Source organism: Ananas comosus, linkage group 1, assembly GCF_001540865.1.
Source record: "Ananas comosus cultivar F153 linkage group 1, ASM154086v1, whole genome shotgun sequence".
Lineage (NCBI taxonomy): Eukaryota > Viridiplantae > Streptophyta > Magnoliopsida > Poales > Bromeliaceae > Ananas > Ananas comosus.
In genome coordinates this window covers 23,796,529-23,935,030 of record NC_033621.1, presented here as the reverse complement: position 1 = coordinate 23,935,030, position 138,502 = coordinate 23,796,529, and the positions used below count along the sequence as shown (strand labels likewise).

The window sequence follows — 138,502 nt, the reverse complement described above, 5'->3', positions numbered from 1 at the left end:
TATAGTACCACCACCAAAATAGTAAACCCTAAGCATCTGAGGGTTAAAAACTTGGGAGCAAGCACTATTCATGTGCTTTTAGAAGTATTCCAGCACCACTAATATTCCTTTACTATGTTCTCTTTGATTTTCCCTTGCGGATTTTTTTTCCTGTTCTTTTTAACTGTTCTTGTAACAGGGTCTTGGTAAGACTGTGTCGACAATAGCCCTTATTCAAAAGCAGAAGTCTCAGCAGTCCAAGTTCACTTCAGATGATTCGAATCATGTAAAGCCTGAAGCACTAAATTTAGACGAGGATGATGATGGTGTAACTGTAGTGGATAAATCAAAGGAAATCACAAATAATGAACCTAAATGCGAGTCATCGGCTTCACATGCGGATGAAGAAAAGCAAAATGTTAAGCCCGAAACTAAACAGGAGCCTGGAGCTAGTTCATCGAAACGCGGATCGAACATGTCAAGGCCTGCGGCTGGTACATTGGTCGTATGCCCTGCTAGTGTTCTNGGGGTATACCCTGTTTGATATAGTCTTAAGAAGTTGGGGAAGTAAAACAGTAATATGGAATCCAAGTCTTACATCTTGTCTTTCTGATGTTTTAAGTGTTAAGCTTCATGTCAATCTTTTTTCTTTTTTGAGAAAAGTCAACTATTGTTATTAACTTCATTTTGCTTTAAACACTAATTTTATTCTCAATATTCTTGCTCTATATTCCTAACAAATCAGCTAAGGCCAATATGGTCAAACAGAGGTCAGAATTGCTGGCTTTTTTTAGTAGAGATATTGAGATAAACTAGCAGCTTTTGTCTGTCAAAAATCTCTTCTTAAGATTTTTTATTTTTTATTTTTTTTTTGCCCAAGGTTTCCTTCTTTTCGGGATGTGGTTGCTTCACACTTGTAGCTTATGATAGCTCGAGCCTGACTTGAAATTAATTTCGAGCCTAAATTTAGGCTCAAGCTCGGCTTGAAATTAATTCGAGCCGAGCTCGAGCGAGCCTAATTTCGAGTCGAGCGAGCTCGAGCCCTAAACGAGCTGCTTGAAATTCTTAATATCGTGGAATTGATAATTTACTTTTTATAAAATATTTTCTAAAATTCGATACAAAAAAAATGTCAAAACAAAACAGAGGAAACATCATTGCTTAAGACAATGTGATAAAACCTAGATACTATATATCACAATGGTCACTGTTGTATATACATAAACAGGGAGAAGAAAGAGATAAATATATGTAATTTTTTATATATAGTTGCAAGATTTTAGAACTAATACACTGCATTCATGACCATCCTGCAGAACATTAGCCGACCATTTTAAACAATAATAGTGTTTGAAGCGAACTGAGTTCTCTGAACCGTTGACCGAGTCAACGGTGAATTGGCTCCTGAGTTGACCCTCGTGTGCTCGTCGAGATCAAGCGATTAGGTTGATTAGGTTGAAGAGGGATTGGCTCAACTGGGTTCTCTCTCTCAAGATGTAAAACCGAACCAAACTCAAAACTCTAGGAGACAGACTCGACTGAAAAATAAATTTATTGATTTTGAGCCCCTTCGTTCACTAGGCAAATTATATCGTAAAATTATAAAATTTATTTTCTAGGTACTTCAAATACTCTAGATTAAGTTTAACGGAGCCGATCGACGATTCGAAAATCGCAACATCGAAAATGAGCTGGAAGCACGGAAGACTCCGTGCTTCCGATAGCATAGTAGCCTCACTCACTCTCTCTCTCTCTCTCTCTCTCTCTCTCTATATATATATATATATATAGTAGGGCTACTATACTCTTATGAGTATAGAGCCCTTATTACTCATAAGTTGTTTTCGATGTTGGGCTTTTTGAATCGACGATCCACACCGTTAAGCATGATCTAGAGTATTTGAAACTTCTAGAAAATAAATTTCGTAATTTTTCAGAATTATTATAAAGTCCATCAAGCGAGTATAAAATGAACGGTTAAAATCGAATGTCATCCTAAAAATGAATGATCAGATCCTTCAATTTAAGATCGGAATTATTGATCTTTATCTATGTAGTGAATATAATTCTCTATCAAAAATTCAACCTATTCCGATTCTTTTACACCGTTAAATTAGCAAATATCTCATACCGGCCGTTAAAAATTATTAATTTTGTGACCTTTTGATCGTAAGATAAATGATGTCGAAAAATTATAAAATTTGATTTCTAGAAATTTTAAATGTTCTAGGTAACGTTTAACGGTGTGGATCGTCGATTCGGAAGCTCTATCATCGAAAACAACTTATGAGTACGAAGACAATCATACTCATAAGAGTATAGTAACCGGACTCTATATATATATATATATATATATATATGAACTAGGCTACTATACTATTAATAGCACCAAGTCATTGGTGCTACCAAGTTTTTGGCCATTGGATTAAAAGATGTGCGGTTAACATGATGTGGGCCCCCTAGGGTTGAGTGGGTGGTTGGTTAAATAATATGATCTAACGGGTGAAAATGATCAAAAGGGTAGATTTAACGGCGGAAAACTTGGTAGCACCAAGTGCTTTGTGCTATTAATAGCATAGTAGCCGGACTCTATATATATATATATATATAACTACAGATGAGACCCATAACGAGTCCAAGTGTACCGAAATCAAAGGCATAGAAAGCACGAAGCATCTATAGGTGGGACCCATGAAGGGTCTGCGTGTACAAAATTTAAGAATGGATTAAGCTTAGGATGACACGTGGATCACCAATATAGGGATTAATCGAGGATATATATATATATGCTACTATACTCTTATGAGTACGATCGCCCTCGTACTCATAAGTTATTTTCGATAGTAGAGCTTTCGAATCGGTGATCCACACCGTTAAATGTTATCTAGAGCATTTAAAACTTCTAAAAATCAAATTTCATAAATTTTCGATATCATTTACCTTACGATCAAAAGCTCACAAAATTGACAATTTTTAACAGCCGGTATGGAATACTTTAGCTAGTTTAACGGTGGAAAAGAATTGGAATAGATTGAATTTTTGATAGAAAATTCTATTCACTACCTAAATAAAGATCAATAACTTCGATCTTAAATTGAAGGATCTGATTATTCATTTTTAGGACGTCGTTCGATTTTGACCGTTCATTTTATGCCCGCTTGATGGACTTTATTATGATTTCGAAAAATTACGAAATTTATTTTCTAGAAGTTTCAAATACTGTAGATCATATTTAACGGAGTGGACCGTCGATTCGGAAGCTCCATCATCAAAAACAACTTATGAGTAGTAAGGGTCCATTACTCATAAAAGTATAGGAGCCCTACTATATATATATATATATATAGAGTCCGGCTACTATGCTATTAATAGCACGAAGCACTTGGTGCTACCAAGTTTTTCGCCGTTAGATCTACCCTTTTGATCATTTTCACCCGTTAGATCATACTATTCAACCAACCACCCACTCAACCCTGGGGGGCCCACATCATCCTAACCCACATCTCTTAATCCAATGGCCAAAAACTTGATAGCACCAATGACTTGGTGCTATTAATAGCATATTAGCCTAGTTATATATATATATATATATATATATATATATATATATATATATATAGAGTTGAGCTATGATACTTTTACAAGTATCACCATCATGGTACTATTAGGTTTCAAGCCATTGGATCTACTTTTTGATTATTAATAGCCCTTGGATTAAACACTATTCTACCTACCACCACCTACCACCACCTACCACCATCATCTCAACCTCACATCTCTCCATCCAAGGGTTAAAAACATACAAGTATCACCCCCATGATACTTTTACAAGTATAGTAGCCCTACTCTATATATATATATATATATATATAGGTTTGGATCAAAATTGGCTTAAGTTGGGCCAGTTTTGAGTTGTGCTATTAAGGCAGGGCCAACATATAGAAATGTTTAATGCATGTACAATAGAATTGGTTAGATAATTATTACTGGTGGCAATATATTTTTTTTTTATTAAATACGGATATTAAATACATAGATATATATTCTTTTAAATATTGTTATTTAATTTTATCCCTAAATTAATTTTTTTTAGAAAAATTGAGATTAAATATATACCGAATATTTTTTTTTTATCCTCTTCATTATTATAAGATTTTCTATAAGCTTTTATATATAGTATAAGTCACAAATGTTCATTTTTATTTAAGATATTTTTTAATAAATTCCTCATAATCGTTTGTAAGATTAAATTTATAGATGAACAGACTGATCTTCGTTCTTATTTTAAATATTTTTTTTGCTAAATTGATTATCATCGTTAGTAAGAAATATTTTTTTATCCTAAAAATTTTTATACTCTTTTATATATATTAGTTAAATGTACGTGCAAATGCACGTAACAACTATTATAATTTATTTCAAATCAATATAAATTTATATATTATATATATCCAAAAATTATACAATAAAATCGATATTTATAAATTAATATGATATATTTTAATAGAAAATATTTACAATATCTTATTTGAGATATTTTTTTAACAAATTGATTATATCGTTTGTAGGGAATAAATTTTTATATATAATAGAGATTTAATAGATTGAACATGACCGTTTGTTTTTATTTAAGATATTTTTAATATATTAATTATAATTATTCGTAGGGAATATTATTTTATTCCTTTTTAGATTCGGTCTGTATTGTCGGAATTTTATACATTTTTATATATAGTATATAGTATAGATAAGGCGTGTTTGGTTTGCTTTTTTTTTTCACCCTGGAATCGGAACCGGAATGAATCAATCCGTTTGTGAGTGTTTGGTACGCAGGAGTTTCATTCCAATTTCCATTCCCGAGTGGAATGGGAATTCCCCAATCACCCATTTTTTCATTCCAGCCTCTGAGGCCGGATTGAAAGTTGAACCGGACGGAACGGAATGAAAATTTATTCAGATTAAATTTATTTTTTAAAATTTTTTAATTAAAATATGAGTTTAAATTTTAAATTTTAAATTTTAAATTTTAAATTTTAATTTATATAAAGTTTTATTCAAATTTTATTTAAAACTTAAATAAAAGGCGCTTAACTTACCTTTTGCTACCTTCATTTGTTTATTCTAACATACTCGAACGTATTTAGTTCAACATATTCTTATCCTGGAAATGTGCTCCAATCAGGAGCCTGGAGCTAAGTTCATCGAAACGCGGATCGAACCTGTCGAGGCCTGCGGCTGGTACATTGGTCGTATGCCCTGCTAGTGTTCTTCGGCAGTGGGCCCGTGAGCTGGAGAGGACAAGGTCACGGAAAGTGCTAAATTATCTGTTTTGGTCTACCATGGAGGTTCACGGACAAAAAACCACCCTAGTGATCTGGCAAAGTACGATGTTGTTCTCACAACTTATACAATTGTAACCAATGAAGTACCAAAACAAAACAATCTGTAACTAATGATGATGATGGGGAACAGAAAAATCTTGATAAATTTGGGTTGGGGTTTCTTCAGAGTTTGCTCCGAATAAGAAAAGGAAGACACCATCTAGTTCAAGGAGCAAGTCGAAGAAAAGAGGGAAAGGGCATAAGGATTCACAGTTGGATATTGGGAGTGGACCACTTGCTAGAGAGTAAGATGGTTTAGGGTTGTACTAGATGAAGCCCAAACAATAATAAAGAATTACAGAACTCAAGTTGCTAGAGCCTGCTGCGGGCTTCGAGCCAAGAGAAGATGGTGCCTATCAGGAACGCCTATACAAAATGAATGCAATTGACGAGTTAGTTGTACAGCTATTTTCCGTTTTTTGAAGTACTGTATGATCCATATTCTGTGTATAGCTCGTTCTGTGCGTCGATAAAATATCCAATATCTAGGAATGCAAGCCATGGATATAAAAAGCTTCCTCAAGCTATTCTGAGGACTGTATTGCTTCGGCGCTCAAAAGGTATTTTGAACTTTTTTTATTGAGATTTATATTGTTATACTTAGCTGCTGTTTACTTGTTTTATTTTAAAAAAGTTTTTGGATATGAGGAGATTTGTTATGCTATTGTCCATTTTTTAGAGGCTTTAGGACATAAACTGCTTTTGCCTTTTTGAAATGCAACAATATCGACAGTTATTGGTCTTGCAGAGAAATCTGGTTATATGTAATATGAAAGAAACCTAGGATAGCACTTATGGTAGTTATGACTTCATTGCTGTGAATCTATTTCAGAAGAGAGTTGCATAAGAATTATAATATCGGGAGAAGAAAACATGGTGTTTGGTTCCAATATCAATATAACAATTAACTCCAAGGGATGAAACTAAAATCCTCTAATATTTGTTCTGTACTAAAAATGAGCTGCATCTTATACTAAAAGAATTGCGAAAACCAAAAGCGGAATACAACTGAATCAAAAAGCATATGGGGAAGCCATTGTGGGAAGGAATCATGAAACTTGGTCCATTTTCTTTCCGTATATTACTAGTAGTTCTTTCCTGTTTGTTTCTTGTCTCTTGTTTTTTCAAGTATGCTATAATAAGTTCTCTTTTTTTTTCTTTTTTGGTTGTTCCTTTTCTTAGACTCATTTTGTTCTTTTAATGGCCAAGTCTTTGGTGTTATTCTGCATGCATGATGTATTCTGGGACTTTACTGGCTAGTTTTGCCAGGATGGTGCTAAGATTAAGATTGTGCATTGAGTTAGATCTGCCGATTTGACATGTAACTTTGAAGTTTTTCTTTTTTCCTTAGAAACCTTAATTGATGGAGAACCGATTATCAAATTACCTCCAAAAACGATTAGTCTGAAAAGGGTAGATTTCTCTCCAGAGGAGCGAGCTTTCTATTTGAAGCTAGAGGCAAATTCACGCCAACAGTTCAAGGTATGTATTGGATGAGGTCCTGGATGGTTTCTCTTTTCATTTAGCTGAATTGGCCCTTATCAGATGTTTAGTTTTATATAGATTCCATGAATCTTGCAGCTCTTGGTGATTTTATTCCTGTTTTTTCTTTTTTTGCTGCTTAACACAAAACTATCAGTGTTGAATGTCCATATTTCTTCACTTCAAAGATAGGTTACACAAGCCAGACCAAACGGGAACTAAATTTCATTGCTATTTTTCCGATTGTTGCTGATATCCAATTCTCAAGTTATGAGCAGAAAATTGAGGAATGTGATTTTAATATTGTTAGTTCTAATCGCAGGAGTATGCTGCTGCTGGCACCTTGAAACAAAACTATGCAAGTATTCTGTTGTTGCTTTTGCGTCTTAGGCAGGCATGTGACCATCCACTTCTTGTCAAAGGACATCATTCAGACAATGTTGGAAGCGATTCATTAGAAATGGCAAGGCAACTTCCTAGGGATATGCAGATCAGTTTACTGAGTAAGCTGGAAGGTTCATCGGCAATTTGTAGTATATGCAGTGTAAGCCATCTATTAGGAAACACGTCTTAGTTCACACTCCACTTGATACCGAATTTACTTGCATTGCCTAAATTTTCTGATGCACTATTAGAGCTGTTTCATGATGCCTATAAATATCTTTTTTTTGGGTCATTAAAACGAGTTTGTTTTGTCGCTTTGGGTGTGTAGTTCGTGATACTTATTACCTGTGTAAGTTCTCCACAAAGCATTTCTTGGAAGTTTTCATTATATTTTGGAGTTTACAAAGGTAGAATACATGCCAGCCCTTGATATAGGAGTTGAATTTCGTCCTTAGATTTTTAACCATAACAAGTTTAGCCCCTGATGTTTGATATCTGTTTTAATTTAGTCACTGGCATTTGACCTTAATTTCAAGTTTGGTCTCAATTCTCAAAATCCTAGTTTCAACAAAGGAATAGTCTAAAGGTGGTGCTGACATGGCACTTTTTTAGTTAATAGATCATGCAAAGACTTTGGTAGATAAAGAACAAACTTCAGGAACAGTGAAATCAAGCTCAAATTCCAGTGACTAAATTTTTAATTAACCTAACTATTGCATTGTAGACTCTTATCTGCGTTAACACATGATATCTCCGCAGGACCCACCCGAGGATGCAGTTGTGACAATGTGCGGCCATGTCTTCTGTTTTCAATGTGTGCATGAACGCTTAACTGGGGATGAGAATCAATGTCCGGCAACTGGTTGCAAAGATTTTCTTGCTACAGATTCAGTTTTCTCACGCTCCACATTGAAACTCTGTGTTTCCGGTGAATATGATTCCAATGCTTCAACCAGTTCTTCAGCAGACGAGGAACCTTCAATTGGCCAAAGTGGTTATATCTCATCTAAGATTCGAGCGGCTCTCGGTATCTTGAACTCTCTTTGTAGTCCAAGTTCAATTGGTCTTAAGGAATACAGTGAGGTGGATTCTGTTTCAGTTCGAACATACAATATGATCACGAATGGTTCTGATTTTTCTACACATTCGACCGCAAATCCTGAGAATCCAGTCAAGGCCATTGTGTTCTCGCAGTGGACTAGCATGCTGGACCTGCTAGAGCTTTCGTTGAATCGCGATCTAAAACAGTATCGGAGACTTGACAGGACGATGTCGCTTAATATGAGAGACAGAGCTGTAAGAGATTTCAATACTGATCCAGAGGTTCTCCCTTGAACTTTTTTTATTTTTAATTTTTAGAGATACTTATGTACATTCATCCTCCCTACAAGAATAAATAATTTACACGTATGTGCCAGCAAATTCTGCGTTTTCATTTATGCTTGTCAAGAACTTGATACTTACATATATACACTTGTCCTCCAGAAAACTATTTCTGATATAAACCAACTTCCCCTGAATAGGAAGACTCCCCAACTTAAATTTAGGTTATTTTTGTAGAAAAACCTCCACACATTATATGTATATGTGAGACTTCAAACTTTACAGGGTTATGTGCGGAACTGACTGATTTTCTAGCGATATATGCATGTGAAAGCTTATACATTTTATTCTTTCATTGAAGTAGAGTTGGGTTAAGCCATGGGAAAAGCCCTTATATTGAGGAATTTCAATTTCAGGTTCGAGTTATGCTCATGTCGCTGAAGGCTGGAAATCTCGGTTTGAACATGGTTGCTGCTTGCCATGTGATTCTTCTTGATCTTTGGTGGAACCCATATGCTGAAGATCAGGCCGTTGATCGAGCACATAGAATCGGTCAGACTCGGCCCGTAACTGTTTCTCGTCTAACTGTTAAAGATACAGTGGAGGACCGTATATTAGCCCTACAGGTTCGTTTTTGACTTTTTATAGCGGTGTACTAGATGATCACGCCAATTATTCTACAAAGTTCGCCTTTCTTTGTTTCAGGAGGAGAAGCGAAGGATGGTATCTTCCGCTTTCGGGGAAGGAGCTGGTGGCCACACTACTCGCCTCACGGTGGAAGATCTGAGATACCTCTTTATGGTATAAGCACTAACCATAGGATTCAGTGAAATTTTTTGGGGGAGGGGTTTGTTTATGGCTATGGCAATCGTGCAAGCCGAGCATTAAGTAAACCAAGTGACTCAAAGAGTTTTGCTTCTTGTCGATCACCACCAGATTGAGTAGATTGAGTGGGCGCTTGTGTAATTCACAATAGTTTAGCATAATAGTTAGTTGAATTGAGATATGTAATGGTGGTAACTATTTGTACATAGTTGTTGTTCTCGATGTTCGTTCGATGCCTAACTATTGAACAGGACATGAAGCTCATAATGTAATGTGATCTTACAGCTTCAGTTTTAACTTGTGGTTGATCTTTTCTTTCTAAACTTCTAGCTGATTGTTTCATATTGCTTTGTAACCCTCACCACTGATTTGAGAGTAAGTTGATGATGTGCGAGAACCAAAGGCGTGCATGAGATGCTATACTCTGTTAGCTTTCGTATCTAAACTGAAACATATTAAGTGCTACGCTTTGAACTACAAGATTATAGACAACAAATGTGCCGTATGCCCCGTATGCCACGGTTTCTCTTCAAAAATTCTAGCTTTTCAGATGGCTTTGTTGTTTTAATGTTGCAGAATTTGCATAAGCACATATACAATTGACCGAAAAAAAAAGAAAGGGGAAAAGAAAGGGGATGGAGAAAATGGAGAAAATGGATGTTCTTGATAAGCACAGAATCACAGCACCTCTTGCACGCCGCGATAATCGCTCAATATTCGACCGTATTGATCATCGGGGCATTGATGATCTTCAAAGATGTCTTCGGTTCCGACCGATCCAAAACCAGCCGTGTAAGTTTCTCGGCGTCCTCGATAATAAGCTCGCCAATCCAATTGCCTCGAACCGTCATGGTAAGAAGACGGCGAGATCGGATTCTAATCCGAGGCACGGGAAAATTGTGGATGAGTGATAAGCGGGCAAGTGCTGGGCAGCCTGAAAGTATGCTGGATATGACCTCCTCCGTCAGATCCATGCAGCAGAGGCTGAGGTCGGTAAGGTGGAGGAAGTTGAATGGGGCGGCAGCGGCGTCCGGCAGTCGACAATTGCTCAGCGAGAGCGTGCGTAGAGTCTCGCAGGCGAGGAGCGAGGCCGGCAGATCTTGCCGGCGGTGGAAGGAGGGGAAATCCAGTTCGATCTGGTAGACGCTCTTTTGGGCGAGAATTTGAAACCAGGAGTCGCGGAGTGGCTCGCGGCTGCCGGAGTGGGTGCGGCCAAGGCGAAATTGTTCGACAGGGCCGGGGTGGTAGGTAAGGATGTCGGTAATTAAGCAAGAGCGCCAATCCTTTCTGTGCATNGCTTTCGGGGAAGGAGCTGGTGGCCACACTACTCGCCTCACGGTGGAAGATCTGAGATACCTATTTATGGTATGAGCACTAACCATAGGATTCAGTGAAATTTTTTGGGGGAGGGGTTTGTTTATGGCTATGGCAATCGTGCAAGCCGAGCATTAAGTAAACCAAGTGACTCAAAGAGTTTTGCTTCTTGTCAATCACCACCAGATTGAGTAGATTGAGTGGGCGCAAGCGATGTGTGTAATTCACAATAGTTTAGCATAATAGTTAGTTGAATTGAGAAATGTAATGGTGGTAACTATTTGTACATAGTTGTTGTTCTCGATGTTCGATGCCTAACTATTGAACAGGACATGAAGCTCATAATGTAATGTGATCTTACAGCTTCAGTTTTAACTTGTGGTTGATCTTTTCTTTCTAAACTTCTAGCAAATTGTTTCATATTGCTTTGTAACCCTCACCACTCATTTGAGAGTAAGTGGATAATGTGCGAGAACCAAAGGCCCGCATGAGATGCTATACTCTGTTAGCTTTCATATCTAAACTGAAACATATTAAGTACTACGCTTTGAACCACAAGATTATAGACAACAAATGTGCCATACGCCCATATGCCACGGTTTCTCTTAAAAAATTCTAGCTTTTCAGATGGTTTTGCTGTTTTAAGGTTGCAGAATTTGTGAAATCTCTTGCATTACCAGAATTTGCGTAAGCATATATACAATTGACCGAAAAAAAGAAAGGGGAAAAGAACAGCTCTTCTGTTTCTCAAATGATGGCATCCTATACAGAAAAGAAATAGAGCTGCTAGCTAAACCATCTGGCTAATCCATGAAACAGGAGAAAAGAAACCAACCCAAATATGCAGTTAATTGGAGCAAATTTGGTAGGGGGCGGTTTTCGGAAAGAGACAGCCTCGACGCACGGCAAACCAACCTCAGCCAGACAGTCATCTCGGCAGGAAAATTGGGTGTACGTTTTTTATCGTAAGCTTCGTTCTGCAAGTTGGGCATTTCTTGAAAGCCCGAATGGCCTCCTTGATGCAGCCGGTGCAGAATACATGGCCGCAAATGGTCGATGAAGCCTTGACCAGTGGGTGCAAACAGATGGGGCAGGTCATGGTGGGAAACTTGTTGGCAGGCTCCGAATTAGGTTTCTTCGCAGGCTCCTCAATAGGTTTATTTAGTGGCTCCGTATCGGGCATCTTTTCGGGCTCCTTGTCTTTCTTTGGAACTACCTTCACCGGCTCGTCATTGGGTTCATTCGAAACAACCTTTGCTGGCTCCTGTGTTGGTCTTGTTACATTCCTTTTCTGCCATGCGTTTGTTTGGGTTAGAACTCGAGGAGCAGAAGATTCAGTTTGAAGATGCATAAACATTTTAGTGCTAGACAGTGGAAACAACGGCCACAAAAGGGAAGAACGAAAAAATATTTTTAAGCATGAAAGTTTAGAGACGTCGGAGGAAAAGAAAAATGTAAGCTCCTGTGTTGGTCTTGGCATTCTTCTAATAATAAGAGCCTTCATTAAGCAAACACAGGTAATACCAGCATGAGGACTAAACAAATATAGTGCCTAAATTTAATGACTAAACAAGAGAAGATTCGAACGAAAGAATCAAAGTTGCATCTGTAGCACGAAGAAAAGAGAAGAAACAAGCCTAACATAGAAACTGTAAAAGAAAAAAAATAATAATAATAAAGGGAAAATCAGATGAGCTCTTTTGTTTTATATATATATATATATAGTCCGGCTATATATATTTTTTACCTTGGGACTGCGAGCTGCATCTGTATCCTGCAAGTGACCGCAGTTCATTAGGGTCGTATTTGGTGGAACACTCTCACACTTGTTGTCAGTGAAGAGAGGCGATGTGGCTGGCGGGTCTTTCGTAACATTCACTGAGAGAAGAAAAGAAGATATGTCTAGTCAGACGAAGAAATGAAAATTTGTACATGTAAAACATATCCTATTCATGCACAATAAAACGTATATTTTCCCTTGTAATGATTTGGACCCACCTGCTGTCAATGGTCTGCCGGTCTAATTTGATAAGAACACAACTTGAGGAAAACTGTGCAGTTCATAATGCATTTTGGCTTTGCTTAAGCTACCAATGACTTTATAGAAAGGAGCGAGCATTGACATGTACAATTGAAAAAACGGTGCAATAGATAGCAGAATAGAAGGAATTGATGTTATAAAGATGAAGATACCGTGATACTTATCATAAATGCTCTAAGAAAGTAGCTTTGTTCGGTAACTTAGAAAAAGTGGAGTCAACATGATAACAAGCACTTTCACATTAGATTGAGATTGAAGCTCGAATAAATAATTTATATCAAGAAGGATGAAAACCATCAATCTGAATGCCATGTTAAATATAAAAATACATAAACATCGTTCTTTAATAGTTTAAGTTTTTAGAGTAAACGGTTGTTTCACATGGTATCAGAGCAGGAGGTCCCGAGTTCGAGTCACGCCAGGCCTCTAACATTATTAATTTCTTCCCATTTAATTCAAGTCCACGTCATGAGCCTTACAAAAAATCTCGAGCCCAGACGTGAGAGGGAGTTGAGTGTTAACAGCTCAAGATTTTAGAATACAACAGTTGTTTCACAAGAAAGACCAAGAAATAAACTAAAGAACAGCATATGCCAGATACTTCTTTAAATAACAGAATTTCATAACTATCTTCATTATTCATATAACAGCATTTCAAGATATAATCTAACCTGATTGTCTCGGATTTATTATTTCCACATCTTCATCAAAGACAATCGTCATCATGCTACTCGTAGACGGGTTCCTCATCTAAAACAAAGTAAATAAAAAAAACATAAATATAAGAGCAAATAAGCATCATGCTATATTCCGTTAACTACATTCGCAACAAGACAATCCAAAGGTATGGCAAAATTGATATAACTGCAAAAGAAAGAAAGTGCTAAATAAACAGCATTGCAAGACGACATTAAAGATCCTACACACTAGCCTGCTATCCAATGGCAGGCTTCTGGTCTGGTTTCTACGAGAAAATTTTCTCAACCAATCTGGAAACTGTGAATCAAAATATATAGGCCTGTTTAGGTTTGCTTACGTTTTATTTGCTTTTTCAAACTTAAATTCTATGCCCTTGAATGCATTATTGTACGCCTGATAGGTTGTATACAATACAACTATGCTGTTCGTTCGAAGACAAGGAAGAAAAAAAAAAAATACTAGAAACCTTTTTTACTTCATTTTTCTCAAAGAAAGATGAGTCTGCAAGCTGACCGACAATAATAAAAATAAAGAAGTTCATCCCCCGGCGCATTCAATCAAATTGATATCAAGTTAAAAAATAAAACAAAACATAAAGATGGTCAAACGATTACGTAATTCTGAAGCCTCAAACCAAATGAACCAAAGTAAATTGTCTAATTTGGTTCCATTCGGTTGGTTTTTCTTTTGTAAACCAATATTGCGCACCCTACCAAGACGTGTGCTTCATAGAGGAAGCAAACAAGTTGAAATCCTACATTATCTTACAACAACAACAAACAAAAAAGGGACAAACAATGCAATACAGGGAACAAAGGATAGACCTGGGGAAACCCAGTGGGCACAGAGAGCATCTCAGCTTCATCCGAATCGACAATGATCGGAGTGCAATATGACCCTATATTGGGCAGGGGATGAGAGTTGACAGCGCCAGAGGTTGCCGCAGATACGGCGTCATCCTGCGAGGTCAAATTCCCTTCTTGGCTATCTGCGGGAGGAGAATTAAGGTCTAGATCATAAACAACCTTATTGCGCTCGTTGTTCATCACGAGCCCTTTCAATGATCACCTCCCTGATCCAATTAGCTTAATTGTAAGTTCATTTATATTGGATTCAAAAAATACGACCAGATAAAACCTCAAGCTATGGCAATATTGACGCATCAAGAACACATACATATATGCTTCCCAACTTCGATTGTGTTGGTAAAAATCGAATCTTTTCTAATCATTTCAGCAAATTACCGCTCGCAACATGAAAATAAGAAGGAAACTGAGCTAAGAAGATCTGTATGAGCCGTAAAAATCCATCACCATCCACCAAGAATCTCTTATTTATTTAAAATCTCTAATCAAACAGATGAAACTAGTCGAAGTGTACACCAAGAACGAAGAGTCCGATCAATAAAAAAAAAAAGGGAAAGAAATTGTGACGAAATTATAACCTAAATACTCAAAAATTAAACCAACTCCAATCCAAGGGAACAAAAAACCACACGAAAGACCAATAAATGAAGCGGGAAAAAAGGGCAAAAAAAAAAGAGGAAAAAAGGGGAAATAGCCCGAGAACCGTACCTAAGAACTGGAATCGCCTAGGGTTTTAATAGAGGTTATCGATCACAGAGAGAGAGAGAGAGAGAGAGAGAGAGAGAGAGAGAGAGAGGAGGAGGAGGAGATTTTGCGAGGGTTCGTAGCTTCGACTATGCCGATCATTTCAGAGTTTAAATACGCGAACGAAGAGGACAAAATTTATAATAATTCCTTGTATTGTCTTCATTTTACAACTCAGTCCCTAACATTTCACACTTTTGTATTTCGTTGTGTATTGGAGAAAGTACAGGGACTGCATACTAATATTGGAGAAGTACAGGGACTATCCAATACATTTTCACTCCCGGGAAATAAAAAGAAAAAGAAAAGGACCGCGTTTCCTTGTCCGTTATGTAGCGTACCCACGTGTTTGAAAACCGGATATTTCAAAGGGATAATAGTTACGCTTGGGAACCGAACCGGCCCGATCCGGTTCGATTTTGAACTTTCTTGGTAGGTTCGGTTCGGTCCGGTTCGATTATAAGTAACATCACATTAGTTATATTTAGTTATTTTTACATAGCCCCATACAACTTGATTAGATAATAAATAACAAGAAAACGGGTTATTCTTTCCGGCCCGTTATACTAGTTCGGGCCGATCTCGAAGGTGGGTCTAAATCCAGCCCGCCAATTTATGCTATTGTGATCTTTGAATACCTACCAACTGTACTAGCAGTCGAAAGATAATTTGAGAACAAAATGATTCTTATATATAAAATAAATATCTCAAGACATCTTTACATATCAAACAAGTGTTTGGTACAATGAAGCAGAAATATATTATGTAAAGAATATATCCACACAGACATCTTTGAAAGTAGTAATAATAATAATAATAATAACAACAACAACCATCAGAGAATGCAGATAAACAAGAGTGGCAGGAAAAGGAGAGATCCTCCAATACACAGTTGCAGGTCTTCATGTAGTTCTTCGAAGATATCCATCACTTGCACCAACCGAAGCACGAGCAGCTCTGTTAAAATGACAGTGAGACAAAGAAGATGGTGAGAACTCGAGGAGATTTATGCCGCTAGAAACACACAAATCGAACAAAAATTTGTAGGGCAAACACGGAAGTCGGTGTATAGATTCTATGTCTACGGACAAAAATGAGTAGAAAAATTCACAGTAGAGGAACAGAGTATGATATGAAGAGCAATAGAAAGGAAAAGCATAGCAACCTTTTTATTAGTTTCGCAGCAAAGAGAAGTAGGACTCACCGAAGGCTCATTGCCATCTCTTTGGGAGCCATTACGATGCGCTGCGTCGTTGGCAATGTTCGGAGCATTTCCCGAGCCAGATTGTTTCTCCAACCTCACTTTGTTAAATATGTGGGTGTACCCATCAGCCGAAGAAGGATCCTTCTCGTCCCAGTCACCGAATTTCGGCACAGATGATCCTCCTCTCTCAGGCTGTCGAGACATGTAGTGATATTATGTCCTTAGATACACAAGAACATATATGCGAGGGGGTTTATATATATGCCTGCAAAATCATCTATTTATGTATGTACCGTTCGCAAATCTGATTTTCTTTATTATTATTATCATTTTATGTGTATATCTCTTGACAGAGCAGTTTCCCACAAAAAAATATTCTCATCTTTAGTTAGGGAGTAATCTGGTTAATGAAGTTTAAAGGGCATATGCGAAAAATCATAATTTGCAGTTAATTATAGTAATGAGAGAGAGAGAGAGAGAGAGAGAGAGAGAGAGAGAGAGTGTTTACAGTTTCATCGTCTCGGCCACCCGTCCTCATCCTGGCTCTACCGGCGCTGCCCGAAGTGAGCCCCTGGGCACCGTCTGACGAATCTTTTCTTTCCCAAGAAGGGGAGGACACTCCGCCTTTGCTCGCGGCTCTCGCTTGCTGACGGGGGTGAAGGGGAGATCGCTCAATACTCTGCTCGGGGCCACCACTTACATGGCCGGCTTTTCGATGAAGTGACGACCCTGCGGAAGGTTTCTGAGCGGTGGCATCATGACGGCGGAGGTCATCTTCGCTGGTCCTCGATGGTATGTCAGCAGAAAATGCTTCTGGGTTTTCGGTAGGATCATTGGGATTGATTAGCTTCCCTCCTGTTCGACCCTTGCGCGCATTGTCGAAATATTGCGTGTAAGGAACATTACCATCGTTTTCCCAATTGCCAAATTTAGGAACATGAGCATGTTGCTGCAGTTGTGAAAACCAAAGAAGAAAAAACAGCATATTATTACTACAATGTATTACAAAAGATAATTAATCTAAAGAGAAAACATAAGTTATGTAGCTGCAAAAAGCCGATGGAAAAGATATGCAGTTAATTCAAATCAATAGCTGGAAATTATTTACATACATAGAAGTTCCCGAACCTTTCTCCTGTGAGAATTAGTAGATAAATTTTGGTGATCTTGTTGTTCGAAAACAAAATGCCGATTGAATTCAATTTCCAATCTCCCTCCATATTAACAATGCTCAAAACATTTCTTAAGATGCTGAAATGAATCTCTAGATGATGTGAACAAACTCAAAGTATCCAATGTCCTTTGGTGGATACGTAGCGCGTAGTATCCTCACCTAGGCGCAGAACGATGCATTTATGCTTCCTTTTCCTGATGATCTACTTCTGCTATATGCAATGAAATTAATATGTCCCTTTGAAAGTAGTTTGAAAAACTACGAATTTTCATAATTGACGCAACACTGTTCTCGCATTGTGCACTTAGACATCTTTGTGGAAATGGAATCGAAACACGTATGATACTCATTACTGGAACTTCAATGTAAAATTGATGCGCGTATTTGAACCAATTAAACTCAGATAATTTCTTCAAGAACTATACTAAGATATTAGATCATCGGATTGAGTTAAAGGGTTACAATGTTGTATTACGCATGGACAAGTTATGTCGAGAATGTCGAACGATTCTGGTTTATGCATAAAAATAAGTCAATTATCTGATGGAGTATTTAAACTATAAGCTGTAAGAGATAGATCATGAACTGAACACTAAATACAAGATTTAGAATGACAAAAATTCGAACAAGAAGAAATTCTTAATCCTACCTATAGAATGACTAATACATGATTCAACATATCGATTTCGGTTCGCTATAAAGCCCAATCGGAATTCGAGTGTATACACAAATTCACAAATAGTTATAACTAATACATACAGAACGAAATGGTTGCAGTACAAGCTAAAATGAATCCATTGATAGATAATAAAGAATCACTTGTTTTAAAGCATCCATATTCGCGAAAAAGCACAAGTCCCAAAAGTTTATATATTATTAGATAATATTACAGCTAACAAAAACATGGTCCTCACTCCTGAGTTCATCAAATATGTCTCAAAAGTTTCAGCACTGTTTTTCTATTAAACCAAATCATCTACTAAAACAAATATATTCAGGTCAAGAGAAACACATATATATGAGAAATATTGTTGAAACAACTTTCACAATTAAGGATCCACATCTAATAAAAAATTTAAGCCTCTTCAACATACCTCAATCAGAACCTAGCATAGAAAATAAATTAATTAAATCAGCAAAATTTCTACTCAATGTCCCTGTACCTCACAAGGTACTAAAACTTCACAAAATCTATAAATTGGTATAAAAAACAAAAACCCAACTCACAGAATCTCAAAATTCTAGTGAATTCCAAGAGAAAAGAAAGGGGGAAAACTAAAAAACCGAATTAAAGTTATTGATGACAAATCACCACATATTGCCTAAATTAGCGAAGTACCCAACTACCCAAAGATGCAATTTTTCCAATTCCCCACATCAAATTCTGATAATTCAAGACAAACCCACATCAGAAAAATATCAAAAGGTGAAGAAAATGATGAAACTTACTGCCATTCAGGTGAGCTCTGAACCCAGAAAAAGAAACTAAGCAACTTTGTTCTAAAACCTCCTTCAAATTGATCAAAAAAGGCTCTTTTCCACTTCAAACTAAGCCACTTTTTTTTTTTTTTTTTTTTTAAAAACCTCTCCTTCCTCGATCTATACGGCAAAAACAAGAGAAAGGATATGGAGGATTTGCCCTTCTTTGGAGAACCCAAAAAAGCTTTTTTTTTTTTTTTTTTGAAGAGAGAGAGAGAGAGTTGGATTGACCGGAGACGCCCGTCACCTTTGACCGTTGAGACGTCGTCTTCTTCGTCACACTGGGTCCTACCCGTGGCTCCTACCCGTGGCCATGGCCATGGCCATGGGTGAGTTAGTCTCTTCTTTTACTGTTCACTCCTTTCCCCTCCTTGTACTTTGCTCCTTCTCATTAAGTTTTACTTTTGTCTTTTCTTTTTCTAAAAAGTTTGTATATTTAATTATCTTATATCAATCGTTTACTTCCCAGTTGAATTAAAAGTACGAGAGAAATAAATAACTGATAGATTTAGGAACGTTTGGTTCGGATATAAACAAGAACTAATTATTACAAAAAATAAATATTAGTATGAGAATAAGAAAAATAACGTTTGGATGAAAATTAGATTATTTTTTATGATAAAAAAAATAGCGTTTGGATAAATAATATGAAATAAAAAAAATAATGGATAATTATATATAGAAAATGAAGGTGGTGGTGAGAATAGTTATACCAGCTTATTTCATGTATCCGAGAACTATTATCCTCGGGTAAAAATTAGCATTTAGGTATAAAGGGGGATAAGGGGTTATTCCACCCCTTATCCCCAATCCAAAAGGGCCATATAGTGTTAAATATAAAAATATATAAATATCGTTCTCTATCGACTTAATTTTTTAGAATACAACAGTTGTTTCATATAATATCAAAATAGAAAGTTCTGAGTTCGAATTATACCAAGTTTTTAGCATTATTAATTTTCTCCCATTTAACACGTTATGTGTTAGATGTGACTCGAAATCTACTATCGATTCAGGTTCGGGTTTACAACTCGCCGACAGCTTCGCGGTGCGACCAATTTGGAGAAGAAAATTATGGAGGAAAAATGAATGTCTGTGGTGGGTTGTAACCTGAAGAACATTGTATTTCCTTTTCGTTCCATAGTGAAGTTCTCTCCTCCCTCGCCCGTGATTTTTTCCTTGCAAAGGATTTTTCACGTAAATATGTGTCTCTTTATTTTCTGCTTGTAGTTTGATTGTTTTTTGTGTTCGTCATTTCGTTTCCGTTTGTGCATTTGTCGTAACATTATGGGCATTTCAAAAAATTTCGAGCACGTCAGGAAAAGTGTTAAATATATATAAAAATATATAAACATCATTCTTTACAACGACGGTTGTTTCATATTTATAATACACGAATATATAAATATATTTGAGTGTATGGTAGCTAATATTTTTTCTTTTTTGATAAGTATTAAGAGAAAACACAATGAGAGACTTAGTTATAAGGTCGAAAGACTCAATTTAATAATTATGCTTGTTTACTATATATAATTTTATAATTTAATTAGTGTATGATTTTTGTGGTATTGATGCAGATGAATTTTAATGCTAAATTAATTAATTGCTCTATTGAATGTGATTAATTTTACAGCTTACACCAGAATATGCTGCTTGCATCCAAATTGAGCAATAATGCATTCATAAACAAGAAGGCCCCTCTCCATATAAATAATACTACATTAATTACTTACTGATTAATTAGCTCATTTTCATAAATTATTTTGTTTGAATTTTATAATTATTTAAAATGTCTAAGTCTGATTAAGATAGGGCCTTTTGGCCCTATTATAAGGTGTACTTTTGTTGAATAGCTCTATTTGATTGGTACAATTCACTTGAAATAGTGTCACATTAAGTTTTCTTCAATATATAGCTTCTCTAATTTATTTCTATATATTTTTCTATATATTTTTTCTTTGCAAACATGATCATAGAAATTATTGTTGCTGAAAATAGAAAAGAGCTTGTATAATTTTTTTTTTTTCCTGTTATTTGGCCAAACAACAAATATCAATAAATATATGAAAGAACAAGGAACTTTAGTTAACTCAATAATAATAATAGGATGCATGCAATAATTTCATCTCAACAATTACACAAACCCTAGCAATAATAATAATTATTATTGCATATGCTTAGTTCATCATGAGTTGGAACTCATGATAATCCACCACACCATCACCATCAAGATCATAGGCTCTTATCATGGCCTCACACTCCTCACTCGACCTCACATCTCCTAAACGCCCAAGCACTTGTTGCAACCCTTTAGCTGTGATGCACCCTGACCCCTTCTCTATTTCAAACATCTCAAAAGCCCTTCTTAGATCCTCATCCTCATCACCACCACCTTCTTCGTTTCCACCGTTATCCCTCTCCATTAGTCGAACGAAGTCCCCGTAGTCCATGAGCCCATCCCCGTCGGAGTCGAGGTCCGCCACTACCCTCTCCGCCTCGTCTGCTGCCACCTATTTGTAGATGTATCGTGTTAGTTAGATATGATCATTACACTATATTATGTGTCTTTGTTTAACCACTCTTCTACTTCTGCTTTCAGCTATAGCTATAAAAGTTTACAGTTGAGCTATAGTGTTATAGCTATAGAAAATTTGGCACTTCTATTAACTAGCCACAAGAAGAAATGAGATTCTGAATTCCAACAGCAAGAATACATGTTTAATTTGAAACTTCTGACTCTATTACAGAGAGAAGCACGCATTTGAAAGAATTTCGTTTTTATAGTGTTTCTTTTGACAGTACTATACTACACCTTACGTACAGTAAGGTTAAAGAGGCCCTATATATATATATAGGCATATATACAATATATATGCATGTACATGTACATATGCATACGTATATACATGCTAATACACATATATACAACCATGCAAACAAAGTAAATTGTATGTTTAAATTGAATACCACCTTCTCCCCAGCCCATAGAAGGAAGGACCTCAGCTCATGGCTCGATATCTTGCCATCTCCATCGGCGTCGAACCGCCGAAACACTTGATAATACTCACGGGCTCGTCCCGCAGAAGACATCGGGGAGGACGATGCAGTGGCTGAGCCACTGGCGGCAGGCTTGGACGACGATGTCGATCGGCGGAGGCGGTGGAGGCTTATCTTGAAGCTCTTGTTGAGGAGCCATTTTGAATGTGGCTTGGAAAGACCAGCATTGTTGGTAGCCATTGATAAAGAAGAGAAATGTATCTATGTTTATAACTAATTAAAACAATGTTAAGTGATCACCTAGAGTGGACTTGTAGGTATAAATATATAGAGGGAAAGAAGAAGATGCTACATGCATGTATAGATATTGAGAAGGTTGCTTGAGAAATTAATAAGGATGAAATGGAGGAAGCTGCATGGGAGCTTCCCAATGCATCATCTTTTTTAAGTGTGAGAAGTTACCAGGAATCTTAGGATAGGATTGGTTCTATTAGTGAGTGAGAAGGACATGTCCATGAAAACTAGGGTTTTGTAAGGAAGTGTGCTCTTTCTCTATTTGGTAGAGTTACTTGGGACAAACATATATATACTATTATTATCTATCAATTATGAATTGATGTAGAGTTATTTAATTTGTCTTATTGGGTTCTTATACATAGATTATATATGTAGGTGTGGGTGGTTGTAACAAATTTTTTTTTTGAGTTTGTACTATTTAATTAAGATTAGAGCAGGGGTGGAGTTGGAATGTTGTGGTGTAACATTTTGTTGCTATGTATGTGCTAGAAAAGGAAAGATCATAAGGTGTGACAACTTTGCTTAGAGGGAACAGCAGATATATAGAAGGAAAATTTGGCTCTTGCTTCTCCATGTGTTTTTTATTAGAGCAGGACTTTGTTGAGTAACTTCTTGAGGAATTTTCGTTGAGATAGTTCGATGAGTTCTATGATTCGCTCATTTTTCTCTTTTCGTCAGCTCCGTTAACATTTCGTTAAATTATATACAAAAAATACTTTAGATATTCCACCTAGGTTTATCGAATATTTACTTTAGCATCTTTTAATTTTAACTTCATCACTGATTTAATGAAAAAAAGTAATGGAGGGGATAAAAAAAAAAAAATTATGAGATATTTTATATACACATTAAACGACAAGGGCGGTATTTGAAGTTTTCCCATTTTTATATAATACCCAAGAAGGCAACGCCACGACCCCCTTTTTTGAAAGCATAAGCTGTGATTGAGCTCCCGACGACTCAAAGACGCACAACAACTCAAATAACCACCACTGTTTTAAAATTTAATATATATATAATAGCCATATAAAAATTATAAATTATAGGAACCTTAGTAATTAGGTTTTTCCTGGTGGGCCTAGTCTGAAACGAGCCGCTTTGTGGAACTTTAATTGGGCTAGCCGAGGCCCATTCAGATGGGCCTACTATTAGAGGCTTAAATGCTTGGCGCCGAAATCTCCTAATAAAAATATTCTGATTGGAGCTTCTGCTTTGGAGTTCAGAAAGTCTTCTTAATTTAGTTTTATTTTAAGTAGTCACAACAAGTTTTAAATTCGTCTCAGCCAAATCACCGTATAATTTTGTTAGTAACTATGTACACGCCTCAATTTCTCATTCATGAAATAGAAAAAAAAACATGTATAAATCTACGTCGTCGAAAGTCCGATTCTGATCAAATATTAAACCAGTTGTAGGTTAAACAAAAGTGATATGATAATCTTACCTTGTTTTCCCTTTTTAATGAATTAATCCTTCTATGAATTGCAATAATGGGCACAATAATGTCACATATGGGACCAAGTAATGATGTTCATCACCTCACCTCCCTTTAATAGGACCACTTAGATAATGCTTTTCACAATTTCACTAACATAAAGCCACACCATGGCCAAGGTAATAACAACTAATTATGAATAGCTATGGATATAGATTACAAAAAGTCATCTACATTTAGCTGGATCAACCCCACCTAAAGTTCCTTAGGCTGTGTTTAATTTATACTTAATTCAATTGTTTTTTGTGCTCCATGCACTTGCATGTTACTTGCATGACTGAACCCTTTGTCCCTTTGAAAATAAGCTTTGATTCATATACAAACCTCACATAACTGCACCACTCGCTTTTATTTTATGAGAAGCTTTTATACAAGCAGGCCATCATTTAAGACCACCACACCCAACTTTTGTGTCCCACAAATAGGGGTTGAAAGTGGTTAGGATAAATATCGAATCCAACACCTAATTCAATAGGATGCAAATACATATATTAAAATTTAACATTCGATACATATTCGTATTAGAATTTGCATTTGGAAAAAAAAAAAAAAGAAAAAAAATGGATGCGAATATGGTTTCTTAAAAAGTCCGACCATATTCGTCTATTTTACCCACAAGAGATGAGAGGAATGTTAATATATATTGTAGAATCGAGAATAAAATGGTTTTCTACCGTATTCTTCATTTATTTGACTATACATTTTATATTAAAATTGTATTTATATTTGTCAAAATATTAAAGTTTATTGAATAAAATATAGGTATACGAGGTTTGAGCACGTGTGAACCTTTAATTACACTATATGGCTTATTAACGCTAATTTTAGTTCACATTTATATTTATATATTAGTATATATTATTATTCGAATGCTGTTGGAATATAAATTCGACTCGTATCTAAATCCGAATTCATTTTTAGCGAATATAGTAATAAAAATTTAGCATTCGACGTATATCCAGATCAGAATTCCTTGATTTTTTAGTTTCAAAAATTGGGTCAAGGTATACCACAGGGGTGGTGAAATTGTTGCATGGACCCTGTCCATGTACCTACCATAGATCGCTTAGTGATCTGCCCTCCATTTCTTTTCTACGCTAATTAATCTCTATAACTTTTAAGTCTAATATAAGTTACAGTCCTACATTAATAAATAGTCGATTGTTTTATGTTTATAATTATAATTCTAGTAATCTTGTTACTTAAAAATATATTATTGTAAATCTATTTATTTTTAGTAANTATAGATTACAAAAAGTCATCTACATTTAGCTGGATCAACCCCACCTAAAGTTCCTTAGGCTGTGTTTAATTTATACTTAATTCAATTGTTTTTTGTGCTCCATGCACTTGCATGTTACTTGCATGACTGAACCCTTTATCCCTTTGAAAATAAGCTTTGATTCATATACAAACCTCACATAACTGCACCACTCGCTTTTATTTTATGAGAAGCTTTTATACAAGCACACCATCTTTTAAGACCATCACCACACCCAACTTTTGTGTCCCACAAATAGGGGGTGAAAGTGGTTAGGATAATATGGAATCCAACACCTAATTCAATAGGATGCAAATACATATATTAAAATTTAACATTCGATACATATTCGTATTAGAATTTGCATTTGGAAAAAAAAAAAAGAAAAAAAATGGATGCGAATATGATTTCTTAAAAAGTCCGACCATATTCGTCCGTTTTACCCACAAGGGATGAGAGGAATGTTAATATATATATTGTAGAATCGAGAATAAAATGGTTTTCTACCGTATTCTTCATTTATTTGACTATACATTTTATATTAAAATTATATTTATATTTGTCAAAATATTAAAGTTTATTGAATAAAATATAGATATACGAGGTTTGAGCACGTGTGAACCTTTAGTTACACTATATGGCTTATTAACGCTAATTTTAGTTCACATTTATATATGTATATTAGTATATATTATTATTCAAATGCTGTTGGAATATAAATTCAACTCGTATCTAAATCCGAATTCATTTTTAGCGAATATAGTAATAAAAATTTATCATTCGACGTATATCCAGATCGGAATTCCTTGATTTTTTAGTTTCAAAAATCGGGTCAAGGTATACCACAGGGGTGGTGAAATTGTTGCATGGACCCTGTCCATGTACCTACCATAGATCGCTTAGTGATCTGCCCTCTATTTCTTTTCTACGCTAATTAATCTCTATAACTTTTAAGTCTAATATAAGTTACAGTTCTATAATATCAATTTATTCAGTGACATTAATAAATAGTCGATTGTTTTATGTTTATAATTATAATTCTAGTAATCTTGTTACTTAAAAATATATTATTGTAAATCTATTTATTTTTAGTAAAACCTGCTCTGTATATATCATTATCATTGTTTTTTTTTTAAATTTTTAATGGTAATAAATAAATAGGAGGAATATGTTTGATGCACTAACCTAGTATAGATTACAGAGTCCTTTTAATAGTAAGGATGATTTAGTGAGTTAGATTGGGGGGTTAGCCCACCACCATCACTCTCCTAATCCTTTTTAGAAATACTAAACAAAATGCTTAAAAATAAAACAAAAAAAATCCATTTTTGAAAGGCAAGTGGGCACCGACAGGGTCACAGGGAGACATTCTCTAAAAATTTGTCTCATGCACCTGGTGCATGGTGCACCATATTCCTAAATTCTACAGCATTTTAAAGCACAATGTATATTATTTATTGGTTGATTATTTTTTTTATTAGTTGTTGTCTTCGTGACAAATATTTTTGAATTTATTATCTGTTGGATTATATTTTGATCTTTAGACATGAAAAAATATGGATATATGCTTTTATGAATTATGCAGAGATTGATTATATAAAGAGATAAATACAATATTTAAATAAAATTAATAAATTTTATTTTATTTTTATTGTTTTATCGATTTAGCGTTGATATTCAAATCCCAACAAAGCCAGATTTTTTTTAAGAAAATTTTATTTTTTTTATTCCGTATTAATAAATTCAGCTTTTTTTTCTTCGCTTACGAAGGATAAGAATTTATCTAATTTTATAAGTAAAATAAAAAATTAAGTATTTTCTTGCTAAGGATGTAGTAATATTTGAAATATGAAAAACATACCAAACAAATTTTGAAGCAAGTAAAAAAAGGAAAGATTAGGTAACATGAAAGGTTGAAGCAAGTAAAACCAAAATCTCTCAAACTCATCAATCAAGGAGTCCAATAAAAAAAAAAAATAATAAATAAATACAATTATAACAAAAGAGGTTGGATGCAGTACTTGATGTGTGGGAATACACCTGGTGCAGGCAACAAATTTGTCGTTGCTTCTACCTTACCTTTGGCTCTTTCAGGAAGTGAAGCACCACCTTTCTAAATTTCCTTAACATTATTTGATTTAGAGGCCAATCCATCACATGAAGAAGCAAATCAGATTATGCCCCCAAAATAATCTCTTTTGATCTCTATTTTGAATCTCCTCCACTTCAAAATCCCCCCTTTTCTCTTCTTTTCTTCTGATTTCAGAAGTTGGGTTTTAGGTTTTTGTTTCCTCTCTAATTTGTTTTAGTTTTTTTTTTCTTTTTCTTTTATTTCCATTCTGAAAGTTTTGAGTTGATCTTCTAATCTCTTTCCAAGCTCTGGGTAAAACAAAAGATAAAAAAAATAAATAAAAATCATCTTTTGAGTAGTCTTGGTTTTTCAAAAAAAATCATCTTCTGATTCTTGGGTGCTTCCAAAAATCCGATTTTGAGCATTGTGCTCTTCGAAAGATTCAATTTTTCCTCTCATAAATGCAGAACCCCCTCCAAAGGTTCTACTTTGAGATGCTTCTTTGCCTGGGGAAGGGCTTCTTCTGAGCAAGCACAGAGAGTGTGGTGAAAATTTGCAGGGGAAGAAGATGATTCAGCTTCTCTTTCTAGTGCTGTTTCTGGAAGGTGCAGTGGCATTGCTTCTGATGGTGAAGATCGGGCCGCTTCGCGAGCTGGCCATGAGAGTTTTGGACCAGCTGAAGACCGGGAAGGGCCCGGCGACGGTGAAGACGCTGGCGTGCACGATGTCGGTGATCCTCGCGTCGAGCATCGCGAGCATTCTCAAGATCCAGAACAGAGGTTTGAAGCTTGGGACTGTCACTCCCATGGACCAGGTCCTTTGGAGGACTCACCTTCTTGAGGCCTCTCTCATTGGTATATATATATATATATATATATCTTTTTCTCTATCTCTAATGTTTTCATATCGCATTCGATAATTCGTAATTCAGTAGCATTGGTTTGTGTTAAAGATCTTACCTTTGAATGCTAATGCTTGTTGTTGTTTAGAAAATTATGATTGGATATGTGTCTGCATATGGTTCGGTACATTAGGCTCTAAAATTTTCATGGTTAATGCGACTCAAGCGATTATATATCAGGTGCGTTTCAATCTTTCTGATATGTAGGTAAATTATCTAACTTATATTGAAGTGCTTTGAGTACAATTTACTATGTCTAGATGAAGATTTTCCCTTTTTCTTTCTGTATATTTGAAGTTTGTATTTTTATGACATTACATTCTTGATTGGCATGGTCAAATTCAGTATGCTGTCTGAAAGAGACTCGTGTACGATGTTGGTAGCTTATCATCATAATTAAGACTACGACTTTTATTCCTAATCATTTTTTGCATCGTCGGTATCTGTGTTGGGCACAAATCAAGCTCTATCATGTTTTTCACTCACTATTTTGTTCTATTTTGAATTTTCATATGCCCCTCCCTCAAAAATTGCTTTTCAGCTGGATAAACTTAGTCCTCCCTCCTATGCGTATGCGTCGATTTTTTTCTTTTAAAAGTTTTATATTGGCTGTTAAGCTGCTAAGCAGAACTGGCTAATTAAAAAAAAAAAATGGTTGTGTGATGATCCCAAGACTTTGGGAGTCAACCTCAACAGTTTAGGTGTGTGGTTTATATAGCTTGTTAGAAGCCGTCATTTTCATGAAATGTTCCTAGAAACCACTTACAATCAAGTAGTTGTGGTTGTTGTTGTGTCAACCACATTTTATTAATGTATGACATAGTCAACAACATAATTCTTCTTCTTTGTCTTATGTATGTCCATGTGGGACTTATTATCTGTTCTATTCGTTGAGACTTACATCTTTGGCTTAATATGGTGGTGTCTTTGTAATATTGTCTTGCATAGATGATTTATTTATCAGCCGTAGATGTCATTAGCTGTCATTATGTGATTTATTATTTTCAGATCCTGAAGTTATCTTGTATTCTATAAGCATAGTTCCATCTGCCAACTAGTGCTCTGATTATTTCCCTTGTTCTTGCCTTACTGTTATGTATTTCTAGGTTTAAGCAATTACTAAATTTTTCCTGTGCTAATAAATTTTTTCTCATTCAAATAACCATTTTGGCATATACAGTATTGGGTTTGAGAAGTCGGAATGTATATCATAGTTTATGCTTCTTTATAGTTTTTTTTCTTGCTCTTCATAGATTCCACTAACTTGTCTATCCCTGATTTGTGGCCCACTTTCTTTGTTTTGCCGACTTTGATTCCTTTAGGTAGGTTCTAAGTTCTCATAATGTCTAACATAGTGTCACTCCTCTAACTGTACATACGGACCATAGAATCAGGCGCAGTTCTGCAACGGGATACCAAACTTCTAAATCATCAGTAGTGTGAGACCCCAGGATTTGAAATAGTCCGATATATAAGATATAATAGGACTAAACTTCAAAACCCCGGCTATAATTTAGTCCTATTATATCTTATATAGCGGACTATTCCAAATCTTGGGGTCTCATAAGTAGTTTAAGACTTCCTAGGAGGCTTCTTCCTTTGTTTCATGAGATTAGTTTGCAATTCCTATACTTCTCCATTTATGCGATGCACAATCATTTGTTTTGGTTGGATTTTGACGGAATCTTCAACCAGTTGAAATTTTTTATTTTACTTATTCTTAGAATCCAAGCAGAACTAAACTATGAGAATGAATAAGTTATACCGAACCATTAATTCATTTTTGGGCCTATTTTTGATCAGGCCTCTGAGCTCACAATTATACATAAGTTGGCAAAAGAAGAGAAAACTAAAGTAGGTCCAAAGATTTGATTAAAAACATGATACAGAAGTTTACCAATTAATGGTGAAGGTGAGCTTGGATAAGTAGGTTTGCATGTATCTATCTTACTTTGCCCTGTCCAACATATTAGTTAGCAGCTATCAAAGCAATTTGCAACCTGAACCATTTATTTTTTACTTGTTTTTAGCGGCATGACATATACATACTTTTATAAGCTACCTTTAGCAGCATCGACAAATATAATGTAATTGTAGCATGGTCTTGCCGCCACTAGCGCACATGCAGCTTCGGAACAGTTTTTAAAAGCTGTAATATTTGAGGTTTGGATAGGAACTATTGCTTGATAATGTAGTTCATAACAAGAGACACTATGATGGACCGAACATGTTCTTTAAGGAGAAGGTTCCTGGTCTTAACATTTCGCAGAGAAGGTTCCTCTATTATGTAGTCATTGCAATGCCTAGATAAATGACAAACTGGTGGGAATACGAGATATCATTTGAGGGATAGAGAAATTGATAAAGTGCAAGAACGGTAGGATTCGAGGATGATACAAACTCTATGCTATGTGCCAAGAGGAAATGAGACCGGAAAGGAAGTTTGCAGACAAATCTTTAATAAGCTTCTCTAACAGAAGCTAATTTTGTGGTTTAAGTTGTGGATGGGTGTAAGCGACAAGTCTCCTCTCTATCGTTGATTGATAAACTACAGCCTATTGGTTGTCTCGGCCCAATTTATCATGCCCTCTCTCAAATTGGTGATCCTACAGGATGTCCTGAACTATTGTAAAAGCTTTTAGCCAATCACGTCTCCTCCTATGTAAATTATTCTCACGAAAGGTGCCTTTCGTGATGAGCGATCTTATTCTCTGGTATTGTTCTTCTTGTTTTAATTAGTCTCAAATGCGTATAGTGTTCGTGCGTCTTCGATGTATCTCTCTACTCAGTAGTAATCTTTTGTAACTCGATCCCAGTACCTTCTTATATTCTACACCAATTCCCATCACTTTTTCCGTCGAAATATCAGTTGATTGTTCAACACTAGATTATAGATAAATATTTGAAGAAAATATGTATGCAAAAGGACATATTGATCAATCTATCAGTCACGAAGATGATGTTATCTTTTTCTTTTTTTTTAATGCCCTCCCAAGAGGATATCGTGAATGAAATGTGATGATGGTTTTACAGGCTTCACGCTGTTCCTCGCATTCGTCATTGATCGTTTGCATCACTACATCCGAAAACTCGTCACTCTAAAGAAAGCCCTCAGCACGTCAAGAGACGAAGTCGAGAAGCTCCAAAATGAGAACACCCGCTTCAAAGGAAAAGAAGAGAAATCGTCGAGTGAGATAAAGAAGCTCCATGAAGAAATGGCCGGCTTAGTCGAGAAGCTGCAGAAGCAGAAGTCGGAAGCGGAGGAGCAGGACAGGCGCGTGGAAACTGCAGAAGCCCACGTTGCAGCTCTCCAGAAGCAGTCGGAAGAGCTTCTCCTCGAGTACGACCGATTGCTCGAGGATAACCAAATCCTTCAGTCCCAAGCTCTCGCATTTCGATCGTAAGGACCCGCAGACTTCAACTCACATCACACTCATTTTCAGCGGTCGTTTTTGTCAGAAACGATACAACTTTCGAAGGCATTAATCAATCATTACTACTGGTTTTGTGGTCCTAGCTTGTCTGAAATTTTGATGCTGCACCTGCAACTTTTTGGCCTTCCCAAATTAATTCTTGTTGTTAGTTTGAAATTCGAACTTCTAATTTATACATACTGTAAGATGATTTTATATATGTTTTTGTTTATTTTTTTCAGCGTTCCTGGCACCATTCCTGTGAAGTGTTCCTGCTGATGTACTTTATTTGGTTTCACTTTGTAACTCTTTACTTTCGTTCCATCAAATTGCCCCAGGTTGTTTTTTTAGCGTGCATACGCATGCGAATATGCTAAATTGCACAAATACTTGTGCAAAGTTGGTATTTGTGAAAAAAATCCGATAGTTTGATCTGATTTGAGGCTAAATTTACCTTCAGAAATGTAACTTTTTTGCGGTTAAGCGGCAGAGTCACCAAATGCTTTTTGGTAGCAATTGTTGCATGTGCTCGATGTGTTGTACTTTAGTTAGTAAAGTCCAAGTACTGGAACTTTGGCCCTGGTTCTGTTCAGGTTAAGATGAAATCAATCCTTGTCTAAGCTGAAAGATCCGAGCCCGAATTAAAATCCCGATCCAAGCCCGCGGGCCCAGACATCAGAGCAACCAGGACAAGGACAACACTGTCGTCGAATTGCAGAACTTAAGATCTCGTGCTGTGATATCATATTTCATAATCGATCACTCCGATAGTTTAAGCTTAAACTATCGGAGAATAGTATCTTATATTTTACATTCAATACTAGGAGGAAGGACAAACAGATTGTATGAGACCATGCAAAAGTAGGGGACAATTACCCGAGTCGGTTGATCGGATTCGAGCCCGATCGACTTCTGGAACAAAAATGGCTAATTCTGAGTGGATGTTGATAGGATCGAGTTATGAATTTGGACCTTAATTAAGATACCTTCCCCATGACCACAACTTGATCAGATATATTCTAAATATTCCCCATACCAATCAATTGTAGCCTTTTTGGATTTCTAGCAGGAGCCAAAAATGTAGCCATATACATTCCTGGACTACATGTATCAGGATGTGAGGTGAGATGAGGTGATAGTGAGGCGGAGGTGTTGGATTCAATCATGCAACTTATCATCTTCCTATTTTCCAATGGAGGATCTTGGAATCTTCTATTCAATACTCTCTCTCTCTCTCTCTCTCTCTAACAAAACTATACTGCAAAGGCTCCATTAGAGCATCAATGATATGAGAATAAAAAAGTGATGCACTACTCCAGTGAAGCCTCTATAATATAGTTTGTTCTTGCGCTCTTTACCGGAACGAAACTTTTGTTCGCGCTCGTGCACGCGAATGCTTGCTTGCGTGTTTGTGCTTGATTAACTAAGGAAGTTCTAAGAGTGCTTAAGTTAGTAATCGCCATGTGTCATTCTTTTAGTATTATTCTACCACATTTCTATTATCTATTTCAAAAGTATTGCTTTCTTTTGGCTAAACTGTTATTTTTTCCTAAACAATATTTATTTAATAGGACTAAAGCATATTGTAATGTTCACTAGTGATTGGTAGTGGTGAGATTATTATTAACATATCTTAGTTACTAATATATATGAATATCTTAGCATCTCCAAGGACATAAATATTCCAACATATCTTTTTATCACTTTTGTGTAGCATATTAATTACCTACATACAATGCTACTCTAAAAATGTTAATTAGGAAACTTTAGTGGATGAGTGCATTAAATATAATGACAAATTGCAAAATGGGTATGGAATCTGTCACCAACACCACCTGTCTAACCATTTTTTCCAATTTTGCATGCTCTTTATGTCATCATGATAATGAAACGTGGCTTAAGTCGAGTACCAAAAGTGCAACCACACTTACGTAATTGTGGTCCCAATTAATTGGGTCTGGATCCTAAAATTGAATTTAGTAGCTAGCTCATTGGGTTCGTATTCAATTTCACTCTTTAATTTGAGTAATCGTTTTCTCCACAAATTTAAGCCGCTAAAGAATAATTTTTGATATGTTATATAAAATAATCAAAACTTATTAGATACGAACTCAAGATTCTCCAGTAAGTTTATTTACGCAGTCTTAATGTCATATATCCTATATTAAGCTAGCTTATACGTGAGTGCTAATGAGATTTGAACACAGGATCTACTGCTTTGCCTGCAATACTGTGTACCTGTAAAATACGTTAACATAGAAAACAACTCACACCGATCGTCCCTAGAGCAAGTGGTAAAGGGCTCGGTGGTTGGTACCCGAAACCCAAGTTCGAATCCTAGTTGATTCACATTTCTAGCTAAGTCTATTTCTAAATGAAATAAACAAAGCGGGTAGCGTGCTATCTATCTCTCAAAAAACAGAAAAAAGAAAAAAAAAACAACTCACATATAAAGTTCAATGAACAAGGATGGAAAAGATTGGCAAGGATCCTCTGCATTTAAACTTCAATTATGAGAAGACAACATCAACTTGAAAGATAAGGAAAGAGATAGTACTCAGAAAAAGAAAGAATGCTGTTCATATATATATATATATATATAGAGAGAGAGAGAGAGAGAGAGAGTCCGGTTACTATATTTTTATGAGTACGATCGCCATCGTACTCTTATGCAATAGAAATTTTTTATCAAAAATTTAACCGATTTCGATTCTTTTACACTGTTAAATTACCAAGTATCTCATACCAGCCGTTAAAAATTGTCAATTTTATGACTTTTTGATCGTAAGGTAAATGATGTTAAAAAATTATAAAATTTGATTTCTAATAAACGTTTTAAATGTTCTAAATAACGTTTAATAGTATGGATCGTCCATTCGTAAGCTCTATCATCGAAAACACTTATGAGTATGAATGAGTATAGTAGCCCTACTCTCTCTCTCTCTCTATATATATATATATAGAGAGAGATTATATATAGAGAGAGAGAGAGAGAGAGAGAGGGGAAGTTTATAAATTATAAAAAAGCTTTCGGCTAAAGAACAATACTGCTTGTACACTTATATATAAATATAGATATAAATCTTATATTCTGGATTTTTTTTTTATAGTCTAAATTTACTTACTTGTCTTATTATTTTTTTAAGATAAAAAATTTTATTTTATTTTTTAAAATTTAAGATTATGAAGTATAAGATATAAACTCTATAATTGAGTGTGCATGTAATACTTTTTTTTTTTCTTCTTTGTCCAAAAGTGAACATCCACTAAAATGGCCCCATCTAAGTGTGTAGGACCCACGCATTGATATCATGGGCTCTCTCTATGCATGCACGAACAATCCTAAGCCAACAAGTGTGGGGTAGGGAAGTGGAGTGAAATGTCATTTTACTCCCCATTTATGGGTAAGTGGACAAAGGGAGTATAGCAAGATATAAATTGGTTGATGGTGGTTACAAGGATTGGGGATGATGCATGGCCACCACATACATTGGCATCAAAATGAGTGAGAGGTGGGAGAAAGAGAAATTAAGTAGTAGTAGTAGTAGTAGTAGTGGTAGTCAATTTAGTTTTCAGTAGTTTCCTTTTTCTATCTCCTATGATTCCACAAGATGAGCTAAAAGAAAAAAAAAAAACTTTAAAAAAAAAAAAACAAAGCATGCCACTAGGAGGATATGTGTATCCATCGACACACATATTTGGAGCGACAAATATTCCTATATGAAAAAAAAAAAAAAACTAGTGAGGTGATTGTCTCTTTTATCATTGATGTGAGGTGAGTAAGCCTAGGTTTTTATTGGCCATACGCACGTGGACACGGTATTACAGTGTAACGACCCGATCCGCTAGCAATAATAATTAGTTGGGGCTAAACCACCGGCCCAAAATGCTTAAGCCCAGTTATTATTATTAGCGTATAGGCCTCATATAAACTGATCAGAATCAGTATCCCATCCGATGTGGGATTATTGGGGACGTTCAAACTATATCACAGACAGACAAATTAGGATTAGAATTACCAGGCAATGTGAGATTCTAGAGGTGGCTCCTACGGGTTCAACAGGTGGCTCCCACCAAATCCGTTGGTGTAGCACTTTGCCCGACATAACACTTAGCTTTCACATTTTCGACTAGTATTCGGCTCTGATACCAAATGTAACGACTCAACTCGCTAGCAATAATAATTGGTTGGACCCAAACCACTGACCCAAAATGCTTAAATCTAGTTATTATTACTAGCGTATATACCTCATATAAACTGATTGGAATCAATATCCCATCCGATGTGTGACTATTGGAGACGTTACATATAGTTCGAAATTCAAGAATATCATTCAAATATGTAATGTAGAAGTGTCGACAAAACATAGAAGTTGAGAAAATAGGATCAGCATTTTCTCCATCCATTCCAATATTGAGAATATAGCCTCTTTCACTTACCACAGATTATGACCTATTTTATAATTAAACTCATTATTTTACTAGCGCGGATTAAGATCAAATAGAAGCAAAATAAATTAAGGATACAAACAAGTAAGTGGACAAGTTTGAATACAAGCTTGGAACCATTTCCTCTCTCTAATATTGATTAAGCTTAGGGTGCGTTTGGTTCGAGTTATCCTGACAGGATTACAAGTAATCCTGCCAGAATTACTGTGTTTGGTTCATCCGTTATATAATCTAGTCGTTAATGTAGCATTACAAATCGAGTAGGATTACACCGAAAATATTAACGAGAGAGGGGTCGTATATCTTGCATTACTGAAAACCGGTAATACTATATATTATGTAAAATGACAATTTTACTCTCCAATACCCCCAAACCCAATTAACAATATTGTTTTCATCTCTCTCTCACGCCCTCCCCCCTTTCTCTCTCGCACGCCACTCTCTCTCGCTCTCTCTCTCGCACGCCGCTCTCTCTCGCTCTCTATCTCTTTCTCTCTCTCTCTCTTGCACGAACACCTATTTATTCTTTTATGCATAATGATCTTTTTTTCTATTTATTTTTTTATGGGTTGAAATTAATTTTTTGCAACGTTAATTTTTTTTTTCATGTTTGGTCTTTTTATTTTATTACTTTTTAATATAATTAATGTACTAGTGCAAATTATATTTTAGTAAAAAATAATATTCAAATGACCACAACAAGGATAATTTAAAAAAAAATTATATTTTTATGTCAGGATTACTAAATTTTATAAACTGAACCAAACGTAGTAATACTATAAATACTGCAATCCAGTATTACATTACTGCATTAAACCAAACGCGCTAATGCAGCATCAGTAGTAATCTCACGCCGAAATCCAAAATATCTGAATATGTTGAAATACTCTGTAATATTACATAACTCGAACCAAACGTACCCTTAGAGGACAGTAAGAAGGAAGTTCGCACTACAAATCAAATGCTTCAAAAGATGGGAATCTAAATTGATGATCAACACCATTTTGTATCTATTATGCCGAATTTTTGAGGTCCGAACCAATCCAGTTCACGAGCTAGCCACTTAGACTAGTTGGCTTAATATCTTTCCTGGGAAGGCGCCCTCCGTTAAATTTTATGTAACAAAGAATCAGAGATTCAAAGTGGCTAACTTCTATGTACTTTCATGATCTTAAAGAAGCATGAAAATGATTGTGCTTGGTTAGTGTATTCGTAAAATAGGCCTTATAATGCAGCTTAATTTTAACTATAGTCATTAAAAGTAAGCGCGTTCGACAAATTAAGTCATCGTCTCCAATTTAAAGTTAAAGATCATTACCATGTAAAACAACAATTCGATACAAATCATACTGTGGGGTGACTGGGCCAAATTATCCTCCTTGAGCCAAGATCACAAGTACCTCAGGTTCATGAATGACAAAATTCGGTTAAAGTTACTAATTTGCCATTACTGCTTTTTCTGTCTTTTTTAGTGTCTCATGAATCTTGTGACCCCCCTCAAGATGCAACCCTAAACCTGGCCCCACTTGAATTATCGGATTCGGATCCAGATTTTAATAACCCCCCCCCCACCCAATTATTGTAATCATTAATGATAAATGAGTGATTTAGTTGTTGAGATAGATTAAAATTCACACAAATTGTATCTAAATTTGGATTCGGATCCGAATCCGAACACAAAACTGAGCGCCCTTATCTACAGGCGCACCTTCCTAGGCACGCTGCACTGCGCGTGTGTGCGTGTGCGTGTGTATGTCCGATCACGTACGTCCAATTCCCCGCCAACTAAGTTCCGCCGCGTGGACGGTCCGGATCGAGAGGTCCACCACCAACGCAGCAGCCACAATCGTGCGCTCGCAACTGTGCGAAGCCTTTCCTGAACCCGGTGCACCGTGTCGTCGGTGGACCGCACAATTATAGCCTTTTGTTTAGCGGTGGAACGTTCGGTCCACCTATGACGTGGTGAACTGGGTCGACGAAATAGTTTCTTCCATGGGGTAGCGGGCCATATTTCTCGGAGCTGTCAAAAGAAGGGGAGATCCGCCTCCGCACACCCACAACCCCACAACACACGTGTGGGCGCCGCTGCACACGTACGAACCCGCGGGCCCCACCTCATACCACGTGTCCACCCCACACCGTTCTGGCTCCCCTCCCTCCACAGCGGAGTTGTTGCATGCACCTGGCGCATTGTGCACCGTATCCTGTCTAATAAAATTAGATTCAGAAAAATATTTTTATATATAATGGATAAAAATGTACGCAACTTATCCGATTTATAGGCTATATAGTATATTTGAAAATGAATACTTAAACTTGATCACTATTTTTAAATTTGGTAATCGAATTATGAAATTGTTTAATCTGCTATCTAACCCATTTTTTTTAGAAATAAATATTAACTAAAAATATAAAATAACTAGGTTTCAAACTTAAAAATTTTATATATCTGCTATCAAGTTCTCTGCCAACTGTGTTAGAGATGATTGATTAACTAAATTAGTATTCATAGCTTTTTTTATAGAATATACTATAATCTATTTGATAATTCTCTTACAATTCTTAAAAAAGGAATTCGAAGATTGTATAGCAAAGTCTATTTTTTAAAAAACATGCACGTAGGCAGGACACAATTGTAAAACCAAAACTTTAGATCTTCAAATATGCATTATTTGTATTTTGGCTTATTAAAAATATAATTTTTAAATGTATTATTATTTTTTAGGCATTACTATACGAAAAGAGATTATTCGATCCGTAAAAATTATTTATCCTGAATTTATAATTAGTTTTTAATCCATGAATCTTTTAAAATTATACAGAACTCATTCATTGAGTTAAATTTCGATATTAAGATTTTTGTACACACACAACCTGCGTGTTGTATGGATTTGAAAAAGAAACTATCGACCACTTATTCACACGGTGCGTTTTTTCGAGATTCCTGAAGGTAATGATCTTGGAGAATGTCCAGCCTAGAAATTGAGGGGACGACGTGATCTAGGTGGATGGCGAGTATTGGAATACAGTCAATGAGTACTATGATATCCGGATTGGCAGCCTGTTGGTGGGTAATTTTGAAGGTCTGGAAGTCGGACCCCTTCTTACAGTATACAAGATTAAGCAGCTGATGAATCTTTGGGAGCAATTCCTCTCAACTAATCGGCTACACGTTGGTTGTCGGTAGTTTTTTTTTCCCTGCCCCCTCCGAGGCTTTTGTTACCTCACCCCTATAGCGTAGTTCATTCTTTTAATGACTAAAGCAGGTAGCATGCTATTTTTTTTCAAAAAAAAAAGATTCCTGTGCGCCGGGTGCACGCGGCAAACTTGGCTTCGCTACGCATGAAACCCACCTCATCGTTTATAGTTCATTGAATGAGTGAGAAGCGAAGAGCGAAAAAAGAAACAAAGCAAAAAAAACAAAACAAAACAAACCTCCTCTATTCTCCTTCCTCTTCTTCTTCTTCTTCATGCAGGGGGGGGAGAGAGAGAGAGAGAGAGAGAGAGAGAGCTCTAATGGCGAACGTGTTCGCACCGATATGAACGAATCCACACTTGTCCGCGCCCTTCGATCGAACCTTTCGATACCCGTTTCCTCTTTTACTCTGTTTGGAGCTCTATAGATAAGGAATCTATGCCCTCTCCTTTCTCTTGTTCCTATCTTTGTTCAAAAAGGATCAAATGCTTCTTCGTTTATAGCATAGCAATAACCAGATGGAGTTCTCATCACAGATCATCACATCTTTCGCGTGGCTTCTATAGATAGAAACACGCCCCATATCGCTGTTTCCTTAATAAAAACCTCATCTTGAATAGCTAGTACATAGTAGTAGTAGCAGCAGCAGCAGCAGTAGTGTTCATATTGCAGGGTAGTTTAGTTGTTTGGAGTGTTGGATTTGGGATTGGAAATGGCGGGGAATGAGTGGATTAATGGGTATTTGGAGGCGATATTGGATAGCGGGGCCGCGGCGGGGGGTGGGGAGCAGAGGGGGCCGGCGGCGGCGGGGGCGGTGAGCTTTCGGGATAGGGGGCATTTCAATCCGGCCAAGTATTTTGTGGAGGAGGTGGTGACAGGGGTGGATGAGAGTGATCTCCACAAGACCTGGATCAAGGTGGTTGCGACGCGCAACTCGCGCGAGCGGAGCTCGCGGCTCGAGAACATGTGCTGGCGCATCTGGCACCTCACCCGCAAGAAGAAGCAGGTGATGTAAACTGTGATCATCCCCTGATCGATTGAAACATATTCTGTTTCCCTTTAATTTGATGCAATTTGCTGTGAACTTTATGTTGCTTTGATGTTTGCTTACTGATTTTGTTCATAGGGGAGTGTGACATGCTGTATAGGAGAGGAAATTAAATAGCGGGTTGTTCGAATTCGGAAATTGAAGTAGTTTGTATATTATATTTCCTTCTTTATAGTTTTACTATATCCTTATATCATGTGGTTTTACTTCTGAGATATCTTAAATACTTCTAGTGATTTGAATTTTTGGTTCCTCCTTTTCGCTACTATACAAGTCGGATGTTGTGTTCCATCAATCACGAGCTTAATGCATCAAAGGCCGGATGGCACGAAAAAAAAAAAAAAAAAAATCATTGGTAGCTTTATTTGAATTGACAATTTCTGTTGGTTTGGATAGAGCTGTGAGAAAAAATATACATACATATGTTTATGTTTTCTTTTGAGTGACAGTGTGAAAGATGGAAATAGGCTAATAATTCGAGGCGAAGTGCGTTATGTTTTTTTTGTCTTTTCATTTATGAATTCTTAAACAGGCTGTATGATGAGATTGTTTAAAATTAATTTGGTTCTAAAAAAGGGTAGTCGTTAGTTTGCTTTATTGGTTTAAACTTTTTGATTATTATTTTTTTTCCTTTACGACTGGTTTTATGAGGGTATAAAGCAGTCCGCGCAAAGGATTGTTGTTTGCACATTGAGGACATGATCCCTAATTTATAATTGCTAAGGATTTATCGGGCGACACAAAAATGTCGAACATCTTTCGGAAGTGTCATTAAGAATGAAAAAATTCTAAAAATGGTTGGTTTGCTAATTAATGAGCAGCTTGAATGGGAGGATTTTCAAAGGCTGACGAAGAGGAGGTGGGAGCGGGAGCAGGGACGGCGTGAAGCCACGGAGGACATGTCGGAGGATCTTTCGGAAGGAGAAAAAGGAGACACCGTAGGTGAATTGCTGCAGAGCGAGACTCCGAGAAAGAAAATTCAAAGGAATATCTCCGACCTACAGCTCTGGTCCGACGATAATAAAGGGAAGAAGCTGTACATTGTGCTCATCAGGTACTTCTTTGTGCGCCGTGAGGATGTGCTTTTAACAGTCAAAGCACTTTACGAAATAAAAAGTTTTTATTTTTTCCTACAGTACTTCATCATGGGCCAATGTAACGAAACTAAAATTCTCTTTATATCAGTGTTTTACGCCTTTGAGATGCACGGATCCTCTGATTATATACCAAGAAGATAACGAATTTCCGATGGTTATGTATTAAGGCTAATCTTAGTAGATGTATTTAATATGGCAAAAAAGAATTTTAAAGTTTGGAATATTCTGTAATGGCGTTTATGAAGCCGCTTTCCTGCTTTGGGCTTTTGAACACTTTTAGATTTGTATTACTTCCTATTCAGGGAAACATCCGTTACTGTTCTCTCCTACTGTTCTCTCTAGTATTGTTCCTTGAAAGATACTGGCTCTGAATTAGTTAAGTGTGCTTCATCATTACATTTTTTTGGTATAGGGATTTGATTGGCTACCTACATCGGTATCTTGTAGTTTATTAAAGAAAATGCAGTAGTAAGTTTGCTTATGTGTTAAAGCAGCATTTGTAGCTCAACAACGACCGAACCAATCAAAGCTAATGTTGATGTCCTGTTTCATATATTGGTAGAAATCCTGATTATAGTTTTGAATGCTAAAAAATTTCCTCATTCTAAGCTTTTTCACGCAAGCATGCATGTTAAACAGCTTTGTTGAACGCTATTTTTATTTCTAGTACAAAGTCGATATATTCAACATCTAGACTGTCGGATGCTGTTTACATTTGTCGTAACGTACATAGTTTAATTTACTGTTCACGACAAATCACATAAGCCCAAATGAATTGGCATATTAGGATTTTATAAGTTTATTTTGATACTACTTAATGGACAGGCAAACTAGGTCCCTTTTGGTCCTAACATGCCAAACTTCAATGGTTCAGTTTCTGAACTTCCAAATTTGTACTTTTGAGTGCTAAGCTACAAAAAAAAAAAACTTGTATTATCACTCTAAAGAAGCACACTTCTAGCCATAATATAAATACTGGTTGTTATTTTACTCTTATTGCTAACTCATCCAAGTAAAAATTCACTCAATTGATCATTATCTTCATAAATGAACTACTAAAAATGTCGTTCATTATTTGTTGGGTAGTCATGAGGTATTCGGCTTAGCATGTGTCTGTTTAGTTGGTCGATTGATCAACCGACTAGCTACTTCGAACATAGAAATAGCTGAGAGAGGTTTTGTTCCCCAACTAATAGAAGAAGAATGTCAAGAAGATTGATAGGTACTAGCAGTTTTAAACTTGTGTGCTTAGTTTTTAATGTGAAATTTGGTTCAGTATGTGTACCGAGTGTTGTTTCTGTGGTTATTTGATTTCCCTGTTGCTCATAGTGCATATAACTTGTTATCACATGGTCAATAACGATTTATATACATCAAATGTCTTTACAGTCGATAGGTTTTGATGCTTTAAAGCATAGATTTTCTGCAGATGAGCAAACATGAGCATGTGTACATGCACACGCACATGCATGCACAGACACGTGCCCGTGTGCGCACTCACGAATATATGTGCATTTACTTGCACGCATGTACGCGCAGTACCTACTCTGTTATTAGGTGATCTACAGTCTTTAAATTGCTTATAAACCACCAATGAGAGCTCTGAAGACTGTCGTTGCATTATGTGATATATTTTCGGTTAGACTTTCTATGCTCCTAGATAGGCAAACTGGCTTGCTGCATATCTACTCAGAATAAAGATACAGTTTGTATAGTGTTCATATCATCACTCTTCTGAAAGTTCTGCATTTGAGAATTGATTCGTCATGCACTTTCCATTTTGTTGGTTAAAATTTAAAAGAGTTTTTACCTTCCATATAATGGTACATTCGTTATTAAGCAAGTCCTAAATCAGAGCTAAAATATGTTGAACACGATCATAATCAGCTGATTAGGAGTTGTTATGTATGTCATAAGATATTGAATTGATTGTTGAACCATGGGAGTAATACATGATTAAATGTGGATATAGTTTGCAAAATTGTCGTCTTCTATTTGGTAAACGTAACCTCATGTAGGACATCGTATTTTACCAACGTAGCGGACAAATCACGTGAAATCGATCTTTAGAAACTGGCTTTTTTTTCTAGTGAAGAGATGGATGTTATCTGGCGTTCACTGTGTCGAACACCATAAACTTTTACCTTTTATTTGTGATTTGATGCTGCATAAACGTTTTTTTGGGTCTTATGCAGATCGCTGATTTCTTGAATAAAAATGTCTTTCTTTCTCGTTGATATCTGTTATAACTGTATTGCATCCTTCTTTGTGCAGTTTGCACGGTCTGGTTCGTGGGGAAAACATGGAACTCGGTCGAGACTCTGATACAGGTGGTCAGGTAAGCACCACTTCTACCCTACGTCTTTATAAAAAGCCCATTTAGTGAAATAACATATTTGTAACTCCTTTTCATGTAGGTAAAGTATGTTGTCGAGCTCGCCCGCGCCCTCTCAATGATGCCGGGGGTGTATAGAGTTGACCTTTTCACCCGCCAGATATCATCCCCTGATGTCGACTGGAGCTACGGGGAGCCAGCTGAAATGCTAACCTCGGGCTCGTATGAGCCAGAAGGAAACGATCTTGGAGAGAGTGCTGGAGCTTATATTATACGTATACCATTTGGCCCGCGGAATAAGTATCTAAGGAAGGAATTACTGTGGCCCTACCTTCAAGAATTCGTCGACGGGGCTCTCGCCCACATTCTGAACATGTCTAGGGTGTTAGGGGAACAGGTCGGTGGGGGGCAGCCGGTTTGGCCATATGTGATTCATGGGCATTATGCAGATGCTGGTGATGTGGCTGCACTCCTTTCCGGTGCCCTAAATGTGCCGATGGTTCTTACAGGCCATTCACTGGGGAGGAATAAGTTGGAGCAGCTTCTTAAGCAAGGGAGAATGTCGAAGGAGGATATTAATGCGACGTATAGGATAATGAGACGGATCGAAGCCGAGGAGTTGTCTTTAGATGCCGCTGAGTTGGTTATTACGAGCACGAGGCAGGAGATCGATGAGCAGTGGGGATTGTATGATGGATTTGATGTGAAGCTTGAGAGGGTGTTGAGGGCACGAGCTCGACGAGGTGTTAGCTGCCATGGCCGTTATATGCCAAGGATGGTCGTAAGTGTCGCATCTGTGAATATATTTAAGCTTTCCAGATTACTCGGTGAAAAGAAAATAAAAATTTTGATAGGCTTAACCTGAAGCCATGAACATTTCTTTGCCCGCAAATCGAACTCATTGGGCCATTGCATTAATTAAAGGCCAAACCAACTCAATGAAGGAACTTCTGTATACTTCATATAAGTTCCTACCCATATCTGATCTTTGTCTGTAATTTTCATCTAATCAGTAGTCATTTCTGAAATAGAAAGATCTAAAATACATGACGAAAGCACAAATAGTAGTGCGTTTTCTTTAGATCATCTCCAGAAAGCAAAAAAGATTCTACCAATGTGGAGTTAAATTGCCAAAAAGGACACTTGACACAAAGTCGAACACAACAAAGCTCATTTAGATTCCACCTTATTTATTCATTGCAGGTTATTCCACCAGGTATGGATTTTAGTAATGTCGTGGTCCCGGAAGACAGCACCGAGGCTGATGGAGATTTCGAGCTTATCGGTGCAGATGGTGCTTCTCTTAAATCCATCCCGCCTATTTGGTCGGAGGTAAGTTGCTTCTTCTCAGATAACCAAAGAGTTTTAGTTTTGAAGTATTATTTGTGATCTTGCCGACTTGAGAGCGCCATTTTTGCAGGTGATGCGTTTCCTCACAAATCCTCACAAACCAATGATCCTGGCGCTATCAAGACCCGATCCGAAGAAGAACATCACCACCCTCGTGAAAGCATTTGGAGAATGCCGCCCTTTGAGAGAGCTCGCAAATCTGGTGAGTAACATAGCCCTCATTATATTTTACAGATGTTTGAAAAATAAATTTTATCATTTTTACATCTTTTCAGTGTCCATATATAATAGACATAGTGATTTTGCACGTACTGGTAAGGAAAATTAAGCTATGTTATTTTTAGTTTTCTTTATGTGCTTTTCCCATCATCATTAAGTCCGTAGAATTTAGTTTTGCCATTTTGGTTTTCAATAGAAAGAATACGTATCTTTTCTCGGAAAGGAAGAGGGTTTTCTGATGAACTAAATGATTCTCTTTGCATTAATGATGCGTCCATCCAGACGTTGATAATGGGGAACAGGGACGACATTGATGAGATGTCCGGCGGCAACGCAAGTGTCCTCACTACAGTTCTGAAGCTGATCGATAAGTATGATCTCTATGGACTTGTGGCCTTCCCGAAGCATCATAAGCAATCTGATGTTCCTGAAATCTACAGGCTTGCGGCAAAAACAAAGGTTTGTTTTATGGATCTTTTTACCATTCCTAACTTGACATCTTTACTGCTAGGAAATGTTGGTTAACTAACTAATTCTTCTTTCACTTGCAGGGGGTCTTCATAAATCCAGCTCTAGTCGAGCCTTTTGGCCTCACTCTAATCGAGGTTAGTTTGGTTATACTCACAATACCATGAAACACAACCTTGTGTCCATTGAGGAACTCTAATTACCTCATTTGAAAATCATTTAGGCGGCGGCACATGGGCTTCCAATGGTGGCTACGAAAAATGGAGGTCCAGTCGACATCCATCGGGTAAAAGCCTCGATATTCCTCCATTTATTAAAGACCTTTTAAGATCAAAATGAAGAGCCTGACCTTTTATTTTATGTTCTTCATACAATTCAGGCACTGAACAATGGCTTGCTTGTTGATCCTCACGATCAAAAAGCTATAGCTGATGCACTCCTAAAGCTTGTGGCGGAGAAGAACTTATGGCAGGAATGCCGCAAGAATGGTCTTCGGAATATCCACCTCTTCTCGTGGCCAGAGCACTGCCGGACGTACCTCACCCGGGTTGCTGCGTGCCGGATGCGGCATCCACAGTGGAAGACTGATACTCCGACCGATGGTGACATGGCCATTGAAGAATCACTCGGCGACTCCCTTACAGACGTTCAAGAATCATCTCTCCGTCTATCTGTTGACGGCGAGAAGAGCTCCCTCAACGGGTCCCTCGAGTATGACCCAGTAGATTTAGAGAAGGTGACTACGGGCGATCCCGAGTTGCAAGACCAAGTGAAGAAAATTCTCAGCAAAATCAAGAAACAGGCTCCTGAAGCAAAGGGCGCAGATAGTAGCAAGAAGCTATCAGATACCTCTGGACCTACTCTTAACAAGTATCCTCTTCTTCGGAGGCGTCGGAGGTTATTTGTGATCGCTCTTGACTGCTACAATGAGAAGGGAGCTCCTGAGAGAAAGATGCTTCGGGAAATACAGGAGGTCTTCAGGGCCGTCCGATCAGACTCACAGTTGTCGCGGATCTCCGGGTTCGCTGTCTCGACTGCGATGCCGATTTCCGAGACACTCGAACTTCTGAAGTTGGGGAAGATTCCACCCACAGATTTCGACGCATTGATTTGCAGCAGTGGGAGTGAGGTGTATTATCCGGGCACGGCACAGTGCATGGATGCTGATGGCAAATTATGCGCAGATCCAGACTACGCAACTCACATTGAATATCGGTGGGGATATGATGGAGTGAAGAGGACGATCGTGAAATTGATGGCCACCCAGGATGCTCGAGGCAACGCTAACAAGACAGATAACTCTTCAAGCAATATCGGGGAGGATGTGAAGTCCAGCAATGCCTACTGCGTCTCATTCTTCATTAAGGATCCGACAAAGGTAAATAAATGCAATAGCCTCACCATTGTTATTGCTATACTTACCATTTTGAACTTGATTTGAATTTAAAATTGTTTTTCTGAGACTGCTGAATGCTTGGGATAGGCAAAGCCCGTTGATGAGCTGCGACAGAAGTTGAGGATGCGTGGGCTGCGTTGCCATGTCATGTATTGCAGGAACTCGACAAGGTTGCAGGTTATTCCTCTCCTTGCATCGCGATCTCAAGCTCTCAGGTATTATATTTGGCAAAACTAGTTTCTTATGATGCCTATAGATTGAAGTTCTAGCACTCAACATTCTCTACCGATTCTTCATTTCTGCCTTAAGAGAATTTGATGTGGAAAAATCTATTGTAAAATTTTCAATGTGAATTGGGGCTCATGTTTTTTTTTGTGAATAACTTGTTCTAAGGTACTTTTTTGTCCGATGGGGTCTGAATGTCATGAACATGTACGTTATCCTGGGCGAGAGGGGCGACACCGATCATGAGGAGCTCATGTCGGGGTCCCACAAGACGGTGATTGTGAAAGGAGTGGTGGAGAAAGGCTCGGACGAGCTGCTGAGGACGGCGGGGAGCTATCAGAAGGAAGACATCGTCCCCGAGGACAGCCCACTCATCGTCTACACCAACGGCGAACCAAAGTCGGAGGAGATCATGAGGGCACTAAAAGAAGCATCGAAGGCGGCTTCTAGAATGTAAAATTATAGTGCATCACAGTCCGTGAAGAAATTTTCTTCGTCTCGATGATGGTGAATGGTGATGGTGGCTGAAAAACTGCTGCTCTCTCTATTTTGCTGTTGTTCTTGTTATAGAAGTGTCTGTAAAGACATAATTGGATCTCACAAACATGATGAGATATAATTGTCGTCTGCTATAAAAGGAAAACATATGTTGCATTCGAGTTCTCGGGTGTATATTCTCATAAACATGATGAAATGCTATAAGCTCTCTTGCCAAATTTGGGGAGATCATAATTTCCCGCTATATGATGAGTTTTTTCTCTCCTGAAATTGAGATGATGACTATATTGTAGAGGTCTCGATTCATTTTGCGGTATATTTAGCTGTTTTCTCGAGATTAGAAGTCTGAAATGGCTTAAACTCAGTACCTTTATTCTGATATGTCGTAGAAATTTAGAAGTTAAGCTTATGTCATTCTCACGGAGAATTCTATCCGTCAGATCTGGCATTTAGAGCCGTACTAACAAAAAGGTGCTTCGTCTCGTGCCAGAGCTCTCTCTTTCTTTCAAGTTTGGGTTAAATAAAGTAGTTACGAGACTCCCAGGATTGTGACAAACTGCAGATGTTGAGAAACTTAATCTGTTCACATATACATGGTGCAGAACTCTGTTATATATGACGAACTTAAGACAAACAAATAAATGGGGATGTAGCTCAGATGGTAGAGCGCTCGCTTAGCATGCGAGAGGTACGGGGATCGATACCCCGCATCTCCACAGAATATTTTTTTTTGATGTTTCGTTTTACTTTTTTGATTGAACTTAAAAAAAAAAAACATTAGAACTGTTTGATTTCAAACTCCGCGGTCGAACTGCTCATGATCAATCTATATATATTGTAAATCACAAATGAGACACGAGATTGGCACTTACAAGCCTGACTCCAATTTCAGAACCACACATGTTCTTCATAACACCACCTTTCAAAACTGATGATACACAATTCAAGGCCCTGTAGAAGCGCACATTTGCATCAGAATCCCGCTCATCCTTGTTGCGCATTGCGCAACCGTTGATCGGTATGTAGGAGCCATCTCACATATACATAAACATATATATATAGATGCAGCACTACACCACAAACAAGATCACACTATCTATCTAACTCGTTTGTGAGAGATTGAGGAGACCAACATCTCCTCTTCCCTCGGCCGCTTCTTCTTCTTTCCGTGTTCGTCGATGCAGCTGTAGGAAAACAATGCTTTGCCGACGGCTGCGGAACCTGCATGAGACAAACGAACGAACAGCTACTAACTACTAACTAAAATGATGGATGATGAATCAATGAATGTGAAAGTGAAAGACTTTGGTGGCTACGGACCCGAGCTGCAGAATTCTGCAGTCTTCGGCTTCTTGGGAGGGCGGTGGCTGTCATCCAAGCAAAGTCTTCTCTTCATACAGAGGATGCCGTCGTCGCAGTCGTCGTCGACTGAGCTGCTTTCGGCGATCCTGTTCTTCTTGAGAGGGCTTTCGTCATCTTGTAGCGCGCCCATCCGCTTGAAACATACGGAGTGATTTCCAGCATCTGAGAGCCAAAGAAAAACGAAAAGAGAGCTTCTTTGATGTAATTTCCAACCGCGAGAGTTGTTCTTCTATCTGTTTGATGTAATTTCGCTCTCAAATTGATATCGAAGCATCTGTTTTTTTTCCACCCTGATAGGAGGGGAAGAGGAGTACCTGGTGATGCGGGGGCTCTAGGGTTTAGGGTTTTGCCGTGGACGGCGAGGGGGGCGGCGGGGGAGGCGCCGCAGGGGAGGGCGCGCGCGGCGAAGAAGGAGAGGAGGGAGCCCCACGTCAGGGACGAGGACGCGTGGGTCTCGCTCCCGCGGCTCAGGAAGTAGCCGTTGAGCCGCACCGTCGCCGGATCCAGGCCCAAGGCCCGGCCCACCAGGCCCAGGTCCACCAACTCCTCGGCCCGGACCCACACCGCCTCGGCCGCCGCCGCCTCCTCCTCCTCCGCCGCCTCGGCCCGGCGGAGGTGGAGCTTTAGGATTCGCGCTCCGGATGATGATGATGTTCGCTGCATGGGAGGATCCATGGTTGTAGTAGTACTGTAGTAGCTTCTTGTGTACAATAATGAGAGGGAGAGAGAGATAGAGATAGAGAGAGAGAGTTATTTTATTTTGTTTTTCTATTAATTTCTGGGAGGGGTTAGAGGGTTCTGGAAGAGTATCACCATATATACCTGCATGTACACTCTTCTTCTTTCGTTTTTTCCCTCACTCTTCTCCTTTCGTTTTTTCCTTTTTTTCCTTTTTTTTTTTTTATTTACCTGGGTTTTTGTTTTCTGAGAAAAATATATATAGAATTGAGTTAGAATACTTTTAGAAATATCATCCCCTTGGTACTTCTAAATTTTTAGTCTTTGGATTTACTCCTTGATTACTAATAGTTCCTTGAATCAAACACTATTCCACCTACCATTACCTACCACCATTATCTCAATCCTACATCTCTCCGTCCAATGGCTAAAAACTCAAAAGCACCAACTTTTTGATGCTTTTGAGAGTATTCTAGCTCAATGCAATATATATATATATATATATATATATATATATAGAATTAGGCTACTATACTATCTATAGTACCGAGCTTCGGTACTATAGTGTTTGTTTTCGATCTTAGGGCGTTCAAATCAACGATCCACACCATTAAATATGATCTAGGGTATATGAATTTCTTAGGAATAAAATTTGAGTTTTTTTCGATGTCGTTTACTTAGTAAATAAATTATATCAAAATGGACGGTGGAAATTGAATAATCTTTAAAATTTGAGCATAGGACTTTTAAATTCAAGATCAAGAATGTTAACCTTAATCTATATAGTTTAAAGTATTTTCTATCAAAATTTGAAGAAATTTAGATTCTTCTACACCGTTAAACTCCAAACTCGTCATAATAGCCATTGAAAATTGACAATTTTGAAATAGTTTGATCATAAAATAAACTATGTCGAAAAAATATAAAATTTTATTTCTAGAAACTTTAAATACCCTAGATCAATTTTAACGGTGTGGATCGTTGATTTGAACGCCCTAAGATCGAAAACCAACACTATAGTACCGGAGCTCGGTACTATAGATAGTATAGTAGCCTAGCTCTCTCTCTCTCTCTCTCTCTCTCTCTCTCTCTCTCTATATATATATATATATATATATATATATATATATATCTTCATAATCTACATATTGTTTCTCTCTCAATATTCAATATTTTATTTTTTTTCGCCTGTCAAAAAAGAGTATTATATATTTTTTGAAAAATAAAACATTCATAGGATTAATGGAGAGGATTAATGGAGATTTGAATCTGAAAATTACGTTACCCAAAAGTACGAAGGATATCAACCAACATATTAATTAAAAAAATTAAAAAATAAATGAAGGATTGATTGATTCTTTTTTTAAGGAAAAGATAGTATATAACCGAGTTCATTCATTAGAGAATTGAACTAAGCTACAGGAGTGAGACAACACATGCCCCAAGCGGGGTGAAAAAAAAAACTAATCAATGGAAGGTTTGATTGCCACAGAGAGGCTAGATAGGACAAAGTGCAGCACCTTCAAAAGTACCACACGGTTATGTCTCATTTGAAGTGTATGCATACTAAAATTAATCGATCGATAGGATTACATACAACCCCATAAATCAGATTTTTTACAAAAGGATCAAAACTGGAGAGCTTCCCATTTGTCAGTTGCGAGGGGTTGAACTCTCACTGAAAACTATCCTCTTGTTGAGGATTGCTTGAAGTAATGCTGCTCCAAATTCTCAAGTTTTGGTCCGAAACAACGGCTATCGATGCATGTCGTTATTTTCCACTGCCATTCTGACAGTTCGAACCTGCGCACGTGGGCAACCGCTTGATCAAAAGACGGAGTTGTTACTGATCCCAGGAAAGGGTAAACTGGTGAATGGGTCGTCGGCTTCAGCAACATTGCTCGGGATTGCGTCCAGCTTTGCCTTTTTGTTTGGCACGGCGGGCGAGGGCGCCGACTTTCCAACAGATATGAATGCTACTCTCTTCCTATTTTGGGGTGGAAGTTCGGATGGATTGGGAGTTGGAATTGAATCAGCACTTTCAGTGATGATATCCTCAGCAGCAGTTACCAACCTCGTCATATTTGCGCCATCCGCGAAACTGTCCTTCTCGTCGCCTTTTATTATTGATCGATCTACTAATGTTGAGACGGTATTTGAACAATAAGTTAATAATGGTTTATATGACATTTCCAAGATAGAAGAGCAATCAAGAACAATGGCAGGGAATACTGTGATGCAACAATAAGAATTAATTTCATACAGTATAACCTAAGGACGAGTTATCTATTAACATAATATGAAGTAGATTACAATTAAAAGAAGTGCAACGATCACACATAGGGAAAATAACTTGTAATAAGATTATAAAAATTGATCCAGAACCAACGTGAGAATCTGCTAAAGGAAAAGGCAACTGAGAAAAATTTTATACGTATATACCCTTTTATTGTTCCAAAAGTCTAACTATTGACAAAAAGAATTAGGTAATTATTGTCCAAAATAAGAACATGAGACATTTTAAGAGCAGTACACCAAGTTTTGACGCTCAAACTTCTAATTCGTAGTCACACAAATCAGGGCATAATAAGATATCAAAAGTTACTAACCTTCAATTCAAGAAGAAGACAATACTAACCTTCACCAAAATGCGCCATAGTTTCATACTGGATTAATGTTCCAGAAGGAGCCACACTTTGATCCTCATCTCGGCACCTTTTACAGCTATTTTGTGTCCTCTCGATCAAGACAAACTTATCTTCTTCCCACACACATTCTAACTCCAAAAATAGGGCATCCCCTCGAGATGGATAATACTCTCGGAAAGCCTGCATAAACCAAAAACAATATAGAAGCCCGTGTAATAAGTTGACTGGTGAAACTCGATGAAATTGAACAAACAAAACAATTACTGACATATCAATTGGAATGGAAGTAATTGAACCGAGGTTGGATAAACTAGCCTCTATTCCTCCCTCAGCAATCTTTACAGAATGCTTTGTCTGGGAAAGAGCCAAGATCTTGTTGAAGATCGAAACTACGTCAAGCAAGATCTGTTGCAAAAGTAAACCAGGATACTCAGACATAGTGAAACATCACAAAACAAATACAAGACAAGCGTTTGTTTGAATATACTTACTTGTTGGACGAGCACTCTAAGTCGTGCAAGCAAGGCCAAGACCATAGTGGAAAATCCTGTAAAAAACGATTTGGCAAGCAATAGGGATATCTGGCTGCAAGATTGTCAAAGGAAACTATTTATTTCGCTACATCCATTACGAAATAAAGAGAAGTTACAAATTTGTAAAACTTGTTATTCTAAGGCAGATATGATACTAATAACACCCAGACATAAGGATACGTTGCCCCCTTGATAATAGGTTCAGCCATCTGCATAAGATGAAGATAGCGTTAGCCGCTCAGAGGTGAAAATTGATCATCATGTGACACTAAGCAATGCAAATTCAACTTAGTGTTTCAATGATATCTTTTCCAAAAATACTAATCAAAACAATTCATCTAAGAAACTGTGGAAATACAAAGACCAAAATTTGAACAACAAGCACATAAAAAAGTTGTTATAATTTACAAGCATAAGGTTAGACACCCATCCTGATCGTGCCAAAAGTTGGTATGCAACTGTGTTATCCAAAATTGGGAGTACATACAATAACAACTCCAATCACTCGATTAGTAGAAGTGATAGGGTTCGATATAATGACACAAATGCAGTCAGAAGTCCCACGTGAATCAACAAAGTATGCTTAATTAGTTACTTAGGCTTGTAATTTGGTTTTTGGAATCCATTTAACACATGGACCATTAACTAATAGCACTGGCTATGATATCTTCCTATAAGCTTGGAAAAGTCTAATGGAATCCATTTAACACATGGACCATTAACTAACAGCACGGGCTATAATATCTTCCTATAAGCTTGGAAAAGTCTAAAAGTATAGGAACAGAATAGTTACAGGAGAGTTCAGTTTCTAGCATAGAATTGTATCGAACATCATATCATGAATATATGTGGTATTAAGCTCTTTTGTCTTTTTTAGCTACAATGATTATTATACGAGCTTCAATTTTATTCTCAGATGAGCCTAAACTGTAACAAAAAGTGTAGGTTTATCTTCTCGTCAATAGGCTTAGCAACATCAACAACACTACATTTGAATTACTAATATCATACAGCACAACCAACTGAAAAAGGGAATAGTGCATGCCACGGTACCCATAGCACATGAGAAACTTCATCAAACAAGCATCTGCATAGTCATAGGGAAAAAAAAAAAAACAGTGATACACCAAAAGCACCTGTGACAGTATGCGGGCAACACCCAACAGTCGCTCCTGGCAGTTATGCTTCACATTAGGGCATTTTCTGTTTACTCTGTGAAGAGAAGAAAATTATGGCATTACAATAAGAAATAAATTATCAATATTAAAAATTATTTCAAGGACAATATAAACAATGCTTAGGGTAAAATGCACTGCAAGTTCCCAACCTTTTAGCCAAGTTCCATTTTGGCCTCTAAAAAGTTTAGAATTGGAGAGACAATACCCCAAACTTTTGAAAGTGAGACTTGAGTAGAAGTTCAGCGACTAACACTGAAACTTAAAAGTTTGAAGATGACAAAACTTAATTTATGAAATTAATTTCCTTCTTCATAAACCACAGCAAGTGATCGAGGTCATAAGACATCATTAGAACTAGTTAGACTCTCCACTACTTTGAAGTAGTGGGGAGCAGAACTCGTAATGTAACTAAAGGTTACATGAAAACCGATGATTCTAGAAAAAACTAGTAGAGTATTACTATTACATTACCGTTAAAAGAAAAAAAACATCACATATCAAAATCTACTGAACTAAATACAAGGGATATCAAAATCCAGAATTTCATGGACGAACATAGAAAGGCTTGATTTCGTTGAATCTTAACAAAAAGTGAAAAAAAATTACTCACCTTATCGGATGAAGGGCTTTTTGAGCTGGTTTCTTGCCACTTATGATGGGAAAGACTACATTCAAGATCTCCGGCAGGTTTGCCAACTGTACAAGCCTCAAATCCCTTCTCACCTGAATAGCAAAAACATCAAGATTACCCTCCTATTCTGAACCATACAAAGTAAGAATTCAAAAGAAGAGCAGGGGTTATCCCATGAAAAACCTTCAGGAGGAATTGAAAGTAAGAGCAGCGCCTGTGCTGGTTCTTGTTCTTATAGATGATCCGATCAAGGACCCCAGCCTCCGAATCGAGCTGCGAAAGGAGCGACCACATCCTCTCCTCTCCTGTATTTGAGCCATCCGATCCCATTGCTAGGAAATACAAACAATGGAATTCTTTTGATCCACAATAATCTTAAGCTCGCCAAGAATAAGCTTCCCTACATAAAATTAAACAACTCTTTAATATTTTACAGTAAATTGCATTGAGAAACCTAAAAATTGTCCGAAAGTAAAGCGAACAATTGACACCCCGAGCTTCAACAACATTACAAGTAAGGCCTTTCCGTCATCTATTGTTAAGTCGAGTGCCGGTGAAACTAACCTGACATGCATATTAGCTGAAGTTGAGTGAGCATGATGCTGGCATCGCGGCCATGTCTGCTTCGCTGTCACTCAACTTAATTAAAGATGATGAGTGAGAGGATTTAGTGCTTGGCTCTAAACTTAAGGTGACAGTCGATGCAATTGCTCAATAATTCACGTACTTTTATCTGTATATAGAAAATTAAGGTGGCGAATTGTTTTCTAGGAAAATAATATGTAATAAGAATCTGCAACCTAGATAATCTATGACGTCACATCAGCAGCAATAAAACTGATGCATTCTAAATTTTTTTCTTCCGAATGATGGAGTTACAACCTTAGTTAGTTAATTCGAATTCGACGAAAATTCGGCACGAATATAATACGGATAAAATTCGCATCCTAATTTTTAAATTTGTTGAAAAATACGGCTAAAAAACGGATTCGCCAATTATTCGAATATGTAATTTATACGGGTACTATACGTTCACCAATTAAAAATTCGAGATCAAAACTTCGACTATTAAATTAAAACTTTCTCCTCTAAATTTATACTATTAGCATAAATATTTATAATTTTTAAAAAATAAAAAAAAATAAAGAGCTGCAAAATAGGAAGAAAAAAAATATATAAATTTGACACTTCACATACAGATAATAGCAAATATTAACTTCACTCATCATAGTCATGGTCTCATGGAAAATATGAATTTGTAGTTTTGTACCAGATGAAGTGGGCGTGCGGCAGCGGAACGGCGGAACTCGAAACCGGATTGCGAGTGGTGCGCGGCCTCGTAGGGGTTTCCAAACTTCCGATGGTCGCGGGGGGTTCCGGTGGCGAGCGGCGCGCGGCGGGGGGGTGGTGGTTTTGAACTTCCGATGCTCGACCTCGCGGAGGATTCCGATGGCGAGTGGCGAGTGGTGCGCGGCCGGAGTGGTTCCGAACTTCCAACGCTCGGCCGGAAGGGGAAGGGATGGGGGCGGAGGCAGGGCCGAGGAAAAAATTTGAGCGGAAGTTTTTCTTTTTTTATTTTTCTTTTGTTTTCGGGTGGGCGACAGCCGACAGGGCGAGGCGATTTTCTTTTTCTTTTTCTTTTTTTTTTGGGGGGGCTTTTTTTGTAAATAGCCCCCTTATAAATTTTTTTTTTCAAATTGGCCCTATCAAAAATTTATTTGCAAATATGGTCCTGTCCCCGCCACACAAGCGCTACGTCAGCGCCACGCGGGCGGAACTGGGCCAGATGGGTAAGTTGAACACGGTGAACCATTTATCGTGATCAATACAAAGTTTTTGTATTGGACACGGTGAATGATTCACCGTGTCCAATACAAACTAGCTAAGATCGAAATATTTGTATTGGACACGGTGAACCATTCACCGTATCCAATACAAATAATTGGATACGGTGAATGATTCACCGTGTTTAATATAAATACCTCCAACTTAGCCATTGTTGGGGTATTTGTATTGGACACGGTGAACCATTCACCGTGTCCAATACAAAAATCTTATATTGGACACGGTGAATGATTCACCGTGTTCAACTTAAACACCCGGGCCCGCCCTACCAGTGTGGCGCTCACGTGGCGTTGGCGTGGCAGGGACAGGGCTATTTTTGTAAATAATTTTTGAACGGGGCTATATTTGTAAATAAAATTTGTCAAGTGGGCTATTTGCAAAAAAAAAAGCCTTTTTTTTGGTGTTTGAGCGCGCGTGCTGACTGCTGAGTGCGAGATGCGACGACAGATTGGGCGATAATGGGTAAGAAGATCCACCAAGCAATTGAGGTGCAACAGGAATGCAGCAAATGAGCCCAACCCAAGGCCCACACTCTCACCTGGACTTTGCCCACCGGGAAGATTCTATTATATTTTTTCCTTTTTCACAACATAGTCCACTACTTTCTGCTATTTTATACTTTAGTTCAACGTGAGGTAATATATATAGAGCAATTGGACATTAACGAAATGAATTAACCTCTAATCTTCTTCTCCAAATCTGATCCATCCAAGCCTCAGAGAATTCTCATCATCGACGGTTGCGATTCGTCCGTGTTGTTACATTAAATCCACCATAGTCATCTGAGCTTGTAAAATTATACAATTGATTATCTAAACCCAAATTTATACTTTTTTTTTTTCATCGATTAAAGTTTTAAATATTTGACAAAAAGCTAGAAAACAGCAAAAATGCACACTAATAATATAAATATAAATTTTTTTAAATGAAATATAAACTTTAAAATGCACACTAATAATGTAAATATAAATTTTTTTAACCGATTGTCCCTAGAGCAAGAGGCAAAGGGCTTGGTGGTTGGTACCCAAGACCTAAGTTTGAATCCTAGTTGATTCACATTTCTAGCTAAGTTTATCTCTAAATGAAATAAACGAAGCGAGTAGCGTGCTACCTATCTCTCAAAAAAAAAAAAAAAAAAAAACTTTTTTAATACCAAAAAATGATTTTCGAGGGCCTCTTAATAAAAGAGAGGTTCTACGCGGTTCTCTCTGTGTCCCAACCATAATAGGGGCATTTTCCAAAATAAGACATATTTTTTGCTTTTAACCTTTACCTCAACATTTGAGAATTTCTACTTATTAATTCCCCATTTTCCCTACTTTTTGTTTCCCACAAACAAAAAAAAAAAAAAAAAAAAAAAAAAAAGAAGAGGAGAAAATTTTGCCTGCTTGTCGTTTAGGTGGGTGTTGGTCTTTTTCCACCAGATGCTTTTGATTGCTTGGTTAAAAGAGAGAATATGGAGATGTGGAATTTAATCTTCAGATATAAGCTTGTTTAAGAATTGGATTCTCTTTTGATTTTTTCTTTTCTTTTTTAATTTCCTGTTGGATTCTGCCTCATCCCATTCATAGTCCTTTATCTCTATATCATATTCTTTGGTTTGAAACTTTGAATCAATTTTCTAATCATTTTTTGTTTATTTTTCCTTTTTTTAAAAATTGACATATCGTGCAACTTCTATTTATTTTGATTTAAATTATATATTTTCGACAGGTAAAATTAGCTAGTTTCTTTTTTTAAAAAATAAGATGTCTAATTTCATTAAAACCAAATTATCCGAATTTTAAAAAATGGAAGCTAATTAAAAAATGAAAGTAAAAAATTTAGGGGCTATTTTAATATGAACTGTAGTTGAGGGGGTCTCCATGCATGACCATTTTCCCTTTATATAATAGGGAACAAATGTTCTTAAGTTCAAGGAAAAGATATAGCAGGTGATATAGCCTCTGTAGTTGGGTGAAAGTTAAAAGAGTCATCAAACCCTGCTTTTTGGTTACTTCCTTATTTTGTTATTTTCATCTTTAATTATCTTTGTTGATTGATATTTAGAGAAATAAAGACCCCTTTTTTTAGCTTTATGAACTGCATTTTTATTTAACAACTGAAAAAAAAAAAACATGTTTCTTACAGTGTAGATGTTTTTTTTTTTTTTTTTTTTTTTAAATCCATGGTTTGGGATCAATTAAAGCAAACAAAAAGGAACAAGGATATGGAAAAGCCAGTGGAGTCTCTGCCTGATATATACCCTTTGACAGGTCTACAAATTGGGTGAGTTTTTCTTTTTAGTGCTCTCTTTTTTGTGCATGATAATTTGCTTTATTCAAACTGCATTTATGTTACATGTCAAAGGATTTAGGCTCTCCATATTTTATCTGCATTGCTTCATAATTTTTTAGTGCTTTAGATTAAGGCCCATTTTCAATTTTAAGCAACCTTAAAAGTTTCCAGGAATTAGAAACTGTTCCTCATAATTAGAGAAAGTTAAGATCATGTGTTTGATTTCTTAATTCTGAGAATTTGTAGTCCCTCTCATGTCAATTTCCTGTTTGTTTATATGCTTGCTGAGTAATTTTTAGAGAGAATACTTAATATTCTGAGAAAGATCTTATTGGCCTAATACAACCTTGATTTCTAGTGATTTATTAAGCTTTTTGATGAATTTTATTTTATATTTTTGTTGCTGCAGGGATATACAATCTTACGTGTCGCAAGCATTTTTGTACTTTGCTCCCCTTAGTAAAAAGCTTCTCATATTGGTCGATAATCGGCCGTGGCTCATGAACAAGCATTCTAGATCAGCAAGGTTATGGCAATTAATGGTGACCAAGGTCTACTTTTTCGATCTCTCTTTTTCAAAAAAAATTTAAGTGTTTTTATTTTTTTTTTCGCGTTCTTTCGCTCTTGAAATGATCATGGCTTATATTGCTTATTCGTTTGCAGTACAGGATGTCTCCTTTTATGAACTCCAGGACATTTGATCGGATCTCGGATGCGGAGAGCAACAGCATGATGAACGGCCGTGATCAGTCCATCGACGACCACTCCGCCAAGTCCCGCCGGTGGTTACGTGTTATTGATTCGAGAAAATGGCAGAAGAGGTATCTTCTCTCTGCTATGGATTTGAGCAAAGCACTTCATGGATTCCTCGTGTTTGAAGTGGCGTGGAAAGATGTTCACGGCATCAACTATCTTAATGAGCTTCAGGTGTATTCCTCATTCATTGTATCAACTAATTAGCTCTCCTCTTAGTTAGTGATTGTTGGAGTTTTTAACTGTCACAATATTAATCGATTTCTGAAATCCACTTATAGTTCATGAAATTTTGGTTGAACTAATACGTAAAATCTGAAAAATAAATTTTGCAATTTTAATTAACTCCACAAGAGTGGTAATATTCACCTTAAAGGAGCTATTTGTTGTCTTTTTAGTGATATATATACATTTTTACCAACCTAACTAACTTGTTACATTACTTTAGTCTACCAATTAGTGATCCATGGTGTTGTGAAAGTTTAATATGGTACTCGCAGGCCGACACATCTCTTGCTATAGAAGTGAGATACATGAAGAAGTGGGAGTTCTATAGTCCCGAGCAGGCCTCGACTTGTATATCGCTATGGTTCCTGGGCCGTTTATCTGAAACGCAAACACTCAAGAGCTATCTAAAAAAGTTGGCTGGTTTAGACCTTCATCTGTTAGATGCTCAATCCTTTTCTAAGGAGATCTCGAATCAAAAGTCGTCTCCTTTAGAAGCTGTATCTGAGGAAGAGTTCTTAGATGTCCAAGAATCACCAACTGGGGAATATGATGAACTCAACTCAATACAACCACATAAGAATGAAAACACCGTGAATAAGAATGTGAACGAGTTCAACCGTGACTTTCTTGGGTCAACCAGATATTTCGAGGAAAAGAAATCATCAATGAAGAATGAAATGGAGGAAACTTTTGTTTCATCGACTCAATATTCGGACATGCTGATACTACTCAAATTTAGCGATAGTTTATTGCCGTTCAAGCTAAGGCAAGTTATCATGTCCGACATTAGGCTTCTCACTTTGCTCGAGTCGGGACTTCCATCGTGGGTTATATTTTTCCAATCTTATCCTTTGTTCTGTCACTTCTATCGACCATGGATGCGACCATTAGCGAGAACTTTTTATATATTGATATCGTTAGCAACGGTCATTATTGGATTCTACGACTTGTATAAGAATGTACCATTACTAAAGGCAACCGCCGCTCGCCTTTGCGGTCCCTTTTTCGGTTGGATAGAAGGATGGGACATGGTTACAAGGATTCAATATCTTGGCACTATATTATTTCTCCGCAACATTAAAAAGAGTGTGAAGTGGTTTCTGTTGGCTTTTCACGCGGTAAAAACGATATTTGTTTCGATCGCTGAACCATTAGCAGCACCATTCTCTGAAATAATGGAATTTATATCTCCTTTGTGGAGTCTATGCGCTAACATGGGTGAACTACTATCTTCGACAGCAGAATCTTTGATGGATTCAGTGTACACTTTGTTCGTCGACTTCACTGAGGTTTTGTTGTCACCGTTTGAGCTCCTGTATTCCTATTTTTGGACCACAGGTACTCTATTTGCTAATAATTTTGGAATTGAAACAAGAGTTGATTACAATGTATTCCTATTTTTAACTTTTGCCTGTTATATCTGCAGCAACTTCATGTTACCCATTGCTCAACTCTTTGTGGGAATTATGCCTAATTCCAGTAAGATGTGTTCTTACATTGGCGAATTACATGGGTTCTTTGTTGTCCAACTCATACAACTTACTAAAAGATATTTGGGAGACTATTTGTAGCATCTTCGAGCTCACACATATGTCGGAGACAGAGCAGAGTACATTCGACATTTCGGTCTTACAGGAGCTTTGGAATGATCTCTTCTCGCAAGTTTGTTAATCTGATCTTTTACGCAATTTGCATACTAACCTGTTTTTCCGTTTACTCAAAACTGACCCCTTAAGAATTTTAGGTTTTTCGAGCCGTTCGAAGCATATTGAATGGCCTATTAGCATTCTTCATGTCCTGCAACCGACACAGGCTAAGGTGAGAGAAATTCATGTCGCGTTAGGCAATATCCAAGAATTGCTTAGTGTGGATTATATGTTCTTTAGATTGTTTAAACAATGTTTATCTTGTAATGAGATGAACTCGAAAGCCGTTACGCAGAGAACTAATCTAAATTGATAATCTTCGAGTTAGTTTATCATTAGGTGAATGATTCTGTACTTTTGATTCATTTTACCTAAATTGAGAGAGAGAAACATGTTGCTACGACGACGTACAATTGATTGTCTCAAGAAAAAGAGACAATCAAAAGTATTATCGTAATCTTATGTTACAACCTAAATTTATCGCACGACTCAAGATTCAAGTTTCCTCGGTGCAGCATTTACAATCATATTCAAGCAACGGTGCAGCGCCTGTTCCGAGTTGGCCGCGCGGCTCCTCATATGTGCCACTGTCAGAAAAAACTTCAATCAGAGCATCAAAATGATCATCATCAGGTAATTGGCCGAAGCGATTTGAAAAAAAAAGGAGAAGTTTTGTTCATCATGCACCACTCTTTCTGATAAACATGAATTTCGCATTTCAGGAGGAGTACATGGAATGCGATTGCTGCAAGTGAAATTAGCACGGAAATTCTGCATTAATCTGTACAAAAAGTGAGTATTAATATAGAGACTTAATCGATAAATTGTACAACATCTGTAGATTCATTTTGTATGTAGAATGAGAAAGAAGAGAGGAGGAAATCGACCGTTACTCACTGTGCTGTGTAATAGTTTGTAGTTATTATAAATTTTGGAGATTTTATGGCTTTTTAATAAAGCTATTTTAAATTTTAGATGTCGCCATTTTTTGGATGTTATATAAAGGTACATTTGCATGTATACACTCTTCAAAACTATGAATGTGATAAATGGAAACTTTTAATTCTTTTTATAATAGTAAATAATAAATAATTAATAAAGAGCAGTAAATTAAGCAGAAGCACGTGGGTCACGTGACAAGCACCCCACCCTTTAATGCACTCCCCGAAGTTAAAAGCGGGGCACGTTCTTACTGCGTGGGGTTGCGGGGCCCACTATTCCCATCACTCATAACGGATGATTCCTATCCTCAAAACACGCGCATACAAAGTTCTACGCGGGCGAGTTATTAGCCGTCCATTTCGCTTCATCCAGGCGATCGCGGCCGCACACCTTACGGAACTGCATAGCGGTATCTACGCGGCGCCTTCGCAGGAAAAGCGGGCGTAGGTTTCGGCCACGCGCGCATAATGATGTTGTGCGGGAGTTTGCCTCGGGTAGACCGGATCTATTCAGACCGGTTGGGTCCTCCGGTCGAGTCGAACCGGTTCGCTTGGACCTTCAACAAATTTAATAGTTTAAATTGTTTTGTGATAATAAACTCGACTAATTATTAAGTTTAATAACATTTTAAATTTTAATCACTAGAATAACGCAAAGAAAAAATATCAAAATTTTTTAAAATTTCTAAGAAAACAAAATACTCTTAAAATTTATAAATTTTTTCGTGTCTATTCTTTTGAATATTCTAAAATTAAATCATAAAATTAAAATTTTAAAGTTAATTTCAATCATGAGGTCTCAAAATTAGAACCTAGAACAACGCATAAAAAACCGGGCCCGGTCCAAGCGCGCAACTTGGACCGTAAACTGAACCGGAGTTTGGTCCGGTATTCGGGGCCCATCTCGTACTTTGTCTCATTATGTTTCCTACAATTAAACGGAAATTACAAAAAAGCCCATAGATTTCTATTCAATTTACATCAAAGCCCCTTCATGCTTAGCGAATGAGCCTCCTCTGTAGTGGCATTACCGTTATTTGTGCCTTTAATTGGACCTATCATATCAATAAGTAAGCTCATTTTAGAAGGTGGTGAACTGGTGATTAGTGATTAATTAAATTAATTAATTAGCTTTCACTCTTCCACATCTATTATTTTTTAGGGGCAATTGCCTATATACCCCTGAAAAGTTCCCCATTTTCTTATTTACCCCTCTTAGAAGGCTAATATTGAAAATACCCTTCTTATGTTCCAAGTTTTTCTAAAATACCCCTAGAGTTAAGTTCCGTTAGTGAGCTGCCGTTAGCTCTGAAAATTACCATTTTGCCCATTCCAATATACTCTTGTACCGTAACAAACTTTTCTTATATACCCTTCATATAGCAAATACTTTTCTTATTTACCCTTCAGCCGGATCCGAAGCAGAAGGCGTGTAGGGGTCCGATGGAGCTGCGGCCCTCTTGCTCCTGGCGCCGGCCAAGGCAGCGGATGAGGAGAAGGACGACGAGAGTGGCGAGAGATGGGATCGTCGCTGCGGCCCTCTTGCTCCCGGCGCCGGCCAAGGCGGCGGAGGAAGAGGACGACGGCGACGACGAGAGCAGCGGCGGAGGAGGACAACGAGAGCGACGAGATGGGTGGTGTTGGAGGTGGAGGTGTGGGAGGTGGTGGTGGTCTGGGAGGAGATGAGGCGAGGAGGTGAGGTAGAGGCGGAGGAGCCGGCCGGTGGTGGCGGAGGAGTCGGCCGGTGGTGGCGACAAAATTGGGGAAGAAAGAGAGGATAATCTTAGGGATTACTATAATAAAGTAGGGGCAAAATAGGTATTTTGTTCAGGTTTTAACTCTAGTATAGATTTAACCCATGTTTAACCCGAGTTAAGCTAACAGGGGATAAATGCGGGGGTATTTTGGAATAACGGTGGAACGTATGAGGGACATTTTAGAAAGAAAAAAAAAGTAGGGATAGATCGGATATTTCCGAACGCATGAAGGGTATATAGGCAATTATCCCTATTTTTTAATGCTAATTCTCATTATTTTATTATTGTTTATTACTTACTATATTTTCTCATCTCTCTCTAGTCCACAACTCCACATAGAAGACAGACTAGAGAGAGAGAGAGAGGAGAGAGAGAAAAGGGGTGTTGTAGCAGGAACTCTCTTTCTCTCTTCTTTTAGTTTTTAAGATTTTTTTTTGGATTTTTTGTATTATTTTTTCCATCAAATCCATTGTTGGATTTGGTCTATTTGGGCTGTGGTAGTATTGGGAAGAAGAAGAAGAAGAGGGAGTTGTAGGAAATGGATTGCGATGAGAACAATGGTGATCACAAGTGCGTTTTTTGTTTTTTCTCTTATTACTAATATCTTTGTTATCTTTTTCATGTGGTTATTCGTGTTTTTGATTGAGTGAATCATTTGTGATGTTGATGGGTATGTTTATGTCCATTTTTTATAGTATTTATGCATTTTCTAGTTGTTTTTGTCCTCAAATTTCCTTTTTTTTTTTTCTAGTGTTTACTATGCTGCATTGGCCATTGATCTCTCAATTTCATGTGCTATTTATTGCAATGTGCTACATGTTCTTTTACTAAATCACATCTGCAATGCATATTTTTGGCAATGCAATGGACTTTTTTTGATTTGTGGTCCATTTTTGGCGGTGATCTTATTGTTGTTGCAATGCTGAGTGTGTAACAGTGAGATGTGGGAATGGCGCGGTACAGAGTTCGATTTGCAGAGAGATCCATTGAATGGTTCGATTCTTCAACAATCCCTCCTCATCAAAATCCTATTTTAAGATTTAAAAAGCAAATGCCGTGGTCTTCTTATAGCTGTTCATTGATTGTACTAACAGATACATCTCACTGCTTTTGGGGTGAAGTTAATGAAGATGCAAATGATCTTTTTTACATGTTCAATGATCAAACTCCCATAAAGGATTGTACAGATTTTGATTACCAAGTTTCAGATGCAGGGGGAGGTGTGTTTTTTTTTTTTTTTTTTTTTTCCCAATCTAAGCATATTTAGAATCGTTTTAATTTGCGATTACATTTAACTTTGAATAACTAGGGCTGTTAGGATGCAGGTATTAGCAACAAAGAGTTGGAGTGCGGAGAGGCTTCGCAATTTAAACGAAGGCGCATGCTGCAATTTACTGCTGAAAACAATGAGGTTGTCATATTACATTGAACTAATAATTGTAATGTTGCCTAGAACTCTACATTTTGTTTGTTTTGAATGTTTTCTTTTATTATTGGTACTTAATTAGACGATGGATTGCTCAATGATGGGAGAGGGGCTTATGCAGACTGTAGAATGGAATTCAGGTTGGAACACAGAGGTTGCAGGTTACTTTCCTTTTGCTTTTTCACTTTTTGAATGGTCTAAATCCTTGTCTCTCTATCTCTTTTCTAATTCTGAAGTATATTATAGGTGATAAGTACGCTTTAAGTTGTGAAGGGCTGGATCAATCATCAGAAGGATGGTTTGCGAAATGCTTAAATGAAAGTGAAGCAAACTGCTGCTCTGAAGAAATGTCTGCATTTCTTTTCTGAAATCATTTTAACTTCTGAGCATATGTATGTGGTTATCATTTACACATCTAAATGTTATTCTGTCGCCATCTGCAGGAACAATTCTATGGCCCCAATTGACCAAGTTGATGTTTCTGGTAAATCTGATTTCTTAATTTTGCTCTTTATTTTTGTTATATTGAGCCTGTGGTTGTGGAAGTTATAGTTACATGATAACATAAAACCTCATTTGTCTATTTAGAATTCCACAAAGTTTCACCTGAAATTGAAGCTGATGGGGCACAGGAGAACTCTATTCCGGTTCGTCCAAGAGTTTTCAAGGGTATTTCTCACATTTCAGCCTGTTAATCAGAGGTAAATTGCACCAGGGGTCCTCAATCTTTTAGGTTAATTCAGTTTGGCCCCCAGCCTGTCGACTAACTTTGTGCTTTTGTACAATGCAATTGGAGAATAATTTCCGTGTAATCATCATCCAATATGCCACTAGCGGCTTTCGGGCTTCTTACGTGGTGATTATGTGGGCATCTTCATCCAATATAATTGAAAAACTTGATGACCATGGTAAGATTGGACCGAATTGTAGCAGTTCAAACTTCAAAGTGTGGGGGCTGAACCAAAAACTTCTAAAAAAGTTGGGGTCCTTTTATTGAATCATTCATCTGTCTCTTTTGTTTCTTGAAGAAGTTTGGGGCCTCTTGGTGCAATTCGAACTGTTATTTTAACATCTCTCTTCCATTTCTTACGAATCACCTCTTGAGTAAACTATATACACCTTTTTCAATCAATTACTTCAGGCAGGAAATCTTTCATTGAAGCGCCAACAAAGTTAACCACATCAATTGCCTATCCTTTTGCGCTGATAAAACCATGCGGAGTTCATGGTGATGTCACTTTGAACGACATAAATCAGTGGATTCACAATCCACCATCGTCCAAATTCAAGAACAAAAAGGACGAAGAATCGAATTCGTATCCCACCTCGGCTTTTTCCGGGAAGCCTGTGGTGGTCAAAACTAAGATCCGCACTGATGGCGGAAAAGGCAGCATTACAATTATGAGGACAAGAGGTTGACTAATATAATATTATTTTCCTCTTTTTTTTTTGCAAATAGCGGATGATCTGACCCTTCAAGATGAATTTAATATTTTTGTTGGTTTTGAATCCTTGTATTTGTTGAACCTTTATTGGGCTTATTTTGTCATGTCTACAAGAGCAAGTTTAGCACTATGCAATTGTTGAATCTTTCCGTGATGTTGAGAGAACTTTAACATCTGAACTCTTTTGCGCCCCGAGGTTCTGTGCTTCTAGGATTTGCAGCACATTTTCTTTGGCATGGAATAGTATGTAATCTTATTGTTTATGTGATATATGATACATTTTCATGCTCAATGACTGATTAATTATATGATATTTATGCCGCTGAAGTAAGAATGAGATGAAGTTGGTTGGGTTAATCTCATATTGCTAAATCCCTTTTGTTCGACAAAGCTTAAACTTAAATCTCTTTCCGCATTTTCAGTCGCTTCAGTGTATACTACTGTTCCTCACTAATCCCCTTCTAGATCCAGGAATGATAATGTAAGTTCTTTATGTCACTTAGCAGCATTTAAATTGTTCTCGTGGATAAACAGTTAAAGTAAAATTTCTTCTGATTGACATGAAGTTAATTTTAAGATTTACTTCTGTAGCTGTGAGATGCATGATGATTCTTATAAGCTGATCAAACAAAATGTGGGCCAAGAGCACAATTATACTGCCTGAGGATCAGGTGATAAGGTCTTATTGGTTTCCTATTACTTCAAATTGAAAATAGTGTTCTGTTTTTTTTTTCGCTCCTTTCTATTATTGTAGTTGTTGTCTAGCTTTGTTTTTCTAAGGCTACTGGAAACATCTTGTTACGTGTTATCGAAATCGCGCTTAAGTTTTCCGTGCTATCATTGGAATGTATTGCTTCATCATCAGTTAAAATAGTCACAGTATAAATAAACAAGCTATAGAATGTAGTTTAATGAGTTTGCCTCTGGTGATTTGATCAACATTTTTATGGTTGAGTTGGTAATCTATGTCTGCTGATGCGATTTTGTGGAGTATCTCGGATTCATTTTAGTTTTCATTTGTTTAATTCTCCTGCAACCTATTACTTCTAATTGTTTTTGTTCGAGGGTTTATTTATGTGTTTAATTTGAAGTTGGCCATTATTACACATTATTATGTAGGGAGAGGGGACATTTTATTCAGCCAATGTCTGGTTTGTTAGGAATTTTATTAAATTTAATGACGATTTTATTAAATTTTAAGAGCTTCGTCAAGTTTTAAACTGATAGGAGCATTAATTCCAATATTGATTAATTGACATGTGAGAGTTTATAAAGCTGTTGTTTTGATATAGTGGAAATAACTGAAATTAAAAGTAATTGAAAGTTAAAGAAAGTATAAATTATAAATAAAAAAAAAATGCAGTGAGAGATCTGCATCAAAATGTGCTACAAGAACTTCAACACTATACATTTTTTACTTCAAAACGAAAAAAAAGAGAGAGTATAAATTACAATTCATGATGGATCCTCGCCCTACAAGTATATGACTTACAACTTACTTTTCGACTCATCAAATCATACAAATCATAAAATATCTCACCATATTGTATTCTGATAGATCTATAAAAGACGTTTAAATAAAGACTAAATTACAAAAAATCTTCTGTCAATACCCATTTTTTTTATTTTTCCTCCTATCATTCAGAAATCTACACATATATTCACTTTGCCCCCGTCATCAGTATTCCGTTAGGATTCCGCTTATATCCTATTTTTTATACCCAAAATATTCCTGAAACTCTTATCCTTCCTCACCGATCTCCGCCGTGCCGTCTCGCTCTCGCCCACCCTTTTGTCCATGCCCATACACACGCCCTCGCCCACCCCTTTGTCCATGCCCATGCACACGCCCTCGCCCGCTTCTGCCGCCTCACCCTCGCTACCTCCCCGTCCACACCCAACCCGAATAAGATGAGGGACATTTTGATCATTTTATCACGGTGTACCCCTTGAATATTTTTTATTTTTTCAAGAGAGCGAAGTGTAGATTTTTGAATGACAAAGAAAAAAGTGAAAAACGAGTATTGTCATGAAAGTTTTCTGTAATTTAGCCTTAAATAAAATCATAAAAACCCTTTATAAAATCATCTTGAATTTGGTAGAAACATTTCTGATCGTAGTATGATAATACCCAGCAAAATAACTTTCGCGAATTGGACTCCCAATTATTAATCAAGAATGGTTGTTGGTTGAAATCAAGCTTGTGGATCCCCCAAAATGGCCGGTCACTCGACTCTCTCCTCATCATCATCATCTTCTTCCTCTGCTTCCTCAGGTACCTTCCTTCGCTGGTCGCTTTAGGAATCCTGAAACCTTATAGGCTTTCCTTTTATTTGACAAAAGAAAGAAAAAGAACAACCATTTTAGTCCTGTATAAGTTGTGTTAGGGAATTTGATATCAACAAACTCACATTTCTCACATGAGAAATATTTCACCAACACCAATTTTGACCATCAAAGTATCCTTCATACGAGGTGTGTAAGATATTTATATGAGATTTAGGAATAATTGGATATCTAGATAAGGTTGGTGCTTATGTGGATGATTAGGTGTAATTCTTAAAAAAAAAAAAAAAAAATCAAAACTTAAGGATGTTAATCAAAATTAATAGAGTTGCGATAGCCATTTCAAAGTGGCTTCTAGCCGAGGAGGTCACATGTGAAGCAAATATGTTTTGAACTTAGGATCCCGGATATCAACCATCAAGCTCTTAGCCACCTGCATCGGGTGCGGTTGGTTACAAAAAAGTTGTGAACTGTCTAAAAGACACAAAAAAAATGACACGAAAGTGCTGCTATTTAAACACTCCTTGCATCCCTACTCTGTTTTAGTGAGTTAACTTACAATGAACATCAGTAGCTAGCAGCAGAAATGGAGAAAATTTAGAAAGAAATAGCTGTCTGAGAGTCTGAGAAGTACCTGTTGAAAAGCCATGAAAATATAGACAGTTAAAGGTTCTTCAGCGATTTATACATCTCCAGCTGTAGCGTAAACTCCTTTATTGCAACCGTGGAAGTCTAACTTCGTCAATGAGGCTGGTAGGCCATTCTCTGGCAAGAAGTGGATCTTAGAGCAGTAGTGGATGGATAGCTTTTGAAGCGAAGTCAATCTATGCAACTCAGTTGGTAGCGAATTAAGTTCTTTACAAAATGAAAACTGTAGATGTTTAAGTGACTTAAACAACAGCAACAGTTCTCTGTCCTCTCCAACAAACATTTCTGGTTCATCAGGACTCCAAATTTCGAGTTCTCTGATGAAGGGTACCAGATTCCTTAAAGATTGCAGCTTCAGAAGGGTCGTCCTATCAATGCGCAAACCGATCTCCGCCCTCTGTATTTCATCGGTGAAGTCAAACATCGGTGGCTCAGAATCTGCAAGTTTGGGACAGTTGCGAATTCTGATATATTTGAGAGATGCAAGAACACCTAATCCTCCTAAAGAACTAAGCTCTTCACAACGCCAAATAAACAGCTTCTCAAGTGATTTGAGTTGACACATCACTTGCTCCGGCAGGGATGCTACGTGTGGACATCGAATTATTGTTAAATTGATGAGAGATTTAAGGTTCTGTAGGCAGCGAGGAAGTGACTGATCCAGATTACCACAGTCATCGAGAACAACCAATTCAATTGAGGGGGGTAAGATCAGTACTGTACGGCAGGTGAGCTTAGGACAAACGTCTATTGCCATTGACTTCAAAGAAACAAAATCCTTGAAGCTGTCAGGAGGAAGCAAAGTCAAATTTTTACACTTTTCGACTCTGAATTCCTCAAGGGATGGTAAGTAGTGTGGCATCAGCCACCCTTCAAGACTCGTCAGGTTGAAGCATCGCTTAATGTGTAACTTACGTAGCGAAGAACTCCTGTTGCTGCTATTGTCACCACCTCGCTGAGTTTTGCTTTCGTTGGTTGAATCTTGGCATTCATCCCACAATCTAGGAAGTGAATTCAGGCCCACATTTACTAGCACCAGTGACATAAGGGAAGGAGGGAGGCACGGTAATTCGGTAAGTTTGCTGCATTCTTCAATGTGGAGTTTACTTAAGCAGGTTAATGTTTGAGGTCGTAGCCAACTGGGAGATGTCGTGCCACCATAGTGTCTGATTTCCAGCTGTTTAAGCTTTTGACGTGGCTGAAGGCCTTCAAGCACCTCTATATCATGGTGAGAATTGCTTGTTCCCCGAGACCATTCTAAAATCAGTTCATCAAGGTACGGCTTATTGTCCAGCTCAGCTTCACAAGCATCTTCCTTGCTCTCTACATTTTCAAGCTTCTTAATATGCAAGCATCCATGAAGCTGTGTCATATGCTTTAGTTCTCCAATTTTGTGTTGATCATCCTTTCGGACTTCAAACTGAGGCAAATATTGAAGAGAAGTTAGCTTCCCTATCTCACTTATCTTGGAAACTGCTGTTTCTATAGGGTAAAGTTTCCGCAAGTTATGCAATCCAGTAAATCCTTGAGGAAAACACTCAAGCGGGCACTTCATTACGTTCAACACTTGCAGATTATTGAGGTGACACAGTGACGTGGGTAACGTTCTGATACTTGTACCAGATACATCAAGGTATCGGAGATGCTTTAAGTTGCTAATACTCTCAGGAAGCTTTGTTATCTTACAGAAGCTAAGTTTTAAACAACGGATATTTGCGAGCCTGCGGAACCAGCAATCAATTATAGAATCTAATCCACGCCGAAATTTAGAAAGTATTATAATCGAGCGCAGTTTGTCGTAGCTCGCTAACTCCATTAACTTCTTTTCTTCTATACTCGTACAGCATACCGACAAATGTCGAACAGTTTTAGGGATTCTTATTTGTCCTCTACCTTTATCTATCCTTGAACATTCGTCTACCGAAACAAATTGCGCTAGATCGTGTATCAAATCATGCATTACATAGTTTAGAGGATCCCTATGAGATTGCTGAAGGAAGCACCTGCTTGTTAAGTCGCGCAAGTACATGGTCGCTATATCTTCTAGTAGCATGTTTCCTTGAGGTATAACAAAGCCTTCTGCTACCCAAATACTAGTTAGATCACTTTTATTGAACTCATAATCTTTTGGGAATATCGAACAAAACGAGAAGCATCGCTTCAGATGCGGCAGAAGATACAGATAGCTCAATCGAAGGGCTGGAAGAATGTCGCCTTCCTTCTGCGGTAGTTCCCATAATTCACTGTTCAAGATCGTAGTCCAATGTCCGGCATCCATGTCCTCATTCAACAGGCCTCCTAAAGTTTTTGCAGCTAACGGAGATCCCTTCAACTTAGCAGCAATGTCTATTCCTATTTTTTCTAACCCCGGATAGTCTTCAGGGTTCTCACAGCGAAATGCGCATGACTTGAAGAAATCCCAATAAACATCACCTGATAAACCCTCCAGGAAGATGGGGTCCATTGTTCCTGCTATGTTGGCAACCTTCAAAGTCCGAGTCGTCACCAGGATCATACTTCCTACTTGCCCATGGCTCAAAGGCGCATAAAATTTTTGCCACTCCCTACTATTCTCATTCCACACATCATCAAGGACAAGCAAGAAGCGATGTGCCATCACTATCTCCTTTAGAGTCGCTTGAAGAGAACTTAAATTCATACGATCAGCCTCGTACCCCTTCCCAGCGTTATCTATGATCTCTTTACTTAAGCTGTTCACATCGAAGTTGTCAGAAACACAGACCCAAATTTTCAGGTCAAAGTGCTTCACCACCCTCTCATCATTGTAGACAACCTGTGCTAGAGTAGTCTTGCCGACCCCTCCGATGCCATAAATGGATAGAACAGACACATTTTCTTTCTTTCTTCTCTTAGCAGGGGCAGATACACTTTCATTGTCGTTTTCAATGTCACTCTGCCCGCATGGAACTCCCAACAACTTGATCACCTTCTCCCGTTCCTCGTCTCGACCATATACTATTGGTTCGTCGACTAAGGAGCCCATCTGTCAGTTCGTCGGCATACTATAATCGCCATGTAAACCGAGTTGGCCCATAAGTCCTTCTAAATCAGCAGCAATCGTATCCAAGTTTCCTTGGATAGTTCTCATGTTCTTCGCAGCACCGTTTATCAGATTACGTAAATAGTTAAGAGAATTATGAAAGAGTTTACTTGCCTGGCTTTGCTGGGCCTGGATCTTTTTCTGCTGATCCTGATAGTCGATGTCGTCGAGGAGGTCTTCTGCATCGTAAGCGGCATCCTTGAGCTGTGTGAGGTGCTGGGCAAGCCTTTCATCCTTGAAGCTCCATCGCTCAGCCCTGTCGATCAGGATCCGGCTCTTCCTCAGTGTCCTCTCCAGCCTCCCACGATCTTCACCGAAAGAGGAGCGCAGCCTGAACTCCTCCTCAGCAGCGGACACCGCAGCAGATTGGATTGCATCCATGATCGAATCCACTCAATTGAGGTGAGGTTGAGAACAAGAGCTCTCCTTCCTTTCTCTCGGTACGCAACGCGCACTCTTTCGGAGGAGATAGTGAAAGTTTCCTGGTAGTGGCAAATTTTCAAAGGGCTTTGGAAATTTGGGAATAAAGAGACAAAGAGAGAGGTTGAGAATCTCGGTACGCAACGCTCGCACTTTCGGAGGAGAATATGAATGTTTTAAGTCTCTGGTAGTGGAAATTTCCAAAGGGCTTTGAAAATTTGGTAACAAAGAGACAAAGAGAAGCTTCCTGGGAAGTGATCTAACGGTCTAACCTCAGAGTCCCTGACTATTCCTTTCGCCAATCAAGAGAGCTAAATAATTAAACTCTATCCTAAAGGAGAAAGCAAACAACGTCCCTCGTCGAGCCACGTCGTCATTTTCTCATATAAATTTTCTCTCTCTCACATGGCCTCTCTTTTCTTTTATATGGTCCGACATGGACTCTATATTCATAGATCATGTACTTACCTATTTTACATCCCCTCTCTCTTCTCTCTCTATATTTTTTTTCTATTCCAACACACGCACACATGGACTGACATGGCCTCTTGTCCTGACACTATAATAAAGGAGAAACCAAACGACGTCCTTCTGTCGAGTCACGTCGTCATTTTTTCATATGAATTTTCTCTCTCTCACATGACCTCTCTTCCCTTTCACACGGTCCGACATGGACTATATCTATAGGCCATGTACTTGCTTATTTTACATCCCCTCTCTCTTACTTCTCTCTCTACATTTCTTTCTATCCCAACACACGCACACATGGGCTCACATGGCCTCTTGTCCAGGGAGCATGTATTTGCTCTCCAATTAAAACTGTCATCTCTTCCCTCTCTCTTTCCTCTCTCTCTCTATATTTTTTTTCCTAACCCAAGACACGCACACGCAAACGAATTCAGGAAGAAAAAAAAAAAAAAAAAGAGGCTGGAGCAGTAACAGGGTGGTCAAGAGAAACAGAAAATTTGTTTGCTCTTTTTTTTTTCCCTCTTCTTTTCAAATTTTTTTACACTGTTTTTTGCATTGCCGGGTAGCTTAAATTTTATTTTCTTTCGGAGGAATTTTTTCGCTAAATTTGTTTTGATTTATGTAGCAAAAGACTTCATCGAAAAGTGGCACTCTGTCTTGCAGCCGTGTCGCCTGTTTTTTTAAATTTGAAGTTTTAGTTACTATAATTATTTTACGTTACTTTAACATTGCTGGGTGCTTACATTTTAATTTTTTCGGATGAAATTTTTCACTAAATTTGTTTTGATTTTGGTGAAGAAAAAGAGTTCGTTAAAAAACGGTGTTCCATCGTTAAGCCACATCGCCTGTTTTTTTTTCTAAATCTAAAGTTTTAGTAACTGTAAATATTTATATCGTGACTTTTAATTTTTTTGACACAGTTGACATTTTATTTTATTTTTTTCTCTTCTCTTCCTGCAGAATGTGAAGAGGCAAGTTTACATACTTTGGGAGTTTAGAAGTGCACCCAAATGAATATCCACCGTGAATTGTAGAGCGATCTTATTTAAAAAAAACTTTGAATTGACACAGCCGGTATGAAAATTGAATGTCATGTTTGCAATAGCCGTGACATACTTGAATTCGGAGATGAACTTAAATTCTAAAAACCAACATGATACACGCCGAGAACTGCTGACACTCTATAATAAAAGAGAAACCAAACGACATCCCTACGTTGAGCCACGTCGTTATTTTTTCATATGAGTTTTCTCTCTCTTACATGACCTCTCTTCCCTTTCACATGGTCCGACATGTACTCTATATCTACAAGCCATATACTTGCATATTTTTCATCCCCTCTCTCTTCGCTCTCTCTCTAGATTTCTTTCTATCCAATACACACGCACACATGCGCTCACATGGCCTCTTGTCCATGGGGCATGTATTTGCTCTTTAATTAAAACTGTCATCTCTCATTTCTCTCTTCCCTCTCTCTTTCTCTACATTTTTTTTCCTAACCAAAGATACGCGCACACAAAGGAATTCAGGAAGGAAAAAAAAAAAGAGAGTGGAGCAGTAACAGTATGGTCAACAGAAACAGAAAATTTATTTGCTCTCGTTTTTCCCCCTCTTCTTTCCTAATTATTTTACACTATTTTTTGCATTGCCGAGGTGCTTAAATTTTGTTTTCTTTCGGAGAATTTTTTCGCTAAATTTGTTTTGATTTTATGTAGCAAAAGACTTCATCGAAAAGCGGCACTCTGTCGTGAAGCCGCGTTGCCTGTTTTTTTTAAATTTGAAGTTTTAGTTACTCTAATTATTTTACGTTACTTTAACATCGCCGGGGTGCTTACATTTTAGTTTCTTCGGATGAAATTTTTTCACTAAATTTGTTTTGATTTTGGTGAAGAAAAAGAGTTCGTCGAAAAACGGTGTTCCATCGTTAAGCCACATCGCCTATTTTTTTTTCTAAATCTAAAGTTTTAGTTACTGTGAATATTTTATATTATGTCTTCTAATTTTTTTAACACAGTTGACATTTTATTTTTTTTTTCTTCTCTTCTCTTCCTGCAGAAATGTGAAGAGGCAGTTTACATACTCGGAGAGATTAGAAGCACACCCAAGTGAATATCCACCATGAATTATAGAGCGATCTTATCTAAAAAAAATTCTGGATCGACGTAGTTGGTATGGAAATTGAATGCCATGTTTGCAATAGCCGTGACATATTTGAATTCGGAGATGAACTTAAATTCTAAAAACCAACATGATACACGCCGAGAACTGCTGACACTCTATAATAAAGGAGAAACCAAACGACACCCCTATGTCAAGCCACGTCGTCATTTTTTTCATATGAGTTATCTTTCTCTCACATGGCCTCTCTTCCCTTTCACATGGTCCGACATGAACTCTATATCCATAGGCATGTACTTACCTATTTTAGATCCCCTCTCTCTTCCCTCTCTCTCTATACATTTCTTTCTATCCCAACACACACGCACATATGGGCTCACATGGCCTCTTGTCCAAGGGGCATGAATTTACTTTCCAATTAAAACTGTCATCTCTCCCCTCTCTCTTCCCTCTCTCTCTATATTTTTCCTAACCCAAGACACGCACATACAAAGAAATTCAGGAAAGAAAAAAAAAGAGTGGAGCAGTAACAGGATGGTCAAGAGAAACAGAAATTTTGTTTGCTCTCTTTTTTTTCCTCTCTTTCCTAATTATTATTTTACACTGTTTTTTGCATTGCCGAGCTGCTTAAATTTTATTTTCTTTCGGAGGAATTTTTTCGCTAAATTTGTTTTAATTTTATGTTGCAAAATACTTCATTGAAAAGCGACGTTCTGTCGTTAAGCCACGTCGCCTGTTTTTTTTAAATTTGAAATTTTAGTTACTCTAATTATTTTACGCTACTTTAACATTGCCAGGTTGCTTACATTTTAGTTACTCTAACCTGGAAAGCCCTCTGAATTGGTTTTGAATCCTTGTATTTGTTGAACCTTTACTGGGCTTATTTTGTCATGTCTACAAGAGCAAGTTTAGCACTATGCAATTGTTGAATCTTTCCGTGATGTTGAGAGAATTTTAACATCTGAACTCTTTTGCGGCCCGAGGTTCTGTGCTTCCAGGATTTGGAGCACATTTTCTTGGGCATGGAATAGTATGTAATCTTAACTTTTATGTGATATATGATACTTCTTCATGCTCAATGACTGATTAATTATATGATATTTATGCCGCTGAAGTAAGAATGAGATGAAGTTGGTTGGGTTAATCTCATATTGCTAAATCCCTTTGTTTGACAAAGCTCAAACTTAAGTGTATACTACTGTTCCTCACAAATCGCTTCTAGATCCAAGAATGATATTGTAGGTTCTTTATGCCCACTTAGCAGCATTTAAATTGTTCTCATGGATAAACAGTTAAGTAAAATTTCTTCTGATTGACATGAAGTTAATTTTAAGATTTACTTCTGTAGCTGTGAGATGCATGATGATTCTTATAAGCTGATCAAACAAAATGTGGGCCAAGAGCNTTTTTTTTTTTTTTTTTTTTTTTGCTCCTTTCTATTATTGTAGTTGTTGTCTAGCTCTGTGTTTCTAGGGCTACTGTAAACATCTTGTTAGGTGTTATCGAAATTGCGCTTAAGTTTTTCGTGCTATCATTGGAATGTATTGCTTCATCATCAATTGAAATAGTCAAGAGTATAAATAAACAAGCTACAGAATGTTTCTCTTGTCATTGGCAATTGGAAAGGTAGTTTAATGAGTTTGTCTCTGGTGATTTGATCAACATTTTTACGGTTGAGTTGGTAATCTATGTTTGCTGATGCGGTTTTGTCGAGTTTCTCGGATTCATTTTAGTTTTCATTTGTTTAATTCTCCTGCAACCTTTTACTTCTAATTGTTTTTGTTCGAGGGTTTATTTGTCACGCCCCAATCCCCGCCAATTTAGTCGGGTTCGGGTCACGTCAACAGACGCCGAACGGACAGAGTCTCCCCTGTCCACCCAAGGCTCTAACAGCATGTATAAATAAGCAATCAACAAGAGATTTGCATATATAATACAAGGCTTCCACGAGGGCAAGCAACAACGGAAGCGGAAGCTCTAAGCTATTGCATACAACCATACATACTACTTGATTGCATTAGCATCAAATAAAAGTACACTAGACTATTACATTTCATTCATGATTCCTTACATTTAGCCATTCACCAAATTACATAATGTTTTCCACTTTACAACTTGCTAAATCAACAAGAAGTTGATTACATACATACAAAAGGGAATGACTACAAAATATAAAATAGTCTCGGTGGCCGCTATCTACGGCGCTAAACCCTTGCCTCGGTCCTCCGCCGCCCCGCTCGTGCTAAGACCTGTAGGGTTAGTGGTGTGAGAATTAAACAAAGTTTCCAGTGGGCTCGGCATCCGACCTCGCCGACTTACCCACTAGGTCTATCCAGGCATAAGTATTTCAAGGAAAGAAAAGTAACCAATACTAATGCAACTAATACTATGCCTGCAAGAAATAAGTCAGCGGATATACATAATCAATGCGATAATGGAAATGCATGTATGCTCCAATCATAAATAAGCTTTGGCTCTTACCCAATCTTGCCGGTTAACTCTGTTAACCCTAATAACTCATAACCCAAATCCCGTCATAACAGGGGGCCTCAAACCACCCCTAGGGACCGTCGTAAGGGACCTCGCTCCCAAGGTGACTATTTCCGGAAACTCACCGCTTGAGGGGGAGCTACCGCCCTCAAGCCAAGACGTATCATGAGTATCGATCGAATCCCCAACTTGAGGATGCTTAGCCATTAGTTACTATGCCACTTTTTTTTTTTTGCTAGGTTCTCAACCCATTTGTTCATGTCACTCGCTAATCATTTTGTCCCAATATCACTATGGTTAAACCTATATTTAACACTTACTTGTCAATGCCAATCTATCTCTCTATTGTCAATGTCATAGTCATTTTCTATTGCCAAGACCAAGTCTCACAATCATGCAATCTCTCGGGTTCAACAGTACATGTCCATCATGGTCCCATATCTTTCTACTTTCCAATACATTTGAAGAAACATAATGAAACAACCAAAGTTCACATATAAATTAACCCTAATATGCATGAGTGACTATACAACCATATGTTCAAGAATAGAGAAATAGACATAGAAGGGAATCCAACGATTCCGGCGTGCACCCCCCACCTCTAATGATCGTGTGGGTGTAGAATGTGACGACTCCCGAACTTTACGAAAGCCGATTCCGCGCCCTACAACGAAAATAGCGCCATATTAGGCCCTTTTTGTACATGGACTATGCTCTAACATTTTCGTAATGTTAAACGGAGTTGTCCCACGCGTCTAGGGCACCCCCAATTAGGTTTCTACCGGGTTAATTCGTCCCCGAAAAATCCTAGGGCAAAAGCCCCAATTTCCAAGCCCTAACAATGTCATTTAGGATTCCCCTATGAATCGATCTCGACCCTAAGCAAACAATAGCTTAGGATCATCTAAGAAGCATCCTAGTAAGGTTTCTAGACCTTTAGAACTAACCCTAGGGCTCCTATGGTGAACCCTAGCCATCCACCATGAGAGCACTTGAGCTCTCATGGTTTCCATGGAGTTCAAGGTCTATAGAAGGCTCCCAAGGCTAAAAAACAACCCAAAACTCCAAATCTTAAGGATCAAAACCAAGCCCTAGACTCATTTATACCAAAAACTTACCTTAGCCCAAGCTCCTCCAAGTCCTTCTTGTAGGAGAGCTTGTAGAACCCACCAAAGCCTCCAAATCCACCTTCCCTTGCTTCTTCTTCTTCTTCTCCAAGCTCTAGTGCAAGAGTTCTAGAGAGAGAAAGAGAGAAAATGAGAGAGGAGGAGAGAAATGGCTGTGGGAGAGAGGGGTTGGGCCATATGTAGTGTTGTAACAATTGCACTTAAACCCCTCCACTTGTTTCCCATTGAACTGCCCAGACTGGGCATTTTTCGCCTTCGGGGACCGGTCTCCTCGACCAAGGACCGATTCCCGAACGATGGGTTTCAAGAACTTAGCCAAATTTTCGAGTTTTTCAACTGCTGCGCAGCGAAGGACCGATCTGCCCCCTCAGGGACCGGTCTCCCGAGGACCGGTCTCACCACCAGGGACCGGATGCCTCAGAATTCTTGGCAGGCTACGCGTACGGGGACCGGTCTCTCCTTCAGGGACCGGTCCCCGAGAGCTGAAAATCTGGGACTTAGCCAGATTTTCAGATTTGCTCTCTCGGGTCCCTTTAGCTTCATTTATGGACTCTAATGCACTTAGGGTCCAATCTAACTCGTTCCACTCCGCGTTCCGCTCGTTTTGACGGAACTCGGCACGGGTCACGAGGAACGTGGTATGTTACATTATTTATGTGTTTAATTTGAACTTGGCCACTATTACACATTATGTAGGGAGAGGGGACATTTTATTCAGCCAATGTCTGGTTTGTTAGGAATTTTATTAAATTTAATGACGATTTTATTAAATTTTAAAAGCTTTGTCGAGTTTTAAACTGATAGGAGCATTAATTCCAAAATTGATTAATTGACATGCGAGAGTTAATAAAACTCTTGTTTTGATATAGTGGAAATAACTGAAATTAAAAGTAATTGAAGTAATTGAAAGTTAAAGAAAATGTCAATTTAAAAAAAGAAAAAAGGAAAAAGAAAATGCAGAGAGATATCTGCATCAAAATGTGCTACAAGAATTACATTTTTCACTTCAAAAAAAAAAAAAAAAAAAAAAAAAAAAAAAAAAAAAAAAAAAAAAACTAGTATAAATTACAATTCATGACGGATCCTCGCCCTACAAATATACGGCTTGCAACTTACTTTTCGAGTCATCAAATCATACAAATCATAAAATGTCTTATCATATTGTATTCTGATAGAACTATAAGAGGTTTAATTAAAACCATCATAAAAACTCTTTATAAAATAATCGTGAATTTGGTAGAAACATTCCTGATCGTAATATGATAATACCCAGCAAAATTACTTTCACGAATTGGACTCCCAATTATTAATCAAAAATGGTTGTTGGTTGAAATCAAGCTTGTGGATCCCCCAAAATGGCCGGTCACTCGACTCTCTCCTCATCATCATCTTCTTCCTCTGCTTCCTCAGGTACCTTCCTTCGCTGGTCACTTTAGGAATCTGAAAACTTATAGGCTTTCCTTTTATTTGAAAAAAGAAAGAAAAAGAACAACCATTTGAGTTAGTCCTGTATAAGCTGTCTTAGGGAATTTGATATTAACAAACTCACATTTCTCACATGAGAAATAGTTCACCAACAACAATTTTGACCATCAAAATATCCTTCATACGAGATGTGTAAGATATTTATATGAGATTTAGGAATAATTGGATATCTAGATTAGGTTGGTGCTTATGTGGATGATTAGGTGTAATTCTTAAAAAAAAAAAAAAAAAAATCAAAACTTAAGGATGTTAATCAAAATTAATAGAGTTGCGATAGCCATTTCAAAGTGGCTTCTAGCCGAGGGGGTCACATGTGAAGCAAATATGTTTTGAACTTAGGATTCCGGATATCAACCATCAAGCTCTTAGCCACCTGCACCGGGTGCGGTTGGTTACTAAAAAGTTGTGAACTGTCTAAAAGACACAAAAAAACGACACGAAAGCGCTGCTATTTAAATACTCCTGCATCCCTACTCTGTTTTAGTGAGTTGACTTACAATGAACATCCGTAGCTAGCAGCATAAATGGAGAGAATTTAGAAAGAAATAGCTGTCTGAGAGTCTGAGAAGTACCTGTTGAAAAGCCATGAAAATCTAGACAGTTAAAGGTTCTTCAGCGATTTATACATCTTCAACTGTCGCGTGAACTCCTCATTGCAACCGTGGAAGTCTAACTTCGTCAATGAGGGGGGTAGGCCATTCTCTGGCAAGAAGTGGATCTTAGAGCAGTTTTGGATGGATAGCTTTTGAAGCGAAGTCAATCTATGCAACTCAGTCGGTAGCGAATTAAGTTTGTCACAATACGAAAATCGTAGATGTTTAAGTGACTTAAACCACCACAACAGTTCTCTGTCCTCTCCAACAAACATTTCTGGTTCTGAAGAACAGAACATCTCGAGTTCTCTAATGAAGGGTACCAGATTCCTCAAAGATTGCAACTTCAGAAGAGTTGTCCTATCAATGCACAAACAGATCTCCGCCCTCTGTACTTCATCGGTGAAGTCAAACATCGGTGGCTCAGAATCTGCAAGTTTGGGACAGTAGCGAATGCTGATATCTTTGAGAGATGCAAGAACACCTAATCCTCCTAAAGAGCTAAGCTCTTCACATTTCACAATAGACAGACTCTCAAGTGATTTGAGTTGACACATCACTTGCTCCGGCAGGGATGTTATGTATGGACTACGATGTATCACCAAACGGGTGAGAGATTTAAGGTTCTGTAGGCAGCCAGGAAGTGATCGATCCAAATCACCACAGTCACGGAGAACAACCTCATTAATTGAGGTGGGTAAGATCAGCTCCCTACAGCAGGTGAGCTTAGGACAAGCTATTATTTTCATTGTCTTCAAAGAAACAAAATCCTTGAAGTTGTCAGGAGGAAGCGAAGTCAAATTTTTGCAATATTCGACTCTGAATGCCTCAAGGGATGGCAAGTAGTGTGGCATCAGCCACCCGTCAAGATTCGTCAGGCTGAAGCATCGTGAAATGTGTAAGTTACATAGCGAAGAACTCCTGTTGCTGTGGCTGCTGCTGCTGCTGCTGCTGCTGCTGCTGCTGCTTTCGTTGGTTGAATCTTGGCGGTCATCCCACAATCTAGGAAGTGAATTCAGGCCAACATTTACTAGCACCAGTGACGTAAGGGAAGGAGGGAGGCACGGTAATTCGGTAAGTTTTCTGCATTCTTCAATGTGGAGTTTACTTAAGCAGGTTAATGTTTGAGGTCGTAGCCAACTGGGAGATGTCGTACCACCATAGTGTCTGATTTCCAGCTGTTTAAGCTTTTGGTGTGGCTGAAGGCCTTCAAGCACCTCCATATCATGGTGAGAATTGCTTGTTCTCCGAGACCATTCTAAAATCAGTTCATCAAGGTACGGCTTATTGTCCAGCTCAGCTTCACAAGCATCTTCCTTGCTCTCTACATTTTCAAGGTTCTTAATATGCAAGCATCCATGAAGCTGTGCCATATGCTTTAGTTCTCCAATTTTGTGTTGATCATCCTGTTGGACTTCAAACTGAGGCAAATATTGAAGAGAAGTTAGCTTCCCAATCTCACTTATCTTGGAAATTATAGCTTCTCTAGGGTAAAGTTTCCGCAAGTTTTGAAGTCTAGTAAATCCTTGAGGAAAACACCCAAGCCGGCACTTCGTTACGTTCAACACTTGCAGATTGTTGAGGTAACACAATGAATTGGGTAAAGATCTGATACTTGTACCAGATACATCAAGGTATCGGAGATGATTTAAGTTGCTAATACTCTCAGGAAGCTCTGTTATCTTACAGAAGCTAAGTTTTAAACAACGGATATTTGCGAGCCCGCGGAACCAGCAATCAATTACAGAATCTAATCCACGCCGAAATTTAGAAAGTATTATAATCGAGCGCAGTTTGTCGTAGCTCGCTAACTCCATTAACTTCTTTTCTTCTAAACTTGTACAGCATATCGACAAATGTCGAACAGTTTTAGGGATTCTAATTTGTCCTCTACCTTTATCTATCCTTGAACATTCATCTACCGAAACAAATTGCGCTAGATCGTGTATCAAATCATGCATTACACAGTTTAGAGGATCCCTATGAGATTGCTGAAGGAAGCACCTGCTTGTTAAGTCGCGCAAGTACATGGTCGCTATGTCTTCTAGTAGCATGTTTCCTTGAGGTATAACAAAGCCCTCTGCTACCCAAATACTAGTTAGATCACTTTTATCGAACTCATAATCTTTTGGGAATATTGAACAAAATGAGAAGCATCGCTTCAGATGTGGCAGAAGATACAAATAGCTCAATCGAAGGGCCGGAAGAATGTCGCCTTCCTTCTGCGGTAGTTCCCATAATTCACTGTTCAAAATCGTAGTCCAATGTTCGGCACCCATGTCCTCATTCAACAGGCCTCCCAGAGTTTTTGCAGCTAATGGAGATCCCTTCAACTTAGCAGCAATGTCTATTCCTATTTTTTCTAACTCCGGATAGTCTTCAGGGTTCTCACAGCGAAATGCGCATGACTTGAAGAAATCCCAATAAACATTACCTGATAAACCCTCCAGGAAGATGGGGTCCATTGTTCCTGCTATGTTGGCAACCTTCAAAGTCCGAGTTGTCACCAGGATCATACTTCCTTCTTGCCCATAGCTCAAAGGCGCATAAAATTTTTGCCACTCCCTACTATCCTCATTCCACACATCATCAAGGATAAGCAAGAAGCAATGTGCCATCACTATCTTCTTTAGAGTCTCTTGAAGAGAACTTAAATTCATATGATCAGTCTCATACCCCTTCCCAGCATTATCTATGATCTCTTTACTTAAGCTGTTCACATCGAAGTTGTCAGAAACACAAATCCAAATTTTCAGGTTAAAGTCCTTCACCACCCTCTCATCATTGTAGACAACCTGTGCTAGAGTAGTCTTGCCGACCCCTCCCATGCCATAAATGGAAAGAACAGACACATTTTCTTTCTTTCTTCTCTTAGTAGGGACAGATACACTTACGCTGTCATTTTCATTATTGCTTTGCCCGCGTGGAACGCCCAACAACTCGATCACCTTCTCCCGTTCCTCGTCTCGACCATACACTATTGGTTCGTTGACTAAGCAGCCCATCTGTCGGTTCGCCGGCATACTATAATCGCCATGTAAACCGAGTTGGCCCATAAGTCCTTCTAAATCAGCAGCAATCGTATCCAACCTCCTGTGGATAGTTTTCATGGTCTTTGCAGCACCGTTCATCAGATTACGTAAATAGTTAAGAGAATTATGAAGGAATTGACTTGCCTGGCTTTGCTGGGCCTGGATCTTTTTCTGCTGATCCTGATAGTCGATGTCGTTGAGGAAGTCTTCTGCATCGTAAGCGGCATCCTTGAGCTGTGTGAGGTGCTGGGCAAGCCTTGCATCCTTGAAGCTCCATCGCTCAGCCCTGTCGATCAGGATCCGGCTCTTCGTCAGTGTCGTCTCCAGCCTCCGACAATCTTCGCTGAAAGAGGAGAGCAGCCTGAGCCTGACCTCCTCCTCAGCAGCGGACACCGCAGCAGATGGGATTGCATCCATGATCGAATCCACTCAATTGAGGTTGAGAACAAGAGCTCTTCTTTTTCGGTACACAAACGTGCACTCTCTCGGAAGAGATGATGAAAGTTTTAATCTCTGCGACGCAACTGTAATGCAGGTGTTTCTGGGGGAAGCAATTTGTGGTGCAGGTGGTTCCTGGGAAATGATCTAACCATTACTTATTTGCGCTAATTTATTCATCTCACAGCCATTGACAACTACTTTTGCCAATCAAGAGAGCTAAAGAATTTCATTAAAAATAGGCCATATGGTGATCTAACCTTGACTTCCGTCGGTTTTAGGTATTATTTTATTTACAACAACAATCTAATCCACAGCAGTTGGCTTCAGAAGAAGTTACCTCGAAAGTTCCTGCTAGCATGCTTACTATGAATGCTTCCTATACCTGTAGAGGAAATATAATTAATATGTAATCGAATAAATAAATTGCTTTATAACCTAAATAACAATTGATCAGCTGATGTGACATATCCAGGGCTATGGAAGCAGCAGAGTCCAAAAGGAAATATTTATTCCATCAGCAGCGCAAAAGAAGGGAATAGAATGTGTCAACTGTCGCGTGCTTCACGCGGCAGGACGAAGTCATGGGAAGCTACATGAGAGAAGAGACGCAAATGTGTCGAAACGGCAAATGAATTTTGGTAGTAAGACAGTGAAAACTGAAATCGTGAAGTATAATCATATTTAACACTATTATTTTGAAAATAACAGATTCATAATCACTTAGGTCGAGAACTCAAAAGATTCAATTCAGAACTTAAGACACCTCAATGCAAGCAACAAAATTGTAGATGCCATTCTAAATTTTATAATTTCACATCAAATAAGCATATAAGAGGCACAACCTTTAAACATTTACAATAATCCAAAACAGCAAACCTGTCAAAGGAGATTCATTAATACTAAATGCTGGCAATTTAATTCAGTTACTCTTGTGGTCTTTGATTTCAATTACAGCTTCCTTTCCAATTTCTGAACAAGAATCAAAAGAACCAAATTGTAATTGAAACTTAGCAACTGCTATTCTTCTTCGGGGAAACAATTAGACACACCCTTTAGATTAAAATCCCATTTTCAAAGAAACAATTAATTTTTTTTTTTTTTTGAGTAAACAGGGATTTACCCTATTTGTGTTACAAGTTAAAAGTTACAAGTAAAAGCTGCGCGAGGAAACACAGAAAGATACAAGTAAAAGCTGCGCGAAAGTGTCGAAAGGACCACATGGAAATTCGCCCCACAGGGAAGTTCGCCCTTTTATGTAATCATACTCCTAGCGCATGTTGCCAAAGATTCATTGTGTTAGCCACTCGCATTCCTGTTTCGTCGCTTCGAGTAAGCTGTCCGCTGAATATTCGATTGTTTCTCTCCTTCCACAGTTCCCAGCAAGCTGTCGAGAAGCATAGATCGAACAATTTTTTCCCCCGGCCCCTCACAGTGTTTCGAGCACGATTCCATCTCTCTAATAAGTCCCCTGGATGTGTCAGCAACAAGCGTCGAGTTGTCGGAGCGGATTGCAGCAGGAGGTTCCAAACAGCCTTTGCATAATTGCAAGAGAAAAGGATGTGTTCTAAGTTCTCCCCGTTGATCGAACAGAGAACGCAAATCGAAGGACCATGCCAGCCCCTTTTGGATAGTGTGTCGGCTGTGAGGATTTTGTTTCTCGCGGCGAGCCAGATAAAAACTTTAACTCTCAAAGGGATCTTGAGGCTCCAGAGGAAAGGGATGCCGTAAACAGTCCTGCCATCGAAGATAAGCAAGTTGTAAGCTCGACGTACCTCAAACCGGCCATCGTCATTCCAGCGCCAAACGGTTGAATCGTTAGCATTCGATAGGAGAGTGCTCTGGATCAGCATTGTGAGTTGTGGGAGCTCTTCCATTTGTTCTCGCAGGAGTGCCGCAGGTTGGAAGGCTAGTGTGATGTTTTGAGCAAAACGTCGCATCCAGGTGGCAACCGAGAGATGTTTATGGGCTGAAATTGCATAGAGATTAGGGAATTGATTTCGCAGTGAGAACTCACCGGACCACCTCGCATTCCAGAAGGAGGTAGTCTGTCCATTGCCCAGTGACACACAAGTGGACACATGAAAGGGAGGCGCGGTGTTGAGTATTCCTTTCCAGATTTGGCAACATCTAATGGTCAAGTTACCTCCAATCGACAGTTGTCGAAGCTTATAATGCTTTTGCTTGAGTAGCCTGACCCAAGGAAGGTCTTGGGAGTTGTAAAAATTCCATAATCCCTTCATGAGTAAGGCCGAGTTCATCGCATAAAGGTTTCGGACTCCCAATCCGCCCGCATGTTTCGGGCGGCATACATGTTCCCATTTGACTAGGCAGTGGAAGCCATTATGCAGTTTTTGCCCCCTCCAAAAAAAATGGCATCGTATTTTGTCCATGGACTTTATCACCCAGGCCGGCATTTGAAACAGCGAACAAAAATATAATGGGGTGCTCGAGAGGACCGAATTTAGAAGCACTAGCCGACCTCCCCTTGAAAGTGTAAGCCCTTTCCATCCCGCCAAACAATTGTCAAGCCTCTCAATAAGCGGCATATAATCAGCTTTACGTAGTCTTTTAGGAGAGAGAGGTAAGCCCAAGTATGTTAGCGGAAAATCTTTCACCGAGCAGCCTATAGAATTAGCTAGGGATGCTGATTGGGAAGTAGATAGGTTGATTGAGGTGATAGAGCTTTTATTGAAATTGATTGAGAGTCCCGAGCATGCCGCAAACATGTCAAGTATGAACTTAGTAGTTGCAACTGACCTTATAGAGCCATCCAAAAAGATAATCAGATCATCCGCAAATTGGAGTGTGTGCAGTCTTTCGTTTCCGATCCCAAGATCTGGTAGTAGGCGTGTTGTCGTTGCCTTCTGGAGCAACCTGAACAAAACATCTATGCATAAGATAAAGAGTAGGGGAGAGAGCGGATCGCCTTGTCGCAGCCCCCTCTTGCACGTGAACCTTTTGCCCGGAGTGCCATTGAGAATCACGGCCGTGCTAGCTGTTTGAAGTAGGGCTTGGATCCAAGAGATCCAGCGTGGAGTAAATCCCCTTGCTTGTAGCAGGTCGAATAGGAAATGCCAATTTATTCGATCGAAGGCCCGTTCGAAGTCGATCTTCAACAAGGCTGCTCGGGCTTTGGCGGTATGTAGGTGGTGGATGAGTATATGGGCACAGTTGAAGTTGTCGAAAATATGTCGACCCTTGATGAAAGCAGCTTGGTAGGGGTTGATTAAATCATGTAGGAAGATTTGTAGTCTTGACGCTAGAACCTTCGAGATCAGTTTCGCCATGCTGTGTACTAGGCTTATAGGGCGGAAGTCGTTGGCGAATAAACTCTCCTTCTTCTTCGGAATAAGACACAACCACATCGTATTGATCAAATCCAGGTTAGCCGTGCCATTGTAGAAGCAGTTGAAAACACTCATAATGTCATCTTTGAGGAGGTTCCAAAATCGTTGGTAGAAAAGCATCGGTAGCCCATCGGGGCCTGGGGCCTTCTCAGGAGCACTAGAGAAAACAGCTCTCTTAACTTCAGGTAAAGTGAACGGGCTCTGAAGGCCAGAGAGATCAAAGGTTTCATCACAATAGGCGGCATGGAGGTCGATTTTGGCCGAAGGATCTTGTGTCACCCCCAGTTGGTTGTAAAAGAAGGAGAATAGGTGCTCCGCGATGGACTCGGGCGAGGAAAGTGTTGAAGTACCATTAGAGAGTTTGGAGATGTAGTTTTTGTTCCTACGAGCATTTGCCTTGAGATGAAAAAATTTGGTATTTGCGTCTCCAACCTTGAGCCAATGCACTCTGGACCTCTGCTTCCACTTGATCTCCTCCTGTAAGCACAGATCTTCGTATCTAGCCTTAAGCTTCGGTCTCAAGCTGCGCTCGAGGTTCGATAAGACCCTACCTTCTTCTGCTTTGTCGAGCCATTGGATCCAGAGAAGACAAAGTTTGGTTTGTTCCTTAGATGCTGAGGTGAGACCTACACTCCAAGAACGCAGAGCCGATTGAACGGAGGTGATTTTCTGTGAGAAGAGGCTTACCGGGTCGGAGTCCCGCTGAAACGAGTTTGAGTTCCATGCCGTGGCTACCACCTCGAAAACAGCCGGGTGTCGCAGCCAGTAGCTCTCAAATCTGAATAAATTTGCGTGAGGAATGAAAGTAAAGGCAGCAAGTACCAAAGGCGTGTGGTCAGATCGAGGTCGCGGGAGTGCTCGGAGAGTGGATCGGGGAAAAGCCAGGAGCCAGGAATTGGAGATAAAGGCGCGATCCAGACGCTCTAGAGTCGGGGCACCCCTACCATTGGACCAAGTAAAGGATTTATTGAGTAGGGGAAGGTCAAAGAAGAAACAATTAATAGAAGTCTCAATTTCTGAAACTTAACTTCATACATAAATGTAACAGTACTTTCCAACTGGACTAATGAATGAAGTATATTTGCATCTGTTTTTCGGAACGAAAAACAAAAGAAAGAAAAAAAAATTAAATATAATTTTATGTTGCGGTTCCTGGTGCCGTTTTCTCGACTACATTTTATGGCGAGAAAAACATCTAGTTCGATAGACTCGAAAGAATTAGAGATCGAGGATTCAATGCTTCCTGGGTACCTATAGATACCAGGTTAATTACTCCATTTTGTCACAATTTGGGCCGCCTCCGATTAAACTGATCAAAATCAAAATACCTGTTCTCTAGATAAGAACACTGCTGGAATATTATTTATTAGTAGTAAAGCACAAAGTAACAAACAAAGTTTGAAATATCAAGCTAAGCTGATATGCAGCTGAACACCACCCTCCTCTTTTCTTTTGTTCAGACAAATTGCACTTAAGCCCCTAAACCTTTGGCCTAACTCCATATAGATTTTTCAACAACTGGTGAGGATATATGGGGAAGCGACAAAGCAGAATCAACTGCGAGTTCAGCTGTTGAAAATTGGCGGCAGGGGCCAGTAAGATTGCAGTGAAAATGCTAGGGACTTGAATTCATTCATCCCGCTTTTTTTAAAATTTTTTTTTTGGAAAAAATAACTCGCTATTCGTTTTATTTATTAAAATATGAACTAGGATACAGGGGTGATGAGGTAATAAACCACAGTTGAGACGGAAAAAGAAAAAAACAAAAGAAAGTTTAACAAAATACAAAGTAACTACTTTACTGAGGTAAATTTCTTCCACAAGTTTTTCAGTTACCTAATCTTATTAGCCACCGGAAAAGAGTCCGCATTTATCTTATTTTTTACCTTCCAAATAATTCACTGGCAGACTATCAGTCCGCCAACGTCAGCGGCTGCGGCCGCGTCGGACACGGAATGATACGAGAAATCTGAGCCCCTCCTCTTTCCTCTCTCTTTCTTATTCTTCTTCCTCTTCTTCTCTCTGTGGAGAGTGTTTGGGCCAACAAAAGCCTAGACGGAGCCTGTTTTAGGCTGGACCCCTTTGGACCGAGACTAACATTTTGGAATGTTGCTCCATAACTTGGGGTCAAAATTCAGTATTCGACCTATATTCGTAACTTAATTCGCATTTGAGAACAAAAAAAAAAAATTGAATGCATATATGATTTCTTAAAAAAACTAACCGTATTTGATTGTTTTCACCCCTTAGACCGTCAGACGGGATGTAATATGAAGATAAAGTATTTTGCTATCGTATTTCTTATTTATTTTATTTTACTATAAATTTTATGTTAAAATATTAAATTTTATTAAATAAACAAAAATACAGGTATATAAAATTCGAACACTAATGTAAATCTTTTGTTATATTGTGTCTTAAAAAATCACATAGTGTAAGCATTCTAAAAATTGCTATTTATTGTCATCAGCGGCGGTTTGGTGATTTGATCAACATGGTTTAGTTGGAAATAAATTATATGGTTTCCTGATATTGGTTTCGTCGGGTATTTTTAAATTCATTTTAGTGTTCATGTGTTTAATTCTCCTGCAACCCATATTACTTCCCCGGGTGCTTCTTTGTATGTCGTAATTGGAGAAGAACATTAGAACATCTGTGATTATAAACATAAGCCATTTTTTGGCAGTGAGTACATCTCAAGCCACACACCAACAACGCAAGGCCAAAAGATTAAGTTTTTTTTATAAAAAAAAATCTAAAAGAGACGATGAATATAGTAAAAGATTTTGAATATGATTACCAATTTTATTTAAAATGGCAAAAAAAAAAACGTACATAAAAATTGCAAGCCCATTAAGACTCTATTAACAACAATGTCCTGGGCCATTCGACAGGCCCATTTAAGAGAGAAAAAATTGAAAATGCCCGGATTTTATTAGGCCACATTATGCCAAATTGGAGACTTTCATTTTACTCCTTTATCTGCTTATATATTAGTTTTATAAAGGAAGAGGACATTTCGAAACGTGACTACAATTTTATTTAATTGTCACCACTTCAACTGTAAATTTTTTTAATTTCATTATTTTTTTTTTAACACTTTACGAGGGATTAGTCCATCAATTGCAAGAAATTATAGTTTGATGACATGCAAATTCGCAGCAAATCATACAATAGTGGTACAACTTACTCTTCGACTAGCTAGCGTAATCACATAACTGATGCAATGATTTTTTACTTATTCCCGTTTAGATTCCGAATTCAACTTTAAACCAAATTCCTTTCATCAGCAAAACTCACCATCCCATCCCTCTGCAGAAGATACCGCAAGTTTACGCCGTACACGAACTCACCAGATGAAACTGCAAGCAGAAGCCGCGTAGGTCCAAGCCAAGTGGGAACACCGTCGCCTTCTCAAAACATCAGTCGACTCCAGCACGCTTGTTTGTCGACTTAACACGCAAGAAAGAAGGAAGAAACTGAATTAGAATGCAGCCAAATTACTAGATACCACATGAAATTATTGGGCCGAACAATACGGAAGTGTTCAGTTATCGGGCATGTTATATGGAGAATTTAAGACCATGTGTAATGCAGGTTGGAGATCACAGAAAAGGAGAGGAAATTGCAGAAAGGAAGAGTGGTATGAGAAATACCTGCTGAAAAGCCATGGAATTCTAGAAAGTTAAGGGTTCTTCTGTCCTTCATACATCATCAAATTGTTGCATAAACAGCTCCCTGCAGCTGTGAAAGCTGTCTAACTTCGTCAACGAGGTGAATAGACCATTCTCTGCCGAGGAGTGGATATTACGGCGGTCGTGAATGAATATCTTTTGAAGCGAAGTCCAACTATGCAATTCAGCCAGTAGCAGATTTAAGTTACGACAAAACCAAAAGCGTAGATCTTTTCAGAGATTAAAACCTTCGCATCTTGGTCTTTTCTCCAACAAATGTTACCGAGTTCAGAAGAACTGGCATTTGCGACTTTTCCGATGAAGAGAACCAGATTCCTTTAAAGATCACAGCGCCAGTTTAATGGACAAGGTTGTTTATGTTCTTCCTCTGAACGTTGTCGTCGGCATCAAGCATTGGCAGCTCAGAATCTGCAAGGTTGGGACAATAATAGACACTCTCAAGGGATGTTAGTTGACACAGTACTTGCTCAAGAAGGGATGTTACATGCTGACATCGTTCAGCCCATTTCTGGGAAGGTAAACTTTTAAGTTAAATCATTCGCTTTAAATTTATTAGGAATTTTATTAAATTTAATGATGATTTTATTAAATTTTAAAAGCTCTGTCAATTTTTAAACTGATAGGAACGTTAATTCCAGTATTGATTAATTGACATCTGAGAGTTAATAAAGCTGTTGTCTTAATATTGTGGAAATAACTGAAATTAAAAATAATTGAAAGTTAAAGAAAGTGTCAATTCATGACGGATCCTCACCCTACAATATGACTTACACCTTACTTTTCGACTCATTATATCATACAAATTATATAAAATATCAATATCATATTGTATTCTGATAGAACCATAAGAGGTTTAAATAAAATCATATGAACTCTGTATAAAATCATTTTGAATTTGGCAGAAACATTTCAGATCGGAATATGATAATATACCCAGCAAAATACTTTCACGAATTGGACTCCCAACTACTGATTTCTGAATATAAACGCCGAACTATTGATCTCCGAATAAAATCATAATTCTTGATAGACTTGTTATGATATAAGATACCATAAGAGTTTTTAAACTCATTTTTTCGACGATACAACGTTTAAATTAACGATCCACACATTCAAAATCAATAACTGAGTAATGATTAATAAGAGTGCAATTATTAATCCTGACACATGAAGGTTAAATCCTGCTGTAAAATATATCGAAATTCAGTGCACCAATTGCAAGACAACAAAGTTTTGTGATTCAAATGGAATTCCTTAATTTCGAGACTAGCAGTGCAATTTTCGCTTCAAATAACTAAAATCGCATAACTGAGTAATGATTAATAAGAGTGCAATTATTAATCAAGAGTGGTTGTTGGTTGAAATCGAGCATGTGGATCCTCCAAAATGGCTGGTTACTCGACTCTCTCCTCATCTTCTTCCTCTTCTTCCTCGGGTAACTTCCTCGCTGGTCGCATTAGGATTCGTGAACTTTTAGCCCTCCCCTTTATTTGAGAAAAAAAGAAAAAGAACAACCATTGAGTTAGTCCTGTATAAGCTGTGTTAGGGAATTTGATATTAAATAAGAGGATTGAACTACATGATACCCAAACATCAATTAACAAATCACATTTCTCACATTAGAAATATTTCGCCAACAACAATTTTGACTATCAAAATATCCTTCATACGAGATGTATAAGATTTTTATATGAGATGTAGGAATAACTGGATCTCTAGATAACGTTGGTGCTAACATGGATGATAAGGTGTAATTCTAAAAAAAGTAATTCTAAAAAAATAATCAAAAGTTAAGGGATGTAAATCAAAATTAATAGGGTTGAGGTAGCCAAAAATAATGAAAGGTAGTTGAGGTAGCCATTTCAAAATGGCTTCCTAGCTGAGGGGGTCAAATGCGAAGCAAATAGACTTCGAACTTAGAATCTTGAACATTAATCATCAAACTCTTAGTCAACTATGCTGGATTGCCAGATACGGCCAGTTACCGAAAAGTTTTAAAGTGCATAAACGACACAAAAGCACTGCTATTTAAATACTCCTGCAACCCTACAATGTTCTAGTGAATAAATTTACAATGAACATCTGTGGCTAGCAGCAGAAATGGATAGATTATTGGTAACGAGGAGGGAAAAAAAAAAAGAAAAAAAGGACCACATCGTACCTCTCCATTGGATATGAATACTCGAAAATGACATAGATCTGCAGTCGCAATAACTATCCAAAATTTGCTATCAGCTCAAGTATTAAATTGAGTAATTAAGGCAGCTTTTTCCCCAGGTTTTAAGTGACAGAAATGGAGTGTGATATCTTCTTCCTTCCTTTCTTTCTCAAAAAAAAGAAAATAAAAAAAATAGAGCGAATTTAGAAAGAAATAGCAGTGTGAGAATAACATGTTGGACATTCGCAGATGATTGACTGAATTGGGTAACGTTCAGATACTTATACCAGATACATCAAGGTAGCGGAGACGCTTTAAGTTGCTAATGCTCTCAGGAAGCTTTGTTATATTACGGAAGCGCAATCTTAAACAACGGATGTTTGCGAGCCTGCAGAACCAGCAATCAATTATAGAATCTGATCCAATCATAGATTCAGAAAGTATTATAAGCGAGCGCAGTTTGTTGCAGCTCCCTAACTCTATTAACTTCTTTTCTTCTAAACTCGCACAGCATATCGACAAATATCGAACAGTTTTAGGGATTCTCAATTGTCCTCTATCTCTATCTATCTTTGAACATTCATATACTGAAACAAATTGCGCCAGATCGTGCATCAAATCATGCATTATATAGTTTAAACGATTCCTATGAGACTCCTGAAGGAAGCACCTACTTGTCAAGTCGCGCAAGTACATAGTCGCTATATCTTCTAGTGACATATTTTCTTGAGATATAACAAAGCCTTCTGCCACCCAAATACTAACTAGCTTGTCTTTATTGAGTCCGTAATCTTTGAGAAATATCGAACAGAATGAGAAGCATCGCTTCAGAGGTAGCGGAAGGCACCGATAGCTTAATTGAAGGACCGGAAGAATGTCACCTTTGTTCTGAGGTAGTTCCCACAATTCACTGTTCAAGATCGTAGTCCAATGTCCTGTATCCATGTCCTCATTCAACAGGCGTCCTAAAGTTTTTGCAGCCAATGGAGATCCCTTCCTGCTATGCTTATTGGGATTTCTTCTAGTCATGCGCATTTTGTCGTAAGAACCCTGAAGACTATCCGGAGTTAGAAAAATTAGGAGTAGGCATCGCTGCTAAGTTGAAGGGATCTCCATGGCTGCAAAAATTTTAGGATGCCTGTTGAATGAGGACATGGATGCAGGACATTGGACTACGATCTTGAATAGTGAATTGTGGGAACTACCTCAGAACGAAGGTGACATTCTTCCGGTCCTTCAATTAAGCTATCGGTGCCTTCCGCTACCTCTGAAGCGATGCTTCTCATTCTGTTCGATATTTCTCAAAGATTACGGACTCAATAAAGACAAGCTAGTTAGTATTTGGGTGGCAGAAGGCTTTGTTATATCTCAAGAAAATATGTCACTAGAAGATATAGCGATGTACTTGCGCGACTTGACAAGTAGGTGCTTCCTTCAGGAGTCTCATAGGAATCGTCTAAACTATATAATGCATGATTTGATGCACGATCTGGCGCAATTTGTTTCAGTATATGAATGTTCAAAGATAGATAGAGATAGAGGACAACTAAGAATTCCTAAAACTGTTCGATATTTGTCGATATGCTGTGCGAGTTTAGAAGAAAAGAAGTTAATAGAGTTAGGGAGCTGCAACAAACTGCGCTCGCTTATAATACTTTCTGAATCTATGATTGGATCAGATTCTATAATTGATTGCTGGTTCTGCAGGCTCGCAAACATCCGTTGTTTAAGACTGCGCTTCCGTAATATAACAAAGCTTCCTGAGAGCATTAGCAACTTAAAGCGTCTCCGCTACCTTGATGTATCTGGTATAAGTATCTGAACGTTACCCAATTCAGTCAATCATCTGCGAATGTCCAACATGTTATTCTCACACTGCTATTTCTTTCTAAATTCGCTCCATTTTTTTTTTCTTTTTTTTGAGAAAGAAATGAAGGAAGAAGAGATGAACCTGGGGAAAAAGCTACCTTAATTACTCAATTTAATACTTGAGCTGATAGCAAATTTTGAATAGTTATTGCGACTGCAGATCTATTTCATTTTTGAGTATTCACATCCAATGGAGCCGTGTGTCCTTGAAGCTCCATCGCTCAGCCCTGTCGATCAGGATCCGACTCTTGGTCAGTGTCGTCTCCAGCCTCCCACGATCTTCGTCGAAAGAGGAACGCTGTAATGACCTGAAGTATAAGCAGTAAGTAGTTAGTAGAGGAAGGAAGTAAAGACAGAAACTTTACGAGATAGGGATGAAATAAGTGGCAACAACAGGTTGGTGGGAAGCGAGCCGGCAGGGTGAACCGGCGGCAGTGGCGTTCAGGCGGAACTCCGGCGTCGACGGGGATTAGGGCATCATCGGAGCGCACAGCTATTTGGGGGAAAGTGGCTATGCTTCAGAGGTTGACGGATCGGACCTCCAAGTAACCGGAGCGGATGCAAAAGGCGGACCCAAAACCATCCCAATAATGGATAGTGCGGAGAAGGCGGACCCGCGAGCCGCTTACCCGCTTATCAGGCAGTTTCGGACCGAGCAAGCCAGCGGAAGCCCAGCCCGCGAGCAAAAATCAGCCCAGCAAGTCTCACCCCCATTTTTGCCTATTTTGCAGTTTAGCTCTCATAGGATAGTTTGCTTTAATTTGAGTACTAAGCAGTGGCGAGTACGAATATACAAGAATGTAATTGCAACAGGGAATTATGAATGAAATGAATTAGCTTTTCCTTCCCCAAAAGTTCTTCTCCTCTAAACCCTTCTTCTCCAAATTCTCGTCTATCTCCAATCCCCACTTCTAATCTCTATCCCAACTCTTATCTCTATCTCTATCTCTATCTCTATCCCTACATCTACATCTACATCTACATCTACCTTTATCTCTCCTCTTCTTGCCTCTTCGTGCTTCAGTTACCTCAGAATCGCCCTCGGTTGCCTCGGATCCGTATTGGTACATTACAAACGCAGCCTGAACTCCTGCTCTGCAGCGGACACCACATCAGATTGGATCGAGCCCATGATCGAATCCACTCAATTGTGGTTGAGATCGAGAGCTCCCCTTTCTCCGGAACACAACGCGCACTCTTTCGGAAGAAATGACGAAAGTTTTAATCTCTGGGAAGCAATTGTAATGCAGGTGTTTCTGGGGGAGGCAATCGTGGTGCGGCTGCTTCTTGAGAAGTGGGCGGAGCTATGGGCTGAGGCGGAGCTATGTTGGGGCTGATGCCTAAAATTTTAGGCTTAGTTTGGTATTGAGAGCTATCTAACGTTATCAGATAAAATAGTGTTGTGAAAAAAATATATAGAAATATGTTTCTGTGTTCTCCGGTGGATATACGGAACGTAATATTAAATAAACACAATATTAAGTACGGAAGCAAACGAAAAATTTTTCTAACGTACTTTCTCACTGCAGACAACGCAATCTCACCACAGACAATGCAATCTCCCCGCAATCCCCTTCCCGCAATCCCAAATGAAGCCTTAATCTCTTACTGTCTCTCTGGGAGTGTTTGGTCGAACGAAAGGGAGTGTTTGGTCCAACGAAAACCTGGGCGGAGCCAATTTTAGGCTAGGCCCTTTTCTGGGCGAGCGTAAGTGGGTAATATAAATACAGGATTCCTTAGGATGCTAATGAATATCAAATTGGGCATGTATTTATAACTAGATTGGAATTCTAAAACAATGAATGTTGTTTTTTAAAAAATCAACAGTATATTCGATTATTTTCACCCGGTAGACATAAGGTGAAGATAAAAGTATTTTTCTATCGTATTTTTTATTTCTTTTACAATAAATTTAATATTAAAATATTAAATTTATTGAATAAAAAAAATATAGATATACAAAATTTGAACACAAAGTATATAAAATTTAATTGTACGGTATCTTAAGAAAAAGTCACATAGTGTAAGCATTCTAAAGATTGCTATTTACTGTCATCAGCAACGGTTTGGTGATTCGATCAACATCGTTTTGGTGATTTGATCAACATCATTTAGTTCGTAAAAAATATACCATCTCCTGAGATTGGTTTCGTCGGGTACGTTTAAATTCATTTTAGTTTCCATGTGGTTGATTCTCCTGCAAACCATATTACTTCTCCAGGTGCTTTGTATGTTGTAATTGGAGAAGAACCCATAGTATCTGCGATTATAAACATAACCCATTTTGGCAATGAGTACTTCTCAAGCCACACATCAACAACCCAAGGCCACAACATTAAGTTAAAAAAAAAAAAAAAAAAGAAAGAAGAAACTAAAAGAGATGATGAATATAGTATAGTACAAGATTATGAATAAGATTACGAATTTATTCAAAAAGGAAAAAAAAAATACTTACATAAACATTGCATAGCCCATTATGACCCTATTAAAAACAATTGCTTGGGCCGTTGAACTGGCCCGTTTAAGAGAGGTAAAAGTTAACAATGCCCAGATAGTATTAGGCCCAATTGAAGACTTTTCATTTTACTCGATCCGGTTATATATTAGTTATATAATAAAAGGAATAAGACATTGCGAAATAGTCCTGTGACTATATTTTTAATTTATTGGCACCCCTTCAACTGTAAATGTGGATTTCAATTTATTTATTTTCAATACTTTACAGGGATTAGAGACTTCTTGAAACCATCAATTGCAAGAAACTACAGTTTGATGACATGCAAATTCGCAACAAATCACACAATAGTGGTACAAATCACATAACCGATGTAATGACTTTTTACTTATTCCCGTTTCGATTCCAATTTCAATTTTAAACCAAATTCCTTTCATCAGCAAAACTCACCAACCGATCCCTCTGCAGAAGATGCCACAAGTTTGCACAGGAACCGAACTCACCAGATGAAACTGCATGCAGAAGCCACGTGGGGCCAAGCGGAGTGGAAAAACCGTCGCCTTCTCCAAACATCCGTCGACTCCAGCATGCTTGTCTGTGGACTTACAACCTGAAAAAAGAAAACGCAAGCCATTTTCACTAGGGGGAAAAAAAGGAAGAAACCGAGTTAGAATGCGACCAAATTACGCGATCTCACATGACAATATTTAGTCGAACAATATGCAAGTGTTCGGTGCGGGCATGTTATATGGAGATTTTAAAACCATGTGTAATGCAGGTTGGAGATAACAGAAAAGGAGCGGAAATTGCAGAAAGAAATAGCGGTATGTCACGAACATTAAATTTTTCACTGATTTCTCTTTTGCAATTACCCAAACTCCGAAGGAGAGTTCTGTCGGAAATTTTATTGAGGTGTTCTAGAAGCATCTCTACGGGTATCGAGACTGTGGGCGCAGATGCCTAAGTGTCAAAAATTCTTTACTTGGGGGACAATAATTATAGTCTCTTAGGAGCCCATAGCCTCCCGTTTTAGTTTGTAGTTTTGCGCCACTCAGCGCCTTTTCATTTGCTAGCTCGAGTGGCGAGTGGCCTATATATAGTTGTGAACTCTACCCCCACTATTTAGAAAATCAATTGTAATCTATACTCTCTAATACAATATACAATATTTCTCAAACTCTCTCTCGTACTTACTTTAGGGCGAGCAGGTACAGACTAACAAGTAAAGAGGTAGGTTTGCTCACTTCGCTCACTTCACAAAGAAAAGTGAGCGCCGCACAGGCTCGATAAACGATTTCGTTTAAGTCCACGCAGGTAGAAGTACCGGCTGAACAGCCACAGAATTCTAGAAAGTTAAGGGTTCTTCTGTCCTTCATACAACATCAATAGTTGCATAAACAGCTCCCAGAAACTCTGAAAGCTGTCTAACTTCGTCAACAAGACGGAAAGACCATTCTCTGCCAAGGAGTGGATCTTATGGCAGTCGTGAATGAATAGCTTTTGAAGTGAATCAAACTATGCAATTCAGCCAGTAGCAGATTAAGTTTATGACAAAACCAAAAGCATAGATCTTTTAAGAGATTGAAACCTTTGCATCTTGGTCTTTTCTCCAACAAACGTTACGAGTTCATAAGAACTGACATTTGCTAGTTTTCCGATGAAGGGAACCAGACTACTTTAAAGATCACAGCTTCAGTTTAATGGACAAAGTGATGTTCTTCCTCCGAACGTCGTCATTGGCATCAAGCATTGGCAGCACAGAATCTGCAAGGTTGGGACAATAATAGACACTCTCAATAAATGTTATTTGACACAGAACTCGCTCAAGAGGGGATGTACATGCGGACACCGTTCTATCCTCAAATTGGCAAGAGATTTAAGTTTCAGCAGGCAGCTAGGAAGAAACTAACCCAAAGCACAACATAGATCCAGAATAAACAATTCAATTGAGCAGGTGAGCTTAGGGCAAGTTTTTATATTTGTTAAATTGAAAGAAATAAGAGGAGCCGGAAGGAGTTGCTTGCCTGATCATATCGGCCCTCGATCTTTTGCTGCAGAATCTTGAAACTCATCATGGAGGTCCTGATTATTTTCAGTTCCACCAACAAGTTAGGAACAAAGAGAAAACTGATATAACATATTCTTGTCCTAAAATAATCCGTGCCATGATGCGACTCATGATAACAGGAATAAAAAAACAGGAAAGAAAAACTAAAATGCATTCTAATAGAGCGAATCAGAAAACGGTGTTTCCTGAAGGAGTTCTCATCTAAATTAAATTCTTTACCATGTACGGGAACTAAGTTACACAATTACAAATGGTGGACATGGTTTAGACAGAAGAGATACAGAAGACTCTCATAGTCATTATCAAAAGACTAGGATGTTTCTCTCAAAAAAAGACTAGGATGCAGTTTTAGTTTACTTCTTTTGCAGTGCATAGTATTACACATTGTAGGAAAACAACTGATTACACATAAAGATTGGCTTCCCCTTTGACTCCGATTTCCAAATTTTCATAGGACCACACAGATTTAAAGTCTCATTTGCCTCCTTATGTCCTTGAATTTAAAGTTTATTCAAATGCTTTAAATATCACATAATTATTGAAGTAAAATTCATATCCATGCCAAGGAAGTCCTAAGTTTTTATGCCTCCAAGAGATTCTGAAAGATAATACAATAATTTGCATCAATTCCTTTTTCCTTTTCCAAGTCATGCAGGCGAGCCAATGCAATCACTAATGCTCAAATTCTATTTCTTTAAAATAATGGATATTATCCTTGAGAATTTCTTGAAAGGTAGAAGAAAGGAAAGATGCAAAACTCCAGGACTCAATCAACAAGAGCTGCCCCAAATGTCCTACTATGGTGAAAACACCACGAAAGCAGTTCATCCTTCCCAAAAGCTGCATGACTTCCCAAGAGCCAACCTACAAAAATCTGGCATCACTCAGAAAAAAATCTAAAGCATGCAACCAACCAGCAATAGAAGAAGAATGATATAGCCTGGATTTAGCAAGTGCCAAGAATACATCCTTCATAAAGAGGAAAATGAACTACAAATTCAAAGTGCGGTCTAAATGAGGTAGCTGATGGACCATGGAGAAAGCAGGAATGAGAATGGACCACTGCGGATAATATTCATATGGTTTCACTCCACATAAAAGTAGAATCGTACATCTTACAGTGCTTAAAGTTAATCACATTTTTTTTATGCATTAATGCCACCAAAGAAATGCTTTTCCCAATATTATATCAGACAATAGAATTCAGCCAAACTAACAGTTGAATTCTTACATTATAGACAGACTGCTATGCCAACTTATACTATAAAGATTTGAACTCAACAGTAGAAAAATTCTGCAGGAAAGGACAATACAGATGATTTGCAGTAGAACACAACAGACTGTAATCTATTAGAATACATATTATATTCGCATTGAGTCCTCCAATCAACATAAGACAAAAATGGAAAACTGATATAGCTTGAGACAACTAAGTATAACTTTAGAAGTAAGACCAATTTCCACGGAATACTGTCTAAAACACAATCATCATTATGAAGAAAGTTAAATTCAAATATAAGGGGAAACTTGTATTGCCATCTTTGAAAATATTGAAGAAGTTTGATCAAATGGGAGTAGAGAAAAAGCTTATTATGAATATTTAGAGGGTAAAAATTTCACGAATTACGGAGTTCTTCTGAATTAACATTTTGTTGTAATCTTCAATTAGTTCAAATCAGGTCCAGCTGGAGTAGGTGTTAACAAATTACATTATTTAGATAGAGTCAAAGTCAAGAAGAGAGATCGACCCATAGAAATTCGGGTTTTTGATACTTCTGTTTTGATCCAAAGGTGGGCCTGACCTTTATTTAAAAAGGTACAGCCAAGACATGGATGTATTCCAGCAACAATCGAGTCCCTTCTTCAATGTTGTATAGTCTCCTTTGCTCATATATATTTGTCTTAGCAAACCTTCTACTTAATAATATTTTTTACTTGCAATGACGAGGCCTATTAGCAACAATAGCTTGTTGGGCCTAAACAACCAGCACAAAATGCTTAAACCTAGTTATTATAATTAGGATTCATAATCTCTTATATTTCTAATCACAATCTCGTTCCCATTCGATATGGAATTATAGAGGTGTCAAAGACCCCCCACCCTCACTCCCGGTTTAGGCCTTGACATCCTCATTAATCAAATCATACACACGTAGTCCAAAATCACCAAACCATAGGAGGCCCACCTCATACTTCCGGCTAGTGAACCGGCTCTGATACCAAATGTAATAACCCAACTCACAAGCAATAATAACTTGTCAGGCCTAAACCACCAGCTCAAAATGCTTAAGCCTAGTTATCGAGTCTAAGTCCCAGTGTTTGAAAAGGCGCGAGGCGCGGAGAGATGCAAGACTTTCCTGGGGTCTAGGCAAGAGGGGCACTGTGAGGCGCGCGCCTCAAGAAAGCGAGGTGTACATTTACTAAACCTAGTTTAATTTGATATTCTACATTAAAAAAACCTAAAATAACCATCAGAAAGTAAAGAAAACAAATGCATATAGTTTAATTTGATGTTCTTGCTAACGCTATTGCTGTTTACGCTGCTACTGCTTCTTGTTTCCTGCTGTCGCTGCTGCTAGTTGCTTGTTTTGGCCACTGCTAACGCTACTAGCATAGCTACTGTTGGATGCTCGAAAGAGAGAGAATGTAGGAGAACAAAAGACGGAGAGGAGGGGGCAAGCGGCTGATTATTTTAGGAGTCTTTTGGGTCTCTTTCAAAGTTTTTTAAGTATCTTATCGGTTTTAAAGTATAAGATGCAAATTCAAAACCCCGACAACCTGAAAACTTAATTTTTTTTGAATTCTTTAAAGATTTTTTAAGTATCTTATTGGGTTCAAGTATAAGATGCAAATTCAAAACCCAACAACTCGAAAACTTGAATAAAAAATCTCTGTAAACTTAAATATTGCGAGGCGTGCGTCTCAGGTGCGCCTCGCTCCTCGCCTAAGGCACGAGCCTTAGGCCCGAGGCGCACGGCTCAGCAATAGCGCTGCGCCTCACTATTGCTGAGGCGCTGAGGCACTGAGGCCCGCGCTTGGCACCTAGGCGTGCCATTTCAAGCAGTGAGTCTAACCTATTTAGGGATGTCAACGGGTCGGGTTTTTAAAAACCCGAACCCGAACCCAAAAACCAAATTAAAACCCATACCCGGACCCGAACCCGAACCCAGCGGGTTTTAAAAATTCATACCCATATCCGTACCCGACCAAAAACCCGAAACCCGAACCCGGACCCGGACCCGAACCCGAACCCGGCGGGTTTTAAAAATCCACACCATTGAATGAAGATCTAAGGGATAAAAATTATTAAATATTTTATATATTATATAAATAAATAAAAATAAATTATGTATATATATAATTTATTCTGGTTCTGGTTCGGGTTCGGGTTTGGGTTCGGGTCAGGTAAATACAAAATCCATACCGTATCCATATCCATCAGGTTTTTATTTTCTATACCCATAACCGAATCCATACCCGTTTAGCTCGAATAAACCCACCCCGTTCGAATTCAAATTCAGATAATATTTCGGGTATCCATACCCATTGACATCCCTAAACCTATTAAGGCTTATATATTGCCACTCCTAAGCATAGCTATCTGATGTGGGACTATTCTCAAGCCTTTAGGTGTCACAATTCTCCTATCTACTCTCTCTTAGACTAGTATATATTTGATATGTAATTTATATACTCCATAACAAGCATGTAGAAGGTGAACTTGCGAAGTCCCAAGTTGCTCAAGTTCCGATATGTTCACCTTCTACACAACTTATAGTTTACACCCAACAAGTTACTCACACCAATTAGATTTCTACACAACTTATAGTTTACACCCAACAAGTTACTCACACCAATGATCTAATTGAGTCATTGCACAATAACTTTAATGTAGTATGTGATAAACAAAATAGTCCACTAGTGTTAGCTATTTGTTGAGCCTAAACCACTAGCCCAAAATCCATACTCCTAGCATCGAAAGCACTAGGGATTCCTCTAATGCTTCCATTGTAGGCTATTAAAACAACTATCTTAATAAAATTTCTTAAAAAGAGGAAGACACTGGTGCTTTGAATGTTATCATTTGACTCCTCTTTCCACCAACCACTGCTTCCATTTTAGGCCATTAAACCAACTATTTCTATAAAATAATTCTTAGAAAGAGGAATCCTCTAGTGCTTTCAACCCCTCATCTCTCTCTCTCTCTCTCTCTCAATTAGGAGGAGGAGGAAGAGGAGAAAAGGAGACCAAGAACAAAAGATAGAATTAATAACTATGAAAGTTGTAATAAAGTTTAGAGTCAAGTGCAAAAGGAGCGACACAAGGAGAAATCCAGGAAGAAGAGAGTCATGGCTTGCCTTCATCTAGTTGGTATCGCGTTGCTCCAGCCTCTAACCACCCCCTCTTTTCCGATGACAACATATTCGACCAAGATCGCCAATAACTTCAACTTCATCAGAGTAGTTGTTAGCGCCTTAAGAAAATGAAGAACAATAACAAGAACAAGAACAAGAACAAGAATAAGAGGAAGAAGAAGGACAAAGAGAAGGATATGAGTGAGAGAAGAAGAGGGCAACCAAGAGAGAGGTTGCAACCTGCTCTACCTTGCAAGTGTTCTTGCCACGCAATAGCCACCATGCCACTTATGAGCACAGAATCAAGCACAAAAATTAATTTTTTAAAACCTGATTATTAAGCAACAACAAGCACAACAATTAATAATACTAGCAAGTATATCATCAAACATTTATTTTGGTACATCCATTATGATCATATGAAATCCAAGGTAAGTTCCATGCGGCAGTGATATTTCTTTGACATGTCATTCTGGTAGTTATATCACAATAACTACTTAGCTTCCACCAACTTTATGCTCATCACAGTATTTCTCAATCTCATTAATAATGGCAATAACTCTACAACAATGACTAATAACAAAAGAAAAAGAAGCTAAAGAAAACAAAAATAAGGGCCAATTACCAAAATTAACAGGTATTGGAAGCTACAAATAAGTAAAAAAAAATATATATGATCTTTAAGCAATTCGTAGGAGATTTTACCTATGATTTCAAGTAAACCCCCATGCGATCGATCGATCCACCGGTCACCAAATTGAGAAACAAGTGATTAGAAATAATGATGGGCAGTAGCTTCACCGAAGCCGATGACAACGAGAGAGAGCACGCAGGTAGACAATCATGTCCCCATGCATGTTTGCCGACCAGCGTGCTCTCTCTCATCGTCAACTTACTTTCGCATAATCGAAGCACAAACCCATCATTTTGCTTTCCTATTTGACTGCCAAACAACAAAGAGAGTGAAATCAACTTGCATATATTCCAAACAATGAACTGAAACATTAAAAAGTCCACTACAAAATTGATGCAGGAGCAGCTTCACTACTTCTCTAAGCAAAGAGATCTACACTCAAAATATTTATACATCTAACAACTCAATCATGTATCAGAAATAAGAGAACCTAAATACCTAATCTACATCTACAATAACAAATCAAGTAATAGGGCTTTTCCTTCTCTACTAAATTAAAAAAAAAAACAAAACAAAAACCTACATGTGTTATAACAAATCAACTGCTTGGAAAGATGAACTAACCAAAAATTGAAGGAAAAAACTGCTTAAAAAAGAAATTCATAAACTGCACACAACTAACAAGTTCTCTATTTGAGATTCCACGAACTCCATGAAACTAAACCCCCCCAAAAAAAAGAAAATCAAATCATTACCAAATAGTCAAAAATTTCATCAATAAAAACCAAATTCCAAAAACTTCAAAGCCAAAATAACCACAAATCCCGAGTAATTTCACAAAAAGAACCAAAATCTGACTAGATCTTCTTACCCAAACGAAGGAGGAGATACCGATTTGGACCTTTTTTTTAAAAGGTAAAAATTAAAATTAAAAAAAAAAATTGTGAGGTTTATGCTCGTACACGCATATAATTGGGCGTTATCGTTTTCTACATTTTGTTTTGTTTTCGATTTTTTCTTATCCAGAAGAATCGAACCACTTCGAGGTAAAGTGAGGTGAAAAACAAAATTGTTCCCTGCACCCGGAGTATCAGTACATTATTTAATAACAAATGTGTATTACATGAATTTGATGTGTAAGTATCATCACAAAATATATTTGTCAATTTTAGAAACTTATCACATATGCATCATCAAATTCCTTAAAAAATTTATTATTCAGAATACATTAGTTTTTCTTTTCTTTTTCTTTTTTTAAAATATTATATAGGTCATATATATCCTAATTTTTTTTGAGGGATTTGATTGGGTTGGGGTTCACGGTGCACCGGGTGCGCGCGATAATATCCGAGGGAGATGGACCGGCCCTGGTCCTCCCCGGCGTACGAGAACGACACGTGTCCCGGTTTGTGGGGAGAGAATGGGCGGTCGAAAGTACGGAAATGCCCCTACCTGGGTCCACGGTAGTACCGTAGCGTTTGGCCGAGGCGCTGTCCTTTTCGGTCTTATCGCAAAAAAACTGGCGACTTGGTGATAACTCGTGTACCTTTTTCTTATTTTTATTATTATTCGAAAAAAAGGCGAAATTATTATAAAAAAAAGGCATGGACAATCCCTGAGTCGAATTTCCTTTTGTACGTTTTATGCAAAGATTTTTGTCTCTAAATAAATATTAAAAATAATAATATTTTTAAAAATATATTTTTCTTATTTGCTCGACATAAATGATTTGTTGTCTTTTTTAGATTTTTTTTTTGGGGGGTTTCCTTACCACATTATTTCTTGCGTTAAATAAAGGCCTTTTTGCATAAAAAAATTCACTTATTTTGGGCTTTTGCAAAACCGGGTCACCTTTTTCGTTTTTACAGATTCGGTCCGCTTTTTCAGCAAACTGACCAAAATACCCTTATTACTTTTTCTCTTTCCTCTTTCTCTCTCCTCTTCGTTTCTGTCGTTCTTTTTTTTTTTTCTCGCCGAAAAAAAAAGCGGACCGTCACCTTCTTCTTCACCGTCGCCTCCCTCCTCACCATCCTTCTTCACCGTCGCCCCCCTCCTCACCCTCCTCTCCACCGCTCGCGGACCCCCAGCCCGATTCCGTCACCGTGGCGGCAGCGGCCGCGGCGAACGGGGTCGGGCTGGATGCGGAGAAGAAGACAACGGCGAAGAAGAAGAAGGGGAGGCCAAGCGNTATTACATGAATTTGATGTGTAAGTATCATCACAAAATATATTTGTCAATTTTAGAAACTTATCACATATGCATCATCAAATTCTTTAAAAAATTTATTATTCAGAATACATTAGTTTTTCTTTTCTTTTTCTTTTTTTAAAATATTATATAGGTCATATATATCCTAATTTTTTTTGAGGGATTTGATTGGGTTGGGGTTCACGGTGCACCGGGTGCGCGCGATAATATCCGAGGGAGATGGACCGGCCCTGGTCCTCCCCGGCGTACGAGAACGACACGTGTCCCGGTTTGTGGGGAGAGAATGGGCGGTCGAAAGTACGGAAATGCCCCTACCTGGGTCCACGGTAGTACCGTAGCGTTTGGCCGAGGCGCTGTCCTTTTCGGTCTTATCGCAAAAAAACTGGCGACTTGGTGATAACTCGTGTACCTTTTTCTTATTTTTATTATTATTCGAAAAAAAGGCGAAATTATTATAAAAAAAAGGCATGGACAATCCCTGAGTCGAATTTCCTTTTGTACGTTTTATGCAAAGATTTTTGTCTCTAAATAAATATTAAAAATAATAATATTTTTAAAAATATATTTTTCTTATTTGCTCGACATAAATGATTTGTTGTCTTTTTTAGATTTTTTTTTTGGGGGGGTTTCCTTACCACATTATTTCTTGCGTTAAATAAATTGTAAAATATCTTTTTATACACTATTAATTAGTTAACACGTGACACAAATTCATTATTTTTATGAAAAAACTTTCATTTCTTATTTTTTATTTCAGTATCTTATAATTTAAAATGTATCAATTTAGTATCTCTTGATTTTATTTTTTCTTTTTATTATTTTTTCTACTAATTTTTTTTTCGTTAAAACTAAAAAATAATAAAGTGAATGCTTGATAAGCTTAGGTGAGGTATTTGAAGTTTTATATATATATAAAATTTAACGAAATATTAATGGAGGAGCTGACGAAAATAAAGAAATAAAACCACGTGATAGTAAATTGATACACTTTAAACGATAAGCTACTAAAATGAGAAAGTGCGAAACACAAGGGTGGTATTTAAAGTTTATCCGATATTTATTGTATATGTAGATGTAAGGTGTGCATTTGAGTTTAGTATCATATAGTAATAGTGCAAACCAAACCTTGAGCTTAATCAAGTTAATAATTCTCAATTATGGGATTAGCATTTCCAAATTCCAACACACAGAGCAATACTACAGATTCTACATATATGGAGGAGTTAATAAATTGGCCTTTAAATGTCAAAGACCAAACAATTAAACAAATTCAACTAAGTAAAAACTCTTTGCATCATTGCATGCATATTATAAGGGATTAGGAGAGCTTAGGAGAAAAGAATTCATAAGTGGAAAAGGATCTTCTTTTTTTTTGAAAGAGATAGATAGCACGCTATACCCTTCGTTTATTTCATTTAGAAATAAACATAGCTGAAAATATAAATCAATTAGGATTCAAACTTGGGTCTCGGATACCAACCACCAAGCCCTTTGTCACTTGTTCTAGGAACAGTCAGTGGAAAAGGATCTTAAAAGTGCACACATACCATGGTAGCCCATTTACACAAAAAAAAAAAAAACACAAAAAAGTCAATATAAAAAAAAAAATTGTAAATATCTATTTTTCTATTTTCTTCCCGTGACTTTCAACAATATATATTTTACCCNGATAAGCTTAGGTGAGGTATTTGAAGTTTTATATATATATAAAATTTAACGAAATATTAATGGAGGAGCTGACGAAAATAAAGAAATAAAACCACGTGATAGTAAATTGATACACTTTAAACGATAAGCTACTAAAATGAGAAAGTGCGAAACACAAGGGTGGTATTTAAAGTTTATCCGATATTTATTGTATATGTAGATGTAAGGTGTGCATTTGAGTTTAGTATCATATAGTAATAGTGCAAACCAAACCTTGAGCTTAATCAAGTTAATAATTCTCAATTATGGGATTAGCATTTCCAAATTCCAACACATAGAGCAATACTACAGATTCTATATATATGGAGGAATTAATAAATTGGCCTTTAAATGTCAAAGACCAAACAATTAAACAAATTCAACTAAGTAAAAACTCTTTGCATCATTGCATGCATATTATAAGGGATTAGGAGAGCTTAGGAGAAAAGAATTCATAAGTGGAAAAGGATCTCTTTTTTTTTGGGAGAGAGATAGGTAGCACGCTATCCCCTTCGTTTATTTCATTTAAAAATAAACTTAGCTGAAAATATAAATCAATTAGGATTCAAATTTGGGTCTCGGGTACCAACTACCAAGCTCTTTGTCACTTGCTCTACGAACGGTCGGTGGAAAAAGATCTTAAAAGTGCACACATACCATGGTAGCCCATTTACACAAAAAAAAAAAAAACACAAAAAAGTCAATATATAAAAAAAAAATTGTAAATATCTATTTTTCTACTTTTTTCCGTAAATAATTTTTAAATATATTTTACCCTCTCAAAATTTTAAATTGATGCGTTTAGCTCCCTCCATTCAGGACTCTGTTATTATTTTATCTATTTCTTATAATTTATACAAAAAACATCGTTAAAAATGATAAAATATATTTAAAAATTATTTTTTATTACAAAATAAATAAGAATAATTTGATCACTTCGCCATCTCTATTAACACCGTAATTTTTAAAAAATATTTTTGAAATTTAAAAATATAAAACAATATACAAATTTTTGAAAGTAAGAAGAAGTAAATATATTTATATATAGTCCAGCTATGGTGCTTGTAAAAGTACCAAACACTTGGTGCTTGTAAATTTTTTACCGTTAGATCTATTTTTCGGATCATTTTCAACCATTAGATTATACTATTCAACCAACCACCCACTAAACCCCTAGGAGGCCCACACCATCTTAACCGCATATCTTTTAATCCAATGGCTAAAATTCTACAAGCACCAATAACTTGGTACTTTTAAAAGCATAGGAGCTCAATTCAAATAAGAATACCTTATAGGTAACATGCATATCCACCCGCCCACATGCAGACGGGTATNATATCCAAATCAATTGAATTTTGGTTGGAAAATTCTTTAAACTATTTAGAACAAGATCTATACTCTCGATCTTGATTATAAGATCCCTATCATCACTTTTTAAAGAATATTCATTTTTAGCCGTTCATTTTGTGTCCACTTGATTCACAAGAGAACAATATTGAAAAAGTATGAAATTTGATTTCTAGATGCTTCAAGTGGTATAGATCATGTTCAACGGTGCCGATCGTCGATTTAGAGGCTCTATCATCGAAAACAAATGGGTGGTAACAGAGCCCGTTTGCTATCGATAGTATTCTAGCTTAACTCTCTCTCTCTCTCTATATATATATAGAAATATTTTCTATGTTTTAGCCAAAAAAAAAGAAAAGAAAAGAAAAGAAAAGAAAAGAAAGAGAGAGGGGTTTATAGTTCCGACCAATTGTGTTAGTATATACAATGGACAAGCTAACATTTTTATTCTTCCAAATGTCACGAGATGATGTGTGCCTTTAAGGATGTCACGGGACACTAGTGATTTATTTATACAGGAGAGAACTTGGTTTATTAGGCGATTGTGACCTATGTTCACAAGTACTACTGGTTTTTAATGTTTTTTATTATGCTTTTTTTTTTCTTTTACTCATTAGATTTGCATAGAGATTGTGCATTTAATAAGGAGTTTCAGTGAAATTTGTTATACAGTATCATTAGAGATTTTTAGTAAAAGGTCCAGCATCTGAAGAGAAGAAGAGGAAATTTGTTGTTTAAATATAGCAATAATTGCCTATATACTTCTTAAAATTTTGAAAATATTTTATTTACTTTTTTTTTTCTTTTTTATATACCCCTTATATATTCCTCTTTTGTTCTAAAATATCTTTACAGTTACCATTCGTTAAATTAACATGTGTTAAACGTGAATTAAATATCTATCAGAATTTAAAAAAAATCAAAATGCCTATTTTGTTCTTAACATAAGGACAAATAAAAAATATTGATGATGGCATAAGGGTATATTTAAAAAGATCAAACATTAAAATATTTTTTATAGCCCTAGCAAATAAGAAAAGTCGGTGATGGTATAAAAGTATATTTGAAATGACAAAATAGTAATTTCATTGAGATAACAGTTATTGCTAACAATTATTAATAGAATTTAACTTTAGGGGTATATTTGAAATAGGTTGAAATATAAAAAATATATTTTCAATATTAACCTTCTAAGAAGAATAAATTAGAAAATTAAAAATTTTCAGAGGTATATAAGCAATTAACCTTTAAATATATTATTTAACTAGTGTAGTAACCCGTGCAATGCGACGTGCAGAAAATTTTTTTAAAAAATAAAAATATTAATGATATATATTTTCATAAATTTTTAAATAATTTATATTTAATTGATTATAAATTATTCAAACGTGTAGGCAATCTATATGTATGAGTTAACAGTTTAAAAATAAATGAAGGTATTACATGTTTGCTAAATATTTTATTATTATATTTTATATCAATATTAATAATAAATTAATACAAATATTAGTTAATTTTCTTGTTTTCTAAAAAAAAGTCCTTAATGAGAATTTCTATAAAAACAAAAAGAAGAGAAAAAGGGTATAGATTTGACCAAGCTCGGTTCAAGCAAGAAAGAGGGCACTGGTTCGGTTTAAGCAAAGAAAAAAAAATCTGGTTTGGTTCAAACAAAAAAAGAAGAGAACTTGAGCTAGTTCAGGGTGGAGCTCTTATTCAATAATTATTGGTTCGATTCAGATAAATTAAAAGAGACATCTGGTTCAAAGATAAAAATATATAGAGCAATTGGTTTAGTTCGATCTAATGAAGTAAGTTGACCCGGTTTAGCATTATTAGTTCGATTCTGATAAAAAGAAATTCAGTTCAAAGATAGAAATATATAGAATAATTAATTCGGTCCAATAAAGCAAGTTGATCCGGTTTGGTTTAAGCACAGACAGCGAAAAATTATATAATTATTTGGAGGATTTGAGCCGGTTCAAGGTGGCACCCAACAACATGATTTGGTTCAAACAAAAAAAAAATGGTGGAGCCCATATTTAATTTAACAAAAAAGATAATAATACCATATGACAAAATTTAAGAAAAATAATGTATAGACATAGATGTTTATTTTTTTATTAGGGATAATTGCCTATATACCCTTCATGCGTTCGAAAATATCCGATCTACCCCTACTTTTTTTTTCTTTCTAAAATGTCCCTCATACGTTCCACCGTTATTCCAAAATACCCCCGCAGTTATCCCCTGTTAGCTTAACTCGGGTTAAACATGGGTTAAATCTATACTAGAGTTAAAACCTGAACAAAATACCTATTTTGCCCCTACTTTATTATAGTAATCCCTAAGATTATCCTCTCTTTCTTCCCCAATTTTGTCGCCACCACCGGCCGACTCCTCCGCCACCACCGGCCGGCTCCTCCGCCTCTACCTCACCTCNAAAAAGAAATCTGGTTCAAAAATAGAAATATATAGAATAATTAATTCGGTCCAATAAAGCAAGTTGATCCGGTTCAGCTTAAGCACAAACAGCGAAAAATTATATAATTATTTGGAGGATTTGAGCCGGTTCAAGGTGGCACCCAACAACACGATTTGGTTCAAACAAAAAAAAAAAAATTGGTGGAGTCCACATTTAATTTAACAAAAAAGATAATAATACCATGTGACAAAATTTAAAAAAAATAATATATAGGCATAGTTGCTTATTTTTTTTATTAAAAATTTTTGCTTTGGGAATATACTTTTTGCTGTTTGCTTTTTTATTAGAAAATGTTATTTTGAGCATCAAATCTTAATTGATTTATCCTTGACATAAAAAGACAAAGATATGGGGTGTACAACATAACAAGACAGGGCCTCCTTATTAATATTTCTCAATAATAGCAACCAATTGGTTAGCATTAGGTGGGGTGTCAAATCATGTGAACCACCACTTGAAAAGATCCTTCCCCTTGTGAGTGCTATGAATCTCAACCCCCAACTCCTTACACAAGAAAAAAAAAAAATTCAATAAAAAGCTCTCTAATAATATTTTATTAAAAGTTATAATTTATTATTATATATTAATTTTACCTTATCTAAAACTATAATTTTTCTCTTTGCATTAGGAACTTCCCAATAACATCTTATCGAGAAGCTTCTGATCTACGATCATGTACGTATTAGTTTTATTGTTATCTAAATGTTATAATATCTTCCTTTGAATTAGGACTTCTAACTTAGTCTGCGCTTATATATATGAATCAAAAAATATGATATATGTAATAAAACTCATTTGATATTAAAAGTTAAGCTTTTTAAGTTTGGATCTACTAGTATATATGAATTTTATTTTTTTGTTATATTTGTCCATTCTGGAGGCATAGGAGCTCTTAACATTGTGCACAACCTTAATTAGATATTATATGCACCATACTCTCTCAGCCATCCATCTCATTCTATTTTTATTTTTATATACATTATGTTGAATTTCTAGAATTTGATTTAATTTCACGTAAAACAAAAAAATAAATAAAAGAGTGGCAAGTTTTTTTAAATAACCTGATAAGACATGCAATGTGCATACTGTTGAAAAGTAACTTTAGCCCCTCCACATACGAGTCTTGATCGGCAGAACTGTTTCTAGTGATACAACACTTGGATTATCCCAACATTTCTAATTGTACACACTCGAATTAGTGCTTGAGTGAATGGCAACCTGGCTTCCAAGATCTCAACTAAAAANCCGATTAATCAATTTTTCAAAAGATCTATCAAACTCTGGAATGAATGATTTTATTACTGAATATTCGATTTTTGTTGGATTGGAATGGATTCACAATAACTCTTAATTTTTTCCGAATTTCATTTCATATTTCATGATTTCATAATCATTCATAATGTTATAATAAACATTAATAATATAAATATATATATATATATATATATATATATATATATGCAATGCCGACATATCAATAACATATAAGAGAAGAATATATTTTCAGGAGTCCAGCCGGCTACTATCCTCCTAAGAGGATAGAAGTCTTTGTCTTATCAAGTCATTTTGGATGATCAAAACTTTAAATTGATAATCGGCATCATTGAAATTGATCTACACTATTAGAAATATTTAGAAACCGAATTTTGTAAGTTTTAAAAATTATAATAAAGTCCATCGAAGAGTCGAAAAATGAACGGTCAAAAATAAATGACTTTGTGAAAACAGAGTTAGACTTTATCAATTTACGATTAGAGTTATTAAACATTATCTAAATAGTATAAAAAATTTTCTATCAAAAATTCAACCGGTTTGGATTACTCTACACCGTTAAACAAGCAAACGGCTCATATAGGCCGTCAAAAATCGTCAATTTTATAATTCTTTGATCACTATATAAATAAATTTTAAAATTATAAAATGTAGTTCTTAGATAATTCAAATACTCTAGATCACTTAAACGGTTCTGATCCTCGATTTGGAATCTCTATCGTCAAAAACAATTGGATAGGACGAAGGTCCCCATCCTCCTAAAAGGATAGCAGCTGGATTCATATTTTCAGATTCAACGGTCCATAGCAGTAGCTAATAAAATATGAAATAAAATAGATGAAAATATATAAGAGTACTGCAGCTGAGAGGCTAGCTAATCCACTGAACTGGGTGCAGGCAAAAGTTTCCCCATCAAGTGTGAGTAATCTCTGGCATTCACAAGTTCAATTACTCACTGTATAAGTTGCCGCACTGATGACAATAAAGGGCCATTAATTTGGTTCAAGATTAATTTTTACAATATTTGAGAAATATTATATATTTTATATTTAGAATTGTAAGCTTAACTATTACTAATTTATTAAGCCACTGTGGTGGAGAGATTGTTAATTAGAACTAGTATATTTTTATTAGTAAACTACTAATAATTCTCATCAAATGTGAAAATAAAAATAATTTAGTATACCTACTAACGAGAAATCTACAATAATTTAATAAGAATACAACTGCTCACATGCGTGGCGTAGACTTTGGACTATATACCAAGAATAATGTTAAAAAAAAAGGAGTTACTTATATGAAAACAAGCTATACAAGTTCACATGCATGCATCCCCTCCTCACCAATCACCAAAAGAGATCTAGTGAGCAAAAGCAACAAACAAAGAAGCAAAAAAGAGATAAAAAGAAAACAAAAAGCAGCAGCTACACCACACTAGTGTGTGGGCAAAGCCCAAAACTAAGGGGACCACCACCAACACCACCAGTTTGTGCAACCATGGCCATCTCAAACTGCTTCATGGATAGGCTGTTCCAGCTCTTCATGCTGCTGCTGTTGCTCATGCTAGTGTTGAACCCATCCCACCCTATGTGAGCCACATGTTGCACATCTGTTGGGAGCCCAATCTCCATGTCTCTCTCCTCCTCCTCCTCCTCCTCTTCATACACCACAAACAGCTGGGACAAGCTCTTTATGCTCTTCATCAGCTTCTGAAACCCTGCAGATATGCTTGGCTTTGGAAATGAGAGGAGCCCAAATGAGCTTCTTGGCTTCCCTCCTGCACTAGCATATTGCTTCTCATGATGATCTTCTCCACCACCTGGAAGTAAATTAAAGGACACATATGAATATGAATTCTAACTTAATTAAACCTATATATATATATATATATATATATAAAAGAGATGTGCAAGCTAGTACTTGGTAGAGGTGGGGTTGGCTCAGCTTGAGATTTCTTTGGGTGGGTGTCGGCGACGGAGACGCTGGACTGAGAGACGCAACCGATGGAGAAAGGGAGGACGACAAACCGATCCATTCTGCGGTCTCTCATGGCCTCATGAAAATTGGAGAGAGGAGTAGAGAGGGGGGGGTGGGGTGTGTGCAGGGTTATGAGAGAGGAGGTGATAGAGAGAAAAGGAGGGGAAGGGTGGTGGTTAGAGGCATGAAAGAAATGAAGGGGGCAAGTGGATTTGTTATATTGGGCTATGATGGCTTTGTTAGCAAGTATGCATGATTTCACTTCATAATATAGCAGAGCATAACACAAGTTTGGTGAGAGAGAGAGAGAGAGAGAGAGAGAGAGAGAGAGGGGAGTGAGTTGGGATGGGTTGGTTGGTTTGGTACCTAATTCTATGTTGATTGCAAAGTCCATTTTGTAGGACAAAATGAGCCCACCAATTGCTTTTTGTATATATTTGAGGAATCGATTAATTGGATAAAGATGTAAGGAGAACCCTCAACTTTAATTTATTTTAATTTACAATTATTTTAATCATAATTCTATTAATAAAATTCACAGTTTCATACTTTCATTAGTTATTTTGGCTTAAAGAGGCCAATATTCCGCTCTATGATAGGAGATCAGGTTGGAACGAGTCACACTCGAAATAGCAGGAAGTTAGATTATGTCGAATCATGTTCGAAATGGCGTGAGGTTGATTCGGCTGAGTTAAAATCGAGATCCGTAGGTGCTGTATTTCTATACTTCAAATAAATTGGTTATGTTTTTCTAACAATTTGAACCTTTGAGATTAACAATTAGCACCAATGATCCAACAAGTTATTGTCATTGATTATTAAACAAAAAAACTTCTTCTTCAATTTAGAAGTAGCTAGAATTGTAAAATTTGATACAGCGACTAATCAAGTCAACGAAACATAGACTCGACAAACTAGAATAGCTCAAATCAAAATAAACAAAAGTTGAGGGAGGTCTACCAAAATGAATAAAGTTTAGGGGCAAATTCCAAAATGGCATATAGTGGAGGGGGTCTCCACAAACATTATTTTATCCATTTATGTCTTAATAAATTTGGGGTCGATCTCTTCTGAAAGTTTTGCTTCCCTTAAGGAGCAAGCCATCAAGTTAATTGAAGACATAATAATGCTTCCCTTTTCTTTATCTTGCTTCCAACCACATCTATAATTCATGAACTTTGGATTAATGGAAGAGTTAATAGCAAACAATTTGCAAACACTAGTACCCAAAAAATTGCTACAAAATAGGCATTTTTTTTTGTTTTTGAAAATGAAAATAAGGGTGATATTGAATAAAACTGGTACCACTCAGGTGATATTGTAGTTTTCCACAGCTGTACATGCATTGAATGTGCTTAGCACTTGAGGCACTGTTTTAAGATTGTACTGTAATAAAGTTCCTATAAATTATTCCCTGCAGTGAACAACCTTCCAAAGATCTTCATTCTGTGGTTGGCATTAGAATGGAAATGACAGTAGGGCAACTGAAATTTTATTCATTGTTGGTGCTGTTAGATGTATCTCGAATTTTTAGTTCGATCTTTGTTGTTTGACACGTGAAGTTCTTACCGCGTTAGCGAAGAGTCTAGTCCAATATTCGTTTCTCAATTGATTTGATCTGATTTGCTTTGAGTCTAAATTTATTTGATTTGAGTCGGTTAATGACTCTTTAACTTTAAAATGTGAATATGCTTTTTATCTTTATAAATTTAATTAGTATATTTTATGCAATACATATAACTATAAATTTAGTCATCAAATAAATTAAATCAAACAAACAAAAAAAATTGGAAACTAAATTAAAATTTTGAAATATTTGATAGTCAAACCGAAATGATCTATAGTTCAGATAAGTTTATACATTTTCGCCCCGATAAATAACTAGGTGTTTTGGGTTAAGTCCATCTCCCCTGTGGTCCTTAAAGGCAGATAAATTGCGCTGATCTTAAGCTTGCTTTCATACCCTTTCCTTGCACTTCATCATATTTGATGAATTACTCAACATTAGAAGTAAGGTTAAAAACCCAAAAAAAAGATCTGTTGGATGAGTCTGAAGCACTCCAATAATTTCTTCTGTATTATAAGTATGTTTATAATCTCTGAAATTACTCAGTTTACAGTTCACAATGCATCAAATCCTCTGCAACTCTACTCTGTTTAGGCAACTATGTATCTGTATCCCCCCAAGTACTTTTCTTTGAAGTTAGTACAAGAACAAATTCTTATGCATTACAACAATAAAGCATCACCTTCAAGAATACAAAATTATCCATTTTGTATACACTAAGGCATCAGAGGCTTGAAATTCACAAGTCACAAATGACAAGATCTTTATGCAGATCACACCAATTGAAATATAACTATCACTAGAAAAAAAAAAAGGAGACATTTTCAAATTAAAAACCATAATGTCAAATATTCTAACCACATGGAACCTAAAATATATATAACACTTCTCATCAGAGATAGCAAATATTATATTTCATATAATGGAAATTAAGAAAGACTACAACATTTGAACACAACATTAAAGCACTTCCAAACTCCACTCAGTTCCAAACTTACAACCAACATAAACTAAAAGTCTATTTAATTAATAGTCAAATTATTACTATATATCATCATCTGCTGTCCTGCATAACATGTATATGTATATATAGCATCAGCAATACAACATGTTTCAATCACTGAGAATAACATACCCCTGATCATCATCACAGATCTCCGGCGACGACATCCCCTGACTCGATCATCCTGATCTCCTTGAGCATCTTCACCACCTCCAGCATGCTGGGCCTCTTCCAGGGCTCATCGGCCGTGCACGCGTTTGCGACCGCGAGCATGCGCGCCATCTGCTCCCTCCACAGACCTGCCACCGGCAAGCACGGATCGAACACCTCATTCTGCTTCCCTTTTCCGGCCATCCACCGCACCCAGCCGACCAAATTCCCGCCCCCCTCCCCCTCCTCCTGCCCGATCGGTGCCCGTCCCGTCAGCAGCTCCAACATCACCACGCCGAAGCTGTACATGTCGCCCTTCGCGGTCGATTTCATTGTGAGCCCGTACTCCGGGGGGATGTACCCGAATGTGCCCGCGAGATCGGTGCTCACGTGGGTCTCGCATGCGCTGATGATGCGCGCGAGGCCGAAGTCGGAGACCCTCGGCTCGAAGCTCTCATCGAGCAGGATGTTGCTCGATTTCATGTCGCGGTGGATGATGTGGGGGACGAATCCATGGTGCAGGAACGCGAGCCCGCGGGCGGATCCAAGGCAAATTTTGAATCTAGCAGGCCATGAAAGAGCTTCCACGGCATCAGCTCGGTTTCTCAGCCAGACTTCGAGGCTGCCGTTCTCCATGTACTCGTAGATCAGGAACCGTTCGTCGCTGAAGACGCAGTACCCGAGCAACGGCACCAAATTCCGGTGCTTCACTTTACCGATTGTTTCCATTTCAGCCAAGAATTCGCGGTCGCCTTGGAACTGGCTGCCCCCGTGCAGCCGCTTGATCGCGACTTTGCGGCCTTCAGGAAGGGCCGCTTTGTAAACCGTTCCGAACCCGCCGTCACCGATGATGCGGACTTTGCTGAAGCTCTCGGTTGCTTTCAAGATATCGTCGAGAGTTAGTCGCAGCAGGGCGTGCTCGAATGTGGCGAGGTTGATGCTCAAAGGCTCCTTCAGCTTCTTACCGAGAAGCTCGTCGCTAGAAGCCGGTTCGACGGCAGTCGGCTTGGCTTTGCTCGAAGAGACGACAAGAGCTAGTGACTTCTTTCGAAACACTTTCCATCGAAGCAAGCTGATTGCGAGGACGACGAAGCCGAGAGCTATACCGATCGTGATTCCCCAAACCGACGATCTCTTTAAAGCTCGAGGAGGCAGGTAGGCTACTGAAGGGACAACGTGGTTTGCGGCACAAGAATTGGTTGCTGCAGCACAATTTTCAGAAGTGAAGCTGTCGAATCTGTTGCCGGAGAAGTTCACGAATGAGAGCCCGACTATGCTGCAAATTCCACAGGGGATCGCATTCTCGAAGTTGTTGTTTGAGAGATCAAGATATGTCAGGTAATCGAGATTTGAAAGCGAAATCGGTAAGCTTCCAGCGAGGCTGTTATTGTGGAGATCGAGAACGGCGAGCGAAGTGAAATTGGAGATAGAAGTCGGAATAGTTCCGGAGAAATTGTTGTTGCTTGCATTGAATAGGAGGAGGGAGTTGATCTCTTGTCCGATGAAATCGGAAAATGGGATGGACCCATAAAGGAAATTTTGGCTTATATCAACATCTGTGAGAGTTTTTATATCAAATAATGATTTCGGAAACGGACCAGTGAGTGAATTGCTGGACAAATTGAGCTTCACTAGGCTCGGTAAAATGGATCCCACCTCTCTAGGAATGAGGCCGCTTAACTGGTTATTGGACAAAATTAGGCCTTGTAGGTTTGTCAAAGGGGACAGATTCGGAAGGACCGGGCCAGTGAGGTTATTGTAGGAGAGATCGATTTGTGTCAGATTCGACAGTTCAGCGAGCTCAGGAGGGATGCTACCGTTGATCATGTTACCTTGCAACCGAAGCTCTTTCAGCACGGCGCAGTTCTTGATTGCTGCTGGAATTTGGCCGATCAAATTGTTGTAGGAGAGATCGAGAACGCCATAATGCTGATTGAATTCGGAGTCGGGGTAAGCTATTTGCTGAAACCCGTCACATATTTCCCCCGGGATTTCACCAGAGAGTCGGTTGTCGGATAAAACCAAGTTATCGAGCAGTTTCAACTGAGAAATCGCTTTCGGAATGGCGCCCGTCAGGTTGTTTGATCCAAGGTCGAGTGCTATAAGATTCGTGCAGTTGAAGAGATCAAGAGGGATGCCTCCTGATAATCTGTTGCCGTGGAGAGACAGGTTAGTCAAATTTCCTAATTTGCCGATCGAGCTCGGGATCGATCCTTCGAAGAAGTTGTCGTCCAGTAGCAGTCTCTGTAGCCCAGTGAGTTCACCAACTTTCTCAGGAATTCGGCCCATTAATTGATTATTGCTGAGATATATTTCCATAATAGTCGAAGACTTCCACAGCCCGTCGGGGAGCTCCCCGGTGAAGTTATTTTCTGCCAATTCGAGAGTAACAAGGGGCAATTCACCTAAATAGCCCGGAATTTCCCCATAAAAATTGTTCCCTATTAAGATCAGATCAGTGAGATTCGCACATTCTCTGAACGTTTCTTCGATGCTTCCGGTTAAGTCATTCTCAGATAGAGAGAGAATATTCAGCGACTTAGACTCGCAGATCTTTGAAGGGATTTCTCCCGACAGTCTGTTTGCATCTGCAGAGAATGAAGTCAAATACTGTAAATTAAATAGCGGCAATGGCCCGCCGAATTGATTCCTGTCCAACTTTATTGTAATGGCCATCTTCCAATTTTGAATCCACGCCGGAATTGGACTGGTCAATTGATTCGCTTCGACAATGAATGTGTTGAGTGATACTAATTCGGCGAGAGTATCCGGTAGAGGACCCGAAAAGGAATTGAAAGATAAATCTAAAATCTTCAGCTTCTTGCAGTGGCCTAATTGCTCCGGAATTAGCCCACTAAGTCCGGTAGTCGAAGCAAGTAAGTACACAAGATCTTTCAACTCCCCAATTCCTTGGGGCAGCTGGCCCTCGAAGCTATTTTCTGATATTTCCAAATCTGTCAAACTTTTAAGGTTGGAGATTTCTCTGGGAATTTTTCCTGTTAACTTGCAATCTTGCAGTGACAGNAGCTCGCCCTCGAAGCTATTTTCTGATATTTCCAAATCTGTCAAACTTTTAAGGTTGGAGATTTCTCTGGGAATTTTTCCTGTTAACTTGCAATCTTGCAGTGACAGAATTTTCAGCTTCGTCAGAAAGCCAATCTCTGCAGGGATGCTTCCCGAGAAGCTGTTTGGTCCAAGCCAAAGCGATTCAATACTAGCCAACTTGCCGATTTCCTTCGGTAAAGTCCCTATCAAATTGTTTGAAGATAGATCAAGAGATAAGAGATACTCCAGTGAATCTATATTAGGAAAGATCGGCCCGGTGAAGCTATTTCGGCTCAAATCGAGGTGCAATAGCTTGGTGAGGTTCGCAAAACTCGGAGGAAGCGTTCCAGTGAAAGAGTTAAAGCTCAAATCAAGAAGCTCCAAGTCACGAAGGTTATTACCCAGATCAGGTGGAATGGCCCCTGAAAAAGCGTTTTGGGACAAGGAGAGCTTTGTGAGAGCTTTGAGCTCCCCGAGTTTCGGGCTCAAGCTTCCGGAGAAGGAATTGGATCCCAAAAGCAGTTCTTTGAGCATTCCCAATCCAAAGAGTGAAGACGGGAGGGACCCGGACAGTTGGTTCTTGCTCAAATCCAAGTATTGAAGATTCTGCAACTGTCCTATAGTTTCCGGGACTTCACCTGAAAAGCCACAGCCGCTTAAGTTGAGCCGATGTAGAGATCGAAACTCGGTGATGCAGCTCGGAAAAGGGAGTGTTAGCAGTACGTATGATAAGTCTATGGCTTGAACAGTGTGAGATGATGAACATGTTATACCCAACCAGTTGCACGGCAGAGTTTCCGGATCGAACCAGCTTGTGACAGAAGCACTGTTCTGAGAAAGGTAGTCTCTGAGAGTGAACAGCTTTTTAATATCACCAGTCGAGTCTTCTGCTTCTGAGATGGATATGTAGAAAATGAGGGAGACGAAGAACAAGCAAGTTCGAAGTTTTTGAGGTTTCTTTTCTCCTGCCAACATCCTCATTTGTAGTTTTTTTTTTGTTTTTTTTAGCCTTTGGATTGAAGGGAGACTATCTGAAACAAAGAAGAAACTAATGAGGGCTCTGATACTATAAAAGAGCTTTGATGAGTTATACTCAATTCAACTAATAACAAATACTTGTTAACTGAATAATCACACAAGGAACTCTCAATGCAATTTATTTTACCCAAGATGGTATGTGGGCAAAACAAGCATTCATACAATGAATCTCATGGATAAAAACGTGCATCATAATTGCTAGCATTCTCATCAAAACCTGATACTTTTTCCATCCCCAGCAACTTTGGCCTATTTTCCAACTTTTACGACGGAACTACCTCTCCACTATAGTTGATGATCGATACACGGTTTTAAAAGTACGCAACAACTAATCTGAGCTCCGGTCGAATTTGGAAAAATTAAAGGCAGAGCACATACACAAAAGACATTGTATGTTAAAAAAGTAAAAGCAGGGGGATTTCCTGCAATATTCTAGGGAGAAATTTCAAGTTATTATTATACGAAGTGACTGAGATTTTTAATTTTCTGATGCATCACTGCATCCTTTAGTAGAACGGCTCTGTTAATCACCAGATCAAATAAATGTTAGTGACTCATTTGTGAAAATTAAAAGGTAGGGATACAAAGTTAAAAAAAAAAAAAAAGAAGGTAGAGATAACAAATGATCACAACTTTGAAATCTTATTACCTCTTAATATTGCAACTTATCACCTTCCATCCACAGAAACAGGGGCTCGTGAACAACCATAAGCAACATTCTTAATCAATAGCAGAATCCTGGGAAGAACAAAAGCAGACACAAAACTAGCATTATTATATCATTATTATTATTATTATAGTCACTATAAAAGAGAACAAACACCTGAGTTTGTAAGGTAAGTGTGCTAGAATAAGCATTTAAAAGAGTGGTGTCAACAAAATGCTTGTATTATATTTGGCTCTTCCCAAATGATTACTTTAGCATAAGAAGCTTCACCACAAAACCTGGAAGCAGCACTACCTAAAAGCACTTTTTGGGGGGGAAGATGCCATAGAAAGTGGGATTAAAGAGGCTTTTTAAGAACTTAAAGCAAGGAACAGAACAACACACACCTCCACTGGATAAGCCAGGAAAGAAGGAAAAACCCATGAAAAGAGAAACAAAGAGAAGTGCTTCTCTCAGAAGCTTTTACATGGACAAGAAGAAACAAAGCACATTTCTACTATATATGATCATAAAGGCACAGTAAAACCCCCCCCCCCACCACACACGCATATCCAAATCCACACGCCCACATAATAATAAAGGAACCAAACGCAGCACACACAAGCAGCACAGAGAACAGAGAAAGCCACCAATAAAGTAGAGCACAAAAGCCACTTTAAAACCTAAACCCTAACATTAAAGGAGCCACCACCCCATGGCTTCAGAACCTAAGCTAGAGAGAGAGAGAGAGAGAGAGAGGTCACTCTACAGTGAGAATAGAAGCTGGAAAAGAAAATAAGAGCACACAAACAGGTGGAACCCACAAAAGGGCTCAAAACCCAACAAAAAAGACACCACCAAAACCCTAAAAACCCTAGCTTGGGAGCTCCCAAATCACAAAATCTCAACCGGGTGTTTAGAAAAACCCCAAAAAAATCTCAACTGGGTGTGTTGCTTTTCTCAAGGGATTGGGATTGGGGAGAAGGGGTATGGGACAAAAAAGGCGCCACCTTTATGCATTACATGTAACACCATGAATGATGAGATGGAGATATGATTTCTTTTTTATATTATATATTTGCATTGCAGAGACACGAATGGATTCCTCACTGTATAAACGGCGCACTTACATATTTAAAAAATATATATTAAAAAAGGAATGTTTGTTTTTGATGTATGCTTCTGAGGATTGGATTTAAAAAGAGAGATTAAAAAAGGGGAACTGTTCCGGAAATCCAGGGCACTTCATCAGGGGCTTCTTTAATGGATTAAAGAGGAATAAACATTTTTTGAGTTTTTTATTGATGTACATGTGTGGTAATGGCCAAATTGGGGGCTTTAAGGGAAGGTGAAACCCTAGAATTTAACGAAAGAAGAGGAGATCTAAGAGAGATTAGAAAATAAATGAAAAATAATGAGAGAAAATAGGGCGAAAATTTAAAAATTTTGTAGGAAAGAACGGGAGGGGAAAAAAAAAAAAAAAACTCAAATCCCATATAATTTTAGTGGAGAAAAATGGGTTTTTTTGTCCCCTTTATCTTAGATTAAATCCAACAAAAAACAAAGACAAAAACAAAGAAAGGGGCTACAAATCTAATGTTCTTAGATAGCAGATTACTGGGGGAGAAGAGAGCAAAGCAAAATCTTTTTCCCTTGCTATAAAAGGACTAAAAATTTCTAAATAAATCCAACCACGTTAATGCTTCTGTAGAGAGAGAGATTGAACCAAAGAGGACATACGTACCATTGAAGGCCCATTGAGCATCAGTGAGTATGCATGTAAGCTTCTTCTCCCTCCTCAACTGCTGCAACAAGATGATGAAACTAATGAATATATGTGTAAATGGTATTAAATGGTTACAAGAAATAGAAAGGATTAATTATAAGCATTTATGTATAGCTCTCCATTCACTATATCATTACAATATTCTTACTTGGTTTCTCACAATGGCTCCCCTCTACCACTAGGGATGCAACACATTTACCCAGCCATGGCCATGAGAGTAGTGTGAGCAATAGAGAGAGAGAGAGAGGGGAAGTGCTTTTAGCTTAAGCTGTACGTATGCGTCAGATTAGAAGCAGCCAAAAAGAGAGACGGTTACTAGTAGTAGTGTGTAGAGTGTGGCAGCAGGGCTATGAGGATAAAGCCCCACATAAAGAGGAGTGAGAGAGTAGTAACATAAAAACTGTGTAACACCACATGTATGGTGTATGTATATAACTCCAAAAGCACTTCTCAGAGAAGCAGGAGCAGGAAAGCCCAGCACACCTCTGCAGTGGTGTCATTATAATGCTTCTTCTGCTGCTGCTGCTGCTGCTGCTGCTTCTTGTGTTGGGGTTGTTACCATTGTTATTACCTGCTCATTACCCATCATGCCTTGCATGACTTGTGAGTGTGTGCATCATGTGAACACCAAATTACAGAGAGAGAGAGAGAGAGAGAGAGAGAGGGGGGGGATTGTGTTTTACTTGCCAATGGAGGGGAGAGAATCATCATAATGAGATGCTCAAAATGAACTGACACCTGGTTTTAATTGACTTTCTTAAATTTAAAAATATATAAACAATATTTTTTATAATTTAAATTTTAGAGTACAACAGTTGTTTTACATGATATTATAACAGGAGATTTTAAGTTCGAGTTATATCAGGCTCATTTTTAAATTTTTAAAATATAATGGTTGTCTCACAAACTTATTTTATGAGTTTAGGGTTCTCACTTTTTTTTTTGAAGAAAAAGATAGCGAACTATATGATTTATGTATTTTTTTTAGAAAAAATTCGACTAAAAAAAATAAAGTAACAAAGTTTTGAACTCAAAATTTTAGGCTCGTAAGTAATTGTGTTAGGTAGGGTCGATTATTTTTTATATTTTTAAAATGTTAAATATATTCATAAGTTTTTTTTAATTATCGCTGATATCTGATTTGCAAGAAGTTATTTTATTTTATATAAAACCACAAGAAAGTGACCAACTGACATTCTCTTAATTTAATTTGAGCAATGATTTCAACTTGAATTTGAATATTTTTAATCCCATTTTGAGTCTCGGCAGGGCAGAGACCAAAATGACCAAATCAAATTAAATCATATCAGTATCCTCAAACACATCAAGAATTTGTGTAAGATTGCGAGAAATCTTTTCCTATCATAATTTTTTTTTTACATGGAGATTTCAACATTCAATCAAAAATTTCATATTGCACAAAGTATAAGAAAAAAATAAAAAATCTATTATTTTAACATATAATATTTAAGTTGTGCTAAAATATTATTAATAATATATGAACGGTACTTACTTTTTACTCTTTGACTATAGTATGTCTTATATTTAATGGGAGTTAGTGAAATAATTATGATCCAAAGAGTGAAAAAAACGCATAGTGTTAATAATATTTTCGTCGAATCCTATAATTATTTATATTATTATATTTAATTAGATTATTTATAACCTCTGGTAATGCAATAAACTAATTTGAAATATATCTTATATATAATATAATTGTTAGAAAGAAAATTGTTATTTATTGGATCTCCCCATTGGTCAACGACCAAATCAATAATTAAAAAACATGGTTCACCTATTTACACGGGAGTTTGAGAGGCGTTTGTGATTTGTCAATGGCCTAATAAATTCAAAACCTCTCCCCCTCTCTCTCTCTCTCTCTCTCTCTCTCTCTCTCTCTCTCTCTCCTCCCCAAAACATCAGTAGATGAGACTCGTTTACTGCTGTTAAATATTACACACACGCACACGCCAACCCACGTAGTTGCAGCAACAGCATCCTCTACTTTGCTCACCGCGTGGTGAACATAATAAACATCCAAAAAAAAAAAAAAAAATAGTGGTGCAAAACTTAATTATGTAATTTTTTTCTTTTTTAAAAGATAAATATTGAGTTATCCAATATATCAATATCACGGGAAACAATTATAGAGTACTAAGACTAAAAAAAGGGATTATGTACGGTGATTTATTTTTGCATGGCAATTTAAAAAGATTAAAGATACAGAGATTCGCCAAATATTTTATATATAGCCATTCGTGACAAAACTATTTTACTTTATTTTAGAATATTATTTTTGAAGTGATTCGGATACCTCTTTTATTTCAAAACTATTATAGAGTTCAAACTCGACCTGTTAAATAACATTACAAGTATTTAGCGTACATTAGTCAAAAATTTATAAAATAACACATTTATATAGATCGATTGACCGTATTTAGCGTACATTAGTCAAAAATTTAATAATTAATATTGAAAATCTAAGTTGAAAACTTAACAAATTATTTTATATATATGCGTAGCCAAGTTTATTTCTAAGCCTTTGTTTGGTTGGGGGTTAAGGGGTGGACTAACCCCTTAACCCCCATATTATTCCCAAACACTTTCAAAAATGGATGGGTTAGCTAACCCCACCTCAAATTGGCTATTCCGGATTAGCTAATCCCACCTAACTCCACCGAACTCCAACAAAACACTATTTTCTATTCATAATAATCCACAATTATTTTTATTCCACCTACTCCAACCAAACACTATTTTTTACTATCCTGGACTAACTCCAACTCCGAACCAAACATAAAAATATTCTAACCCCACCTTAACCCTGAACTTAATCCTATTCCTAAAATAACTAGTTTTTTTTTAACTCCGAACCAAACGGTAGCTAAAAGATAAAAATAAGCTGGCTTGTTAGTTTTTTTTGAAAAAGAATATTTTTTTAGAGGGAGAAGAGGTGGCCGGTGTGTAAACAGGTGGGTACATGTAGAATGGCACGTTTCTTTCTCTGCGTCCCTGAGCACGCATGGGGATGGAGAGGTAATAATATTACACTGAGGAGTGAGGACGTGCATTCCATTTCCGGGCGTTTTGTGGCAGCCCCTTCAGATGCTGCAGTTTCTGTACAAACCCACCTCTTCCTGTAGGGAGCTGCTCTGCAGCTTTTACCAAAAGCTGAAGCAGTTGTAGAGAGAGAAATTGTACAGCGAAACAGAGATGATATATTATTAATATATTAATATTAAAGGAAGAGAGAGAGAAAGAGTGTATGTGTGGGTGAGAATCCCAGATGTAGATGATATCTCGGGTGGTGTCACCTCCTTGGAGATACGAGAGGACGCCGACGTCTGCGTTTTGGGGGTTTGAGTTGTGCTCTTCTTAAAGGTGAGAAAAAAAAAACAGAATATATTCCAGGCCTACTGCTTTTGGGTTTCTGAGATGTACCCCGCAATGTAACTCATCAGGCAAAAAAATGTATCTAAATGCATTAGGCATTCAGAGTTGAGCTGGTATACTATTGATAGTATTTAACTTTTTTTACTATTAAATTTTTAATATTTTGATAAAAAATTGTAGGATTAAGATGATATTAGTCTCTTAGAACTGAGTGGTCCTTCTAGGATTGAGTGGTTCTCACTGAGTTATAATATTTAATCTAATAATTAAAAATGATCAAAAAAATTGATTCAAAAACTAAAAAAATGATAGTAAAAAGGGGCAAATACTATTAATAGTATTCTAGCCCAACTCTAGGCATCCAATTTGGTATATAAATTACTAGTAAAATAAAATTAATTCTTTTGCTGAACAGATTACTGTAGTCAGAAAAAAAAAGATAAGAAAAAACTTAACATGGAAATTTATTACCACGGAAGTGTAACTTATAAGCAATTGATTTTATTTGGTAATTACAATGTATCAGCTCCGAAGTGGATCATCATAGCTAGTTAGATTTAAATGGGCCTATTTAGGCCCTTTTGGGCTTTTTTATGGGCCATTACTTGGTAGAGTTAAATGGGCTTAAAAAATTAAAAAGGGCCCTCCCCATTTTCATTTAAACCCCCGTTCTCTTTCACTCTTTCACTCTCCCCTCTCACCCCTCTTCTCCACTCCCACACTCCCATTTCTCCCTCTCTCTCTCCGCCACCATTACCTCAAAACCCTAGAAACCTAGCCATGGCGTCTCAATCCCCACTACTCTCTCACTTGCTCCTCTTCCTCGTCATCGTCCTGTTCCTCTTCCTCTCCGCCTCCACACTCCGTTGCGTCGGTTCCGACCTCGTACGTCCCGCAATTCTGCCCTAATTGGACCCTCTTTCTCTAAGATCAATCCGAATCGAACCCTAACGGGCTTTGTTTGTCTCCATTATGGGCAGGGGAGCTCGGACGGGTCGGGAGCGGCGGCGGCGGCGGAGATGAGACCTGCGATGACGGAAGCGTCGGCGTCGGCGGCGGCGCCGTCGATCGCGGCGATGGTGGCGGCGAGGAGGCGGCTCGGAAGCTTCCAGATATGCGCGCCGTGCACATGCTGCGGAGGGCCGAAGGGGCTCTGCCTCCTCTCCCCCTGTTGCTACGCCATCAACTGTAATTTTCCAAATAAACCCTTTGGATTTTGCTCCTTTACTCCCAATTCCTGTGATTGCCTTGCTTGTAATCTCTAGATTCATTTTTGTTTTTGAAAAAAAAGACGTTTTTCTTTGCTTTTGCATATTTACCCCCCAAATATGTCAACGTCTAATTGTTCAGGGGCGTCTCTGCAATTTTACATATTGGCAGGGGTATTTATGCAAATAAAGAAAAAGATAAGTCCCCAAAAATGGTCTATTTGATTAGTGCCTAAGTAGTGTTTGAGAGAATGACTAGGAGAGTATGGGCATGTATGTCACTTACTTTGTTTAGTTTGGATTTTAGTTAGGTTTGGAAATGGTGGCATTGTTTAATTTTTATTTTATTACTATGTGTGGTGGATGCGTGGAAATTTGTTAACAAAGAATCAGTAGAAAAACAAGCTCTTTCTATTCTTTCTATTGTTTAATTATTATTATTATCATTATCATCATCACTCATATTATATATAGCAGCTGCACCCCTGCAGATTGGGTATAAGTATTTATGTTTGTTGTATGTTTGCTCTGAACTTTTTGATGAAAAGTAGAAGTAATTGGGCATGAATTGTAATTACGATTTTAGGATTAGTGCATTCCAAGCATGTTTGATTATTATTTGTTTTTAAAAGTCAAAAAACAAATGTAGAAAAAAATTAAATAAGATTAGAAGTTTGTTGGGATTCGAAGCATCTACTCTAAAATCATAGACAATAAATTTTCAATAAAATCATTTGTCTCTGATATATGGACCACCTAAATTTTCAATAGTAATTTTGTTAGGTTGAGCCCCAGTTTTTTAATTTTTAGGAACTGCAATTCTATGAATTGGGCTGCAAATTCTCACTGTTACCTAACCTTGTTTCACACTCTAATTTGGATAGCGAAAAGATTGCATTATATACAATAAAAATCGTGTGATGAAAAGAATAGTTTTTTATTTCCGTAAATTATATTGTATTGTGCATATTACAATTTATCGGTTAATATATAATTTTATAATTTTATCAAAAAAAGAGCCTTTAGTGTTTGGTGACCCATTAAACTAATCAAATGGCTTGCAATTTTTTTGTTTTTTTTGTTTTTTTCCTCTCCTTGTTGTTATACAAAGGCACGTTGCTGCATTTTTATTAGTACTTATTATAGATGTGGATTAGACTGATTCTGCTCCTTTTTATTTGGCTTCAAACATTTGCCTAGGGATGCAATTATTATTATATTAATCAGTAATTTTCTCAATCACGCATTACCAATTATGTTATGAGCTGGAGAAGCACGTGCTTTTCCTTAGCTGGACCACTTTTTTGAGCACCAAAACTTAATTAATATTTTGGTGGGGTTCTTTTGTTTGTTTATTTCAGTAACTCAGATTCAGCGGTCAAAATCCTCCTCGCATTCATCTATTACTCAGATCAGGGACTTATAAGGCTTTAGACATATCTTTATCTTATTCTAATTAGCACTCATATTTATTTTTATAGGATTAGGATAAAGAGGTTTTATCTATCCGAGGGCTACTTTGCAAAAGAATCACCTCTTGTGACTATAATTGTCCGCGATTTATTTGTAGGTTTTTTAATATCAGAGGGATATCGGAGGGGAGGAGAGTGATAATAATCACATGAATAGCGGTTTCTGGAATTTAGCCTATATGTAATTTTACCTTTCTGGTCAGGATAGGATGCTATCGATGTTTTGGTAACATATATATATATGGCTGGACCAGGGTCCTGTTTAGGTTATTGATCACAGATCGAACTACAGGTTTTCTAGGCTTTCTTTTATCGTGCATGAGGACTAACAGCCTGGGCAAGTGAAAGCGGTGAGAATAGCTTAATTTTGATTGTTGGTAGTCCATTATTAATTGTGGGACCAATTATCAAGTGAGCTAAAACCTACTTTTTGACGGGAAAGGTGTTGCGTTGACCGCCCGTGGCCCGCATATGCTGCCTCTGCACATGTTTCTCTACTCAACAAGCAAAAGAAGAGAGAAAACAAGCATTAGTCCTACTATAAGATGTAGTGTTGTTTAGTGAACAATTATCTAAATAGTGCTATTAAAAAAGATAATGTATTATCACTTTAACAATAGAATCAGAAGCAGCAAATTACACTCTTATTATCTGCTTCTCTTTGCACTAGAAGCTGTAGAATTTTCTTTTTGCGATTCACTTCTATTGGGCATAGTAGGCTTTGATTTAATTACTTCTAAATCTGATTTGAGAATGTTAGAAAAGCAGGTATTCAGTTTCTAAGGCAATATGCCACCATCATTAATTACTTCTAAATCTGATTTGAGAATGTTAGAAAAGCAGGTATTCAGTTTCTAAGGCAATATGCCACCATCATGATNTCTCCTTGTTGTCCAAAGGCACGTTGCTGCATTTTTATTAGTACTTATAGATGTGGATTAGACCGATCCTGCTCCTTATTATTTGGCTTCAAACATTTGCCTAGGGATGCAATTATTATATTAATCAGTAATTTTCTCAATCATCCATTACCATTTACCAATTATGTTAATGAGCTGGAGAAGCACGTGCTTTTCGCTGGTCCACTTTTTTGAGCATCAAAACTTAATTAAATCTTTTGGTGGGGTTCTTTTGTTTGTTTATTTCACTAACTCAGATTCAGCAGTCAAAATCCTCCTCGCATTCATCTATTACTCAGATCAGGGACTTATAAAGCTTTATCACCTCTTGTGAGACACATCTTTATCTTATTCTAATGAGCACTCATATTTATTTTTATAGGATTAGGATAAGAGGTTTTATCTATGGGAGGGCTACTTTGCAAAAGAATCACCTCTTGTGACTTATTGTCCGCGATTTATTTGTAGGTTTTTTAATATCAGGGGGATATCGGAGGGGAGGAGAGTGATAATAATCACATAAATAGCGGTTTCTGGAATTTAGCCTATATGTAATTTTACCTTTCTGGTCAGGATAGGATGCTATCGATGTTTTGGTAACATATATATATATGGCTGGACCAGGGTCCTGTTTAGGTTATTGATCACAGATCGAACTACAGGTTTTCTAGGCTTTCTTTTGATGCGCATGAGGACTAACAGCCTGGGCAAGTGAAAGTGGTGAGAATAGCTTAATTTTGATTGTTGGTAGTCCATTATTAATTGTGGGACCAATTATCAAGTGAGCTAAAACCTGCTTTTTGACGGGAAAGGTGTTGCGTTGACCGCCCGTGGCCCGCATATTCTGCCTCTGCACATGTTTCTCTACCAAACAAGCAAAAGAGGAGAGAAAACAAGCATTAGTCCTATTATAAGATGTAGTGTTGTTTGGTGAACAATTATCTAAATCGTGCTAGTGAAAAAGATAATGTGGTATTACCTTAACAATGGAATCAGAAGCAGCAAATTACACTCTTATTTCTGCTTCTCTTTGCACTAGAAGCTGTAGAATTTTCTTTTTGAGATTCACTTCTATTGGGCATAGTAGGCTTTGATTTAATTACTTCTGAATCTAATTTGAGAATGTTAGAAAAGCAGTTATTCAGTTTCTAAGGCAATATGCCACCATCATGATAAACATAAACATACATAAATGTACACAACATATGATTCTGTCCAACATCAGACATACTACAGCTTCATGGAACAACAATAGTATATTCAGTATATTACATAGAATTTCCAACCTCCTTTAAAAGATACAAGGAAGCAGGACTAGAGCAACTAACATTTCTTATTAACAACAGTTGTGACAAACTTGACATGTGACAAATTTTCATCAAAGTAACATGTAAAAAGCATAAGTACTACTAATCATTTAAAGAATGAAGCCAAAAAGTTTAAAGCTACATATCGAAGAAGCTAAATATACAAAATACAACATTAGGAAGTCACATTGCTCTCACCCAACTAGATCTGTACCCTATTTTTTAGAGTAGGTCCGGTTATTACTCTAAACATTTTCTGCACATACAATCACAATAGAGAGAGAGAAGATTGTCTTAATGGAAAGAACGAACACAGGTCACAACAGAGACTCACGAATAAGTAGTAAGAAGATAGGGGTGGATAATTACTGTTTCCTTCAGTCAAGAAACAACTGATCCTATTTTAGAACATCCATCTTGGCGACACTTGAACGGCGCTCTGTCGAGGTCTCATTGGCTGCTCGCAGGAGTTCCTCTTCTTCATACTGGACGAAACTGTTGGGCTAAAATAATCGTGGCCTCTGTGCTGCAATGCTGTGGTCTGTGACTGAGTTTTCCTTATGGGGATCAACGTATGCTGCTTTTGTAAAGCTCCCTTTCGTTCTCCTGTGCTTCTCGGAGAAGCCCATCTGCTGTAATTTACACAGCTTTGGCTCCTACCAACTTGCTGATTGTTGTTGTTATTCTCCCTCGGACTCGGTATATTTCTGCTCTCCATAGTTTCAGCTGAGTACATGGTTTCCTCTCCGCTGCTAAACCCATCTCTTTCATTTCCAAACTCCGAGATCTCCACAGGGGATGAACTGGACTGCACTTCACTGTTGGCTTGTTGCATTTCGTGGGATTTTAATCCATTTTCTCCTGATGGGTTTCTATCTTTAGCTCCTTCGACGTCATTTTCTGCTGAGAGCATTTGCTTAAGGGGAAGCGGTAAATGAATCGATCTCGGAACCCTAGGAGGGAAGTTGATATCCAAGAGCTGTGGGGCTTGCTCCTTCTTCCGAACTGGACCAGGAATCACAATGGGGGTTTCATAGATCTCCGGAGTTAGGATTCCTGGTTCATGAGAAGAGCGTAAATCAACTATCGGGTTTTCATCATGAGATACCTTTGCATTAGTAGAACTGCTCGATCCGTGATAATATTTAGGTCTAGTTACTATCTGGGAGGATAATGACATCTCATTATTCTCACCATCTGTGGGCTTAAAGACGCTTTTTAGAGTGAAAGAAGCGGAGGAATTTTCACTCTTTTGTCCACTAGACATCAACCTAATAATAGGCAACTTGGGTTTGCTAACCTCATCCAAGCTCCCTTCCCAATGCTGATGTAACCAATCGCATATAACACTAATAGGTATCCCGAATTGCATGGGTGAATCCATTTTCAACGAGAGAGAAGATGAAGATGATGCGGAGGAAGACTTTGCGGTGGGAGAAGAGGCGAGCTTCATGGGATCACAGACCATGAAGGCTAGATTGCCTTGGACGTCGAAGCCAGCCGAGCCAGGGCACCAGGTTACCCCGTCAGTTGAGAGCTTTATGAGGTTGTCAGTGGCGATTACAACTTTTCCTTCACCGATTGTTAGATCGTTTTTCTTGGTGTGCCCTAATAGGTAAACTACGCTGCCCAGATCTAGACTGGGGTTGCAGCATGTTTTCAAGTAATAAGGCTGTGGCCCGCCCTGCGAGTTTGAGTCACCATCCATAGTATCAAGCCCTACTATCGTGAGATCAAGGATGGAACTGGTAATGAAAAATCTGGAGAAGAAAAGGAATAAAAATCAGAAAAATGAGCATAGCATAGCGCATCAAACTATAGGAAAATGGGTCGACCAAGTAAAAGCTATCGCTTCAGCAGTTATAGTATATTAGCAAAATACTTTTACGTAACTTCGCAATTAAAAATAACATAAAATTCACAGCCCCATGTACATATTCTGATGAACAAGAACCAGAGAACTTGCAAGCAATAGAAACTGGTCAAGTGAGAGAGCAATACAAGATTAATAGCAAGATATCTAATTACTAGAGAAAACTATCTCAAATCATGATACTGTAGAGATAAGGAAAAATAAAGAATACTTAGGTTATGTCTTAGACACAAGTAACATCCAGTACTTTCAACAAGTCACAATACTTAAAGAGGCATAATCAGATAATATGATAATGAAAACTCTGAAGTATAGATCATCATTAATTTGAACCAGCTGCTTTGCATCCAATGCTTGATTAGACAAGTGATAGTAAGAAACAACCAATCCACCAGTAACGACATAGTAATTGACCGGGAACTGGACGAGTATTTCAAATAATGAGGCCATAAAGACGAAGAAAAGTAGATTGTTCATGCTCTCTTCAAGTCATTTGTTCCAGGGACAAATCGATATAATGACTTAAAAAGTAAAATATTGTTAACACGCCGTTTAGGATGCAGTGGATGAATCGGTTTATTAAACAGTCACAATCAAAGAAATTGGTTTTCTCTTAAATGTATGCTTCATGCCTATAGTTACTAAATACCATACTACCTCCAAAGTAAGATAATGCTGTGAATCAAGGTAAATTTCATTTTGCTATGAAATGATGCATCAAACGATCAATCTATGGAATGATCCCTAATTCTTCTGCAACTTAAACTGTGCGTCCAATTGAAACAATCCATTACGGCACAAACAACAATCCCACTATCAATCAGCTCAAAACCATCAGATCTGATCAAATTTGCAAGTGGGAATAAAAAATCGCGACCAATCTCAGCACTTAATCCTAACAAAATAAGCTCCTTAGCTCAAATCGAGATGAAAACAAGCTGAAATTGATGAAAAATCTAACTTTTTCTATCCACATTGTCGCTACTCAGTAACCCAAACAAAAAACCAACCAAAATAAAAAAATTTAACCAAAAAAAGAGAGCCAAGATGGGGTGATCAGAGCAGGGCGTTGACCTGTAGGGGACGAGCCGGGCGGCGATGCGGCGGTGGCTGAGGCGGATCTCCGCGGCCTCGGCGGCGGCGCCGGAGGGAAGTGTAGCGTGGGTGGTGAGGAGGAGGCTCCGGTGGATCAAAAACCCCGTCCCACCCCCGCCTCCGGCGCCGGCGACGGAGATGGTGGCCAAGGCGGCCCCCTTGGCGGCGAAGATGCTCCCCTTCACCCTCTCCGACCTCACCCCGCCCCCGGAGCAGAAGCACCACCCCGCCCCCTCACCCCAAACTCCCATCGCCTCCTCTCTCTCTCTCTCTCTCTTTAGGGTTTCACTCGATCCAGGGACGATGAAACCCTAATAAGGCATCGAAGCGGGGGGCGACGGTGAGGCGAGGGGTCGTAGCGGTGTCGAGTCCGATACGTATCGGAGCGCGTTGTGGGGTTTCGGCGAGCGTATCGTTTCGTAGCGGGGGTCTCGGAGCGGTGCGCCGTGCGCGTATTGTCGTCGTGCTATATCCCTGCTTATCCCGGGAATGGAGGGGGTTTGTACAATAGTCAATAGGATAGTGACCTCTTCCTATTACACTTGAGAGTTTGATATGGTCACGCTCCATTTTTTTTTTTTTTCCCATTGTGTTACTTAAATTGTCAGATACAAATGTGTTTTTTCTTTTCCTTGGTTAGGCTACTTAAATTGTGTGGTATTTACAATTGTCTACAAATAGATTTTTTTAAAAAAAAAAACTGTGTTTTATTTATTTATTTTTTTTTAAACAAATTGAGCTGTAGATATAAAAAAATAGACTTCATACTTAAAATTTCGGACGTTAGACATTAAGTTCTTAGCCAACTATGCTGGAGACAATCGGTAATGCAGATAAAGTCAAAAAGGGTTAGAGAGCAAGTACATAAAAATATAATTTTTTTCCATCTTTCGGTGTAACTAAACTTTCAAAAATTTTATTTTTAAAAAATAAATTGACTTATTATACTCCTAACTACCAAACCAAAGATACTGATATTTTGGTATCATTCTGAATAACTCCTCAATCTGGAGTTCCACTTGAAAAAGCAAGGATTGCGGTTACAATATGAGCCTATTGTCGAGGAGGAAAATCAAAATGTAAGTGTTGATTAGTATCGAATAAAAATCAAAATAGGTTCGATTCCTTCTGTCCCATATCATCTTTCATAAAACAAAAGATGGGCTCACACTGCATTCCATATGTGTCGTCATCATTCAATGGGTCAGGTCCACTTATTTTTTTGTTTTTTAGAAGTTAATAATGGATGAGGTAGGAATATTAGAGAAATAAGAATACCTTAATTTATCAATTAATAATAGGTGTGACTCACACCGTCACACGTACTAGTAGAAAAAAT

At 37.7% G+C, this 138,502-nt stretch overlaps 17 protein-coding genes, 3 long non-coding RNA genes and 1 other non-coding gene across 41 annotated transcripts in view; 7 read left to right on the top strand and 14 right to left on the bottom strand.

Moving 5' to 3' along the window:
* The window catches only part of LOC109710555 (helicase-like transcription factor CHR28), a 12,537-nt gene extending 3,051 nt beyond the window's left edge, over window positions 1-9,486 (top strand). Inside the window, 12 exon segments of the mRNA XM_020233236.1 lie at window positions 179-462; window positions 5,207-5,270; window positions 5,273-5,413; window positions 5,416-5,478; window positions 5,481-5,600; window positions 5,603-5,752; window positions 5,755-5,920; window positions 6,712-6,842; window positions 7,165-7,386; window positions 7,986-8,549; window positions 8,966-9,175; window positions 9,255-9,486. Of these exon segments, the coding sequence (XP_020088825.1) occupies window positions 179-462; window positions 5,207-5,270; window positions 5,273-5,413; window positions 5,416-5,478; window positions 5,481-5,600; window positions 5,603-5,752; window positions 5,755-5,920; window positions 6,712-6,842; window positions 7,165-7,386; window positions 7,986-8,549; window positions 8,966-9,175; window positions 9,255-9,356 (2,217 nt within the window). The 3' untranslated portion in view covers window positions 9,357-9,486.
* Window positions 10,085-10,669, bottom strand: LOC109726505 (putative F-box/FBD/LRR-repeat protein At5g22670). The gene has a single exon (XM_020256157.1). It carries the CDS (start codon window positions 10,667-10,669, stop codon window positions 10,085-10,087), a length of 585 nt encoding a protein of 194 aa, XP_020111746.1.
* Window positions 11,344-15,120, bottom strand: LOC109710545 (E3 ubiquitin-protein ligase RNF4-like). 2 transcript variants are annotated; one of them, XM_020233214.1, is made up of 5 exons: window positions 15,003-15,120; window positions 14,253-14,500; window positions 13,401-13,479; window positions 12,436-12,566; window positions 11,344-11,979 (listed from the first exon to the last, which is right to left on the bottom strand). In XM_020233214.1, the coding sequence occupies exons 2-5, from the start codon at window positions 14,472-14,474 to the stop codon at window positions 11,617-11,619; spliced, it is 795 nt and encodes a 264-aa protein (XP_020088803.1). In that variant the 5' UTR covers window positions 14,475-14,500; window positions 15,003-15,120; the 3' UTR covers window positions 11,344-11,616. The 2 variants fall into 2 exon arrangements, with proteins under 2 accessions (XP_020088803.1, XP_020088812.1); XM_020233223.1 differs by lacking the exon at window positions 15,003-15,120 and adding an exon at window positions 14,605-14,964.
* On the bottom strand, window positions 15,726-19,119 carry LOC109705115 (RPM1-interacting protein 4-like). Its single transcript, XM_020226136.1, has 4 exons — window positions 18,866-19,119; window positions 16,751-17,191; window positions 16,243-16,434; window positions 15,726-15,995 (listed from the first exon to the last, which is right to left on the bottom strand). Exons 1-4 carry the CDS (start codon window positions 18,869-18,871, stop codon window positions 15,966-15,968), a joined length of 669 nt encoding a protein of 222 aa, XP_020081725.1. The 5' UTR covers window positions 18,872-19,119; the 3' UTR covers window positions 15,726-15,965.
* Window positions 21,011-22,211, bottom strand: LOC109722679 (probable calcium-binding protein CML41). The gene is made up of 2 exons (XM_020250791.1): window positions 21,866-22,211; window positions 21,011-21,405 (listed from the first exon to the last, which is right to left on the bottom strand). The coding sequence occupies exons 1-2, from the start codon at window positions 22,130-22,132 to the stop codon at window positions 21,073-21,075; spliced, it is 600 nt and encodes a 199-aa protein (XP_020106380.1). The 5' UTR covers window positions 22,133-22,211; the 3' UTR covers window positions 21,011-21,072.
* LOC109722671 (B-cell receptor-associated protein 31-like) lies at window positions 27,033-31,687 on the top strand. Its single transcript, XM_020250782.1, has 3 exons — window positions 27,033-27,870; window positions 30,951-31,317; window positions 31,573-31,687. Exons 1-3 carry the CDS (start codon window positions 27,585-27,587, stop codon window positions 31,607-31,609), a joined length of 690 nt encoding a protein of 229 aa, XP_020106371.1. The 5' UTR covers window positions 27,033-27,584; the 3' UTR covers window positions 31,610-31,687.
* LOC109712530 (sucrose-phosphate synthase-like) lies at window positions 39,183-47,855 on the top strand. Its single transcript, XM_020236136.1, has 12 exons — window positions 39,183-39,981; window positions 40,845-41,077; window positions 43,395-43,458; window positions 43,538-44,236; window positions 44,659-44,787; window positions 44,876-45,007; window positions 45,307-45,483; window positions 45,576-45,629; window positions 45,716-45,778; window positions 45,872-46,870; window positions 46,976-47,103; window positions 47,282-47,855. The coding sequence occupies exons 1-12, from the start codon at window positions 39,688-39,690 to the stop codon at window positions 47,568-47,570; spliced, it is 3,261 nt and encodes a 1,086-aa protein (XP_020091725.1). The 5' UTR covers window positions 39,183-39,687; the 3' UTR covers window positions 47,571-47,855.
* Window positions 48,255-48,327, top strand: TRNAA-AGC. The gene has a single exon. It is a non-coding gene; the product is annotated as a tRNA-Ala (tRNA).
* On the bottom strand, window positions 48,398-49,782 carry LOC109707702. Its single transcript, XM_020229184.1, has 3 exons — window positions 49,288-49,782; window positions 48,932-49,135; window positions 48,398-48,832 (listed from the first exon to the last, which is right to left on the bottom strand). Exons 1-3 carry the CDS (start codon window positions 49,646-49,648, stop codon window positions 48,708-48,710), a joined length of 690 nt encoding a protein of 229 aa, XP_020084773.1. The 5' UTR covers window positions 49,649-49,782; the 3' UTR covers window positions 48,398-48,707.
* LOC109720329 lies at window positions 50,992-56,255 on the bottom strand. Of its 3 annotated transcripts, none has more exons than XM_020247379.1 (9): window positions 55,912-56,255; window positions 54,825-55,041; window positions 54,621-54,733; window positions 53,969-54,044; window positions 53,013-53,041; window positions 52,791-52,884; window positions 52,615-52,704; window positions 52,290-52,479; window positions 50,992-51,789 (listed from the first exon to the last, which is right to left on the bottom strand). In XM_020247379.1, exons 2-9 carry the CDS (start codon window positions 54,969-54,971, stop codon window positions 51,479-51,481), a joined length of 1,050 nt encoding a protein of 349 aa, XP_020102968.1. In that variant the 5' UTR covers window positions 54,972-55,041; window positions 55,912-56,255; the 3' UTR covers window positions 50,992-51,478. The 3 variants fall into 3 exon arrangements, with proteins under 3 accessions (XP_020102968.1, XP_020102978.1, XP_020102970.1); XM_020247389.1 differs by having other exon boundaries at window positions 50,992-51,786; XM_020247381.1 differs by having other exon boundaries at window positions 54,825-55,036.
* Window positions 57,820-62,370, top strand: LOC109707264. Of its 5 annotated transcripts, none has more exons than XM_020228425.1 (9): window positions 57,820-57,885; window positions 58,675-58,754; window positions 59,173-59,314; window positions 59,427-59,690; window positions 60,017-61,082; window positions 61,171-61,406; window positions 61,489-61,562; window positions 61,906-62,023; window positions 62,113-62,370. In XM_020228425.1, the coding sequence occupies exons 2-9, from the start codon at window positions 58,696-58,698 to the stop codon at window positions 62,143-62,145; spliced, it is 1,992 nt and encodes a 663-aa protein (XP_020084014.1). In that variant the 5' UTR covers window positions 57,820-57,885; window positions 58,675-58,695; the 3' UTR covers window positions 62,146-62,370. The 5 variants fall into 5 exon arrangements, with proteins under 5 accessions (XP_020084014.1, XP_020084030.1, XP_020084007.1 ...); XM_020228441.1 differs by lacking the exon at window positions 57,820-57,885 and adding an exon at window positions 58,364-58,478 and having other exon boundaries at window positions 61,906-62,016; window positions 62,109-62,370; XM_020228418.1 differs by lacking the exon at window positions 57,820-57,885 and adding an exon at window positions 58,366-58,478.
* Window positions 64,404-67,244, top strand: LOC109712235 (protein XRI1-like). 3 transcript variants are annotated; one of them, XM_020235712.1, is made up of 9 exons: window positions 64,404-64,648; window positions 65,026-65,081; window positions 65,183-65,308; window positions 65,414-65,499; window positions 65,597-65,675; window positions 65,761-65,863; window positions 65,958-65,998; window positions 66,103-66,183; window positions 66,656-67,244. In XM_020235712.1, the coding sequence occupies exons 2-9, from the start codon at window positions 65,030-65,032 to the stop codon at window positions 66,931-66,933; spliced, it is 846 nt and encodes a 281-aa protein (XP_020091301.1). In that variant the 5' UTR covers window positions 64,404-64,648; window positions 65,026-65,029; the 3' UTR covers window positions 66,934-67,244. The 3 variants fall into 3 exon arrangements, with proteins under 3 accessions (XP_020091301.1, XP_020091292.1, XP_020091285.1); XM_020235703.1 differs by having other exon boundaries at window positions 64,404-64,658; window positions 65,597-65,654; XM_020235696.1 differs by having other exon boundaries at window positions 64,405-64,658.
* On the bottom strand, window positions 68,344-72,921 carry LOC109712220 (putative disease resistance protein RGA3). Of its 2 annotated transcripts, none has more exons than XM_020235675.1 (2): window positions 69,880-72,921; window positions 68,344-69,678 (listed from the first exon to the last, which is right to left on the bottom strand). In XM_020235675.1, the coding sequence occupies exon 1, from the start codon at window positions 72,895-72,897 to the stop codon at window positions 69,928-69,930; it is 2,970 nt and encodes a 989-aa protein (XP_020091264.1). In that variant the 5' UTR covers window positions 72,898-72,921; the 3' UTR covers window positions 68,344-69,678; window positions 69,880-69,927. The 2 variants fall into 2 exon arrangements, with proteins under 2 accessions (XP_020091264.1, XP_020091272.1); XM_020235683.1 differs by having other exon boundaries at window positions 68,344-69,285.
* Window positions 80,608-85,892, bottom strand: LOC109714507 (putative disease resistance protein RGA4). 2 transcript variants are annotated; one of them, XM_020239182.1, is made up of 3 exons: window positions 85,466-85,892; window positions 81,635-85,260; window positions 80,608-81,037 (listed from the first exon to the last, which is right to left on the bottom strand). In XM_020239182.1, the coding sequence occupies exon 2, from the start codon at window positions 85,102-85,104 to the stop codon at window positions 81,664-81,666; it is 3,441 nt and encodes a 1,146-aa protein (XP_020094771.1). In that variant the 5' UTR covers window positions 85,105-85,260; window positions 85,466-85,892; the 3' UTR covers window positions 80,608-81,037; window positions 81,635-81,663. The 2 variants fall into 2 exon arrangements, with proteins under 2 accessions (XP_020094771.1, XP_020094779.1); XM_020239190.1 differs by lacking the exon at window positions 85,466-85,892 and having other exon boundaries at window positions 81,635-84,748; window positions 84,832-84,920.
* LOC109714554 lies at window positions 91,587-97,508 on the bottom strand. 4 transcript variants are annotated; one of them, XR_002217410.1, is made up of 3 exons: window positions 97,226-97,508; window positions 92,132-93,654; window positions 91,587-91,927 (listed from the first exon to the last, which is right to left on the bottom strand). It is a non-coding gene; the product is annotated as an uncharacterized LOC109714554 (long non-coding RNA). The 4 variants fall into 4 exon arrangements; XR_002217409.1 differs by lacking the exon at window positions 97,226-97,508 and adding an exon at window positions 97,186-97,207; XR_002217408.1 differs by lacking the exon at window positions 97,226-97,508 and adding an exon at window positions 96,558-97,170.
* Window positions 98,874-100,416, bottom strand: LOC109714542. The gene is made up of 2 exons (XR_002217401.1): window positions 100,241-100,416; window positions 98,874-99,262 (listed from the first exon to the last, which is right to left on the bottom strand). It is a non-coding gene; the product is annotated as an uncharacterized LOC109714542 (long non-coding RNA).
* LOC109714548 lies at window positions 105,079-106,735 on the bottom strand. 2 transcript variants are annotated; one of them, XR_002217402.1, is made up of 3 exons: window positions 106,581-106,735; window positions 105,781-106,018; window positions 105,079-105,405 (listed from the first exon to the last, which is right to left on the bottom strand). It is a non-coding gene; the product is annotated as an uncharacterized LOC109714548 (long non-coding RNA). The 2 variants fall into 2 exon arrangements; XR_002217403.1 differs by having other exon boundaries at window positions 105,781-106,010; window positions 106,581-106,734.
* LOC109714530 (CRIB domain-containing protein RIC4-like) lies at window positions 115,974-117,054 on the bottom strand. Its single transcript, XM_020239209.1, has 2 exons — window positions 116,625-117,054; window positions 115,974-116,523 (listed from the first exon to the last, which is right to left on the bottom strand). Exons 1-2 carry the CDS (start codon window positions 116,752-116,754, stop codon window positions 116,129-116,131), a joined length of 525 nt encoding a protein of 174 aa, XP_020094798.1. The 5' UTR covers window positions 116,755-117,054; the 3' UTR covers window positions 115,974-116,128.
* LOC109714481 (leucine-rich repeat receptor protein kinase MSP1) lies at window positions 119,155-126,468 on the bottom strand. Of its 6 annotated transcripts, none has more exons than XM_020239137.1 (5): window positions 126,400-126,468; window positions 125,875-125,935; window positions 124,134-124,222; window positions 122,521-123,477; window positions 119,155-122,412 (listed from the first exon to the last, which is right to left on the bottom strand). In XM_020239137.1, the coding sequence occupies exons 4-5, from the start codon at window positions 123,425-123,427 to the stop codon at window positions 119,396-119,398; spliced, it is 3,924 nt and encodes a 1,307-aa protein (XP_020094726.1). In that variant the 5' UTR covers window positions 123,428-123,477; window positions 124,134-124,222; window positions 125,875-125,935; window positions 126,400-126,468; the 3' UTR covers window positions 119,155-119,395. The 6 variants fall into 6 exon arrangements, with proteins under 6 accessions (XP_020094726.1, XP_020094742.1, XP_020094716.1 ...); XM_020239153.1 differs by having other exon boundaries at window positions 125,875-125,932; window positions 126,400-126,416; XM_020239127.1 differs by lacking the exon at window positions 126,400-126,468 and adding an exon at window positions 126,065-126,208.
* LOC109717838 lies at window positions 129,986-130,938 on the top strand. Its single transcript, XM_020243781.1, has 2 exons — window positions 129,986-130,194; window positions 130,290-130,938. The coding sequence occupies exons 1-2, from the start codon at window positions 130,090-130,092 to the stop codon at window positions 130,572-130,574; spliced, it is 390 nt and encodes a 129-aa protein (XP_020099370.1). The 5' UTR covers window positions 129,986-130,089; the 3' UTR covers window positions 130,575-130,938.
* Window positions 134,126-137,674, bottom strand: LOC109717833. Its single transcript, XM_020243767.1, has 2 exons — window positions 137,143-137,674; window positions 134,126-135,955 (listed from the first exon to the last, which is right to left on the bottom strand). The coding sequence occupies exons 1-2, from the start codon at window positions 137,412-137,414 to the stop codon at window positions 134,599-134,601; spliced, it is 1,629 nt and encodes a 542-aa protein (XP_020099356.1). The 5' UTR covers window positions 137,415-137,674; the 3' UTR covers window positions 134,126-134,598.

Excerpts from the sequence above, each read along its gene's own strand:
- LOC109720329 (XM_020247379.1), bottom strand. The coding sequence starts at position 54,971 with ATGGGATCGGATGGCTCAAATACAGGAGAGGAGAGGATGTGGTCGCTC. Across the intron at positions 53,042-53,968 it reads TTGCCCGCATACTGTCACAG|ATGGCTGAACCTATTATCAA; the intron begins GTGCTTTTGGTG and ends CATCTTATGCAG. Across the intron at positions 52,885-53,012 it reads CCTATTATCAAGGGGGCAAC|CCAGATATCCCTATTGCTTG; the intron begins GTATCCTTATGT and ends ACAATCTTGCAG.
- LOC109726505 (XM_020256157.1), bottom strand. The coding sequence starts at position 10,669 with ATGCACAGAAAGGATTGGCGCTCTTGCTTAATTACCGACATCCTTACC.
- LOC109705115 (XM_020226136.1), bottom strand. Across the intron at positions 16,435-16,750 it reads GTGGCCGAGACGATGAAACT|CCTGAGAGAGGAGGATCATC; the intron begins GTAAACACTCTC and ends ATGTCTCGACAG. Across the intron at positions 15,996-16,242 it reads GAGATGGCAATGAGCCTTCG|AGCTGCTCGTGCTTCGGTTG; the intron begins GTGAGTCCTACT and ends TCATTTTAACAG.
- LOC109712220 (XM_020235675.1), bottom strand. The coding sequence starts at position 72,897 with ATGGGCTCCTTAGTCGACGAACCAATAGTATATGGTCGAGACGAGGAA.
- LOC109717833 (XM_020243767.1), bottom strand. The coding sequence starts at position 137,414 with ATGGGAGTTTGGGGTGAGGGGGCGGGGTGGTGCTTCTGCTCCGGGGGC. Across the intron at positions 135,956-137,142 it reads GCCCGGCTCGTCCCCTACAG|ATTTTTCATTACCAGTTCCA; the intron begins GTCAACGCCCTG and ends TTTCTTCTCCAG.
- LOC109712235 (XM_020235696.1), top strand. The coding sequence starts at position 64,627 with ATGGATTGCGATGAGAACAATGGTGATCACAA. Across the intron at positions 65,082-65,182 it reads GCAGAGAGATCCATTGAATG|ATACATCTCACTGCTTTTGG; the intron begins GTTCGATTCTTC and ends TTGTACTAACAG. Across the intron at positions 65,500-65,596 it reads TTACTGCTGAAAACAATGAG|ACGATGGATTGCTCAATGAT; the intron begins GTTGTCATATTA and ends GTACTTAATTAG.
- LOC109714530 (XM_020239209.1), bottom strand. The coding sequence starts at position 116,754 with ATGAGAGACCGCAGAATGGATCGGTTTGTCGTCCTCCCTTTCTCCATC. Across the intron at positions 116,524-116,624 it reads GCCAACCCCACCTCTACCAA|GTGGTGGAGAAGATCATCAT; the intron begins GTACTAGCTTGC and ends ATTTACTTCCAG.
- LOC109714481 (XM_020239137.1), bottom strand. The coding sequence starts at position 123,427 with ATGAGGATGTTGGCAGGAGAAAAGAAACCTCAAAAACTTCGAACTTGC. Across the intron at positions 122,413-122,520 it reads GAAAATTCTGTCACTGCAAG|ATTGCAAGTTAACAGGAAAA; the intron begins ATTGCAAGTTAA and ends TGTCACTGCAAG.
- LOC109722679 (XM_020250791.1), bottom strand. The coding sequence starts at position 22,132 with ATGGCTACCAACAATGCTGGTCTTTCCAAGCCACATTCAAAATGGCTC. Across the intron at positions 21,406-21,865 it reads TTCTATGGGCTGGGGAGAAG|GTGGCAGCAGACGAGGCGGA; the intron begins GTGGTATTCAAT and ends ATCTACAAATAG.
- LOC109717838 (XM_020243781.1), top strand. The coding sequence starts at position 130,090 with ATGGCGTCTCAATCCCCACTACTCTCTCACTTGCTCCTCTTCCTCGTC. Across the intron at positions 130,195-130,289 it reads GTTGCGTCGGTTCCGACCTC|GGGAGCTCGGACGGGTCGGG; the intron begins GTACGTCCCGCA and ends CATTATGGGCAG.
- LOC109712530 (XM_020236136.1), top strand. The coding sequence starts at position 39,688 with ATGGCGGGGAATGAGTGGATTAATGGGTATTTGGAGGCGATATTGGAT. Across the intron at positions 44,788-44,875 it reads TCCCGCCTATTTGGTCGGAG|GTGATGCGTTTCCTCACAAA; the intron begins GTAAGTTGCTTC and ends CCATTTTTGCAG. Across the intron at positions 45,630-45,715 it reads TTGGCCTCACTCTAATCGAG|GCGGCGGCACATGGGCTTCC; the intron begins GTTAGTTTGGTT and ends AAAATCATTTAG.
- LOC109714507 (XM_020239182.1), bottom strand. The coding sequence starts at position 85,104 with ATGGATGCAATCCCATCTGCTGCGGTGTCCGCTGCTGAGGAGGAGGTC.
- LOC109722671 (XM_020250782.1), top strand. The coding sequence starts at position 27,585 with ATGATTCAGCTTCTCTTTCTAGTGCTGTTTCTGGAAGGTGCAGTGGCA. Across the intron at positions 27,871-30,950 it reads TCTTGAGGCCTCTCTCATTG|GCTTCACGCTGTTCCTCGCA; the intron begins GTATATATATAT and ends ATGGTTTTACAG. Across the intron at positions 31,318-31,572 it reads CAAGCTCTCGCATTTCGATC|CGTTCCTGGCACCATTCCTG; the intron begins GTAAGGACCCGC and ends TATTTTTTTCAG.
- LOC109710545 (XM_020233214.1), bottom strand. The coding sequence starts at position 14,474 with ATGAACAACGAGCGCAATAAGGTTGTTTATGATCTAGACCTTAATTCT. Across the intron at positions 13,480-14,252 it reads TGCCCACTGGGTTTCCCCAG|ATGAGGAACCCGTCTACGAG; the intron begins GTCTATCCTTTG and ends ACTTTGTTTTAG. Across the intron at positions 11,980-12,435 it reads ATGCAGCTCGCAGTCCCAAG|AAAAGGAATGTAACAAGACC; the intron begins GTAAAAAATATA and ends AACGCATGGCAG.
- LOC109707702 (XM_020229184.1), bottom strand. The coding sequence starts at position 49,648 with ATGGATCCTCCCATGCAGCGAACATCATCATCATCCGGAGCGCGAATC. Across the intron at positions 49,136-49,287 it reads TAGAGCCCCCGCATCACCAG|ATGCTGGAAATCACTCCGTA; the intron begins GTACTCCTCTTC and ends TTTGGCTCTCAG. Across the intron at positions 48,833-48,931 it reads TGCAGAATTCTGCAGCTCGG|GTTCCGCAGCCGTCGGCAAA; the intron begins GTCCGTAGCCAC and ends TGTCTCATGCAG.
- LOC109707264 (XM_020228425.1), top strand. The coding sequence starts at position 58,696 with ATGGAAAAGCCAGTGGAGTCTCTGCCTGATATATACCCTTTGACAGGT. Across the intron at positions 58,755-59,172 it reads TTGACAGGTCTACAAATTGG|GGATATACAATCTTACGTGT; the intron begins GTGAGTTTTTCT and ends TTGTTGCTGCAG. Across the intron at positions 59,315-59,426 it reads GGCAATTAATGGTGACCAAG|TACAGGATGTCTCCTTTTAT; the intron begins GTCTACTTTTTC and ends ATTCGTTTGCAG.